Source organism: Amblyomma maculatum, chromosome 11 (assembly GCF_055883805.1).
Source record: "Amblyomma maculatum isolate TAMU_Amacu chromosome 11, ASM5588380v1, whole genome shotgun sequence".
NCBI lineage: Eukaryota > Metazoa > Arthropoda > Arachnida > Ixodida > Ixodidae > Amblyomma > Amblyomma maculatum.
This window is the reverse complement of record NC_139354.1, coordinates 43,651,436-43,795,614: the sequence shown is the minus strand read 5'-3', so window position 1 is coordinate 43,795,614 and position 144,179 is coordinate 43,651,436. Positions and strand designations below refer to the sequence as shown.

At 45.4% G+C, this 144,179-nt stretch overlaps 2 protein-coding genes across 2 annotated transcripts; both read right to left on the bottom strand.

Annotated features, from left to right (window-relative positions):
* Nucleotides 1-7,555: 7,555 nt before the first annotated feature.
* Nucleotides 7,556-9,997, bottom strand: LOC146173679 (neprilysin-1-like). Its single transcript, XM_084585244.1, has one exon. The coding sequence runs from the start codon at nucleotides 9,995-9,997 to the stop codon at nucleotides 7,556-7,558; it is 2,442 nt and encodes an 813-aa protein (XP_084441370.1).
* A 35,147-nt stretch (nucleotides 9,998-45,144) lies between these two features.
* LOC146173678 (multidrug resistance-associated protein 1-like) lies at nucleotides 45,145-143,210 on the bottom strand. The gene is made up of 31 exons (XM_084585243.1): nucleotides 142,271-143,210; nucleotides 125,203-125,276; nucleotides 110,166-110,345; nucleotides 108,825-108,950; nucleotides 107,661-107,798; nucleotides 106,122-106,253; nucleotides 104,564-104,625; nucleotides 101,149-101,277; nucleotides 99,790-99,954; nucleotides 98,099-98,273; nucleotides 97,360-97,458; nucleotides 95,304-95,459; nucleotides 93,982-94,185; nucleotides 91,936-92,082; nucleotides 91,338-91,422; nucleotides 86,955-87,148; nucleotides 86,341-86,517; nucleotides 81,236-81,403; nucleotides 76,684-76,934; nucleotides 71,666-71,927; nucleotides 69,193-69,409; nucleotides 67,421-67,565; nucleotides 63,925-64,090; nucleotides 62,008-62,207; nucleotides 59,693-59,819; nucleotides 58,158-58,259; nucleotides 55,926-56,072; nucleotides 54,160-54,318; nucleotides 53,168-53,334; nucleotides 48,610-48,804; nucleotides 45,145-45,706 (listed from the first exon to the last, which is right to left on the bottom strand). The coding sequence occupies exons 1-31, from the start codon at nucleotides 143,208-143,210 to the stop codon at nucleotides 45,571-45,573; spliced, it is 5,625 nt and encodes a 1,874-aa protein (XP_084441369.1). The 3' UTR covers nucleotides 45,145-45,570.
* Between the last annotated feature and the right edge of the window lie 969 nt (nucleotides 143,211-144,179).

The following is a 144,179-nucleotide window of genomic DNA, read 5'->3' as shown; positions in this document are numbered from 1 at the left end:
GGCAGTTCGACAGTGAGATCGTCATAGTTATGATCATAAGACAATCACTCCAGTGCTTTTGCAGTGATGCGTAAGCGTGATTAGGAATCCCGAGAAATTCAGTTTCACCTTTTATTTTACTCTGCCTGATTGCTGTTTACATTCACGCCATCTGCGCAGTTTTGTTTCTAGTTTTTAGCAGATTCTCCCCGTGGTGTGATATCGGTGTCAGCGTATACAATTTAAGCTATTGTCCCGACGCCGATACATTCTTATTTTATCGTGTTTTGTATGTCACCTGAATTTTATCTGAAAAGGCCGTGCGTTAATGGTTGTCTGAGATCATGTACGCGATGAAGGGCATCTTTATTTTTAATGTTCTTACATTCTCAACCTGTGATTCAGATGCCTTGAATTAGAGCTGCCGCGAACAAAGAAATATCTTCGATTCTTCCCTCGTCTTCTTGTTGACAGTTATACCTTTCCTATAGTTCGACTCCTTGGTGACGAGTGTGCAGGCACGAACGTGCGATATAGGCATGGGGGTACACTAAGCGATATAATATGGGATCAGGCATGCTGATGAAAGGAAAATCGCTTTCAAATCCTCATATTCCGTTCAGTACTCTCTGCGTCATTCATGTAACGTTACTGCTTAGAAAAAGTGGATATCGATGAGGCATCAGCCATTTAGTGAACCCGGCTAAGAATCATGAATACGAAGACTTCGTTGCGGTTAGGAATTAGCTTTTCGGGCTTAATATACAACTTTCCGCGTTCTGCACCCTGATTCCTCTTACCATACACTATATTAAATTTATTAAACCAACCTCATAAAAAAACTACCTCGGCTGCTCCACCGCAATCATAAATCAGCGCATAGACATGCTGTCGATCTGCTGCAATTGCCAAACAAACTTCCCTTCTCTCCGCGTTCACAGTTAACGCCGTGCTTTGTTATGTTGCCTCTAGCAGTCTCAACGTCCGTATGAGGCCTTAGTAGAGTGTTTCTTTCTATAAGCCTTACATCGTCGTTGCTGTTTTCAAGACTTGCAAAAACAGCTACAGCGAAAAAGGAACGGACAGGAGAAGGTATTCGAAAGCTTGACACAAACTTTATATGTCTCATTAAATATGATACGTCATAGTTTGCGTGTATTGTACAAGTTTAGTTACAATGAATAGCAATGCGTCAGCGACAATGTGGTCTTCAGAACAGTCTAGAGCAAATGAATTAGGTATTGGTAAAAAAAAAGCTCGAACGATCACCTAGCAACGGCTACGATAACGATTGATGCCTGGAATGGTGTGCCTCAAAGATTTCAATCCGACCCGTCATCTTGCAGGCCCCCTCAAATCTTCGCCCAGGCTCTCAGAACGCCTTTCGTTCTTGCCTTTCTGTCTTTTGCACCTACGAAAACACACGAATAGGTAACGATTTATCTCGATGGCACTTCTTGTTCGAAAACCTGCCGTTTGCCCTCTGAATTCATGTCGTCTACTGGTCGGTGGGAGTTGAGAATGGTTTAGAAGCATGTAGGTTACAAGCATGCTTGTTTACAAGCATGTAGGTTTTATTTTTTTTCCTGACACGCGCTACCACGCTGTTTTTCTTTTCTGTCATTCTAACTTGTACTTTTGAGCTTATTTTTATTTTAATACGAATTTTATATGTTTTATCTTATTAATTTCAGTATTCATTACTGTTGCACCTTATGTAGAGCGCAGTTTATAAAATGCTTGTCACCTTCAATAATACTGTAGGCGCTAACTTTTCATTTTTATAATTTTTATGAAAAGTATGTTATGAGCATTTTAATTTTTCATTCAAATACCACTGTGATCTTTCATTTTGTACATGCCCATATGCTCTTGTACTGGTACGTGATGTGTGAGTATATTTCTTTTGTTTCTAATGTAATACGTTTCCACTGCTGAGTGGTTGGAGCACAGTCAAGCTGCAAGGACGCAGCTTTTTCTTTGGCCACCTTTATCGCCCTGTAAAGTTGCGAAATAAAGATACTTTGATACTTTGATTGAACCCTGACGAGCCGAGTGCCACACTTCGACCAGCATCACGGCCTTCACGAGGTTCGTAACATCAAGGACCACTTAGGATTCCCCAACGTCAAAATACTACTGACACTGGGTGGCCACCGGGATGATGTCCCCATTTCCTGAGGCTAGGTAGGGACCCTACTACTATGCGACGTCTAATGCGCAGCGTCACTCATGCAATGACGTATTACCGCTTAGACGGGATAACCGTAGAGTGGGTAAATCCCAGAGCGGGCTGTGGAACCACGGATGCTATAAGTGTTCAGGCCCTTCTTTTCCACAATATAAGGCAACACTTTATTCAATTCAACATGATTGATTCTATTGTTTCCATCGTATTACCATGATAACGCAACTACGCGGTTCCTCGTGGATGGCGGGGCTGACGTGGTTCACTTTTTTTTAATCAGAAAGGAGAAGTGGCTACCCTCTGGACCTGTTTTCGTGCTTTCTTACTGCTCTAGTGTCACTGATCTTAAACAAGCAGATATGCAGGCGCACGCTCAAATTCTTCGCACATCAGTCTCCGGAAAACGCCTTTGCGTGCGTTGTGCGTTAGCGAGAAAGTAAACTTAATTGCTTCTCATATTACTGCGTAAGCTTTCACAGTACTTTATATTGGGACGGACCACGACATTTCTTTCTTTGACCAAGTCAGCTATTGTGTACCTTTGAACCGTACTTTTTTATATGTCTTTGCTTAGAAAGCCAAGAATAATCCGAGTGGAAAAGAAGTGAACTTTCGGCTCGCACGTGGCCACGAGTGCGTCGCAGAAAGTGTCGCGCATGCAGATCCTGATGAAAATATATTGCTGAGGCGCTAAAGTTATTAGCAGGAAAACCCCGTACTTGAGGAGCCCAGTTTACTCAACTGCAGCCTTCGGACTGTCGGTGCGCATCATATTCAGTACGCTCTAAACGAGACGCGGGTCTACTTTGACACACTGCGCGTAGGGGAGGGCCTACCATTTGTGGTAGCAGTGGACAGAACGTATTTCGAAGATCGCTCTGTGACCGATTGATTTTATCCACTAGAACCCACAGGAACCGTAAGGCGATCCGGCTGCGTATTGTTGCAAGTCTACAACAATTGTGCTTGCAATAGTACGGCCAGAAAGTGAAAATGGAAGCTAGAGTGGCATTTAGTTTAGGAAGCCCAACCTCGGCACTTTTAAATAGTCCAGCGTGGTCACGTGATGCTCAAAAAAAACCGTTGCGACAATAACCTGCTTAAGGAATGTGGCAATAAAGGGGCATTAAGAACTTTGTACAACTTATAATACTGCTACTAGTATTACTGGCACTATTACTACTAATTCAGCTACCACTATCATTGCTACTACTCATATTACTACTATCATCAGGCCCCAGCCATACTACTAGGACAAGTACTTGTGGTAACATTAAGCACTTTACAGAGAAGTGAGCATATGCAACTTTTTTCTTGAAGTAAGAATGGGCTAGTGCAGTCTGGAGGGAGTGCATTTGTTTGATTTTGGTTGAAGCTAAGCCCTGTATAGAGAGAGCTGGGTTTCATTTTCATTCGCGTCTTACCTTCATTCAGACGTCTAAATCTCAAAGCAGCCAGTTTCTCACAGAAAACTACAGTTTCGGTTTGAAAACTTATGGTTAGCCACATCGCATCTGGCCTTTATCACTTACTATAATTTAATAGTTAGCTTATACTAATAACATAAATAACATTCTATTTATAATAGTTATAAAGTTACTGTTGTATAAACAATTATTTATAATATAATTGATTAGTATATATTAACCCATTAATATTACAATTAGATTTATACGGTGAAAGTATTGACGCCCTCATGGCACTCCTTTAGAGGCTGAGCCTAACTTCAACGCCCATGTTTGCAGCGAAAGCTACACTGGCATCGAAAGAGGAGTTTAGCGTGACGGGAGGCACAGAGCCGTTGCCTAGCAACCGCCGGAGCTGGCGGACTCCGCGCGCTCGCCGCGCCATCTGGCAATCAAGAAGCAACCAGAAGAAGATGTCTCCTCTTTAATGCAAAAACAGCATAGCTAGATATAGTGAGTAGCGCATCTTAATTCTCCTTCTTTAGCGTGAGGATGATGGTAGTGATAATGATAGGGCTAGTCAGCGGCGCATTTCGGGGAAGCGTGTACTCATCATTGCACACGACTGGATTGCATTGCATTAGATTAAGCTGGATTGGAGTGGTTTGGATTGAGATGGACAAGATTGAATTGGATTGCATTTGACTAGAATGAACTGTACTTGATTGGACTGGGTTTGATTAGACTGGATTGGTTTGGATCGGATTAGACTAGACTGGATTGAATTACACTGAATTGGATAGGATTAGATTAGACTGGAGAGGAGAGGAGTAGGCAACCCAGCACCAGGCACACATGCTTTCGCTACGTATATCCTAGCCTAGCTGAGCTAAGCCACGGCCAATTTTTCATTCTCCTCAAGCCACGCAGTTCCTGACTGCCAACAACAATTCAGCTTCGATTTTCCTCATTCCTGAAAATCCGTCCTCCTCATTACTCGCATTTTACCGTGGTAAGTAGTTTACAAAGCAATTGCGACTGGAAACGGCAACGCAATCAAGGTGAGAAAGGCTTATAAGTAGTAGGGACTGTACGTTTATTTCGCGAACATTAATGTCAACGATGGCGAGAATAAGTTCACTCTCACAAAAAGATATTTTTGTGTTTTCCCTTCTGTCATTATCAATTGTTTTCTTTACTGGCCTCTTTGAGCCAAGGTCATCGGCGCCGCACTTGGACCTCAGGTGCGGCGCGAGCAGCTGGCGGCACTCTTGTTCTCACGTGCGGCGTGCGTAGGCAGCGGCACTCGATCCTTCTTCCCCCTCTTGTTCGCACACGTGCTGCCGCTTCTTATTCACACACCTGGAAAGCTTTATTCATATCGGCACATATCTCCTCAAATCTACAACATTGCCTGGCATAATGCCACATAGATTTCCTCCTCTGCCTACCCATTCTATCCACCGTCACCGCTGCCCGTCTGGCTGGTCTGCTGGAACTTCCCTCTTCAAAATGCCCTCGACACGTCCCTGCTGTGTATACCCAGCTGTTGCCTCCTTGAGTTTCACAGACAGCCACAGAGGAGTAGCGCTCAGGAACCGGTGCATTGCCGGAATTTATTTGACGTTCGCAGGCAGCCCTGTAGGTATTAAACCACAGCAAAAAGTGTCTGACCATAGCCCTGTTTACATGGATCCGACAGCGAAGGGTCGAGTTGAGGAGTTGACTTGAGTAGACTCGACCCTACCGGGTTTACATGAACCTGACCCGACGAGCGCAGAACCGGTTCTGGACGAGCGTAGACGAGCGGCGATTATGGCGGCGCCTCGCGTCGAGGCGAAGAACTAGCAGACGGCACCCGATTCCGTTTTTTTCCCCGCGCACCTCTAGCGTTTTTCGTACTGTTCTTCTCTCCCACTGTGCTCCGACTCAAACCGACAGCGTTCACATGCTTTCTGCAGCGGGGTCGAGTACAGTCAACCTACCACCTGCGCGGCCAAGTTGATCGATCTTGACCCTTCGTGTTCTCAACCCGATCCGACGGTGTTTACACAAATCCGGTAACCGGTTTTCGACCCGATAACTCAACTCAACCTACTCCGGTCGGGTTCATGTAAACGCCACCCATGAATAATCGAGCTTCCGCTCTGTAAACTAAGTTCACGCCTATATCATTTTAGCCTGGCTTAGAAACCGTAACCAAGCATAACAAGGCTTCGGCTTACATAACCAGGCTTAGCCGACCTAAGCCGTAGCAATGTTCTTCGGCTGGCTTACATTCGAGGAAAGTGTTTTCTCGTGGTTGGGTGACTTGAACTTTCGGGTGTCGGATTAAAATCGTGGTGGGCCTAGATGCGAGCAAATAGGCTATATTAAGGCGTCTCGCCATTCCAGATGCAATTCGGTGGTCCAATGTTCTAACTTGTGCTTCACCTCTGCGGTGCCCATTTCAAAAATTTATAGTGTCCCTGTAGCAGTAAGAACATAGGCGGTTTTAGCTCAGGCCGCCCGTATGGATAACAGCGGTTTCGCTGTTACTTATAAGGGCGACTCTTCGCAGTGGTCATCATTCCCTGTGCTGGCTGATAAACCTTCGTGAGAAGCAGTGTTTTCTGGTTCAATAAAAAGTGTAATGGTTCTTCATTGAATGTTGGCAAAATGTGGTGCGTTAAAGTGTAGTCCGACTGTGGCAAAGATTTGTGATGAGAAAGTGGCTCAACTAAATGCGTCGCTTGGTAAACAGCAGGCCTTTTTTAATATGGCTGCAAAGGTGGCGGACGAAATGGTGCCATCAAGCTTCATTGCTTTCTATACCACTAAACATCTTTCAGACCTTTTCCCTGATCGGATATTTGTGAATCACTGCCTGTTTGAAGTCACAGGTGCTACCTGTCCCTCCATTTGAGAAGAGCTCCAAAAGATAAGACTTTCGCTGTGCACCCGACGTGGTTGCCCGGCGAATTATTCAGATAAGCCGTGATACTAAAAGCGCCTTGATCAAACGATGCCCGGAGAGGGCTTTTTCTTTTGCAGTGTAGGAAAGCATAGGGATTTAGACAATGGTCTTCAATTGAAGTGAGAATAATTGCTGCACTTAGTCCTGACCAAAGACATCGTTGCAGAAGTGAAAGGGATTTTGATGCTTGATGGTGTTGCTGAACGCAGCAGCTTGCAGTGAGAGCGTATAGCTTGTGTGGCAACCGCTAGAGCGTCATAAATGATCGGAGAAAGGAGGGATAAAATTGGACGTTTGCGAGCGATGCTTGCACTGTTCGTGGTGATCTAATTCCAGCTAGTTTGGGCATCACCTTTAGGTTTGAGGCAAACCTCCATGATGTTCAGTGCAAAACGAGCCAGACAATCAGACTTCGTTGAGAACGATATTTAGATGGAGCTCTATTCAGAGCCCCTTTCATGGAGACGTGAAATGTTTCCCTTAACGTGAGAAACGATACCAGCTAAGGTGAACAGATTTAAAAATGAAATGAAATACGAATCGCTCTTGACCCGAGGCTGTACCATCAACGAACCATGGCCACACGCAGTATTCTCATATGTGATTTGAATCTTTGAAAATGACCTACATCGTGTCACCTAAATTTGCAGCTATTGGGTGAAGGAGGGTTGTGATTTCCTGGAGTTGGAAAGGAGTCTTCTTCGGCTCACTATACATTAACCATATAAGGGTATTTCGGCTAGCGTGCTTCTATGAATAAAAAGCTAAATGTTGGCCTAAGCATTCACCACAAACTGTTCACAGCCAGACAGAAGTCTTGTGATTTTATATACAAGCAGAACAAATTTAGTTTCTAAAGCTCTTAATACGGTATCAGATCTGTCTTGCAGGCATCTGTCCTGCTCATGGTCACATATTTGTCTCAATATTCTGAACCTGGATGAAAAGGTATGACAGGTATCGTTCCTCCTTACACACAATTCGCTATCACTATGTGCTGTGTTCAGTAGCAGTGATCCAGAAGTTTCACCAAACTATACATTTGCGAGTAGGGTTCATGGGCGTCCCTTCCGGACAACCGAAAGCAGCCGAGAACTTGGCGAAGTTCATGAGAGGAATGTTTGTTCGAAGTCTACCCGGAATTTCACCAAACCTGAGCTTCCGTTCCCATGAATCGCGGCTAGGATTGTCGCACAGTCCTACGGCGTAGAGGACAAAGAACAGTTGCTGCATGTCCAGCTGATGGTCGTCCACTGAGATCTTAAGTTTGTCAAAGCCATCTTGAGATCCGATGGCCCGCTTGTACATATCGTACAGTGGACCAACAGCAGCGTTGTCTGCGATGTCTTCTTCCACCTTCATGTGCACCTCAAACTTGTCCTCAACGAGGTCCTGCATCTGGATGTAGTACTGGTCCTGCAAACATAGGTCTAATTTTTGAAACTTGCTCGCCTCCCCGGCGTTCCACCATGTGACCGCGGCAAGATTGTGGTCCACCGAGGCACCCCGTCTGTCTACCGCTGCAAACATTCCCCTGAAGACTTCAGCCAAGATCAAGGGGAAGAAGATTGGGTCAATGCTGTTCGTAATATCGTTGAGGAAAGCGATGTTGGCGTGCGGAATGAACAATGTGTTGCGCCCTATAAAGTACTCGTGACCTGGTGACAAAGCCGTATGGTCGAATCTCGCATCAAGGTCGTCTTTGTCAGGTTTGGTGTCCCAGTAGATGTTCATGGTTCCGGCTTGAAGCTCCCTAAAGATTTCGACCAAATGCCGATGGTCTCGAGGCTGAATATTAAAGTCGTAGTAAGCTGCTATGGCGTTGATATCGTCTGCACTGCCCAGAAATATAATGCGCATGTTCTCAACCTTGTCAATGCTTACTCCTATAGCCGCCCGCTCGAGCCATGACGAAGCAGACAGGAGGCGATCTGCCATGCTGCTTTTTATCTGGGCTTCGAGTGTCTTCATACTGTAGTCGTAGTGCCTGAGGAGCAGCGTAGAGTTGTTAGCGCTGAATGTCATACGGCCGAAAAAGCGCATTCCATGCTTGTAAATTCTTTCCAGGAGGTGCAAGCAAGCTTGCTTTCGGTCCGGAACAGACTCCAAGTAATTGTCGTGGCTCAGGCGGACCAGTGGACTGGCGCGTTTGCCCAAGAGAGGGGACACATGTACGACGAGACGGTAGCCCACGTAGTTCAGAAGAGTGGTCATGTCTATCTCGTTGAGGAAAGAAGCAAGGTTGCTGACATAGTCGAGGTTTGTGATGGCGACTGTTCTATCTTTGCCGAATCTTGCGGAGTCTTGGAACAAGATTGTGAGGTACTCTTTCCACTTCCACTTTTTGGTAGAGTTGAGCTGCCATACTGGCTTTACCGTATCCTGGAACACGGTAAAGCCTGGCACAGAGGCGATGTTGTGAAGTTGTTGCTCGAGATGTGCGATAGCTTCAGCTGGCTTACTCACATCTTTGGTTTTTTCCAAGAGCGACACTGCTAGGGCGACCATCCGAGGGAAGCTGTCCGGTGATTCCCTGAGGTACGCTAAGTTGTACCGCTTCAGAGTAAGGCTTGGGGCATTAATATGGACTGTGTAGACATGGTCGTGTTCAAACAGCTTCCGCAGGTACACCTTTGCAAACGGGAAGACACCGAAGTCGCGGTCCACGAAGGCTGAGATGTGAACAACGCTGGCATCTCGGGGAGCATTGCTGTATGGCCAGTCTTCCAGACCATAATCTTTCAGAAGAACACGCATAGACCTTATGCTGTCATCATTTCTTTCTCCAGCCTCACACTTGGGAAAAAATGATATGGCCTGGTGAAGGAAGACGCCGGGTGAGTCATGGTAGCTCTCTTCGTTTTCTCTGCGGTAATTTTGAAAGAATTTCTCAACATCCTTCATCATCATTCCAGCTGTCCTCTCCTGGTAAGCCCTAGACTCTACGCCAAGGCCACGGGCTATCCAATGCCGGGAGCATACATGGGCGTAAAAGTCGGTGCATGGGCTCACACTCCAGTTCAGCTTCCCACGCAGGTAGTTCTCGGTCCATACGCACACTTTCGTCTTGCATATTGTCTGAGCAAGCCGAAGTTTTCGCTCGTGTTTTCCAAGGTGTCGGTTATCCACTGCGGCTAGGATATTGGCGCCGGGGCTCGCCGACTTGTTAGCTGTTTGCAGGAGCGGCATGTCCTGGCCGAAGAGTGCAGAAATGGCCTCGCCAGTCTGCGTCTTGTAGATGATAACTGCTACGGCCACAATTGCCACAGTGAAAAGTCCGACGCCGCCGGCGGCTACGTACGGCAGACGGCTGTGAGGGCGGGGCACCAGGATTTGAGGCCGAGACCTTATCCGAACGGTCGCGATTCGAAGCTCCGATGGAGCGCGCGAGGCGGTTCCAGCCGGTTCTTCCGCCTGCCGGATGACCTCCGGGTCGTCGTCGTCCTGGTAGCTGGGTTCCTGCGACATCGTTCTGTACGTTCGAACACCGGGGATCAGTTCTTCCTCTTTGCCGCAGCGTACCACGTGCGTATTCTTCTTCTACCTTGATAAATGGCACATACCCGCGAAGGAGGATTGGCCAGGGTTCCGTATGGACTAACAAATGTCTTACAGATACTGAATTAGTGTATAAAATTAATTATCAACTTAACACAAACCTAAGATCACAGAATTGAAAGAAACGGGAAAATACGGAGCAAAAATTTTGAAGTTTTTAAATTTTGAATTCAATTAGCAAGGGAATCTGTCCATACCTGTGATGTAGTTATGTAAATATTCACAAATTTGAGACAACGCAAATCCTTTTGCACTCGCACCGAAGGAGAGTAGAAGCGAAACCGACAACGTATATCTCAATTGTGCTATTGGAATTTCTAAATGTACCCTTCTCTGATGTAAAAACCTTCGGCAAGCGAGAAGGAAATGTTCGATATTTTCAATCTCACCGCAAGCCTCCCAAAGGTTTGTGGGGCTGAACCTGCATATACATAAGTAAAAATTTAGGCGCGGGGGATCCTGCATCGCATGAGAGTCAGCTTTACCTCACACTGCCGTGATTGACATGAACAAAATTTCCATGAGTATATTAGATGTTGGTATTCTTCTGCAGATATCAAGGGATCATTGCATGAGGCGGCCATGTATTGATAACGTTGAAAACGTGACATTCCAGAAATGATGGTATTAGGGATGGTACATAGAAAAGGTGCATCAAGAGCTGATTTAACCAAGAAGTCTGCCGCTTCATTCTGGAAAATACCGCCGTGACCGGGGACCCAGATGAAGCGTATTTCTATCACCCATCCTGGTATACAATACTTAACTGAGCAGTGCAAAAGAGCATCCCGTTCTGACTCCAGTGACAATAAAACAGAAAAAGAGTCTGATAGAAAAATCATTTTTGACTGATTGCGGGAAATTTCAAATGTTCAAGCCCAATTGCCACAAACTCTGCTAAAAAGATCGGCGTGTAATCCGAGACGCGCACCAAAAAACTCCAGAAACAAGACTCTGAAAAAAGTCCAATCTGCGTGGCCGGCCGGCCCTTGCTTCTTCTTTGTGGTCCGCGAGACCGATTAGTTTCGATCGCGCTTTTATATAAATGTCATTATTACCTTTCTTTGCGTCGTTTCTTGAAGGCTGTTTGTCATGTTTAGTGAAGAATTTAGAAGTGCGATGAAGATTTAAGACGCACCCCGGAATAACGTACCCAAGGCTTTTTAGCAGAAGGTGACCTGCGCCGCGGTGGTGGCTTCACCGGCAGTGGAGTTAACTGGAAGTGATGCTTGTTGGGCAAGTTGGTGGTTCATGATGGTGAAACAGCGCGTAATACGAAGGACAAAGAAGGAACACAAAGACGAGACGAGCGCTGACTATCAACTGTTTATTGCTTACCATTGCCACGTATAAGTGGACATAGAAACAGCTAACAAGAAAACAAAACACACTGATACAACTCAGTTCGTCGCTGGTTGCCATCGATAAAGATAAGAGTGCTATTTTTCTGATACTGCCAGTGATGCCACCCTCACACAGCTGTTGCCTACACGCGCGATATTCATAGCATCGATTATCTCTCTAACCTGTTTGTCCTTGTGGCGGCTGATAACCCGACTCTGTTGAAGCAATGGCACGCATGGCTTTGAGCGGCCCTGATGACCAGGCTGGGACTCGCATTGGCCACAGTGCAGGCTTAGGTGTCCCTGCTTGCTCTCATTAATATTGTAGTTCTGTTTTTTTTTAATCTAATGTTTACACATCTGCCTGTCAGCCCAATATACTCTTGGCCACAAGACAACGGTATGCGGTAAAAAACGCCCTCGTCACAACTGACAAATCGTCTTTCGTGGTCAATTTTGCATAGTTGTTTCTCTTGGTTAGTGCACGGATTGATTTTTTTTTTTGCAGGGTACAGACAATTTGAGTGGCGCCGAAAACAGTTCTTCAACGCCTGCTCGTTTTCCAATTTTCTTTAGGTTGTGGGAGGTCTGATGAATGTAAGGGATTACTGCTACTTTCCCGCGATCCCACTGTCCGCTCGTATCTTCCTGGTTGTCTGACTGCCGTGTTTTTGTTTTCATTGTTTGGAGCATGCCTTCAGCCACAGACACCACTAGTGACCCAGGGTACCCGGAATCAGACAGTCGTCTAATCTGTAATGCTACACATTCTTGCATCATGTGCTCGCATGAACGTTTTAGCGCATTTTTCAGACCGTACTTGATAATGCCTCTCTTTACCAGCTTAGAATGCGCTTACACAGCTGGTAGTAGGGCTTTTTTGCACGGTGTTCATAACCCCAGCAGATGTGGTTGTTATAAAATTTTAGTCGTAGATCTAAGAACTTAATAGAGTTCTCGTCAGGAAGCTCATGCGTCAAACTTAATGGGGTTAAATTCTGTTTGAAAATGTCAAGCACACTTCTGGCGTCCGTATAAAAGTCACCGTTAGCGTTGTCAATGAGGATCAAAAAATCGTACACAAATCTAAACTAAAAATGTTCAATACGTTGGACCTTGTCAAGCTTTTTTCCAGGTTCCTGTCTTGCTTTGCGAGGAAGAGGTTGCTAAGAACAGGGGCGATGCAGGATCCAATACAAATTCCACGCTTTTGCAGGTAAAGACCCTTGTCCCAGTTAGCGAGTGTTAAGTGCAAGTAAACATCCGGCAATTCTAAAACCCACGCACATTCACTCCAGAACTGTTCTGAAATGAAACGGCTCCGAACGCGTCAATAGCCTGTTCAACACACACTAGCAGCTCATCTTGTGGCAAATAAAAAAGATCTTTGATGTCACTTGAAAATGCCAGCACATTTCTGTGTTTATTCTATCCCAGATAGTCAACAACCCTAGCAAAATTTTAATAAGATAAGGGTCATCTATTTTGAGCAACGCAAAATTTTTCCTGCAAGAAATTCGCTAAACATTTCTGCTATGTGTCTCTCTCCGAGATTATAACGCGAAGCGGGCATTGTTCCTTGTGCGCTTTGGCAGAAAAGAACACATTCAAGCACAGATTGCGTCTTTCTTGAATCTCCTTCTTGAGGTGCTCCAACCCTAAACGTTTGCATAACGTTTTTCCATTGCCTTAGCTTTTTTTAGATATCCTTGGTCCTTTTTGAGGAAATTGCAATCGATAGCTTGCGAAGCTTTCTCCCGAAACAGGTCATGAGGCAATACTGCAAATCCCCCTTTTTATCGGCTGTCAAGGCACAGAGGCGGTTTTTGCAAAGAAAATCTGACACTTGCTTTAACGACACGGTCCGATTTTGTCGCACTGAAAGTTCCAGCATGTCCACGCCTTGGGAAACACGGCTACTCTTCTCACTTTCCAGAGCCAGCCTGGTGACCTGTCCGACCATCCCTAGTAGCTCCGGGCGATTTTTCCTAGGCTCAATCGCACACATTGATCCAAGCAGGAGGACACAAAGAATGTCCTCAAAAATATGGGTACGATTTGTGGACAATTTTTTACTTTGTCTGTACTCTGCGAAAAAAATAACCAATCCGTGCACTAACCAAGAGAAAGAATTATGCAAAGTTGACCACTAAATACGATTTGTCAGTTGTGATGAGGGGCGTTGTTGACCGCATACCGTTGTCTTGTGGCCAAGAGTATATTGGGCAGTCAGGCAGATGTGTAAACACTAGATTAAAACAAAAACATAACTACAATGTTAATGAGAGCAAGCAGGAACACCTAAGCCTGCACTGTCACCAATACGAGTCCCAGCCTGGTCATCAGGGGCGTCCAAAGCCACGCGTGCCATTGCTTCAACAGAGTCGGGTTATTAGCCGCCACAAGGACAAACAGGTTAGAGAGATAATGGATGCTATGAATATCGCACGTGTAGGCAACAGCTGTGTGAGCGTGGCATCACTGGCAGTATCAGAAAAAGAGCTCTCCTATCTTTATCGATGGCAACCAGCGACGAACTGAGTTTTATCAGGGTGTTTTCTTCTCTTGTTAACTTTTCCTCTGTCCAGTTATACGTAGCAGTGGCAAGCAATAAACAGTTGATAGTCAGCGCTCGTCTCGTCTGTGTGTTCCTTCTTTGTCCTTCAAATTACGCGCTGTTTTACCATCAGGAGTTAACTGGTCGAATAGCCTCGGACTTTGGCATGGAAGGTGGCCATCTACGCCTGAACGTTTTGCCAGTGTGCCTTGGACGACGACACCAGATAAGTACTTGGGAGTTCCACTTATGGCTTACCTTGACAGGGAGCAGTATTGGAGAGGGCAGGCTAAAGAAATAAAGGACCAAGCTGAAAAGCGGAGAGGGATCAACCTGTCTATTTTTGCAAGGGCCACAGTTTGCAATTTGTTCTCTATCAGTAAGCTCTGGTATGTTATACAGGTGTTGCATTGTTCGCGGTTAAATATTCAGAACCTGCACAGGATTTTCGCTGTATTTGTCTGGGCGTCTGAATGAGAGTGCTGCAGCCGGACCAACTTGTTCAGATGAGTAAAAGATGGTGGGCTAGGATTTGGCCACTTGTTTTTGCGACAGCTGGTCAGTCGTTTTTCTTTTTTAGAGACACGACCAACCTCTTACGCACCGTATGCCAAGTCAGACTGAGGCGGCTGCTACCGGAGTACGTTGTTTCAACTGAAGGTTTTTCCGTAGGGATCAAGAGCTTTTATAGAGAAGTCGTAGCAAGTGTTCGGTTCCTTTCATCGTGGTTTTCAAGTGATTATTTGTTTACAGTAAAACGAAAGAAATTGTATCGTGCATTGTGTGACATTATCTTTCCTGTGCCTTTGTACAGGGCCTTGTACAATGGAGGCCCAGGTACAGATGTTTTAAAAAGGGTAAAAAGAATGCAGGTGACACCAGGAGCAATAACCTTCTTTTTTAAATTGCACACCGGAACCTTGCCGGTAAAAACATTTTTGGAGAAAAAGGAATTATTCACACCCTAGGGATCACACTGTTTAATATGCAGGAAGCCAGAAACCATATAGACCAGATTTTTTTACACCGTTGGGAAGGAGTACATTTTTGGGATGTATCGCAAAGAAAGCGAATGAAAGATTTTCCGCTAGGCCCGCATGGCATTCGGTATTTATGCGTTGAAAGTGAGGATGGGGTACCATTTGATTTAATTATGCTCATGCGCCTCCACTGTATATGGCGCTCAAGAATGGCGGACTACCACTGCGATAAAGATGCATGGCCTGCTAGAATTTATTTTTGGGAAAGCTTGGATAGGTTTTTGGCAATCCAGAAAGCTGAAGCAGAACCTCCCGAGTGGCTCTCAAGGCTAGAGCCTTTGTAGTGTATGCGTGAATTTTAGTGTGTATATGTAAATAGCATATGTAAATAGCAATTGAGTGATTTTGGTTGATTTTCTTCTCGTGAAAAGCAATGTGTCAAGACCAGGCAATAAAGAAAAAAAAGGTGGGGCTCAGTAGTTAGGTCACCACCGCTTGCGGCGGCGGCTTGTCTGCCACAGAATTTTTATCTATTGTAGGCCGTCATTGCACCCGCCATCGCTTCGGTGGTGGACGACGGCTGTTGTTGCGGCGCGCGTCTTTCTCTCCCTCTTGCTTTTCTTTCTTTTCTATTTTCTCTTCTGTCTGCACGAGGCAGCGGAGGTGGCTCAGCTACAGAGCCAGTAGCAGGCCCGTGCATTTTCTTTTCCTTCTTCCTACAGCCACAACAACAACAATAGGGCGCTCGACTGCTGTAGCCAAGGACGGAGAACGGACTGCCGGTTGCGAATTATTTTTTTTTTCTGATGGAGGCGAAAAGCAAGACGCCCTTGTACTATGTGATGTCAGTGCTCGTTAAAGAACCCCAGGGTGTCGAAACTTCCGGATCCTTAAATCACGCTCTCGGTCACAGCCGGGGTCGCTTTCGGGCATTAAACGTCCCATAATTATAATAATAACTGGTTCACAGGAAGGGAACGGCACAGTATCTGTCACACTTGTTTCTGTGGACATCTGAACCACGTCGTAAGAGAAGGGAGGAAGGTAGGAGTGAAATTGGAAAGAGAGAAAGAGGAGACGTAGTTAAAGGCTACGGCGTAATTCGACCACCTGGGGATCTTTAACGTGCACTGACATCGCACAGCACACGGACGGCTCTTCGTTTCGCCTCCATCGAAACGCAGCCGCCGCGGTCTGGACCGAACCCGGGTACTCCGGCACAATAACCGGGCGTCTTACCACTGCACCACCCCGGCGGGGCGGAAACCGAGACAGAAGGTGACCCAACCCGACCCGTTTTTTCTGGGAGCCGTCACTCTGTATAGGACACTTTCGTGTGGTACACCCCGTACGGTGCGGTTGTTTGCAAGATCATGTCGTCCCGCCGGGGTGGTGCAGTGGTAAGACGCCCGACTACTGTGCCGGAGTACCCGGGTTTGAGCCCGACCTCGGCGGCTGCGTTTGGATGGAGGCGAAATGAAGAGGAGTGGCGTCCGTGTGCTGTGCGATGTCAGCGCACGTTAAAGATCCCCAGGTGGTCGAAATTACTCCGTAGCCCTCCACTACGGCTCCCCTTTCTCTCTTTCCACTTTCACTCCCACCTTCATCCCTTCCCTTACGGTGCGGTTCAGGTGTCCACAGAAAAACAAGTGAGGCAGTTACTGCGCCTTTCCCTTCCTATGAACCAATTATTATTATTATTATTATTATTATTATTATTATTATTATTATTATTATTATTATTATTATTATTATTATTATTATTATTATTATTATTATTATTATTATTATTATTATTATTATTATTATTATTGTTATTATTAAATGCAGAGGCGTCCGTGTGCTGCGCAATGTCAGCGCTTTTCCCGGCGCTCTTCTATCTTGTTGCCTAAAACATGTGGATGATCAAATACTCTTCGAATGGGACGATCACAGTGGAAATTTTGCAGGGCGTTACGTCGTTTGTAAGCCTCTGAGCCCCGAAGTCCAGTCACAGAGTGGCGCAAATGCATGCTGCTGGGCATTCGTCTTGCAAGCGGAATGAAAATAAACAATTACAGGGTCTGTTAGATGTCCCTTAAGACGAGAATAGCGAAAGCCTACCCTTCCTCTCTTATCATTTGCCCGTCATCATTTGCCTGTTATCGGCGTTCGTTTTAGTGCTACATATAATTATAACCGGTTTACAGGAAAGAAAAGATGCAGTATCTGTCGCACTTTCTACGGCAAGTGTGAGTCAGGTTGGACGGCACACCGCTTCTGCAGCGTGGCATTCCTTGGCGCGCGTTCGTGAGGGGTTGCAGATGACATTAACGGTAGACAAAAACACATCTCGCAGAATCTCTCGGAGTTTGACAACTCAAGCGCACGAGATTTCACTCCATGAACCTAAAAGGATTTCGCCTTAAAAAGGTTGAAGGATGGTCAAGCTTCACTTTCAGAGCAGCCCCGATAGCACCTTTAAGCCTCCTTTTATTTTAACAAAATGTTTATTATTTATTATTTAAATATTTTCAAATTATTATTGTGACTTGGCTACACATCATAAACACACGATGGTAAGTCATAAGCACTAACCCATTCACTACGTACCCACCTCGCTGGCTGGGTACCACGACTCGTCGTGCCTTGTACGTTGCGTGTCCGTCTGGCTAGCAGACGAATTGTATTCGGACGCGAATGGAGACAATTACCTTTTTGAATTACTTCTAATTTCTGAAATACCTAAATTAGAGGAACCTCCTCGCCAATTATGCTTCATTTAGGCCCTTCGCCAACTCGTTATCTAGCTATATTTTGTATCTAGGCGGTAGTAGTGGCGATTTTATTGAGAAAATAATAAAAAGGGAAGTGAAAAATAATTGATTCACGGGAAAGGAGAGGCACGCTATCGGTCACACACGTTCTCTGGAGACCTGTCCGCTGCTTGAAAATAAAATCATTTATTTATAGGAAGGTAAAAGGCACGGTACCTGTCTCACTTGTTTTCTGTGGACATTTGAACCACGCCGTACACTGCAAATGCAAAAAAGCATGAGCGAGGCGTCGGCTCTTCGCTCCGCACCTGAGGTCAAATGTGGCCCGTCGACCTCCTGGCTCCTGCTTGGCCAGTAAAGGTTTGATGTTGGATGTACGCTGTCCTGGATAAATTGCGGAATGTCACTACTATTTCTAACGACACTACTAGTAATAGTGGTCTTACTACTAGTAGTATTAATAATAGTAGGAGCAGAAGTAACAGTACAGGCTTCGTCAGGGAGCTCTTGTTGGCACGCTACTTAGGCAGGTTATCATCGCAAGTGTGTTTCGAGGAGCATGTGAACGCGCTTAATCGTTTGGAAAGCACCTAGGTCGGATCAAATGCAGAACGGGAATTTAAAGAAAATGTAAGCTGTGCGATGTCAGGGCACGTTAAAGATCCCCAGGTGGTGCAAATTACCCCGTAGCCCTCCACTATGGTTCCTCTTTCTCTCTATCCACCTTCTCTCCCACCTTCCTCCCTTCCCTTACGGCGCGGTTCAGGTGTCCACAGCTACAAGTGTGACAGATACTGCGCCTTTCCCTTCCTGTGAACCAATTAAAAAAAAAGAAAATATAAGCTCTCTCCCATTTATTTCTAGCCTTGGTATGGAAGACCGCTTGCTAGAATATTACAGCAATACACATCTCAGTGACCTTTCAAGGTTTGTCTGGGCTCGACTATATCGAACCGATATATCGAACTACAGAACTGTATCGAACGACAGACTTCGAAATACGCGCAGCCAATGATGGCAGGTCCTCCAAGACACGCGACAGCTCAACGCAGACCCTCGTCGCGTAAAACGTCTTCGAAAGGCGCACGCGACGTTCACCAACATACCCAAAGCTTTAGCTCAGTCCACTGTTACTTCTTAAGCATGAGGTTGGTTGGTTGGTTCACAGGAAGGGAAAGGCGCAGTATCTGTCACACTTGCTCTGTGGACACCTGAACCGCGCCGTAAGGGAAAAGAGGAAGCTGGGAGTGAAAGTGGAAAGAGAGAAAGGGGAGCCGTAGTGTAGGGCTACGGAATAATTTCAACCACCTGCGGATCATTAACGTGCGCTGACATCGCACAGCACACGGACGCCACTTCGTTTCGCCTCCATCGAAACGCAGCCGCCGAGGTCGGGTTCGAACCCGGGTACTCCGGCACAGTAGTCGGGCGTCTTACCACTGCGCCACCCCGGCGGGGCCTTAAGCATGAGGCATTCCCACATTTCGGGGCTCAAAAGTGTAATCATGAACATCTACCACGCTGACCGCGACTCATTCCTAGCCACCTAAGAGCCTCAAGTTGATTTAATTACTACCACGTTTTTCCAATTTCTGTGCATAAAATCCTAAATTGTTAAGGGTAAAAAGTACTCACTACTTGACGTAATCACAGAAAAATATCTTCCGGTGAGTGCCTCCATTGTTAAAGAAGCTTGGAAGATAACGCATTAATACCGAAGACAAATAAATACATGTCGTTCCATAAGAACGCATGCAAGATATTTGAGTTACACTAGCTTCGGGCAGCAAAACAGTTTTTGAGAGTTGCGGCGAGAATATAACATCGACAAACCGGTAATTCGATCTTAGCGGCATTCCCAATTACGACTTACTAGTTTCCTCAGCATGCGCAAAGTTGAAACCATTTGGACGGGACCCTGTAGGTCTACCCATCAGTGCAGCGTTGTTCTCCTTCAGGCGCGTCGCAGATCGACGACGAATTTCATCTGACAAAATGTTATAAAAATCACAGGGTTCAAAGCTGCTGAACCGGATGTGGAGCAAAAGCTTTCGGTGCAGGCAACTCGCTGTTGTCGTTCGTCTCTACCAGGGTGACAACTACAGAGTTATCACCTGCGGTTTCTTCTTCTTGGCTCAAAGTAGTTCATGGAGTCGGCGCCACGGCGGAGGGCGGAGCTCTTCCGTTGTGAAGTTCGCGCTTAAATTCTCTCGATGGTCCTCACCTGTCCGGTAAAACGGTCTGTAATTTATTTTTAGCTTTTCAACCTTGGGCCCATAGTAAAGCACAGAAAACACATTTCATTACTCCGTTCATCCATCAATGTGCTCATTAGTTATTTGGCTTATTTATTTGTTAATATCCACGGATTAGAGCAAGACGGTGAATTTTTTATGGATTTGTAGCGTTCGGAAAGGGTTAGTAATTACAGGGAAAAGCACGGTAAGTTCTGGACCAAACATAAAGCAAGGGTAAAATATGTTGTCAGTGGCCAGCTACTCGCAACTTAGCGATCGTACGTCACAGTTAACAAGGTAGCTCTCACTGTCCTCTCGTTACTAAGTATGGCAAACACAAACCCTATTTTGGGAGCACTACGGTTATTTTCTTGCACTGAAGATACTACAGAATACTCCGGAGCCTGGTACGCAAACGTAAACATTACTCCCAAACACCTCTCCACGAAATTTGCATGATCAACGGCGCCACCACTAGCACGACGGAGCCGCATCGAGAATAGAACCACCGGTACTGTTCTGGCCTAGTGTTCCGTAGTACACGTGCTCTGTAAGAAGGTACTGTCTGAAGGCCGGTCCGCACTGTGGCGCGAACTTGTCTGTGTCCATGTGGGTCACCATCACACAAGCTGTCCCTTGGGATGCTGAGCTGGACGGTCCGAGTATGGCGCTCAAGTCTGCCCGTGCCTTGAGCGTCGCAGTGGTACTAATAGCTTGAAACACAGCACGCCGACGAGCATGGCCCAACAGAGTGTAGGTACTGAAATGAAGGACGCAAGATCCTCCGATGCTGTCGTTCCTGCAGTATTTCGGTTTGCCACAGTGGTCGTAGATAGAAGATATATATATGCCACGTGGTAAGTCCATGGCGCCCGTGCTTGCATTTACAAAACCATAAGTAGTTTTTAATGCTAGGTCTTCTACGATGCACAGCTGTTCGAGGCTAACGTGCGATGAATTTTGAACGTACTGCCGAATATCCGCATGGACATAGGCAATGTCTCTAGAGCAGAAAGAAGGCTCGATAACGGGTCCGTAAGGGGGAGGCTTGTCCTTGCCGATAAAAAAGTAATTCACCACGTCAGCCACGCTATGCAGGAAGTCCGCGTATTCGCGTGATCTTGGCAACACAAAGGAAACAATGCTGTCAAGCATGCCGTGTTGATCAAATGTTTGCCGTAGATTGCGGAAAAGGAGAGCCAGAACACTTGTAGCATCCGTGCTTCCACAGCCCGCTGCGGGATTTACCCATTCTACGGTTATGCCGTCTAAGCGGTAATACGTCATGGCATCAATGACACTGCGCATTAAGCGTTGCATAGTAGCGGGATCCCTACCTAGCCTCAGGAAATGGGGGGCATCTTGCTCGTGTCCGCCCAGCGTCAGTAGAATTTTGATGCGGGGGAATCCTAGGCGGTCAGTGATGTTCCGAAGCTCGTGAAGGCCGTGATGCTGGTCGAAGTTTGGCGCTCGGCTCGTCAGTGCTCCATTTTCAACTCCCACCGACCAGTACACGACGTGAGTGCAAAGGGCAAACGGCAGGCTTTCGAACATGAAATGATATCGAAACCTCTGGTTACCTACGCGTGTGTTTTTGTAGGTGCAAAAGAAAGGCCTCGTGCGCTGAGGTGGCGGTGGGCCGGTATACAGAGGGCCTGGCCGAAGATTTGAGGGAGGCTTGATGACAGGTGGGATTAGACAGCTTGGAGACACACCACTCCAGACATCAATTGTTGTCGCAGACGATTTCTGCGTCGACGACGCAGGAAATGGTGGCGATCCCTGCGTTGGCACCGATGACGAAGCATATGTCTGTAGTGTCGATGATTGTGTTGGAAGCGCTGACGAAGGATGTGCAGGCAGCGTGAATTCTCCACCAACTCCAGGAAAACTGGGTCCACTGTTGTGTACCAGATAAGGAACCATCATCAGCCACGATGAGAACACGAGCGGGAACGTCAGGCCTGCGCATAGTATCCAGGCTTGCATGCACAGTCGTTCGTCCCGAGCAGTTTGTTCATCGCCGCTCTCAAACCTGAGCTCTGGAGAAGTCCAAGACTGATCTGGAGTGGGCTGAGGAGCCACGGGCAAAGGCGAACTTCTAGGGCTCATGACGACGATCACGTCTGGCGCATCTGGCGATGCTCCGGGGTGCAGTTGGGCGGCTGGCACTCTGGCAATAGGGTATACAGGAATGTCAGTGCCGAGGTCGCCGAATTTATTCGACTGGCCACCAGAGTTGATGCAGGAAGCCTGGGCGTCCTCGACGGACATTGTGGCGGAACAAGAATGGGACAACCGCCGGAGTTTTCGAGTTCTTTCTTCTTCACACTGTTCGCACGCGCTGGGATCCACTGAATGCTGCTGTCGTCCTGTGAGCAATACTTGATGCGGACGACCAAGCATTAAGAAGGCGGCAGGAGCGTGAGGTGTTTTGGTGTTTTTCGCCGTGGCCAAAACATTATTGAAATGAACAAATAAAAGATAAAACGCTGCCCTACAGTCATACACGACCCAAGTAGCAGAACAGTGCTGGACCCGTGCAGTCTCAACATCGAAAACAATGAAACCAATGCGCTTTTATTGGAATGTGACCCATATGCTACCCAGGCCAATATATCTGCGGGTTAAAAACATATGTAGGAATTATATTTAGGTATTGAAAAACCCGGCATACCTAATATGTTGGTCTTCCAGGTTCAAACTGATAAATATATTTATTCATTTGGACTGTCTGTTCTATATTTGTTGAACCCAATCATGTTTATCAGCTATCGTAATATTTACCATCTGATGTTTCACTAGCTTCTAAATATTTTCATGATCTCAAATTCGTTAGCACCGACACATTTGTATGCCATTCCTATGTTAGTCTCTTGATTTATATATTGGCTGATATCCGTTGCTTGGACGTATTCACGTGCATAGAGCTGTTTGTGAAATTCTTTGCAAAGTGCACTGAAAAAAAAAAAAAACTCATCCAGAATTATGCATTTTGAATGCGATATATTTATTTTTAATAAAAAAGCAAGCATACACTCGCAGGTTTGAGTAAGATACGGTGCAGAAATCGTGACCGGTTCCAGGCTCATTTGAAGACCCAGTGGCGATGTAGGGGTAGCAGCATTTGTATATAAGTCGCTGGGAAGGCTGTGTTTCCGAAAGGAAGCAGCGGTATTACCTCAGAGCAGGGCAAGTGGCTAAGTGGTTGGCAGTTAAATATGCCGTCTGAGAAAGCGATTCAGCTCATACTTCCTTCAATGTCTTCTGTGGTCGATTGCTCAGGAATCCATATGATGATCAACACCTGTGTTTCAGTGATGTCGATGCATTAATTGTAATAGATATGACATCTGCGTAAAGAAAGAGAAAATCAGAACAAGTATACTTTTGCGGCTTCCCACGTGCATGTACCCTGTGTACAGCTCTGTCAGAGAGATCTCAGCTGCAGTCCACCTGTCACTACCTTGCTGGACGGGTAATATATGCTTAATCATTTCTTTTTGCACCGAAGTTACTAAATTTATAGTCACGCACAAGGAATTTTTTCGTTTTGGCGTTATAAGTCCGCACTGAATGGGAACAATGATCGCGATATGGGAAGCTTGTAGTTCGGTAACCATCAAGACAAGTTATTTTCTTGCAAAAATGGCCTCTTGTGATACATATGAAAATCATGCGCGTGCGACTTTAGTAAACACATCTTAGGTTACAATCGTGCTTTATTCCAGCTATTGCAAAAGCGGAGCGCTTTCCGACTCGAGAGCGAGCCATATCAAACGTCGGGCAACCCTAGGCAATCAGCGGACACAAAATGCAGGACCCGTTGACGTGATTCCTTTCTGACGCATGTCAAAATGTGTGTGCACCAACGATATGTATGTCATAAAGAACGTGAAGAGGCCTATAGGAGGAATAACTATATCGTTGTTTCATGGAAAAGAAGTACACTGAGACAGTTTGTTTCATGCTTTAAAGAAGATGAAATGAGCCTGTAGAAGGTACAAAAGCGCTGGCGAATGAAAACGTTTTTCCTTCCTTCCTGGCTTGTGTCTTCTTGTTTTATTTATGTGTAAAGAAATAGCTAATCGTTCTGTCGTGCCATCAAGTAACGTGATTGTTGCGAGCTTGAATCTTCAATTTAGGAAGAACATCGATATCTTCAAGTTTTTCCTCACCTGGCCACCTGACGGGGAAACTCAACTATGGCCGCGGCGTAGCTCGGTTATACACGAAAGCTTTGCTATGGTTGGCTATGCTGTGTTGCTAAGCTAGGTTATACTCAAATAGATAAACTAGTTTGCTGTGTGGAAGCTCGAATATGCAAGCTCAGAGACGATTAGCTGTGGTTTAACTCCTGCAAGACTACCTCCCTTGTCAGTAATGCAGTAGATTTGTGGAGACGTGCATCGTTAAGAGTAAAATTTTCCAGAGGTGTAAAGAAGGGGAAGAAGCAGCAGATGTGCGAAGTTGAAGAAAAAAGCGCCGCTGCCTCTGCGCACTGCAAATGCGAAAAAGCATGAGCGAGGCGTCGGCTCTTTGCCCCGCACCTGAGGTCAAATGTGGCCCGTCGACCTCCTGGCTCCTGCTTGACCAGTAAAGCTTTGAGGTCGGTAGTATGCTGTCCTGGATAAATTGCGGAATGCCACTACTGTTTCTAACGACATTACTAGTAATAGTGGTCTTACTAGTAGTAGTATTAATAGTAGTAGGAGCAGAAGTAACAGTACAGGCTTCATCAGGGATCTCATATTGGCAGGCTACTTAGGCAGGGTATCATCGCAAGTGTGTTTACGATGAGCATGTGAACGCGCTGAATCGGCTGGAAAGCGCCTAGGTCGGATCAAATGCAGAACGGGAATTTAAAGAAAATATAAGCTGTGCGATGTCAGCGCACGTTAAAGATCCCCAGGTGGTCCATATTACTGTGTTGCCCTCCACTACGGCTCCTCTTTCTATCCACTTTCTCTCCCACCTTCCTCCCTTCCCTTACAGCGCGGTTCAGGTGTCCACAGCTACAAGTGTGACAGATACTGCGCCTTTCTCTTCTTGTGAACCAATTAAAAACATATAAGCGCTCTTCCATTTATGTCTAGCCTTGGTATGGAAGACCGCAATTGCTATAATATTACAGAAATGCACATCTCAGTGACCTTTAAAGGTTTGTCTGGGCTCGACTTTATCGAACAAATGGGCCAAACAACAGACGTCGAAATACGCGCAGCCAAAGATGGCAGGTCCTCGAAGACACGCGACAGCTCGACGCAGACCCTCGTCGCGTAGAACGTCTTCTAAAGGCGCACACGACGTTCTCCAACCGACTGAAAGCTGTAGCTCAGTCCACTCTTCTTAAGCATGAGGCATCCCCACGTTTCGGGGCTCCGTAGAGTGTATTCATGACCATCTGCCACGCTGACCGCGACTCAATCCTAGCCACCTAAGAACCTCAAGGTCATTTAATCACTACCATTTTTATTAGATATCTGAGCACAAAATCCAAAAATGTTAAGGGGAAAAAGTACTCACTACCTGACGTGATCACTGAAAAATATCTTCCGGTGAGTCCCTTCATAGATAAGGAAGTGTGGAAGATAATGCATTAATACGGCAGACAAATAAATACATGTCGTTCCAGAAGAACGCAAGCAAGATATTTCAGTTACACTAGCTTCGGATAGCAAAGCAGTTTTTGAGAGTTGCGGCGAAAATATAACATCGACAAACCGGTAATTCAATCTTGGCGGCATTCCGTATTACAACTTATTGGTTTCCTCAGTATGCGCAAACTTCGAACCATTTGGACGGGACCCTTTAAGTCCACCCATCAATGCAGCGTTGCTCTCCTTCAGGCGCGTCGCAGGTCGACGGCGAATTTCATATGATCTCGAGTTAAGGGAGAACAAATTGTTATAAAAATAGAGAGGTTCAACGCTGCTGAACCGGGTGTGGAGCAAAACCTTTCGGTGCGGGCAACTCGCTGTTGTCGTTCGTCTCTACCAGGGTGGCAACTACCGAGTCATCACCAGCGGTTTCTTCTTTTTCTTCTTCTTGGCTCAAAGTAATTCTTGGAGTCGGCGCCACGGCGGAGGTGCGACCAAGCAACAATAAAAAGTCTTCCCGGTGTTAAAGCGCTTCCGTTGCGAAGTTCGCGCTTAAATTCTCTCGATGGTCCTCACCTGTCTAGTGAAACGGTTTGTAATTTATTTTTAGCTTTTCAACCTTGGGCCCATAGTAAAGCACAGAAAACACACTTCATTACTCCGTTCATCCATCAATGTGCTCATTAGTTCTTTGGCTTATTTGTTAATATCCACTGATCAGAGCAAAACGGTGGATTTTTTTTTTGTGAATTTGTAGCGTTCGGAAAGGGTTAGTAATTACAAGGAAAAGCGCGGTAAGTTCTGGACCAAACAAAAAGCAAGCGTAAAATATGTTGTCAGTGGCCAGCTACTCGCAACTTAGTGATCGTACGTCACAGTTAACAAGGTCGCTCTCAATGTCCTCTGGTTACTAAGTAGGGCAAACAAAAACCATATATTGGGAGCGCTACGGTTATTTTCTCCCACTGAAGATACTACAGAATACTGCGGAGCCTGGTACGCAAACCTAAACATTACTCCCAAACACCTCTCCACGAAACCCATGTTTGAATGATCAACGGCGCCACCACTAGCACGACGGAGCCGCATCGAGAATAGAACCACCGGTGCTGTTCTGGCCTAGTGTTCCGTAGTACACGTGCTCGGTAAGAAGGTACTGTCTGAAGGCCGGTCCGCACTGTTGCGAGAACTTGTCTGTGTCCATGTGGGTCACCATCACACAAGCTGTCCCTTGGGATGCCGAGCTGGACGGTCCGAGTATGGCGCTCAAGTCTGCCCGTGCCTTGAGCGTCGCAGTGGTACTAATATCTTGAAACACAGCACGCCGACGAGCATCACCCGACAGAGCGTAGGTACTGAAATGAATGACGCAAGATCCTCCGATGTTGTCGTTCCTGCAGTATTTCGGTTTGCCACAGTGGTCGTAGATAGAAGATATATATATGCCACGTGGTAAGTCCATGGCGCCCGTGCTTGCATTTACAAAACCATAAGTAGTTTTTAATGCTAGGTCTTCTACGATGCACAGCTGTTCGAGGCTAACGTGCGATGAATTTTGAACGTACTGCCGAATATCCGCATGGACATAGGCAATGTCTCTAGAGCAGAAAGAAGGCTCGATAACGGGTCCGTAAGGGGGAGGCTTGTCCTTGCCGATAAAAAAGTAATTCACCACGTCAGCCACGCTATGCAGGAAGTCCGCGTATTCGCGTGATCTTGGCAACACAAAGGAAACAATGCTGTCAAGCATGCCGTGTTGATCAAATGTTTGCCGTAGATTGCGGAAAAGGAGAGCCAGAACACTTGTAGCATCCGTGCTTCCACAGCCCGCTGCGGGATTTACCCATTCTACGGTTATGCCGTCTAAGCGGTAATACGTCATGGCATCAATGACACTGCGCATTAAGCGTTGCATAGTAGCGGGATCCCTACCTAGCCTCAGGAAATGGGGGGCATCTTGCTCGTGTCCGCCCAGCGTCAGTAGAATTTTGATGCGGGGGAATCCTAGGCGGTCAGTGATGTTCCGAAGCTCGTGAAGGCCGTGATGCTGGTCGAAGTTTGGCGCTCGGCTCGTCAGTGCTCCATTTTCAACTCCCACCGACCAGTACACGACGTGAGTGCAAAGGGCAAACGGCAGGCTTTCGAACATGAAATGATATCGAAACCTCTGGTTACCTACGCGTGTGTTTTTGTAGGTGCAAAAGAAAGGCCTCGTGCGCTGAGGTGGCGGTGGGCCGGTATACAGAGGGCCTGGCCGAAGATTTGAGGGAGGCTTGATGACAGGTGGGATTAGACAGCTTGGAGACACACCACTCCAGACATCAATTGTTGTCGCAGACGATGTCTGCGTCGACGACGCAGGAAATGGTGGCGATCCCTGCGTTGGCACCGATGACGAAGCATATGTCTGTAGTGTCGATGATTGTGTTGGAAGCGCTGACGAAGGATGTGCAGGCAGCGTGAATTCTCCACCAACTCCAGGAAAACTGGGTCCACTGTTGTGTACCAGATAAGGAACCATCATCAGCCACGATGAGAACACGAGCGGGAACGTCAGGCCTGCGCATAGTATCCAGGCTTGCATGCACAGTCGTTCGTCCCGAGCAGTTTGTTCATCGCCGCTCTCAAACCTGAGCTCTGGAGAAGTCCAAGACTGATCTGGAGTGGGCTGAGGAGCCACGGGCAAAGGCGAACTTCTAGGGCTCATGACGACGATCACGTCTGGCGCATCTGGCGATGCTCCGGGGTGCAGTTGGGCGGCTGGCACTCTGGCAATAGGGTATACAGGAATGTCAGTGCCGAGGTCGCCGAATTTATTCGACTGGCCACCAGAGTTGATGCAGGAAGCCTGGGCGTCCTCGACGGACATTGTGGCGGAACAAGAATGGGACAACCGCCGGAGTTTTCGAGTTCTTTCTTCTTCACACTGTTCGCACGCGCTGGGATCCACTGAATGCTGCTGTCGTCCTGTGAGCAATACTTGATGCGGACGACCAAGCATTAAGAAGGCGGCAGGAGCGTGAGGTGTTTTGGTGTTTTTCGCCGTGGCCAAAACATTATTGAAATGAACAAATAAAAGATAAAACGCTGCCCTACAGTCATACACGACCCAAGTAGCAGAACAGTGCTGGACCCGTGCAGTCTCAACATCGAAAACAATGAAACCAATGCGCTTTTATTGGAATGTGACCCATATGCTACCCAGGCCAATATATCTGCGGGTTAAAAACATATGTAGGAATTATATTTAGGTATTGAAAAACCCGGCATACCTAATATGTTGGTCTTCCAGGTTCAAACTGATAAATATATTTATTCATTTGGACTGTCTGTTCTATATTTGTTGAACCCAATCATGTTTATCAGCTATCGTAATATTTACCATCTGATGTTTCACTAGCTTCTAAATATTTTCATGATCTCAAATTCGTTAGCACCGACACATTTGTATGCCATTCCTATGTTAGTCTCTTGATTTATATATTGGCTGATATCCGTTGCTTGGACGTATTCACGTGCATAGAGCTGTTTGTGAAATTCTTTGCAAAGTGCACTGAAAAAAAAAAAAACTCATCCAGAATTATGCATTTTGAATGCGATATATTTATTTTTAATAAAAAAGCAAGCATACACTCGCAGGTTTGAGTAAGATACGGTGCAGAAATCGTGACCGGTTCCAGGCTCATTTGAAGACCCAGTGGCGATGTAGGGGTAGCAGCATTTGTATATAAGTCGCTGGGAAGGCTGTGTTTCCGAAAGGAAGCAGCGGTATTGCCTCAGAGCAGGGCAAGTGGCTAAGTGGTTGGCAGTTAAATATGCCGTCTGAGAAAGCGATTCAGCTCATACTTCCTTCAATGTCTTCTGTGGTCGATTGCTCAGGAATCCATATGATGATCAACACCTGTGTTTCAGTGATGTCGATGCATTAATTGTAATAGATATGACATCTGCGTAAAGAAAGAGAAAATCAGAACAAGTATACTTTTGCGGCTTCCCACGTGCATGTACCCTGTGTACAGCTCTGTCAGAGAGATCTCAGCTGCAGTCCACCTGTCACTACCTTGCTGGACGGGTAATATATGCTTAATCATTTCTTTTTGCACCGAAGTTACTAAATTTATAGTCACGCACAAGGAATTTTTTCGTTTTGGCGTTATAAGTCCGCACTGAATGGGAACAATGATCGCGATATGGGAAGCTTGTAGTTCGGTAACCATCAAGACAAGTTATTTTCTTGCAAAAATGGCCTCTTGTGATACATATGAAAATCATGCGCGTGCGACTTTAGTAAACACATCTTAGGTTACAATCGTGCTTTATTCCAGCTATTGCAAAAGCGGAGCGCTTTCCGACTCGAGAGCGAGCCATATCAAACGTCGGGCAACCCTAGGCAATCAGCGGACACAAAATGCAGGACCCGTTGACGTGATTCCTTTCTGACGCATGTCAAAATGTGTGTGCACCAACGATATGTATGTCATAAAGAACGTGAAGAGGCCTATAGGAGGAATAACTATATCGTTGTTTCATGGAAAAGAAGTACACTGAGACAGTTTGTTTCATGCTTTAAAGAAGATGAAATGAGCCTGTAGAAGGTACAAAAGCGCTGGCGAATGAAAACGTTTTTCCTTCCTTCCTGGCTTGTGTCTTCTTGTTTTATTTATGTGTAAAGAAATAGCTAATCGTTCTGTCGTGCCATCAAGTAACGTGATTGTTGCGAGCTTGAATCTTCAATTTAGGAAGAACATCGATATCTTCAAGTTTTTCCTCACCTGGCCACCTGACGGGGAAACTCAACTATGGCCGCGGCGTAGCTCGGTTATACACGAAAGCTTTGCTATGGTTGGCTATGCTGTGTTGCTAAGCTAGGTTATACTCAAATAGATAAACTAGTTTGCTGTGTGGAAGCTCGAATATGCAAGCTCAGAGACGATTAGCTGTGGTTTAACTCCTGCAAGACTACCTCCCTTGTCAGTAATGCAGTAGATTTGTGGAGACGTGCATCGTTAAGAGTAAAATTTTCCAGAGGTGTAAAGAAGGGGAAGAAGCAGCAGATGTGCGAAGTTGAAGAAAAAAGCGCCGCTGCCTCTGCGCACTGCAAATGCGAAAAAGCATGAGCGAGGCGTCGGCTCTTTGCCCCGCACCTGAGGTCAAATGTGGCCCGTCGACCTCCTGGCTCCTGCTTGACCAGTAAAGCTTTGAGGTCGGTAGTATGCTGTCCTGGATAAATTGCGGAATGCCACTACTGTTTCTAACGACATTACTAGTAATAGTGGTCTTACTAGTAGTAGTATTAATAGTAGTAGGAGCAGAAGTAACAGTACAGGCTTCATCAGGGATCTCATATTGGCAGGCTACTTAGGCAGGGTATCATCGCAAGTGTGTTTACGATGAGCATGTGAACGCGCTGAATCGGCTGGAAAGCGCCTAGGTCGGATCAAATGCAGAACGGGAATTTAAAGAAAATATAAGCTGTGCGATGTCAGCGCACGTTAAAGATCCCCAGGTGGTCCATATTACTGTGTTGCCCTCCACTACGGCTCCTCTTCCTATCCACTTTCTCTCCCACCTTCCTCCCTTCCCTTACAGCGCGGTTCAGGTGTCCACAGCTACAAGTGTGACAGATACTGCGCCTTTCTCTTCTTGTGAACCAATTAAAAACATATAAGCGCTCTTCCATTTATGTCTAGCCTTGGTATGGAAGACCGCAATTGCTATAATATTACAGAAATGCACATCTCAGTGACCTTTAAAGGTTTGTCTGGGCTCGACTTTATCGAACAAATGGGCCAAACAACAGACGTCGAAATACGCGCAGCCAAAGATGGCAGGTCCTCGAAGACACGCGACAGCTCGACGCAGACCCTCGTCGCGTAGAACGTCTTCTAAAGGCGCACACGACGTTCTCCAACCGACTGAAAGCTGTAGCTCAGTCCACTCTTCTTAAGCATGAGGCATCCCCACGTTTCGGGGCTCCGTAGAGTGTATTCATGACCATCTGCCACGCTGACCGCGACTCAATCCTAGCCACCTAAGAACCTCAAGGTCATTTAATCACTACCATTTTTATTAGATATCTGAGCACAAAATCCAAAAATGTTAAGGGGAAAAAGTACTCACTACCTGACGTGATCACTGAAAAATATCTTCCGGTGAGTCCCTTCATAGATAAGGAAGTGTGGAAGATAATGCATTAATACGGCAGACAAATAAATACATGTCGTTCCAGAAGAACGCAAGCAAGATATTTCAGTTACACTAGCTTCGGATAGCAAAGCAGTTTTTGAGAGTTGCGGCGAAAATATAACATCGACAAACCGGTAATTCAATCTTGGCGGCATTCCGTATTACAACTTATTGGTTTCCTCAGTATGCGCAAACTTCGAACCATTTGGACGGGACCCTTTAAGTCCACCCATCAATGCAGCGTTGCTCTCCTTCAGGCGCGTCGCAGGTCGACGGCGAATTTCATATGATCTCGAGTTAAGGGAGAACAAATTGTTATAAAAATAGAGAGGTTCAACGCTGCTGAACCGGGTGTGGAGCAAAACCTTTCGGTGCGGGCAACTCGCTGTTGTCGTTCGTCTCTACCAGGGTGGCAACTACCGAGTCATCACCAGCGGTTTCTTCTTTTTCTTCTTCTTGGCTCAAAGTAATTCTTGGAGTCGGCGCCACGGCGGAGGTGCGACCAAGCAACAATAAAAAGTCTTCCCGGTGTTAAAGCGCTTCCGTTGCGAAGTTCGCGCTTAAATTCTCTCGATGGTCCTCACCTGTCTAGTGAAACGGTTTGTAATTTATTTTTAGCTTTTCAACCTTGGGCCCATAGTAAAGCACAGAAAACACACTTCATTACTCCGTTCATCCATCAATGTGCTCATTAGTTCTTTGGCTTATTTGTTAATATCCACTGATCAGAGCAAAACGGTGGATTTTTTTTTGTGAATTTGTAGCGTTCGGAAAGGGTTAGTAATTACAAGGAAAAGCGCGGTAAGTTCTGGACCAAACAAAAAGCAAGCGTAAAATATGTTGTCAGTGGCCAGCTACTCGCAACTTAGTGATCGTACGTCACAGTTAACAAGGTCGCTCTCAATGTCCTCTGGTTACTAAGTAGGGCAAACAAAAACCATATATTGGGAGCGCTACGGTTATTTTCTCCCACTGAAGATACTACAGAATACTGCGGAGCCTGGTACGCAAACCTAAACATTACTCCCAAACACCTCTCCACGAAACCCATGTTTGAATGATCAACGGCGCCACCACTAGCACGACGGAGCCGCATCGAGAATAGAACCACCGGTGCTGTTCTGGCCTAGTGTTCCGTAGTACACGTGCTCGGTAAGAAGGTACTGTCTGAAGGCCGGTCCGCACTGTTGCGAGAACTTGTCTGTGTCCATGTGGGTCACCATCACACAAGCTGTCCCTTGGGATGCCGAGCTGGACGGTCCGAGTATGGCGCTCAAGTCTGCCCGTGCCTTGAGCGTCGCAGTGGTACTAATATCTTGAAACACAGCACGCCGACGAGCATCACCCGACAGAGCGTAGGTACTGAAATGAATGACGCAAGATCCTCCGATGTTGTCGTTCCTGCAGTATTTCGGTTTGCCACAGTGGTCGTAGATAGAAGATATATATATGCCACGTGGTAAGTCCATGGCGCCCGTGCTTGCATTTACAAAACCATAAGTAGTTTTTAATGCTAGGTCTTCTACGATGCACAGCTGTTCGAGGCTAACGTGCGATGAATTTTGAACGTACTGCCGAATATCCGCATGGACATAGGCAATTTCTCTAGAGCAGAAAGAAGGCTCGATAACGGGTCCATAAGGGGGAGGCTTGTCCTTGCCGATAAAAAAGTAATTCACCACCTCAGCCACGCTATGCACGAAGTCCGCGTATTCGCGTGATCTTGGCAACACAAAGGAAACAATGCTGTCAAGTATGCCGTGTTGATCAAATGTTTGCCGTAGATTGCGGAAAAGGAGGGCCAGAACACTTGTAGCATCCGTGGTTCCACAGCCCGCTGCGGGATTTACCCATTCTACGGTTATTCCGTCTAAGCGGTAATACGTCATGGCATCAATGACACTGCGCATTAAGTGTTGCATAGTAGCGGGATCCCTACCTAGCCTCAGGAAATGGGGGGCATCTTGCTCGTGTCCGCCCAGCGTCAGTAGAATTTTGATGCGGGGGAATCCTAGGCGGTCAGTGATGTTCCGAAGCTCGTGAAGGCCGTGATGCTGGTCGAAGTTTGGCGCTCGGCTCGTCAGTGCTCCATTTTCAACTCCCACCGACCAGTACACGACGTGAGTGCAGAGGGCAAACGGCAGGCTTTCGAACATGAAATGATATCGAAACCTCTCGTTGCCTACGCGTGTGTTTTCGTAGGTGCAAAAGAAAGGCCTCGTGCGCTGAGGCGGCGGTGGGCCGGTGTACAGAGGGCCTGGCCGAAGATTTGAGGGAGGCTTGATGACAGGTGGGATTAGACAGCTTGGAGACACACCCCTCCAGACATCAATTGTTGTCGCAGACGATGTCTGCGTCGACGACGCAGAAAATGCTGGCGATCCCTGCGTTGGCACCGATGACGAAGCATATGTCTGTAGCGTCGATGCTTGTGTTGGAAGCGCTGACGAAGGATGTGCAGGCAGCGTGAATTTTCCAACAATTCCAGGAAAACTGGGTCCACTGTTGTGTACCAGATAAGGAACCATCATCAGCCACGATGAGAACACGAGCGGGAACGTCAGGCCTGCGCACAGTACCCAGGCTTGCATGCACAGTCGTTCGTCCCGAGCAGTTTGTTCACCGCTGCTCTCAAACCTGAGCTCTGGAGAAGTCCAAGACTGATCTGGAGTGGGCTGAGGAGTCACGGGCAAAGGCGAACTTCTAGGGCTCATGACGACAATCACGTCTGGAGCATCTGGCGATGCTCAGGGGTGCAGTTGGGCGGCTGGCACTCTGGCAATAGGGTACACAGGAATGCCAGTGCCGAGGTCGCCGAATTTATTCGACTGGCCACCAGAGTTGATGCAGGAAGCCTGGGCGTCCTCGACGGACATTGTGTTGAAGGAAGAATGGGACAACCGCCGGAGTTTGCGAGTTCTTCTTTCTTTTCCACGCTGCTCGCACGCGCTGGGATCCACTTAATGTTGCTGTCGTCCTGTGAGCAATACTTGATGCGGACGACCAAGCATTAAGTAGGCGGCAGGAGCGAGAGTTTTTTTGGTGTTTTTCTTCGGGGCCAACAACATTATTGAAATGAACAAATAAAAGATAAAACGCTGCCCTACAGTCATACAGGACCCAAGTAGCAGAACAGCGTTGGACCCGTGCATTCTCAGCATCGAAAACAATGAAACCAATGTACCTTTATTGGCATTTGACCCAAATGCTACCCGGGCCAATATATCGGCGGGTTGAAAACATATGTAGGAATTATATTTAGGCATAGAAAACCCCGGCATACCTAATATGTTGGTCTTCCAGGTTCAAACTGATAAATGTATTTGTCCATATGGACGGTCTGTTCTATATTTGTTGAACCCAATCATGTTTGTCGGCTACCGTAATATTTACCATCCGATGTTTCATTAGCTTCTAAATATTTTCATGATCTCAAATTTGTTAGTACCGCAAAATTTGTATGCCATTTCTATGTTAGTATCTTGATTTATATTTACGTTTCCAATCCGTTGTTTGGACGTATTCACATGCACAGAGCTGTTCGTGCAACTCTTTGTAAAGTGCACTGAAAACAGGTAATCGAGAATTATGCATTTTGAATGAGATGTATTTATTTTTAATAAAAAAGCGAGCATACTGCCCACAGGTTTGAGTAAGATCCGGTGCAGAAGTTGTGACCAGATCCAGGCTCATTTGAAGACCCAGTGGCTATGTAGGGGTAGCAGCATTTGTATTTAGGCCGCCGGGAAGGCTGGGTTTCCGAAAGGCGGCGGCGGTATTGCCTCAGAGCAGGGTATGTGGCTAATATCTCCTTCAGTCTCTTTTGTGATCGATTGCTCCGGGAATCCATCTGATGATCAACACCTGTATTTCAGCAATGTCGATGTATTAATTGTAATAGGTATGACATCTGCGGAAACAAAGAGAAAATCAGAACAAGTATGCTTTTGCGGGCTCCCCACGCGCACGTACCCTGTGTATAGCTCCGTCAGAGAGATCTCAGCTGCAGTCCACCTGTCACTACCTTGCTGGATATATGCTTAATCATTTCCTTTTGCAGCGAAGTTGATAAGTTTATAGTCAAGCTACCTGGAATTTTTTTTCGTTTTGGCGTTATAAGTCAGCACTAAATAGGAACAATGATCGCGATATGGGAAGCTTGTAGTCCGGTAACCATCAAGACAATTTCTTTATTTGCAAAAAATCGCCTCTTGTGATACATATGAAAATCATGCGCGTACTACTGTAGTAAAAACGTCGTAGGGTTACAATCGTGATTTATTCCAGCAACTGCAAAAAGCGAAGAGCTTTCCGACTCGAGAGCGATCCATATCAAACGTCGGACAACCCCAGGCAAGCATCACGACGGCAATGCTGATGACACTCAAGGTATTTTATTACGCTCACCGGAGGGATGGACAGCGTAATTGCAAATAGTGGTGACACTGTAAGGAGAACTGTTGGTCAGATGGGCACTGCAATGGAAAAGAAATGAAACGTTCGTGAAGAACTTGAGATCGGAGTACTGGCACATACCGATGAACCCAAGCGACAAAAAAAAGACGGCATTTGTGACACCCGATGATTTCTATGAGTGCAAGGGATTGCCCAACGTGCCTTCCACGTTCAAACGTTTCATGGATACCATTCTGCGCGGACGCAAGTGGATAATTTGTTTGTGCTATTTGGACGACCTTGTGACCTTCGGCAAGACCTTTCAGGAACACAATAGGCGCCTCGCCATCGTTCTTGATTGCATTGAGAGACTAGGCCTCGTCTTCAATTCTAAGAAGTGCCACTTTGGCGAACGCCAAACAATTGTTCTTGGTGGTTCGGATGGTGTTCGGCCGGATCCTCACAAGATAGCGGCTGTAACCAGCTTTACAGCCCCGAAATCAGTGAAGCAGCTTCGGAGCTTTTTAGGACTGTGTTCCTATTTTCGTCGTTTTGTGCCCGGATTCGCTGACATCGCATACCCGCTCACGTGCCTTTTGCACAAAGATGCACCGTTCAATTGGACTGCGACACTGCCTTCCGCCACCTCAAATTTCTTCTGACATCAGGACTTATCCTCAATCACTTCTGTCCTTCTGCCCCCATCGAAGTTCACACCGACGCTAGTGGAGTGGGCGTTGGCGCAGCGCTCATCCAGCGTCATGGCACCGATCAGCACGTGATAGCTTATGCTAGTCGTTCGTTGAGCAAGGCGGAGCGTAACTACACCGTTACTGAACAAGAGCGCCTCGCAGTGGTTTTTGCGGTGCAACGATTTCGATCCTACCTATATGACAATGATTTTACCATTGTCACTGACCACCATTCGCTCTGTTGGCTCGTAAATCACCGTGACCCTTGCGGCCAGCTTGCTCGATGGGCATTGCGGTTGCAAGAGTTTAAATTTACTGCGGCATACAAAAGCGGCCGTCAACATGCTGACGCTGACTTTCTGTCACGCTTGCCGCTTTCGTCACTGGTAGTGATGATGACAACTTTGATTACTACTTGGCGCCTATCTCGGCAATGTTCTCTGACCCTCAACTGCTCCAGACAGAACAACGCAACGATCAGACTTTGGCACCACTCTTCTCTGCCGCTCATGATTCAAGAGATGCGCCTTTCTGCGTTCGTGCCGGCCTGCTTTACAAGAAGAATTTCAACCCCGGAGGTGCACGCTTTCTTTTCGTTGTGCCGGAAAACCTGCGTATTCCCGTTCTTGAAATGATGCACGACGATACCATGTCAGGCCACTTGGGTGTCTCCCGGACCCTTCATCGCACACAGGAACGCTTTTACTGGCCGAAAATGCGTCAACCTATTCAGCGCTATGTAGCTCGTTGTGTTAAATGCCAGCAATAGAAGCTCCCTACTTCCCTTCCACCGGGACCGCTGCACCCTACTGCGCCTCCGACTGCACCCTTTGATCAGGTGGGCATCGACCTCTTGGGTCCTTTTCCGCGATCTTCGAGCGGTAACCGGTGGATAGTGGTCTGTGTTTACCATCTCAATCGATATTCAGAAACAGCCGCAATACTCTCAGCCACTGCTTACGAAGTATCCCTGTTTCTTCTGCGATTTCTCGTCCTGCGCTATGGCCCTCCCCGAGTTCTGATCAGTGACCGTGGGCGCCAATTTACAGCTCAAGTTATCGAAAAACTTCTTTGTTTATGCACCTGCGATTTCCGGCATATAACGCCGTATCACCCGCAATCGAATGGACTTGTTGAACGGACCAACCGCACTCTGACCGCTATGTTGGCGATGCACGTGGACTCTGATCACAAGAAATGGGATGACATCCTCCCTTTCATTACATACGCGTATAACACTGCGCAGCATGAGACGATTGGCTACAGTCCGTTTTACCTCCCGTATGCTCGAGCTCTCCGCAGCTGTCTTGATACCATCCTTCCTTTCTCCCTCCACAACGAGCCTTCTATCGCCACCACTTTATTTCGAGCCGAAGAAGCTCACCGCGTTGCCCGCCTCCGCATCCTGGACTCACAGGAACGTTCGAAGGAGCGTTATGACAACCGATGCCCGCATGCCTCTTATGTGCCCGGAGATTTAGTGTTGCTGTGGACCCCGCTGCGCAAGCGTGGTTTAGCCCAGAAGCTACTGTTTCGCTATAGCGGCCCTTTTATCATTCTGGAGTGCCTGAGTGATGTGAACTATGCAATTTCACGCCGCACCGAAAGTGGCCGATGCTCACGCCGGGCCCAGGTGGCGCATGTGGCTCGGCTAAAAAGGTTCCATCCCCGGTATCTTCCTTAAACTGCTTGCCCTGGGGCTTTGTCTGCGAGGGGGGAAATGTCACATGCTTCGGGGCGTCAGGAAAGGAAGAGGCGGCTGGAGAGAAGAAGAAGAAACAGAAGCCAATAGTGGTGTGTGCTGGTGTTCCTTGGAGGACTCTCAGCGCTTTAGACGACAAATAAACACCCACGTTATGTACCGTGTACGTAACAATATAATATTACAACAATACGCACTCCGTGACCCTTGAAGGCGTGTCGGGGTTCTACTGCATTGAACCAATTGGCCAAAACTCAGGATTCGAAATACCTGAACCCAAAGACGGGAGGTCCCCCAAGACGCGCAACAGCTCGAGGCCGACCCACTTTGCGTATAGCGTCTCCTAAAGGCGCACACGATGCTCAACTACAGACTCAAGGCTGTAGCTCTGTCCACTCTTCTTCTGAAGCATGAGGTCTCTACCACATTTAAGGACTTGGTAAAGTATAATCATGGTCATCTGCCACGCTGTGGTCACTAAAAAAAGTTTTATCTGGTCTGTGCCTTCATAAATAAAGAACAGTGGGAATTATCGCATTAACAGGGCAGAAAAATCAATTTCGTTCCACAAGAACGTACGCGGGATATTTGAATCGCAACAGGGCGGCAAAACATCCAGGGTCGTGGCGAGAACATCGCATTGAAAAACCGGTAATTAGATCCGTAGCGGTATTATGGTACAGTTTAAGGCAAAGGTGGCCTTCATTTAATTGCAACTTAGCGGCTTCCCTAGCGTGTAAAGAGTTCAGACCATTTGGATGGAGTCCTTTAATTCCACCCATTGGTGCGGCATTGTTCTCCTTCAGGTGCGTAGCAGGCCGACTACGAATTCCATCTCACCTGGAGTTACGAGAGAACCAAATGTTAGAAAAAGCCGTCCAGTTGTGAAGACTTTTCTTTTGTGGAAGCTCGCGCGTAAATTCACTCGATGGTACTTACGTCTCAGGACCCGCATTCTCAGTTTGCGTCGTTATCGACAGTGTAGCTATCTCCCCGACCTCGAGTCATGTGATTGGTCGAAACGACGGAACATGATGTTGTCACCTCTTCCGGTTTCGCAGTGGCGCCACCCGGATCCGGTGTTTCGACCAATCAGATTACTCGAGGCCCCGTGAGATTGCGACACTTCGATAACGACGCAAACGCGGAATACGAACCGTGGTAAAACACTCTCAATTATTTGAACCTTTTCATCTTGCCCACATACTAAAGCACACAAAAACATTTCACTACTTCGTTTTTCCATCAGTATACTCATTTTGACAAATTTATTTCGATTCACTGATCAGAGCAAAATGGTAAATTCTGTATGGATTTTAAGGGTTATGTATTTACAGCGAAAGGAATGGTAAGTTCTGGATAAAAAGAAAGAGCAAGAGTAAAAAGGTCTTGTTAGGAGGCAGCTGCTGACAACATATATATGGTGCTCGTGCATCACAGTTAGCAAGGTAGCTGGCAAAGTCCTCTGGTCACTCAATATGGCAAAAAACGTTTTTGGGAGTGCTACGCCTCCTTTGTCTACACTGAAGCAATTCTGTCCGGATGGTGGTACGCAATCCTACACATTAGTCCTACACACTTTGCATTTAACGTTGAAATCTATTATGTGGCCACTGCACCTCACCAATGTTTGCATGATAAACAAAATAATTATGTTAACACAATTGAGCCGCATCGAGAATTGAACCCCCGGTACTGTTCTGGCCTAATGTTCCGTAGTACACGTGCTCGGTAAGAAGGTACTGTCTGAAGGCCGCTCCGCACTGTCGCGCGAAGTTGTCTGTGCGCATGCGGTTCACCATCACACAAGCTGTCCCTTGCGAAGGTGAGCTGGACAGCCCTGGTATGGAGCTCAAGTCGGCCCGTGCCTTGAGCGTCGCAGTGGTGCTAGTCGCTAGGTACAAAGGCAAACGGCGAGCTGATCCCGGTGGAGTGTGGAAAGTCAAATGAACGACGCACGATCCCCTGATGCACTCGTTCCTGCAGAATTTCTGTTTGTTACAATGTTCATGAATAGATGATATATATACGTCACGCTGTGCGTCGATTGCGCCCGTGCTTGCATTCCAGAAACCATAACTTGATTTTAATGCTAGGTCTTCCACGATGCACAGTTGTCCCAGGCTAATGCGCGTTGAATTTTGAACGTACCGCCGAATATCCGCGTGAATATAGTCAGTGTCTCTAGAGCAAAAAGGGGGAGAGAAAATGGATTCAAAAGGGGAATGCTTCTCTCTGCCGATAAAAAAGTAGTTAACCACGTTAGCCACGCTGTCCACGAAGTTCACGTATTGGAGTGATGGTGACGTTGGCAGAACGAAGGAAACAATATTGTCATGCATGCCGTGTTGATCAAATGTTTGACGTAGATTGCTGAAAAGAAGGGCCAAGACACTTGTAGCATCCGTTGTTCCACAGCCCGCTCTGGGATTTACCCACTCTATGGTTATCCCGTCTAAGTGGTAATATGTCATGGCATGAGTGACACTGCGCATTAGACGTTGCAAAGTATTAGGGTCCCTACCTAGCCTCAGGAAATGGAGCGCATCATCCCGGCGGCCACCCATTGTCAGTAGTATTTTGATGTTGGGGAATCCTAGGCGGTTAGTGATGTTACGAAGCTCGTGAAGGCCATGATGCTGGTCGAAGTGTGGCACTCGGCTCGTCAGTGTTCCGTTCTCAATTCCCACCGACCAGTACACGACGTGAGTGCAGAGGGAAAACGGCAGGCTTTCGAACAGGAAGTGCCATCGAAATGAATCGTTACCTACTTGTGTGTTTTCGTAGGTGCAAAAGAAAGGCCTCGTACGCTGAGGTGGCGGTGGGCCGGCGTACTGAGGGCCTAGCCTTAGATTTGAGGGAGGCTGCGAGATGACGGCTGGGATTAGACAGCTTCGAGGCACACCACTCCAGACATCTGTTGTTATCGCAGGCGATGTCTGCATCGATGACGTAGAAAATGGTGGCGGTGCCTGTGTTGGCACCGTTGGCGAAGCATGCGATGGCAGCGGCGATGCCTGGTTTGAAAGCGTTGACGAAGGATACGTTGGTAGAGTGAATTCTCCACCAACTCCAGGCAAACTGGGCCCACTGTTGTGGACCAGATACGGAACCATCATCAGCCACGATGAGAACACGAGCGGGAACGTCAGGCCAGCGCACAGTATCCAGGCCTGCATGCACAGTCGTTCGTCCCGAGCAGTTTGTTCACCCCGGCTCTCAAACCTGAGCTCTGGAGAAGTCCAAGACTGCTCTGGAGTGGACTGAGGAGCCACGGGCAAAGGCGAACTTCTAGGGCTCATGACGACGATCACGTCTGGAGTATCTGGCGATGCTTCAGGGTGTAGTTGGGTGGCTGGCACTCTGGCGATAGAGTACACAGGAATATCAGTGCCGAGGTCGTCGAAACGATGCGACAGGCCATCAGAGCTGATACAGGCAGTCTTGTCGGCTCTGACAGACGTCATGGCAGCGCAAGAATAGGACTTTTTCTTCTTCTACCTAGATAAATGGCACATCCCACGATGTGGGATTTGCCAGGATTCAGTGGGTACTGCCGAATGTCCTACAGATGCTGAATTAGTGTATTAAATTAGCTATCAACTAAACAAAAAACCTAAAATTTAAGATCACAAAATTTAAAGAAAGAAAAACGTCCGGAACAAAAATTTGGAATACAATTAGCAAAGGAATCTGTCCGTATTTGTGATGTGTGAATACTGAGAAATTTGAGGCAACGCAAACCCTTTCGCACTCGCACCGAAGGGGAGTAGAAGGGGAACAGTGAAGGTAAATCCCAATTGTGCTATTGGAATGTCTGAAATCACCCTTATCTGGTGTGAAAACCTTCGGCAAGCGAGAAGGAAGTGTTCAATATTTTCAATCTCACCGCAAGCCTCACGAAGGTTTGTGGGGCTGAACTCGCATCGACGTAAGTGAAGATTTAGGCGGGGAATCGTGCATCTCATGAGAGTAGCGTTATTTCACTCTGCCGTAATTGTCATGAACGAACTTTCCATGAGTACATGCATAGCCTCCTTTATACACTAGGAATATAAAGGAGGCTATGGTACATGAGATGTTGGTATTCTGCCGTAGATAGCAACGGATCATTGCATGAGGCGACTATGTATTGATAACGCTGAAAATAGGACATGCCGAAAATGATATGAGGGATGGTAGATGGAACAGGTGCATCAAGAGCTGATTTAGCCAAGAAATCTGCCGCTTCGTTGTGGAAAATACCGCAGTGAGTGGGGAGCCAGATAAAGCGTATTTCCCTCACAAAAACCCAGTATGAAATACTTTAGTGAGCGGCTCTAAAGGGCATCCCGTGCTGATACCAGTGACAATAAAACAGAAAGAGAATATGATAAAAAAATAAATTTCGACTTATGTTCTCAGAAATTTTATTAACATTTCCCTGCTCTCACCCATGGCAATGTATTTCCAATGCTCAGATTTGTAGCAGCAGGGAGAAGAATGCGTTTGTGCTTGAGACGTAAGGGTCGACGTCCGAAGCACAGGATGAGACCAAATGTAATAAGTCGTGAGTGAGGTTAGTGCCAATGCAGAAAGAAAGGGTTCTAGTAAATTATAGCAAGCACTACCGCCAGGACCTAGGCACAAAAAACGCACCATTTTAGTAGTGCAGAATGTATTCCCACACTTGTCTAACAGAATTTATTCTGGAAGGAACTTCTAAAACTCGTTCAGAATACGTTGTGGTTAATGTTTATAATTTTGGCAGCAGCTCGTGAAAGACAATTTAACCAAATGTCCATTGCACATATTTTAGTCTTAGACTTTATTAAGTTTTCAAACAAGGTAAATTTGTCACAAACCTTTCCTTTGAGGTGGACTCCGCTATAGAAAGTAGGACGGTTGGCAACAACAACCTATAGTTCGAGTGATGCAAATGGGGTTCATAATACCTTAGGAACATCTCAACAGTTAAGAATAACACTAGTCTAGACAACAACGGCGGGATTCAGTAACTAAACAACGCACGTTTGGAGAAACAAATTTCAGGATTTAAAGTCACAACCGAAGGGCCTCCCCGCCTCCAGAGGAGCGACTAGATGAAGTTTGAAAAAAGTCGGACATGAAATCAATGCATATCCGAACTATAAATTTGGTTAGATATTACATAACGTCAACCATTAAAACCGCACCTCTCCGCATTCCATAGCGGGAAATACTTGGCCTATGCACATGCCCACGGCACGAGCCTGCAGGATTAGGTTCTTTATACGAAAAGGGAAGTGAACGTAATCACATATCCTTAGTCCCAAGGTACATTAGCAAATCTCCAAAAATCCAAATTCAGTTGTAGGAGGGCAAAAAGTGTTTGGATGTCAGACTCGGCATCAAAAGACGCAATGTCGTCTGCATATTCTTAATTGCGATCTCCGTCATGTATAAAAATTAAGCAGCAAAGACGAAAGGATAGCTCCTTGAGGAATAACTGTGGTCTACGTGTACTCTCAACACTAACTATTTGGGCACAAATGCAGTTATGCTTTCTTAAAATGCAGATGTACACACCATTATTTGAGACGAAAGCGTAGAAGCCTTAATCAATACTAGGAAATGCGCAAGTCATAAATTGTGATTATACCTAATCGGGAGATCACTTTACAAGCCCGCCCTAGCCACCAGACAACTATCATATGAAACGTACATGCGAACTAAACTAGAATACGCCATAAAAATATGGAATCCTCACCACACCTACATAATAGATTCACTCGAAGCCATCCAGAACCGGGCAGCTCGCTTCATCACCTCACAGTATAAACCTCAGCTCAGCATCACAACCATGAAATCATCGAGAAACTTCGAGAAAACCAACACTTCGAGAAAACCTTCTACGAGTTCTTTCAGTAAATATTTTATTCCGAGTGCGATAGAAGGCTGGAATAACCTTCCCGAGCCCATTGTCATTGAGGCTAATCCTTCCAGGTTCGGACAGCTCCTAATCGACCATCTTAACTAAAAATGAAACTTTTCCCTATACCCTGTATGAGTCAAGAAGACCTGCAAAACAACCAGCCTGTCCTAACTCTGTTTGAGCAAACTGTTTTGTTGTATATTTTACATTATGTCCCAGCTTTACTATCTGAATTTTTTTACTTCTTTTCTTTTCGATATTTATATTTATGTATGACTGCTAAATAGTTCGGTATCCCTCTTATGTAATCTTAAATACGCTTTGTTAAATACGTTAACTATGACCATGAATTCAGGGAGCCAGGTGAAGAGTAAGTGCCGGCTTCAGGCGCTCAACATAGATAGGGTGGCTGTTACCGAATCACAGACCAAAACTGAGAGAGAATTTAACAGGCTTATTTATACGATGAGAACTCAAACTGTGAACTTCAAGCGTTTTTTAAAGGGTGCCCTGTGCAGCTGTCCCTGGGTTGAGAGTTTACTTTTTTATAATGCTTAGTCAGTAATGACTTCGGGTTTAGTGACGTGGGCGGCATTAACTAAATACCTGAGAGAGACGTCCACGGCGCAGTTTAATCTCTTCCGGGAAGATGCCGACTCGGGAATAATGATTATGGCAAATGGAAGGGGTAATAAAAGACACCTCAAAGCCTGGCACAAAACTTTATATGCGCCAATAAATATGATACATTAAAGTTCGCGTGTATTGTACAACTTTAGTTACAATGAATAGCAATACGTCAGCGACAATGTGGTCTGAACAACGTTCTATCGCAAATGTGTTACGATACTGCTAAAAAAACTTCCTACGAGCATATTTGTGCGTATAATATTTCGTTTGGAGTGATCACACAGGCCTTGAGCCCATCGCAGGTTGCCTTTTCCGGTTCTTGGCTACTCGGTCGGCCGAACACAACTATACACAACTAACTAACATGCTGTAGAACACAACTTGAGACGTATTGTAAACACGTCGCACGTATAGAGAAATTGAATAGGCGATGTTCGTTGAGTTCCTGCCCCCCACAGTATGCGCATGCTAGCACTTTGTTGACAATGGTGACATCAGATGAATGCGTGACGTCAGTCCCATTGCTGTTGCTGCGTTGGAAGCAAGTTGGCGTCCTTGGCCAGTGAGTAGAAGAGTGAAGACTCTCGCTTCATCAACTCCTTCGGCGAATCGCTCTCAGCAATCACTCCGCTGTCCAGGACAATGACCCTGCGTGAGTGGCAGATAAAAATTTGTCAGAAATTATCTCTGCTAACTCGATTATGGTGCGACATCACGAGATTTCTTTTTGCAGCTGGAGATGCTTACATAAAGTATGATGACGTCACATATCCTTGCTATTAGTTTTTACCAAACTTAAATGGCAGAGAATTTCTGTTACAATTCTAACGCCGTGTGAAAGCAGGGTTGCAGGAACTTTCTCGGCGATAGGTGTGGTGCCGTGCAGCTTCAGCTCCGCAAGTGGCGCCGTCTGGGTGTACCCGCATCAAATGGCGGAGGTCTAAGCGTGGCCTCCGCGATCAGCTCCGGTGCAAAGGCGCGCTAGGGAGCCACCGCGACAAAAGGCGCAGCTCTAGCCAACCAATTAAGCCTGGTTGAAACGAGCGAAGGCACAGGCTGTGGTAGCTCAGTGATTAGAAAGAATGGTTACTGAACCGGAGTGCACGGGTTGGTTCCTGACCGGTTGGAATCCGCTCCAATGAATTTTTTTTCAGTGTCAGAGGAATGGCCCAAGTACGGTCGAGCAAGATTCTTGGTCGCTGATGGTGAGCATATGAGTGCTTTCCCATTAATATAGGCCGCGCTCTCACAAAGAATGCACTCTATTTTACTCACAGATACGCACGCGCACGCAAATGCGCACAAATACATATACATATATGCACGCAGATATTTATCCAACAGTCCCTTGCGCAGTTCGGGATTTGCAGCATATGTACGCATGGAATCGCTAGTTTTTTTGTGGTCACATCACTTACATATTGTTTCATTTGCTCCACTTAGCATTTTAGAGGAATAAAAGTGGAATTTCATCTAGGGATCATTGCCACTCAGGTGACTAATAACCCCCACTGACATCAGAAGTCGTTTGCTCTAGTCGGTTTTAACGTATGGCGACCAGGACAACTGTGCTGAGTTGTGCTGTCTCCTGATCATGAGATAAGCCTTTGTCATAGCTTGAGGGTGCAGCGAGTATCGATTCCTTGTGACATTTGTAAAATTCCTGAACTTCGGAAGCGGATATTTAAAGTTCTTACGCGCAAGATACGTTTAAAAGACTGAAAACCCATAACGGCGCACAAAACGCAGCCTATAAACAAAGCCTCTTGAGCAATAAACCTTTGACAAAGATCCTGTTTGTCATCCTAACGCCTCAGCAGTACTGTTGCGTTTGTTACCCTGACCGTCACAGTGATTGCAACGTATTATTCGTAACATTGACAGAGTGTACGTACAAGCCGCCTGGCCAGTCTCTGCCCAAAGGCAGATATTAAACTGTACAGTGTAAGGACACATATTCTTGCACCTAAGTTGGCTATCTGCAGGCCCATGAATACAGAAGTGGTCGACTGACATCTATACGAAACATGCTAGGCAGACAACCTTGTGGTATTCAAACTGATATCTTGGCTTGGGTGGATCTCATACTAAAATATCGATCATATGTGAAGTGAAGGTTCAGAGGGAAAATTAGGACGCATGATTGATGCATTTATGTTGGGTGCTAAAAAATGCTGGTTTCGCTCATGGTTTAGGTTAAAGCGTATGGTTATATAAAAGGTTGAGTGAAGATAAAATGTTAGGTTATGGTCACTCATAATTCAGTCATAGGATATGGTGTGCAGATCATAGATTGAAGCATACCTATACAAGAATACATGTCTGTGACGTCACGAAACAGCTCAGCTAATCATAGAGGCGGCACAATATGTTCGCCAGTGTGTGTATTTTGAAAGAAGCTGCCCTACCTGCCAGCTCATTTCCAACCCAGTCATTTCATCTGGTCTCGTGACGTCACAGAACGCGCCGACCAATCTGCGCACGGCCTTGTCACCTGCCATCTACCTTTATCGCTATGTATGTTCGTGCCTATGTAGGCTGTTTGGGTTGGCTGTAATGGCACCGACCAAAGATGTCATGCGCGTTAATTACGTGATGAAATAGCTTAGCTAGTACGAACGACTGCACGCGCGATTCCGATGAACGGCTTGGGGGATCCTGAGAGTGTAATTATCAGCACAATAAACAGTTCTAGTTTCTTGAGACGTGTTATTACGTGATTTTATTCTTGTCACCGGACAGAACATTTGTTATTTGTTTTCAGCATTTTCAGCAAATAGGGGGTACAAAGTCGGTTCCATACATGATTCGTGAAATAATGGCCGCGTTTGGGCGAGTTGGTTCACCATGTTGATAGTGAAAGCGCAATGAAAGATAAGGACTGCAGCATATTATCACCAGTACGCTCTATCTCCAAAGCCTCAACAAAAAAATGGTTTGCCTTCGAAGATAGCGCGAACTGGCGATGATTGCATAAGTGCAGCTTCGATTCTGTTATCAGAAAAAAAAGATACAGTATGTAACAATATTTAGGTGTGCAGCTTAAGAAAGTGTTTTCCATGATTATGAGCCCCGCCGTAGCGATGCAGTGGTTAGGGCGCTCGACTACTGTGCCCAAGGTTGCGGGATCGAATCCCGGCTGCGGTAGCCGCTTTTCGATAGAGGCGAAAAGCAAGGCGGCCGTGCGCTGTGCGATGTCATTGCATGTTAAAGAACTCCAGGTGGTCCAAATTCCCAGAGCCCTCTACTACGGCGTCTCTCATAGCCTAAGCCGCTTTGTGACGTAAAACCCCATAAGGTAATCATGACTCTGTGGGAATAGCTTTGACGGATGCGCAGGTGACCTCAATAGTGTAATATTACGCCTCTCGCACTACATAAAGTCAGTTGGAAGTAAGCCTGCGTGCGCCCTTTGATGTAGTCCTTGTCTTTGCAAGCGCCTTCAGGATCAACGCAATTAGTGGCCAGTGCGCAGTGGGCAAGGCACCAGCTTGAACGGAGTGTAGTAAGAAGTTATAATATGAGACTACTTTTGGTAAATTGTGCGTTACCTGTCGTAGTCTAGGATGGTGTTGAGGCGATGCGCGATGGTGATGATGGTGCAGTCGTCGAACTCCCTTCGTATGGTCGCCTGGATGAGGTCATCCGTCTCCATGTCCACGGCGGCCGTCGCTTCATCCAGGATCAGGATGCGCGACTTGCGAAGCAGAGCTCGGGCGAGACACACCAGCTGTCGTTGCCCAACGCTGCGAGGGTTAAACGGGCGACAAAAAGTAAAAGTCGACAATGATGAGACAAAAAGGGTGTAAAAGGAAAATAGAAGTAGGAGGAACCGACGACGGAAAAATTAAAAGAGGGGAGTGAAAGGTGAGAACAAGAGCATCAGAAAAAACGGGTGAAGGACTGAAAGTAGGATAAACAGAGTAAGTTGCCACTCCGTTCTTGTCTGCCGCTCTGTTCTCCAATGATTTCCACTTCTTAGCAAGCAAAAGCTTTATAAGAGTCGATATTAAGAACGCTCCACAGCTTATGCGGTTTCTCTACATAAACTTAGAAGCCCTGCATACTTCCTTTGCTCAAGAAAGTATTGAAGACAGCCTTGTAATTTTTGAACCGTTTAGCAGCTCTACTAGAAAGGAGGCATTCAGAGAGACGTCTAACACCTCAACATGTGTCTAGTGGCCATAACATAACAATATGTATATGGTTGCCTAAATCAGGAAAGAAATCGAAGGCGGCAGTTCTCAGTAAGCGTTATGCAATAGTGCATAATAATGACATTGTGGCATCCGTAACGAGGAACAGAGTAAAGAAAGCTTTAGAAATTATGAAAGGGAAAAAGCAACTGGGGAAGATCAGGTAACTGCCTATTTGTTCAAGGACGGAAGGGGGGGGGGGGGATATAATGTCAGAAACGCTCACCACCCTCTATGAACAATGCTTCATGATAGCGTTTGCACGAATACTTTGCAAGAGCGTTGATACTGTTTTAATCCATGAGAAAGGGGACGTCAAGGACTAATTACAGACCAATCAGCTTACTATCCCTGCCTACATAGTATTTACGAAATTAATCGGTAACGGAATAAAAGCAACCTTAGATTCCGACCAAAGGACCAGGCGGACTTTCTTAAATGCTACAGTAAAGTATAATTGCCCATGCCATCAATTGGGGAAAAGAAAAGTGCTCGGAATATACCCAGTTCCCATTTATAGCTTTCACTCATTATAAAAAAAAAGCATTTCACTCAGTCGAAACCTCAGCAGTCATGGGGGAATTGTGCAATCAGTTTATAGTGGAGCCATGTGTTAAAGTACAAGCGAATATTTATAGTGGCTGCTGAGAAACCATAATTCACAAGAAAAAAAAAATAAATGAAATATAAAAATTAACGAGTACTGCAGAACCTACACTGAAGTAATTTGAAAGCACGGATGCTGCTGTTGGTTGATTTGGTTGCTTCTAGTAGCTTAATTCACTTCTTGTTTGCCCATTTTAGTCTTGGTACTTTCAAATTGCGCGCCAACCCGTTCAAATTGCGCGCCAACCGCCATAACCGTTTTCAGCTCTACTTCCGGTTGCGTTACGTCACATCCTCTGCCTCATATTAATTCACTTCTTATTTACCCCTTTTAGTCTTTGGCACTTTCAAATTGGCGCCAATCCCTTCCTATGCCCTTTTCACTTCGGTTGCGTGACGTCACATCCACTACGGCACCCGTTTCTCTCTTTCCGTTTTCTCTCCTGCCTTCCTCCTTTCCCTTACGGCGCGGTTCGGGTGTCCACAGAACAAGTGTGGCAGATACTGCGCCTTTCCTTACCTGTGAACCAGTTAATTTAATTAATTACCTAATTATTATTTTTTGCACCTACATTACGTAAGCCTCTATCGATTGACACCACTCATTAATCTCTATCGCTTCTCAATTATCCGCAAATGCTGCGGACACGATTTTGCGGACGCAGTCTGCTGACACGGTCTGCGGACAGAACTTTGTGAACATAGCGAAGTAACGAATTTCGCGTTAATAAAGAAAGGTATTATAGGCAAGGCGATACGATCTCTGTAGTATCTCTGTAGACCGCTTTCTTTGAGGTATTCAGAGCACTGGATTGGAAATAGGGATGAGCTTTAATGAGGAATACATCAGTAATGTGAGATTTGCTGATGACACTGTCTCTCTGAGCAGTTCAGATGATGAACTGCAAAGGATGATTAATCATACAGATGGGCAAATCAGAACAATAGGCCTAAATTAATATGCAAAAGAGTGAAATAATGTTCTATCAGTTTACGACTGGTAGCGAGGCGCTGGAAATTGTGACTGAATATGTCCACTTAGGACAAGTAATAACTGTAGATCCGGATACTTAAAGGTAAATAACCAGGAGACTCAGAGTGAGTTAGTGCGCATTCGGCAAGTGCTGTCAGGTCATAGATGGCCCATTACCAATATGCCTCAAGAGGAAAATGTATATCAGCTACATTTCGCCGGTACTTCCCAATCGTTGAGAAACGTGGAGGCTAATGAACAGAATTTGACTTAAATCGAGGACCACTCAGAGAGCTATGAAACAAAAACTGTTAAATTTAGCGTTATTAAACAGAAAGCATGCCGAATGGCAAGGGAACAATCGCAGGTTAATGATATTCTAATAGAACTCAAAAAGAAAAAAAACAGGCATGACCAGGGCATGTCAATCGAAGAAAAGAAAAACCGCTGATCTCCAAGGGTGACAGGAGCGCCATGCAGTGGGAGTAGTTAGGCTGGTTATGACGAATTAACTAGCGTCTGCTGTAGCGTATTTTGTGCACTGTGTGAGGTAAATACGGGACAGTGGCTTCTGCGCACTGTACGAATCTTACTTGGTGGCCTGGGGCGGTGTGCGACCCAGGGACGAGATTCCATTACATCCCAACCAATTCTTTTTTCTTTTAGGTGGCGTTATTAAGTGTTACGTCGCAACCACATCATGACTTCTCTCTCAATAGCAATTTTGATGCCCAGAATGACCCCGAATTTTTCACCGATTGAGACATCGAACGCTTGTAGCAGTTATAACACTTAAACAAGCATGTATTTCATTTCATTTATTCTACCTTCAGGTTTTTCGCACTGTAGAGGAGGTGAGGGCAGGGAAACAAAAGACAAGTACAAGAGGAAGCGTGATACAATTCTATTTAATACTGTAGAATATAGCTAAACATAAAACTAAATTCAAAACGAATACGGCTATGCACGAGTCAATAAAGCAACCAAATAAAATATTCGAAATAGATTACTAAAATAAAAAAAAAAAACATCTGCAAGAGATTAACATCCTGCAATTAGTCAGATTTAAACCGGACGTTTAGTTTGGCTATACAATGATGAAAGTAACATGATAAAAGTCCATGCTAAAAGTAACAGTCTGGGAAAAATGGTTCCCATCATGACATGTTTTAAAAGGGAAGGAATTGGTCACTGTCCTACAGGAGGGGACAGCTACGTTTTGAAAGTGGACGACGAGAGGTGAACTGAAAGGTAGTACTTTTTGCAAGAAGCCTTCAAGTGCATGTTGCAGTATATTTTATGGAAAAGATAAATGCATGAAATTTTACGGCGAGTAGATAGAGATTGAAGATTAAGCTTAGATTTCATAAGCTAAACACCCGCTTTCCGATAAATACCCCGCCGGGGTGGCGCAGTGGTTACGGCGCTCGACTACTGTTCCCAAGGACGCGGGATCGAATCCCGGCCTCGGCGGCCGCTTTTCGATGGAGGCGAAAAGCAAGGCGCCCGTGTGCTGTGCGATGTCAGCGCACGTTAAAGAACCCCAGGTGGTCGACGATTTCTGGAGCCCTCCACTACGGCGTTTCTCATAGCCTGAGTTGCTTTGGGACGTTAAACCCCACAAACGAAACCAAACCAATAACTTCCAAATATAGAAGCGGACGCATCAATGTTATACAGCCTCTAGTTCATTTATTAGTGCAATATTACTCGGTTCCCAGATGGAGGATGCATACTCAGGTTGTGGATGGCTAAATGCAGTGTACAATAGCATCTTCAATGAAAGTTGTGTTAAAGAGAAATTTCTGCGGCATATCCGAACATGTGGTTAGCCTTCGAACTGACGGTCTTGATGTGAAAATTTCAAAGAGATTATAAAATATGTTAACGCCAATGTATTTACACGATGTTACCGATTCAAGAGGAATATTATTAATAAAGTAGTCTGGGCCTGGCTTGTAGGTTACGAGTTACACGCATGCATTTGCATTTAGGTATGTTTATTTCCATGCTCCAAGCTTTGCACCAGAAAAATATTTTGCTTAAATCAGTTTGTAGACAAGAAATATCAGGGTTATTAATTACTCTGCAAATTGCGCAGTCGCCGGAAACCAAGGACATACTAGATGAGATGTTAAGAGGCAAGTCGTTTATAAAGATAAATATAATAATGGCCCAAGAACGCACCATTGTGGTACGGGAATAATGTATTAATTTGGAATAGGAGCTCCTATGTCTGCTAGCACTTTTATATTACGGCAGAAAATCTACTCACTAAAGGGAACGTCTGTGCTAGAGTTATTCCTGCAGCTTACGCGCGTTAACGTATCTCACCTGATATTCTCGCCTCCCTGGGCGATTTCGTGCAGCAGACCTTTCTCGAGGCTCGCGACGAATTTCTTGAGATGCGACTGCTCGAGCGCCTGCCAGAGGTCCTTGTCTTCTTTCGTGTCGAAGGGGTCTAGGTTCGACCGAAGGGTGCCGCTGAACAGAACCGGGTCCTGTCAAAAAATTGTGGAGAGGTACAGAATCTTCAGAGGCATTTAAGAACAATACTTCTAATGCACATAATCAGTCCGTGGCTTCAACTTCCGATTTACTGAAACAAAATTTCACGCCTGGAGTACTCAGCTCGCACAAGTCACCATAAAGACCATCCATATCTTTAAAGGTTGACGCAACAAGCAAGGCACCGTATAGCGCTCACCGGTAACCTGGAGGCTGTGTACTCAAATAACTATCCTTCTCGCCACCATTAATGCCTATGAAAACGTTTCAGCGGACCCTCAGTTCATCGGACGGCAATTTTTTTGATAGTTTTCACGATATTGAGTAGCATTTGCTCTTTTATTTACTTGGTGAGGAATGGAAATTAACTGTAGCTGTCAATCTCTTTCCCATTTGATTATACTAGTGAAACGCCTCGTCAGCGCATTTGCCAAAATCAAGATCTCTTACTGTTGTTTTTGATGACAACATTTCCAGCTCGCGGCAGGTACGTGAACGGATCTTTGCAGTTCGAAGCGTCCGAAAGAAAGCTTAGAGGCAGCCACTGCCGTTGCCGGAGTTTAATTGCAGTGCCCTGTGTGTGGTTTGGTTTTACAGTTAAGCAGCTGGCACGAATAAACTGTTCGGCTACTGTACAAATAGCCTAGATATATACAAATATATCCTGCAATCGATCCGAAAGACAGCACATCACGCGAGAAAGCAAAGAGAAGAAAAATATAGAGCCTGGAGCCTGGTTGACACTTGGTAACTGGTCCGAACCACTGTCTTCACTCGCAGCATACCTCCCTGAACGTAAAATAAACACCAAAAGATACCTGTGGTATGATGGTCAGCTTGGTGCGTAGGTCATAGAGGCCTAATTTGGAGATGTCGAGCCCATCGATATGAATGCTACCTCCAGCTGCCTCGATGATGCGGAACAGTGCCAGCGTCAGCGACGACTTGCCCGCGCCCGTCCGCCCTACGATGCCCACCTGTAAGGAGAAAGAAGTGGAATACATGTCACTCTTTACATTCATCATCATCACCATACTAGCTCAGTCCACTGGGCGCCCGAGGCCGCTGTTGAGGGGCAGAAGCATTACTGCGCAAGAGAAGATCCAATAATATTTCAGCCTTATTTGCGACGTTCTGTTAAGTTCTCTAAGGCAGTATACACTATTTTTCTGGTCTATGCCGTGCACATATCTTTGTTTGCTGGTTTCCTTGACAAATCAGTTTTTAGACATCAGAGGTTTATTTACCGAGGTTTACAATACTCCAGTGACGTAGCCAAATCGACTTTGGACGTGCAGTGGTGCAGGCAGAATGGCGACGCTTTCGTTTCATAACCAATGGTATCGTTGCTATGTGCTCCTCCATGGCGAAGCGTATTCTGATGCACTGGAGGCGACGCATATCTCATAACGAACGCACACCAAGGAAGTCACAAACATTGCGATAACGAATTCTGCATAAGGAGAACGCGAAAATCTGCGCACTAGATATTGTGTCCCGTCAGTGAGAGTTTCGCCCGTACTAAGAGAATTCGGTTACGATCCTTTACCTTTCATTTTTGTTAACGCTAACATTGTGGGCTATCAGAAGCATATTTTAAAGATGTGTATTGAGTCATCGGCTTCGCTGCAACGAACTTTCCTCACGCCGTTCTGAAATGAGTGTGTTCGTGTTAAACTGATTTACCTAGAAAGCAGGTTAGATTAAATGCCTGACGCAGCAAAAATAAACAATGGTTAAATAGGAAGCCTCAGTCCAGTGAAAAATGCGTTCTCGTCAGGGCAATAAAAGGATAACCAGTAGTATCATTGACCAGCGAGCTGAGGTTAACCTCCTGCTTGCTCAACGAGCATGAAAGAGCACTTAACAAGGGTGGAGGAGAGCCTCAGTTCACGAGCCCTAGTTCCTTTCTACCCTAGGTACCATTCAGAATGCAGGTAATTAAAACTGTTTTAGGCGTCACAAAAAAAAAAAAACTAAATATGTTGCTCGTTACACTAAATATAGAAACGCGTTATTGTTACCGAAAAAAAAAGTACCGCATGGTACATTGCCGTTACTCTATGGCCATAAATTTTAATCAGTACCTCTTCGCTGCAAGAGCTTATGGCAAGAATTCAATAAAGCCATACTTCACATAATACTTTTAGCTCAAACGACGACTTTGCCCGAAATACTGATTTAACGAGAATACTTTCCACGGATGTGCAGGTGCTTGGCAATGTTACAGTGGCCTAAAGTTGCCAGTCGAGTCACATGTTATGGCTTCTAAATTGGTGGAAAAATCTGAAGCCATTTTCTGAACATCACATTAAACTCAAAATGACTATTAATCATCAGTTCTAACTTTACACAGAAAGCATTTCAGCCCTCAACAAATTTGCAGTACTTCCGAAAAATTGCGATGTTCTTAAATACTCAGTCTGCTTCTACTATCAAAATAGACATGGAAACTTTATTACATTTAGGAAGTACATGAATGGCACAGTTCAGAAAAAAATATATTTTGCGCATAACATATTTGTTCAGCACTTAATACTGTCTGGATTCTACACCTCGGTAACGAGACGACTTGTGGGCTGACCTTTTCGCCTGGCTTGAAGTCACAGGTTATTTCTCTGAGAACGAGATCCAGGTCCGCTCGGTACCTCGTCGAGTAATCTTCAAACACTACCTGGCCTGATGTTGGCCATGATGGGTCAGGCTTGAAGCGAGGGTTTTCCCAAGGAGCCTAGAACATGAACATCAAAAAATTTTCGAAATGTTTAGGCACGCCATAACTTTGACAGTACGAAATCACCAGCATTCAACGTAACAAGTGTGCCATTTTTCTTTTTCAAGCACTAAATTGTTAGTTTTGCAAGCACAGGCAAGTTATTGATAACATGCGTCGGTAAACCGTAACAAAAGATTGAAACGCAGCTCGCTTTGAGCACAGACATGCTGTGGCTTGAGGGGTACCAGCCTTGACATAAATAAGGTCTATGCTGATATTGGATCCTGGTTTACTGTTCAAGTAGACAGTAAACCTGTCTACTTGAACAGCCAGCTCATTAAAGCCAACCAGTAGTTAAATTACATAGTCCATCCAGACAGCATAAATGCTGAATACTTTCGTGACTTCTTTGGTGTTTTGCACCGCGTTTCGTATCTGCCCTTACAATATGATGATACTGATCCAACCATCTTCTCGAAACTAAACTTTGTTAACTATATTTAGGTGAATGCTTGCAAAATATTGACCGACAAAGACATCCTTCACTGCTTATGACTTAGGGATCTTCTCCGCTTCTAAGTAATGGCGGTGATGTTTAAAAGCTGCTTTATTAAAAAAAAAGACAACCTTATATCAGGTGTCGCCATCATGGGTGTTAAGGCTAGAGATACATGTGAGCGAAAAATAGAGCGACGTGACAAGGTTGAGCAACGAAAGCGATCATAGTCCACTCCGTCGCCTTCTGGGGAGGATGCATGCTCAAGACAGCATGGAACCGACGGCAATGCGAAACGGTGACGATGCTCTATGTTGCTGGCATAGCACACCACAAAACTAAGGGCAAAGGCAACAACAGTCATAATAATTGCAAGAATTGAATTATTTTGCGACAACATGCATGCAAAATGAAATGGATTTTCAATACACTGTATTCAATTTGAAGCGTTTAGCATATGTAAATTTTGGTTATAGAAGTAGTTACTTGATGTTTAGTTTTTTAGTTGCAATTAGACGTTCGTCGAATCCTTGACCGTTCGTACAAAGCGCAAAATTTACGCGGCAATTTACAATGTACAATCAAAATGCAACACTTAAAAAAAGCGTGTGAAATCAGCGGTAGTGACGTTCGTAGAGCGTTGATGGTGATCGCGCGTGGACTTCCGGGCGACTAGCGAAATTGTCTGTTTCAGCAGGTCCGAGCGACAAGCCAAGCGACACACGCGTTTCTGGTAGCGCTTTCGCGCGACGCTTACCGCTGTCGCGTTTGCGTGAGTTTTCGCACATACGCAACTGAGCCCTTAAGCCTCAGATAGGCGTGGATGTTCCACAGCAAGACGATATTCAGTAATGCGATCCATGTAATCCAAGTACGCTCTACAACGCGTAGAATATAAATGAATATGTACACCTTTTCGGACGAATCAGAATTGTATTGCGGCGATGACTTCACTACAAACAAACAAACAAACGAACGAACAAAAAAACAAACAAAAAAACAAACAAACGAACGAACAAACAAACAAACAAACAAACAAACAAACAAACAAACCAAAGGACGAGAGTTGTGAAATCAACGATGATTTTTCCTTTGAGAAATATAAGTAATAAATGTTTTAGCCCTGCACAAAACTCAATTTTTTCTGTGAACAGAACGTTTCCCTTGCCAAGTAACCGAATGAAAATATACATTCTTGTTTATTCGGAGCGTGTCATTATTTATTCTTCATCCCACCATCACGTTTGGTGTTTCCGAACATATTTCGTTTTTTTCTTACAATCTTAAAATACTGCTTTTACATTTTCGTTGAAATTGGAAATTCTTGACTGCAACGTGCAATGGGAAGGGGGTGACACATCTGCTCTGCAGCAAGCATCTTTCGCAACATTCTCTTCGTCAGATGGGAGAATAAAGCATAAGTAACAGAGTACGACTGTTCACACGCGACGCCTCCGATACCTACACACGTTTCTTAATTTTGAATTACTCCGCCGCAGCTATAGCGCCAATTTTTCACCGCTTTTCCGTGAGGCCATACTACTTAGCATTTTCAAGACTGCTCTATGTTGTCTTGCACAGAAAACAGGAAATGACGTACGTACCTCTTGCGTCACCTTGGTGTATTCTAAGCAGCGCTCCACAGCAACAAGGTTGGTTTCAGTGTCGGAGCAGGAACGCACAAGCATGTTAAGCGTGTTCGTGATCTGCAAAAATTTAGGAGGGGCACATATGATCACCTGTGTGTACAAGAATGAAAGTTCACTTCCGCGACACCCGCTACCCCGCTTCCTCCTGCGGCTCGCGTCACCACGTGGCAGTAAACCCGACGTCCTCTGCGTTCTTCCCGCTTCCTCTGGGGACATCCGGTGCGCCTGCAGTTTCCGGTGGTCGCCGTATGGCGGCGTAATTATGCAAAGTGTCATGCTGCCGTTCGCTCCTCATCTAATCAATATTTCTGTAATTAGGACCACCGTAATTGCATGCACACTAGGAAGCTTATTGTCGTACAAGATATCGCTTCATGTGAACTACCAAGCGACGCAAAAACTCGTTTGTACCCAAGCTGTGCAAGCGTGCCTACGCAGTGATCCTATACGATGCAATATTTTCACTTGCTAATGCAAGCAGTGTAGCGTACTACAATGACTTTCCGTCACTGCGACCCCGAACTTTCATGTCTATAGGAATATTTTGTGGAGAGCGTTGCGAGAATCCATGACGCGGTGATAGACACAGACTGCAGTGAAGACTGCAGTCCTGTTTGGAACAATAAACAAATTAAGAAATTAGAGCATTCACTGTCAGCCAAGAGTGCTGTAGTTTCAGAAATGCGTGAGTTTTATATTGCATTGTATTCGACGAAATTGTTTAGCGTTGAACTTTTCTTATATATTCTAGTGTCTTTGTTGTTCTTTATTATCTCGTCTTCAAGGCAATAATAAAAAAGCGCAACCAAGGAACTGCGCGTGACCTAAGAACCGACAGAAGGTTCAAATTATGAAGAAACTAATTTTTGTTTACGCTGAAATAATTTAAACTTTACACTATTTTATTCATGTGGCGACAATTACATCGCAACGCATGTTATGTTTTTTTAAACATTTTTCATTCCCCAGATTCACAAAGTGTCACGTTTCCAGAGAGGCGAAGTGACATGGGGGGGGTCCCTTCACCGCACCGCCAACGGTATGAAACCGCTTTTCCACTGTAAGGGGTCGGCACTTCACACTTTCGGGGTAAATTTACTGAACCTAATGGCGCACAACACCAGTTTAGTCTTCTATTATCTATAGACAATGGACTAGTCTTCCACGACGCTTCAGGCCATTCAAATCCTAGCGCTTTTAATGGATGACCCTCAGAGTACGGCCTGTCTTAAGCCTTCGAAAGCGATTCAGGCACTGCTTGCCGCTAGACTGCTTCCTACTGAGCCATCTCACGTAAGTTGTAAACATGTGCGCAAAATTGAAATTGAGATAACGGCACACATTAAATAACGGGTAATCTGATATGATAAATAGGTTTGTAGGAAAAATGGAAGGACAGTGCGACGAGCTGTAAATGTGTGTTTATTGGTATCACTTTATTTGCTTTAATGACTAATGGTGATGAACAGAACGACAGGTGTAGAGCTTACCGTCAATGCGAAGCTGACTGACAGGCCAGCCATACCTGGGGACAGTGAGTCCCTGCTCGTGGTTGCAAGAAAGGCGGCGATGAACACTATAGTGTAGGCCAGGAACTCGAGCCTCGTGGCCAGCCACCTAGAAATCAGCAATAGAGGCAAAGAATTACACATTATATTAGCGTATGAAAAAACAGGTCTTTTTGCCAAAACATTAACCATAAAGTAGGCAAGCATTATGAGGCTAAAGCTTTCCCCCAGGCGATAATTCCCCTGTCGAAGCAAAAGGCTTGGATCCGAGTCGTGGACCAAGAGCGAATATACAAGAGTGAAATAAGCCTTGTTGTGCATTTTGAACGCATTTCATTAGTCTTCAGCAAAAATATACATGTTATTTTGTTTCATACATTTGTTTTCGCTACATTTTTGTAATGCCTTAATTGAGATTTCCGTACTTTATTTTACCAAAACCTCCCAGATTTCAGGGCTTCAAAAATTGTTAAACATACGCACTGTCAGCCTACCTATGCAAGCGAGAATGAGGAGTGCGTACGTAGGCATGCTGAGGGCTAGAAAATGAGCCGTATTATGTATGCCATCCATACGCGTATTGAAAAGAGTCCATAGTGCGGGTTATAACGTCCACTCGAAGACTGAGCTGTCCCGTGGCCTTCCTTCTTTAAACATGATACACGCAAACAAATGCTGCGAAAACACAAGGAGGACATGAACAACGCACGCGTCGATGAAAACGAGGATGTGGAGAATCGCCACCCTTTTCCACGATGTTCAGCAGTCACCACATGCGTGCTGCACCATATACCGAGCAATGTCAAGGGTTCAGCATTCGGCATGTTTCTAACAAACGGTGAGAGTATGTCTTCCCCGCCGGTGTGTATGTGCTGAACATATATTGTCCCGTCTCTAACATCAATCGCGGAATTTTTATCCAGGCAAATATCGGCCTACTACAGCTTGGCTGCTCTTCAGGCGATGACTGAATGGTATAAGACGCGAAGCAGTCAGTGAACAATATACACCGAGGAATATGCGGTTTCGCTCCCACTTTCAGAAAGCAGTTGTTTTTCTTGCTGCTGTTGCGTTTACTTGGTTAATATATAAACTGACCCAAATGGCTCCAGAAGACACGTGGCTACATCACGGAGCAGCCCACAAGGAAACGATAATCTGGGACGGAGCCAAGCAGTGTTATAGGCTTGTATTAACACGACAGCAGTGAAATGTATCTGAAAGTGCGAAAAGCATCCTGGCTAAACATGAACGCAAGGGTCGGGTAAGCAGAAGTGGTACTCTTTGAGGACGTTACTCGTGTATCTACGTGCGAGAGGAAAAAAGGTGATAAAGGGGGTGGGGGTTAAGCTACCGCTCTGAGTTGGGCCCAGAAAAACGTGCGGAATACTGTACATTATCAAAAAAAAAAAAAAAACAGCGCGAACAAACGGGGAAGAAAGGAGAAAACCACAGGAACAAGCGCTGTTCCTGTGGTTTCTTCCTTTCTTCCCCGTTTGTTCGCGCTGTTTTTTTGGGGGGATAATGTATCACCAACTCGCCCGCTTACGGAATGCGATAGTTGGCTTCATTCCGGGGTGCTGGTGAAGTGCTGGTGAAGTGCTGGACGCAAGCAAGTTTCACGTACTCCTTCCGCAGACATCAGCAGTATACGGCAGTAGTAGACTGAGACTACGGTAATGAGATTTTGGTTGGAAACATCGAGGGACACTCCACCTTCAGAGTATGAGGCGACAGCTTTAACAGGTCCCTTCAGTGGCCAGGGTTTTGCTTATCGCTCTGCTTACTCAGAAGCTGTACGTTTCATTTTTTATTTTGCTTAAGACAAGCTAGACCTCGTTTTGAGGAACGTATCAACAACGGCCTATGTATAACTCGACAGTGTATAGACAGAGCATCTGACTCGCGACCTGAGTGTCCCGGGTTCAACTCATTGCAGACATTTGTGTAATTGTGCACTGACGTCATCACGGTTATATTGTGCGACTGTTATGGAATATTTGAATTACCTCCGCGAGGTCCCGTAGTTGACACGTCACGATCCCTAGGCCAATGCGTAATAACGCCATTACGAATTTAGTGCGTGAGTGTGGTGTATTTGAATTGCATGTGCAAGTCCTGTGGTTCTGACGTCATGACGCGCTCGGCCGATCTAGATTTCGTCTGAGAATATCGGCACTCACACCGGAAGTCTGCTCGAATGTCGTCCGTTTAAACGTGAGCACATAACAAGGACGTACTGAACGTTGCACGTTCCATTGCATGTGGCAGTGTAGATGGTCGGCTAAAGTTCTCACCTGGTGGCCACGATGCTGGGGAAGTATGCGCTGTTGTTGGCGTCGGTAAGTTCGTTCGAGCGGTCCACGAACCTCTGGCTGGCCCCGTACGCCCGGATGGAGCTGCTCCCGGCCACGGTCTCGGAGAAGTGCACGTAAATAGGTGACCGCGAGATGGACTCGAGTCGTCGCAGTTGTCGCGACGTTGGAATGTAGAATTTCTGCGCAGAACCGAATCTAAGTGAGTTCCCCTCCAATGACAAACAATAACAGAGATTAAAAAAACGCGCGATATTAGTTCATTCTCTAGCGATACGTATTGGCACGCAATCACTGTGCTAAACATATTGCCCAGTGTACTGTACTAAGGGACAAGCGCTTAAATTGAAGAAAGAATAAGGGATTATGAAGCCACATGTCAAAAAAGACGTAACCGTATGTGAGGTCATGGCATGGCCAGGAACTACAGTATTGCCTACGTAAGAACTGATGATTACAAACTGTTACAAGTAATTCACTGATTTTCTGTTGTTTTGTTTCTTTTGAGCAAAAAATTCCTATAGCGGCTAGTTAAACTTAGTATAGATGGTGAGATCACAGGATGTGATGCGCCAAATCTATGTTGACAGTGTTACTTGTGAACTTTAGTTTCAGTTAATCGCCTCCTGTTCGAAAAGCATAGTTTTGGAAAGGAAAGTTTTAGTTCGTTGGGGCCTTTTCGTGCCTTTTCTGCGTGGCTTTATGAGGGCGGTTTATCTGGAGTGATGGAACTGGGTTAATGATCGGTATGACTTTTAGGAGGTAGTTTTGGCCGAAGAGAGGAGGTATGTACAATGAAGCACGTGCGTAAACCTCTCGAGGGTTGAGGAAAGCTTGATTTCGGAATCGCTACGACCCCTAGAAAAATGTGGAAATACGTCATGCCTTCATTACTGCTTTACTGCGTGAGTGTTCTTTGGTGGGCGAACACAGATTGACGATGGTTGGCCTAACGTGTTGAGTGTGAAGGTTATTGAAGGATGGCGGTGGTTGGTTGAGGTAGTCTAAGGGGAAAGTGCGTTTTTACCAGTGGTTGCAGAAAGCTCATTCGCTAAAGTGTTGAGGTTTCCCAATATGGTGTGGTATGGCAGAGATTATGTGTGTGCAAGGGTGGCGCGTGTTCGATTGCCATCTCACCCCTCGATATGAAAGGAAGTACCCGAGCTGGCAGATTCGTCGAACTAGGCCACGCCATCTCTTCTTGTGACGCACAATAACACACCGACCAATTATATATACATTCGGCGCCTTCCATGAGTGAAAGAGAAATGTGTACCAGCGCGCCATAATTACGTCTCTGACTTATCAGTTGTCGGCTATATCACCTGCTGACTACCACCTGCAAATGCATACTCATAAGTTTCCGAGGCTGTTCTAGGCTTATTCAAACGGGAGTTCAGGAGGCAGGTGTTTGTTATCCGCCAGCTACCACCTACCAGAGGCACACTAGGGATTTTTTGAGGCTGTGAAAGCTTCCAACTTGCGGCGCTACCAACGCTCACGGGGAATTTTTTCGATGTGGAAACCCTAGCGATCTCGTGTTAACGGGGATAAATTAAAACGCATTACACTCAGGATCCCTATTAACTGATAAGCGCATGCTGTTGTCCTAGCTGGTTAGACACTAGCTGTGCAACATCCCCAAGTGACAAGATGATGGCGACACATCTGTGCTGTCGTGTCTCGACGTTATTCTGTCGTCTAGACGAATATATTTAGTGGGTGACGTTGGCACATGACGAATGTGGGAGGAGGGCGATCACGTATGCTGTCACTTATGGCTGAGTCCACCTTTCAGGTAGGCCCACCCGATAATGAATAATAAAACAATCACTGTAGCGTGCTCTCTCTTCTGGCTGCTTTTTGGAGCAGTAATGACAGTGATGGGTAAAACAGCACCTGTACGAAGTAGTAGACAATCAGCAGCGGCAGCACGGCCCCCAGGAAAAGCGGCGTCTGCAGGGCGATCAGTATAAAGGCCACCAGGGTGCGCAGACACTGCACCACCAGCATACGGGCGTTGAACGGAAGCGTCACGTCAGCTGCGTCGATGTCCTTTGAGAACCTATGGTCACAACGATCAAAGCGTCATGTAGTGAGACGCCGGTACCGGGAAAGAATCATTACTGAGTTAAGCCACTTTCGCGCAGGGCTGTGGAAAATATTTCAATCAGAATCCGTATTCCCGGTAACTGGTGTTCTGCTTTTTCTCTTGAAACCTGGTATACTGAGCTGAGGTGCTAAAGGTTGGGATGGACCCACGTTAAGCCCAAAAATGCATGGTAAGTTAGTTCTTCAGTGATGACGGCTACGAACAGTTCCCCATGATGCTTTGGTTTGTGTGGTTTAACGTCGCAAAGCCACTGGGGCTATGAGAGGCCGTAGTGGAGGGCTCCGGCAATTTAGACCACCTGAGGTTCTTTAACATGCACTGAAATGGCACAGCACACGGGCGCCTAGCTTTTCGCCGCCAGCGAAAAGCGGCCGCCGAGGCCGGAATTTAATCCCGCTTCATTGAGCACAGTAGTCGAGCGCCCTATCACTGCACCAACCCGGCGGGGCTGTCCACCACGAGGCACAGAATAACACAAATCTTCCACAGCAACAGAAAACGCATATCCAATATGAGCATTGCTATCCAAGAAACGTACTACATCAATAGAGTTATTGTGGCTCAAAGATCTCCAACCTGTAAAGCACTCAGGTGCTTCCGAAAATATTGGCTAATTAAACTGCCATGAACCCTTCTCATTGACAATCGTTACGAGTGTCTTAAAAGAGTTCAGTGGTGTTGAAATTTGGCTAGTTAGTAGCGATCCATCCAAAACAGCCCACATAAAACACTAAACACAGAGAAGGGCAGTACGGACAAGAGAGCACTAGCAACTGATGCGTGGTCGAAGAAACACTTGTGTTTCATATTTTATGTGCGCTATTTTAGATGGAAGCTAAGCTGGAATCTGCTCTGACAGTCATGCCCACATGAAATAATGATAATGCAGCTTCAATAATCAAGTTAAGAGGCTTCTTGTAGCCAGCTTGCCGTCCGTGTTCATCTCAGCTGTGGCTGAGAACCTTCTTGAGAAGGTAGAAGAATGAAAACGCGGCAAGATCAATGAAAGCATGCTCAGAAAGAAGGCTACGGTTGTACCGTGCTTGCACAAAGTATCTCACAACGCCAAAAGTGGCAAATAGCCATGGCGTCCCTATGGTTTTTTATTTCAGAGGCATGAAAGCTTTCCGGATTATGACCGAAGATCAGCGGTGAAAGAGATAATCTAAACGGCTGCATTATAACACATGTCGAAACGTTTGTGAAATGTACCATGGGAGTGTTTTATGAAATTCCGCTTAAGTGTAGACGTGCGTATGTCGGCCAGATAGGCCGCTCCGTGAATGAACGCTCAGGGGAGCATGCTCAGTCAATCCGGTCTTGAGAAGAGCGAACTTGCCAGCTTACTGCATTGCATGTAAAGGTTGGGAGCCACGTCTCAGATGCATTTAGATTCTGGCCAGATCAAACACAAAGTAGCCCGTGAGCTTTTAGAAGCGTACCACATCACATTAAAATGCGATGATTGCATCGGTGATACTCTGTAATGCTGTATAATGTGGAAAAGAACTTCATGCGCGGCTCTTCTTCACTTGTGCGCCGACTTGATTTACTTTCTCCCTCTGCACACTGCCTATAAAGGACCTACAGATATGAATAAAACAGTTGATAGTTTGCGCAACTAGTCATTAACAACAAATACTCGGTACGCGCCCTCGACAAGCATGTCTGATAGCTACAGCGGTGTTGACTGCCATTCTTCTCTTTCCTCCATGTGGAGGGGGGCGGGGGCGGGGAGCCCTGTAGCGGCATTATCGCCCTTCACAACGCTCCGAAGCCTCGTCTCGTGATACCTTCTGGAGGTGGCTAAGCGGAGACACGCGCTGAGTACAATAAATCAGTTGACACCTGCTCTCCGGCCTGCCAACTTCGTCCCCGTCCCGCTCCATTTAATTTCTAGAGGAATACGCTTACGTCTTCTTACAATATCAAAGTAGAAGGGTTGAGGAGGCTCCCTAAGAGGAGATAATTAGAACGCCGAAGTGGGCATGGTGTTGCAGGAGAAGCTTAATTTAGGTGGAGGCTATTCCGGATAGAAAAATGGGAAGGATAGTCAATATGAACGTCTGAAAGGGAAAGAATCAGAATGGAGTATAGCCGGATGCATATCCGTTGCCTTTAATGGCTATGTGGCACACCGCGCACATGGAACTGCACATGCACAACTCCCATTAGATATGCTGGCATATATCAAATTTGTTTTGAACTTCTATTGCCAGGGTTATTCCAAAAACAGTGCTACGAAATACTGGACGATGAAGAATAGTAAAATATGATTTTTGTGTCCTATTCTTACATTTTAAAGGGTTAACATTAAGGGACCCGTGTCGCAGAAAAGCCGGTGCAGGCGTTGTGGTTGTAGCGGGAAAATCAGAAGAAAGTAAAGAAACAATAAAAGTCCTGCGGAAACTCGTGGAGTCAAACACGGTGCCTTCGCAGTGCGAGGGGAGCACGCAGCCACTCCGCCACAGAACCACATTGCTTCTCTCCAAAGAGATGGACCTAATGTATTCATTGCCTTATGACTGCCAGCTGACTTTTAGGTGCTTCATTAGAAAGAACCTAATTACGAAAATAATAGTTAGCGAGCAGCAAAGAACATTTCCGCTTTACTTACCTGCGATGCGGTGCTCACTGGAAAATTTCTTAGGTCATACGACGCTGCCGCGACAGGTGGCGCGAGCCGCCGCTCGATTCAAAGCCTGATATATCCATCCATCGTCTTTAAAGAATTGGAGTTTAAGGCAAAGCTTAAGCTTCCTCCACTTTTTTTGTTTTGATAGCGTTGCTTTCCATGTAATTACGAAAGTATGCCAGGTTTTACTGCTCATGACCCTATGTTATGTAATGTCTGGCTTTAACCTCCGCATCGTCAGGGATAGATTTGAGGACGATTATATTAGGAGCTAGGTAGCGTAGTCTTTTTTGCGCAATTCATTTCTTGAACTCAAATCTTCCAAAAATAAGAGTGAACATGATTCTCCAAAAACAAAAGCGGTTAGAAATGGGGACTAGTAATGGACCGCACAATGCGAACCATTGCTCTTATGTCCTCCTCGGTTTCCACAACATATCTCTTTTTCCGCTTTGTAAATCAACATTTTGAACTGGGAATTACAGCCTTATTCAATAACATTCATCATCAAGTGAAATTGGGCAAAAGCGCTGTCATGTTGTAATCTACAGTGGAAACTCTTGACTTCCATCGCTGCGCTCCTACAAAGCCTATGTCACGGCAAAGTCGAACAATTTGAGTACAAACATGATTAAGAATGCCCCCACCTGTTGAGGATGCGACCCATGGGCGTGGTGTCGAAGAAGGCGATAGGTGCGCGCAGCACCCGGTGCAGCATCCGATCGTGCACCACCTTGCTTCCCTGCAGCACCGCCAGGTTGAGCCACACGCCACCGCACAGCACGAATGCCGCTGCGATCAGGGACGCAGACTTTTCATTGCAACAGTCTTGGACCACATATGTTCACCACCGTTGAAGGGACACTGAGCGTTCACATTTAATCATTGATGAAACTAAAATCTGTTCGATGGCTTTTTTATGGCTTTGCTGACGTCTGCTCGGCACGAAAACGCGTACTTATAAGGAGAATATCAAAACCTTTCTCGCTTGTCGGTTCAAGCTCGGCACGTAAATGCTGTGAAGGTGCATCAGTACTCCGTCACTGCTTAAGGAAGTAAATGGCGAAAATGCCTATACACCGGAATCCGCGTCACAGTTTTCCTGTGAAATCAACCGTGCCTTTGTTCGTTTAGTAGCACTTTGTCCATGAAACCTCAGTTTTAAGGAAGATGATGAACATTTAATTAAAACGTGGTAATCTCTCAGTACACAACAGACGCTCAGCTTTAGCTTTGTCAAGAAATTAATGATTTGGCGTGTATACAGAGTATTCAGTTACGTGGCACACCGTTTATTTCTTAAATCCTAAACTGAAGCAATCTTCATAAAAGCATAAATAAATTCACGCAATTGTTACAGAAGAAAGCAGTTCGGCTGAGAGAAAATGTTTCATTTATTGAATACACCGAAAATCTTGTCAAGAAAAAATAACTAAAGCTACTCATATCATCATCATCATCATCATCATCATCATCATAATAATAATAATAATAATAATAATAATAATAATAATAATAATCATCATTTATTTCCAACATGTCGTTGGGGGTCTCCAGACGAAAACGCTGTTGAGAAACAGCTTGAGGGTGTCTGGGGCCCGTACAAGGCAGCAGCCTACAAAGCATGTCTGTGCATTAGCATCTAAGACAAAAATCACAAATTTTTTAGTGTACATGTCAAGATTACAAGCAAAACATACAAAGATCACAAATATCGCTAAAAAGTAAAAGTAACAAAGAACAGCCAGCACCTATATCTACATGTTAAGTCTAATCATAAGTTAAACAAGGGTGATAAGGCGGAAGTAAGTTTCTTTTCTGCCATTACCTAATCTTCGAGAACAGTACATTTACCTTCATTGTTTGACACCACTATGACAAATTCCTTTTAGACGCACAAATTATAGACTTCAGCACACTGAATACATGCTTCCCAACACAATAAATGATTTAGCAATGAAGCGTATTGACGTGATGTTACTAAGCAAGAGTGACCTGCTGGATTGTTCATAGAGCCTTAGTTAAATGTTCAGCCTGCTTCGTTTTGAAATTTCAATGGCGATTTCTTTATATGCTACTGCATTGTAATTTAAAACGCAAAGTTAAAATCTATGAAGTCTTGTCACTGTTGCCGAGGTGGTAGGAGCCCTGTCAAGCTGCTACTGTGCAGCTTTTTCTCCACGCTCCCCACTGTCGCATTTATTTGTTTATGTGATGAAAAATAAACTGTATTGATTGATTGATTGATTTATTGATTGATATTAGCATTGCCTGCACTGTGGTCCGCTCACCGCATGTCTGCGGGCCAAGTGCTAAGTTGGACCTTCTACGCATGCGCAGTTACGGTACGTCATGCGCGCAATGTAGAACGTATCTGATACCAGCAGTGTCATAGCAGCTGTCAGTAGGCGGCACTCACTCTCGATGAAGCCGTACAAGGCGTACATTCTGAGCCGGAAGTTCCTCTGGTCCGGGTCCATGGCCAACGAGGGGTCCAGAGCATCGTTGCTCCATTCGCTCAGCCAAATACTGCCCGCAATGTTGAACACGTGCGAAGCGATATACGTAGATAGGGTAGCGATCGTGATCCACATGCCCATGGCATTTATGAAGTCCCAGTATACGCTCCATTTTACCTGCGAGCGGAAGAAACACCGCGCATGCGGCTAAGCAAAGCAACAAGACTGAGGCCAACAAAGTTCACAGCTAGTCGCCATCATCATCGGCCAAGCTAAGCTCGAGCGAGGTCGAAGTGACCTGCCGCACAGATCTCTTTGTGCGCGTCATGTGACAGCAATTAATGGATTGCTTGATTGATTGACTTATTTAAAATTTTACTAAATCATGAAAATTCTAGGAGCTTTGGTTGGTTCGCCTAGTCCGGTGCCGCAGCGTGGGTCCTGAGAACCACTCTTCGTTGTTGGTTGGAGTCCTCGCTGTGCAGAAAAGCCTGCCACGTTGCTTAAGATTGGGATTGGATTGGGAAGTTTCTGGATAGTGAGATTGAATTCGCATGCCCACATCATGTCTATGTAGCTAGAATCGTCCTGCTTCAACGAAGTGGCTATTGCCCTCTCTTTTCCCGATCTTCTTCACAGCTTCCTACTATGTCCTCTCTTTATGTGCACCTCTCGTACTAAAAGAACTTTCAATCGTGTCAAAAGACAACGCATCAGATGAACCTGCCACGAACATTGCAGCAGAGGGAATTGCTGCGAAAAATGGCATGTAAACACTATTGGTACTCAGTGTGCTTCAAAGGGTTGTCTAAATCAAGAAATGCAATTCGAAGTATATGAAGTGCGGAGTAATATGGGAAATGCCTTCGACCGACCTGCAGTGGGGATAGTCCGGCCGATGATCATGATGGTGAAGTGAGGCGATACTCGATGTACACCTCAGACTGCTAATAACTTGAAATAAGAATTTTGCTTTCTAAGCTATGTTGGGGGCTTGAAAATCACTTCACTTTATACTACTGTCAGCGTGGACGTGCATCCGAAATTAAGTTTAAGCCTTTAAGCTTGCAGACTGATTAAGTAAGGAAACATTCTTTAAATGTTTACTTTACGATCCTCACCTGTACATAAGTCGGTAGCCTGCTCATGTTATTATTTATGTGATCTGTTCATATTTCGTAAGTTTGCTATTCGTCGCACCTTCCGTCAATGATTTTAGGGACCACTGCCAGAACCAATACCACCGGGCAAGGCATCGCGCGCGGCTAGGACTACGGGCACGCAATATCAAGCGGCTAGTGTAATACCTGCTCTCCTCCTGCTTACCGCTACCTGCCATACACTGCGAAAGGAGGACACGAGACCTGTGGTTAGTTACAGCAGTTACAATACCAACTGTTTTAACTGCAGCACTTAACTTCAGATTATTTAACCATCTCCTAGCAAACGCGTATTATCTGTATTATGATACACACTGATAATAATACACCGTAAAGAGGAATGTTTTAATTAAAAAAGCGCATCTTAACAACTAAAAACCATTTTACGAACAACAGCCTATATGTATAAAAGACAAGCAGTAGTACATGCAGACGTACAGACCGTCTGTGAAGATCTGGAATCTTATTTTCTATGTACAAAGTCGTGAACGTTCGACGTTCAGAACACTTAAACTCTGCTCATAACTGTAAAACTGTAACCCTAGGGTTAATTCTAAGTTGCCCTGCACATTTCACTATATATTTTATAGATGGCACCGCTGTCTGTACATAAGCGGAATCCAGCCAGAGGCAATTTTATTAAATATATTTAATATACCCTGATCCGCGATCCGCCACTGTGACCCTCTATTACGAGCGGGCGGTGCGCACGCGCTGATTGGTCCCGACGCATAAGGTCTATATGCAGACTTTCAGAATGTGGCGCCATCTATCGGCTTCAAATGGATCTGAGCATGCACAGTGGAACGTGCGGTGGCGGATCAAGGTAACGGATCACGGATCGCGGTAAACGAAAACTCTCTATTATTGCGCGATGCGTGATCCGTTCCCACGATCCGCCATTGCGCCTTGCACTCTGCCTGCAGACCACCTAGAAAGCGCCACATGTGGACAGTAGCACACCTGCCTACTGCGTAGGGACCAATTAGCGCGTGAACACTAGCAGCGCGCGATGGCGGCTCACAGAGGCGGATCGTGGTATCGATCCGTATGCTATAACTATCTAATGGCGGAATTTCGACTTAGAATTTAGGGGTCCCTAGAAAAAAGGAACTGCTGCTGGCTTGGAAGACATTCAAGCAAGTGAGGTTGGTCTCGCCGGAACGGTACATGAATAGTGCCACTTCGCTTGCTAAAAGGTGAAAATAATTCGGGGAGTTTATGTAGCGGCGAACATTTCATCACATATCAAAGGTAAGTAGACCACCCTCACCGATCCCACTTGGGCTATTTCGTCCTCCGTGAGCTTGGCTTTGTCGGCCGTGGCGGAAGGCAGAGGCCTGAGCTCGTGGCCGCTAACTCCTGGCTCGGAATCGCTACCGACAGTGCAACGCCGCCGGCGCACCGAAGAACGTGTAGCTGAGCGCGTTCGCTTGCCATGCCTTTCGGGCGTCGAAGACCGCCGGGGCAGCTTGCCTTGCCTTTCCGGCGTGCCCCATTCGTCGTCACTCGTGTCGCTGTACTTCGAGCGGTACCTGCACCAGCGAACGCACGTCCAAATTTGGAGATGACTGCAGAAATTGCAGCAACGCATATAGGGCATCGCAGCTGAATGAAATAAAGCTTTAAGAAAAACTCGTTGTCCTAGGCGAGTGAAGTGAAGGAGCAATGTTTAGTCTTCTGTATAATGCACAACTTTCCTCGTCCTACAAGTTTAGGTAACTAATAATGACTCCTTAACTGATGGTGCGAATATTGTCTTTATGAAAGAGAGCTTTGATTATTAATTTGTAAATCCCGTTGAAAAACAGCCAATGTTTTACACCAAGGTACTGTTTAAGCGCATTATTTTAATGCCATAAAATGGACTCACTAACAGATTAGCAGTTGCAGTCAACGCAGAAAGCTGGGCTAGTTGGTGTGTCATCATAAATAAAAAGACTAAAGCAAATAACACAGACACAGACATAGGAGAAGACAGGACGAGTGCTGAACATCAACTGAGGATTTACTTGCAATAAAGAAAACATAAAAGCACTTGGTGGTACATGCGCACTCTAGACAAAACCAACGATCAAAAACTAATCAAAAAGGGGCCAAACTGTTCCTTAGGTACACTTTTTATTTTTCTGAAAGGGTGATTGAAGGCGCACTGACACACTTATCGCCTTCCCTGCTAATGGAATATGTTTCACATATCTTTGTCCCTAACCCTGTGCCTCCCTTGCCAAGCACACACGTGCCATCAAGCGCCGGCACGCACCCGCAACGTTTACAATGATTGGCCAAATGCCCCTACCTCCTCCCCCCCCCCCCCCGGCCAATGAATTCACCAGCAAACAGTGCTCTCGTAATCGATCATTAAGGCAGCGACCAGATTGCCCCACGTAGCATCTACCGCAGGAGAGAGGTATGCGGTAAACGACGCCGGCAATGCAGGATACAAACTTGCACTCGTGTTTTTTGGTGCAGATCGGCTTCCTGTCCTCATTAACGGCTTTGCACATGCGAACCAACTTTTCGGGGGCGGTGAACAAAACGTCCGCACCGCACTTCTTTCCAACCTTTTTCAGCCGGTGCGATAACTGATGCACGTAAGGAATGGCTGCACGCCTCAGCGTTTTGAGTCTTTTGTCGCCTGCCATGACAGGGCGACCACCTGCCCTGACTTCTTTCAGGAGGCATTCCGCCACAGCCGCCACTGTATCCTCAGGAAAACCGGCCTTCTGCAGCCGGTGCACTTGCATCTGTAAATTGCTCTCAATTCTATGCTCACATGACCTTTCTAGATCACCACGCAGGCAACGTTTTGATATGCCCCGTTTAACTAATTTGGAATGTGCAGAATTATACGCCAAAACTTCCTTTTTTGTGCGTTGCTGGTACGATCAGCAGATGTGCCCCATGCCAAAGTACAAACATAGTTCGAGGAACTGGAGACACCCATTCACAGGAATTTCATGTGTGAACCTAAGTTCTTATGAATTCCTATGAATGGGTGTCTCCATTTCCTCGAACTATGTTTGTACTTTGGCACGGGGCACATCTGCTGATCGTACCAGCCACGCACAAAAATGAAATTTTTGCATATAATTCTGCACATTCCAAATTAGTTAAACGGGGCATATCAAAACGTTGCCTGCGTGGTGATCTAGAAAGGTCATGTGAGCATAGAATTGAGAGCAATTTACAGATGCAAGTGCACCGGCTGCAGAAGGCCGGTTTTCCTGAGGATACAGTGGCGGCTGTGGCGGAATGCCTCCTGAAAGAAGTCAGGGCAGGTGGTCGCCCTGTCATGGCAGGCGACAAAAGACTCAAAACGCTGAGGCGTGCAGCCATTCCTTACGTGCATCAGTTATCGCACCGGCTGAAAAAGGTTGAAGAGAAGTGCGGTGTGGACGTTTTGTTCGCCGCCCCCGAAAAACTGGTGCGCATGTGCAAAGCCGTTAATAGGACAGGAAGCCGATCTGCACCAAAAAACACGAGCGCAAGTTTGTATCCTGCATTGCCGGCGTCGTTTACCGCATACCTCTCTCCTGCGGTAGATGCTACGCGGGGCAGTCTGGTCGCTGCCTTAATGATAGATTACGAGAGCAATGTTCGCTGGTGGATTCATTGGCGGGGGGGGGGGGGGAGGAGCATTTGGCCAATCACTGTAGCGTTGCGGGTGCGTGCCGGCGTTTGATGCCACGTGTGTGCTTGGTAGGGGAGGCACAAGTTTAGGGAGTGAAATATGTGAAACATATCCCATTAGCAGGGAAGGCGATAAGTGTGTCAGTGCGCCTTCAATCACCCTTTCAGGAAAATAAGAAGTGTACCTAAGGAACAGTGTGCCCCCTTTTTGATTAGTTTTTGATTGAATTGGTTTTGACTAGAGTGCGAATGTGCCACCAAGTGCTTTTGTGTTCCCTTTATTGCAAGTAAATCCTCAGTTAATGTTTAGCGCTCGTCCTGCCTTCTCCTATGTCTTTGTCTGTGTTATTTGCGTTAGTATTTTTATTTATGATAACAGTTGCGAGCGTACGCATTTAGGTCAGTTAAAACGCAGGTCAGAGTAATGCAGACATTACTGATACACAACTCAAGAATAAAGCGCCAGATGTTCGTCAAATGAAGTCTTTCAATCAATGGCGTCGATTGATTCTCGTGAATCCACGTCAATCCCGCAAAGCGTGGCGGGTAAAAGTGTCTGAAGACGAAGAGAGGACGAATAAGGCGTGGTGAGCATCCTTTCATCTGCTACACCCTGCATCGCCGCCATAGCAGGTAGAAGAGCATTATACAGAATAATCGTTCGACGCAATTGGCGGAACGAGGTCCTTTGAGGATCAAGAGGCGCCTTTTACTTAAGTTGTATCCAACTACAGGACAAAGCTCTCAACACATTTAGTCGGTTTCACTCTCCGGCGATTCTCCGTATTTCTTTAACTTGTCTATATAACTCTGCAAAATTCCGGCATAGTTTAAGTACAAACCTTCGTCTTTGTCTTTTGCTCACATTAGAATGATTTAGATTAGCGTGATCCGCGATCCGCCACCGTGACCCGCTACCACGCGTGGACGGGGCGCACAAGCTGATTGGCCCGACACGACATGTCTATGTGCCGACATCCAGCATGTGGCGCCATCTATCGGTGTTAAGGGATCTGGGCATGCGCAGTGGAACGCGCGGTGGCGGATCACGGTAGCGGTTCGCGGATCCCGGTAAGCTAAAACTCTCTACTGAGGTCTAAGGTACCGAAATGGCATGCTGTGAAAAAGGTTCATAAATAGGGCTAGCCGTCTCAAGGTAATGGTTTTTCCGGCGAGATGGTACAAATAATGAAGGAAGAAATGGCAGCTACCTCTCCAGAAGCTTATTGGGCGCTTAGACAACGTTTCAACGAGAGATTGGTGGGCGTGAGTTCTTTTGTCAACCTAAACCCCTTCGTCTTCTTAATCTCCTTAAATCCTTATTCACTGGCATAAATTTAAGGACCTCTTCTCATTAAGTCTCATACAGCAAAGCTCACGCTATCCATCAGACTGCTGTAAAGTAGAAAAACAATATATATATATATATTGTTTTTCTACTTTACAGCAGTCTGATGGATAGCGTGAGCTTTATATATATATATATATATATATATATATATATATATATATATATATATATATATATATATATATATATATATATATATAAAGCTATATATATATATATATATATATATATATATGTCAAGCTCGTAGGTCGCTACGCCAAGGCTAAATAGGCAAGCAAAACACTGACTTTGAACCGCACTTAACTTTGAACATTCTACGTATTAAATTATGTCAATTGTACTTTTTGTATCTGGAATCCTAAAATTTAATTGTCAAATTTTAAAAACTAAATTTATCCTTTTTCCTAATCCCGTTAACACTGGAGGATTTCACCCCATCGCCCAAGCGATGACCATCAACAAGTTCGAGTTACAAATAACAGAGAGCGTACGGTGGATTCGCACTAACTGCTCGGAAGATCCCAGAATAACAATGTTTGTCGACGTTCAATATACAGCGGAAAGAATAGATTCGTCCAGCGTCACTAAAAGGGGAAGCAGGTTCATTATAATGTTGTTAGGAAAATGCTGGACGTACGGTATGCTTGTTAGGACTCTATGAAAGAAGGAAAGAAGGCTTATTCTTATTTGCGGTTTGATCAGTATTACGGAAATCTAGTTAAAGTCCGACCTGTGGGTGCTAACATCTATTTGATGTCTCATGCGGCCATGAATGTGCAGAAGTGACAGGCGATTCAGCGTCATTGGAATGAAGTGTTCTAGAACATCGGTACTGAATACGCTTTCGAGTTGCACACTCTTATTAGCGTACATTTGCAGTCTATACCACCTTATGTGTGAGCAAAAGCACTCAGCATAGATATAAAGCCACGCGTGAAGTAGACCCTACTAATGTGCCTGCAAGGCCTGAGATTATCATCTCTGACTCGGGAACCAAAAGGCTCCGGGGAATTAGATTTCGATCTGGCCCTTCCACTGGAAAGAAGCAACCCTAGTTGGTAAAGCCTGTCCTGTCATGTGGTCTCGTGAGCTCGTGAGCTCGCACAACACACACACCAACAATGGCCGTTCATTTCACCTGCCACCTACCACCCGTCACAAACAGGCTTGTGATTTTCCGTTCACAATTCCCACAATGCAATTTTTAGAGAACGGGGCATTTAAAACTATCGCCTTCAAATTGCTACCTCACTTGAGTTCTCCCGGTCACTAGGAGAGGAAAGATTAAACAGTTCCTTGGGCTCACCTCATCAACTCCGGGGGAGCCCCCGTAGAGTGCGCAGCGATGGCACCGATGAGCTGAGCGTCGTCATCGGAGACGCCCTCATCGTTACTCTCGCTCTCACGGATGAACTGCAGTAGGAAATCGGAGAAGGCCCCGCCCCGGGACACAAGCTCATCGAAGCTCCCGAAGTCCGATACAGAGCCGTCCCGCAGCACGAACACGGTGTCCACCTCGGGTAGCACGGAGAGACGGTGCGTGACCAGGACACGCGTCTGATGGACGGGGCATGCAGGACAGTGAAGACGTTGTGCGTCCAGGTTAACATCCCATAGAGACACACCGCCAAAGAGGGACACCGGATTTGAGGGTCCCAGGTATACATTTAGGACACATGGGGTCCTTGAACGTTCGCATGCGTTGCAAAGTACTCAGGTTTATTACTACGAGAGCGCTAGTTACAGTATTGTTGAACCTGTCTTAGGTCACTGACCAATTGTAAAAAATAAAGCGAGTTGACGTTTTGGAACCACTACGAGTTCCTTGTTCACAGGCTGTGGGAGGAACCCGTAAATTGAAAACAAGGAACCGTCGATTAATTTTTTTGGCAATTAGTGACTGAAGAGACGTTCCACTATGCTACTACCCGACCAGACGGCGTTCCTTCAAACCCTGGAATACATAGTAGCAGAATTAGAGCGTAAAATGGTCTCGTCTGTCTATAAACCCGGGGAGAAATCTCTCCAAAATACGACCCCGCAGTCACCCCCACCGAGCTGTGGTTACGATGCTGCTCATACACCCAAACCCTACTTATGCTTACCGCCCACCTTCAGATATGCTCTTCGCCACTCAGCCCCAAACGCTACCCTCCAAAAGGGCTACCCACCGCCGGCATCCTATCTAAAGAAATTGGGGGGGGGGGCACTTAAGCTCCTCATTTGCGGTTATCACCCGTCAGCGTTAATGGTTAATGTTTTCCGCCTTCATTGGAGATCCTCGCGCGCGTACATAAGCTTTGCGACATGCTTAATCAATAACTTTTATTCTGCGAATTGAAATCTGTGCAGATAGTATTCGTTATTTTCCCACCCATAATCATCCGTCAAATGACACTCCTCTCCATGGCCTTGAATGTCATAAAACATGGCCTTGTGATCTGAGAATTGGCATGAAATGTTTTTCAGGTGTTTTAAACCTAGTGGCTCTCAGAGATAACCTCTATGCATAAGTTGATTGAGGCCAGTAAAAAGTGGGAAGAACCGCCGCTCCTCGTCGATCTCGCTTGGCGCGTGGACAGCGGCGAAGCGTTCCTTTTCGCGCTCTTATTTGACCATAGCGGATTACGCCTTACATCTACACCTCAGCACACTCCCTGTCCACTAAAAACCATACGTTTCCACCTTTTGAAGCCATAGTTTCAATACGCTACCTAAAACAGGGTTTGACCGTGTGTTTCGTGTTGCTCAGATCACCGTGTGTATTCTACGTCCTGAACCACAGTCAAGTTGAAGGTCAAATGTCAAGGTCAAAGTAAAGTGAGAGTGTGGGAGCGGTGAGCAACATTTCAGGGGCACTGTGTGTCAACGAGAACTTTTGCGATACCACAATGACTCGGTACCCACTGAAACTTGATGTCATGGCCACGCTCGAACGCCACAGCTACCAGATGCGAAATTTGCCCAATTAGCTGCTTGTAAGCACATTGCTTCATATATGTTTTTATAATCTGCAACGCAGGTATCTAGCCGGGGAATATTGTCCAGTGATTTGCTGCATGGAGACCAATGTATAGGATGGATTCTCGCATGCCTTAATTCCGTTGCCGTGGACGACGCTCTATGTACCAGTCGAAAGTGATGGTTACAAGAGCTTTTAGGCAATATAAATGCGACTTCTGAAGAGGTGGTCGTCACTAAGCCATCTACAAAAATATGCACTGAGGAATATGTTCGAACACGTTGAGTTTTCGAAGCGTCCATAAACACCAGCTATAAACATTACTATGGTTGTAAAACTGTCGTGTTTTCGTCTGAGTAAAGGGACATGCTTCGTCTGGGACAGGCCATGGTCTATAGCGACACCTCAGAACTTACAGTGCGTCATGTATGGATTGACTTGACCGGTAATTGTTTGGGTACCACATCATCAAATTGCGTTAAAAGCTAACAGGACGTTTACAGTATAGGACAGATCATGTTTTGATAACGCAAATACTCTGACACAATAGACACTGACGTTGCAATATCGTTTGCACTTGGAGACGCGTGACACTTTATGCCCATATGTAGATGTCGCCGGTGTATGCAGATATCGAATTCTGCTTGGAATTTATTTGAATAGGCGGATTAGCACAACCTTAAATAATGTTGGACTTAACACTCCTCCCTAAGGCATGCCGTTCCTTCACTGTCGCCGTCAACTTCTGGTGTTACTGTAATCTTCGTAAGGCACCAACTCAGCGCCACCTTGTGGTTTCTCGTTATTCGGTACTCGTCACAGCTTTCTCCTTTCTCGGAAGCCACCCTAAATCTGTTTGTTTCGTGGCAGCCATCTTACTGCTGCGCGTTCCTGCACTCTCGCTATTCCTGCAAGGTGCTTCGCCGCCCGTTTTTTTCTCTCCAACTCCGAATTGTGCCACATATGATAAGCCGTGCTTTCTTCACCTATAAATCAGTCTTGCCGAGGCCCTGGGGTTTAGAGGTAAGAAAGGAAGCGTGAATGAATCAACAGTAGAGATTAGCAAGAGACGTTTAGAAGATTGGTGGATAAATAGCAGTCAGGGGAGGAATGCAAGCAAAATCGAAACTAAACACGGGTATTTAAAGATAACCGGTGTCTAAAAGTAAAGTAGTTAAAGTTGAAGGGATATATAAGTTAAAGTAGACAAAAACGAAAGTTGACCATGGTGATGACTACCACCATCCAGTCTGAAAGGGGACGTTCCTAACATCCATCCATCCAGATACCACGGGGGGCAGAATTAGGGTTACGCCAAATTAAACGCCGTTAACGACAACGCCAACAATTCGCAATCCAGGGACGGGTGCTAGAGAGCTGCTCTATAGGCTCTATTCACTGTACAGCTCAGCTGATGGCAGTAGAGGCAACCCTGCGTTGTAGCAGCTTCCATAACATTCATTGGTTTGAAACTAAAAGCACAAACAAGTTGGCGGTCAAATCCACGTTAGGCATAGGTTATTCTACTAAAGGAATGAATGCGTGTTGGCCCATGTTCTGTTGGCATAAACAAAGCCCAGATTGCAAGGAAACAGATGTATTCCCACGCGTGTTGCTGTGCTGTAGCACAGGGCAGCGAGTAGCGACATGTTATAACAAGGTAACAAACATAGTTGACGTTGTTTACATCAACGTGTCGTGAAAAGACGCAATCAATACAAGATCCACTTCTGGTAGTGACTTAAATAAGGTTATTTAAAATAACCATAGGTCATAGCTTCTTAGCAACATGTGTTGTATTTAAGTGGCACTTACTACAAAATACAAGAATATCTGAAAATCATCTGATAGTAACGTTTCACCACGAGATGTCTATCTGCCTTGTGGACGGAAATGCGACGGACGATATGAGCTGAAAATGTAGCCGTTAAAGGCATTTCCGCATTAAAATAACGCCTCTGAAGCGTCGGCCCTGTTTGCCGATAAGTTAAGATTTCAGTATTTGAACCTCTTCCTGCTGCACACCGCTCACTTGTCCGACGTCCTAAACGCTTTGTAATGCTCTTTAGCCATGCATCCAGAGCTCTCATTTCACCAATGCCGCCAGCAACAAACACCATAAGCACTCTCTATGTCTATGAGTTGGGTGCCAAGAGGGCTAGTAGAACCGCAGTGACGCCCCGTGAATAATATCTATAAAAGGGTGCATTATAAACCTGCAGTGCCGGTTACTTCCAAAACATGGCCGAGAATTTGATCCTTGTCAGCGATCTGCATGGTTCGTCCTGTATACTTCAAGAATTAAACTACCTTCTTTGCTCAAAACATATCCGGTAATGAGGTTATGTCCTTGGCTTTGCAGTAGGGCCTTACATATTTACCGAATTTTAAGGCGAAAGCCGTAACGGCTCATGCTGTCGTGGACAAAATGTGTGCTGCTTTTGCGGCGGCTCTGATTGGCTGAGGCGGGATGATGTCATAGATGTCTCGACCAATCATAGAGACCACCACAGTATGCGCGAATGTATGCCTTATACGGTCATATGTCAATAAATGATCAATTACTAATTAATAACTAATCAATCAATAATGAATTATTATTGGTGAATAATTAAGTAACGCGTAAATGATTAACCGAATAATGATTACTCAGTGAATTACCCACTTAATGCTAAATAATTAATTACTAATTAAAGCCTGTTGCTTAGCAGAATGCGGCACCCAGGCTTTCGCCTTTCACTACTTTAGTCGGTAAAGTCCCTCGTAATTTTCAAAATGTATATAAAACTAAGGGTGAGGGTTTTGCTTATATTAAAGCTTAAAGCATACCTTAGAGTTAAAGGGTGCGATAAGTGCTCCGCTACACAGCTAATAAAACGCACTACCGAGCACCCACCTTGTTCTTGAGCATTCCCTTCGGACCGATGACGTTGTCAAAGATATGCTTTCCCACGTGCGAGTCCACAGCGCTAAGCGGGTCGTCGAACAGGTAGACGTCGGAGTCGCTGTACACGGCACGGGCGATGCTGATGCGCTGTTTCTGCCCTCCGCTGAGGTTAATACCCTGAAGAGTGGAAGCAATTTCAAAAAGATCTTCGCCTGTGGCATTTCATTCAGTGATGCTAATCAGCATATGCAGGCTATTACAGGAGTGAAAAGTGTGAACAGATGCACATTAAAAAAAGGGGGGGGGGGGGAGGAAAGGTACATTTATGGAAGTATAAATATCTGACAGGGAACTCAAGCAAGCGAACAGGAAATATAAAAAAATAAAATTGCAACCAGACACAATTACAATGCCGATGCAGAATTACTATATTGGCATTTTATAATCCAGGTATTATTTTAGGATTTTTTGGCATCAAGGAAATAATTTTTTACAACTAGTAAGGCGTCATGTTCCGCTCTTTAGTAAATCAAGGAAAAACGCTGTATTTAAAAAAGTATTTATGAGAATACGGAACAACGATATGCATACTATGAAGATGTCTTGAAGGATCATTGGTGTGTGCTGCACAACAGTGTGATGCATTACTTTTAGATGTCTTGAAGGATCATTGGTGTGTGCTGCACAACAGTGAGATGCATTACTCTTGAAATGGCCATGCAATAGAACCAAAAAAAGAGCCCTTTTATCTCTCTTCGGCATTCTAGACTGTCAAAGTTTGCTAATTTTCATAAGTAGGTAGGTAAATCGGCTCGCCGGCATTAACGGAGAAACTCACGTGAACCACGCGACATGGTGTCTTGCGTTGTAATCAGTGCCAAGTGCGCTCCGTATTCATGCGAATAAGTAAATGCGAAATAATTTTTAAAATCAGGTATGGTTGTCATTAATGACTATACTCCGTTTCACAAGCTATATTTAGCACCACAAGAGGTAAAGGTAAGCTGTGCCGATCGGGGTGGCGCGCCCATCATGACTGTGTTTGAGCCCCATATCTTACACCGAGTCGACAGGTACGTAGGACCTGGCTAACATTATTCATCTGTTTCCTGATATACAAAAACGCTAGTATCGCTATTCCGCAAAGGTAATCCTGTGAAATCGAAAAGCCTATATTTAAGCGTTAGTGGTAGGCTTTTCAAAAACATCTAATGCAGCCATGCACCGCTTAAACTTTGAAAGATAACGTTGGTTATTTTTCTGTGCTAGATTATGAAAAAAATCATGAGCGAATCAAGCTTCTCATTATTCAGGTCCAAGTCGCCTGCCACCGGTTTTCGACAACAGAGCACGATCCATCTTCGCATCCCTGAGATCAGGAGAGATTGTAAAATTACACCTTACCTTGGGTTTAAAGCGGCATTTCTATGAGGAATCGTTAAAGCATACAATGCAAAAAACTACCCAAACCGGGAATAATTTTACGCTTGATTTACATGCCGTGAAACCTAAAACTCCTAAACTAAGCTATTACCAAAAACGTTATGTTCAGTTCAGGCGTTCAGTCGTGTCCGACTCTTCGTGACCCTATGGACCATGTCACGCCACGCTTTCCGGTCTCTCACTATCTTCTTAACATCACATAGCTTCATCTGCAATGCCTCGAGAATGCCATCTAACCATCGCGTTCGCTGCCTACCCCTTCTCCGGCGACCCTCAACCTTTCCCAACATCAAATCTTTCTCCAGCGACTCCTCTCTTCTCATCAGATGACCAAAGTAGCTGAGCTTTAACTTTAGAATTTGACCCTCCAATGAGCAGTCAGGGTTTATGGTCGACAATATCGACTGATTTAATCTTCTGGCAGTCCAAGGGACTCTTAAGAGTCTTCGCCAGCACCACAATTCAAACGCGTCAATTCTTCGGCGGTCAGCCTTTTTCACAGTCCAACTCTCGCACTTCAGGTGAGGGGTCAAAGGAAGTACCTTTGAAAGACAAACAGAACCACCTTTGCAGGCTGCGAGGTTCGAAACTGGGTTTGGGCCCACTGCGGAGGAGGGGCGCGCAGCGGGGTTTACGGAGCTTCTCCCAAACGCACACCCCTGGAAAAGCCGAGCGCCAGGCCGGGGGACGCTTGTACCCATTTTTACCGGTGGGTGTCCGGCGGTTATGTAAACGTTATGTAAACAATTGTAATAGACCGATAACATACCTGTAATGTCTGTTGCTCAAAATTGCTTATGACCCTTAACAGAGTCAAGAGCACGAAAATAGCACAAGGTCTTAACCAGTACTTTCAAAGCGTGTTTCTGACGGTGACGGCAACCACAGCTAGAGTTCGAATTGAAGACCAAGGTAACATACCAAATATTTCTGTAAATGGTGTTCTGTCTATGCTGCGTAAACTCGGCGATAAAAAATCTGCGGGCCCTGATGGGCTCTCAAATGTGCTTCTTAAACGTTTTGCGGCGCAATTATCCGAGTTTTTAGCAAAAATCTTTCAAGTTTCTTTACTTTCTGGTGAAGGGCCGGAAGACTGGAGAATGGCCCGTGTTGTTCCAATTCATAAGAAAGGCGATAAGCCAACCATTTCTAATTACCGTCCAATTTCTATCACTTCTTCTTGTTGCAGGTTATTAGAACACATAGTCTCTGGTTATCTTAACTCCTTTCTAGCTGAAAATAACATTTTATCCTCCTTGCAACACGGCTTCAGAAAGGGTATGTCTACTGTCACGCAGTTGGTAACTACAGTTCATGAATTTCAAGTAGTTCTCGATAAATCTGGGCAGATTGATGTCCCCATTTTAGACTTCTGCAAGGCCTTTGACACAGTTTCCCATAGTAAACTCATTTATAAATTAGTAAGTATCGGCGTCCCTAACTACCTTGTTAATTGGATTAATGCTTATCTTACATACAAGGAACAATACGTAGAGGTTAATGGTTTCAAATCAAACGAGCTTCCAGTCACATCAGGTGTACCCCAAGGAAGCGTGTTAGGACCGCTGCTTTTCATAATTTATATTAATGATCTGTCTGTTTCTCTTCCTGATAATGTCTCTTTAAGGCTTTTTGCAGATGACTGCATACTTTTTAAGACCATAAATGAGCCCAACGATCACTACACCTTGCAAAATTCGCTATTAGCTGTTCACCAATGGTGTCTTAAATGGGACATGAAATTAAACCTCGACAAAACAGTCCTATTGTGAATTTCACGTAAAAAACATATAAGGCATTTCTCTTACAGCCTGCTTAATCATTTAATTGAGGAGACTACACATTATAAATATTTAGGGGTAACCTTAACTCATGATTTAACTTGGTCTTCTCATATTTCCGACATTTGTTCCTCCGCATTTTCCAAGCTGTGCTACTTGAGGCGGAAACTTAATGATGCTCCAAGTAAACTCAAACTTCTTGCATACACATCATTTATTAGGTCTAAATTAGAGTATGCTTCAGGTTTATGGGATCCTTATTTAAAAAAAAAGACATACATAAAATAGAGATGGTGCAAAGGAAAGCGGTTAGGTTCATTTACAGTAAATACAAGAGGTCAGACTCACCTACTACACTAATGAAAGCTAACCATATTGTTTATGCACAACCTCTTAACACACAAATTAAACATACCTCGCCCTGAAATTCTTGAACAATTGTCGCGCAGGACACATCATTCAAGAAGTAACCTGCTCGAACCCATTTTTGCAAGGACTAACTCTTTCAAGCACAGTTATTTTCCACGGACCATTTTCGACTGGAACTGTCTTCCTGAGGCCATTCTCCAGTATTCCAATTTCATTAAAGCTCTGGAGTTGCATTTTTTTGAATGATACAGTGTTGTATTTTGTTGACTTGTTCATTTACTCTAATCCCGTGTTTTTATTTTTATTTTTATTTGTTGTTTTAATGCCTTGTATATCCACTCCTGCCTGGGCCAAAATATTGGCCTGCAGTATTTTGAAATAAATAAAAAAATAAATAAATAAATAAATAAATAAATAAATAAATAAATAAATAAATAAATAAATAAATATATAAATAAATAAATAAATAAATAAATAAATAAATAAAGAAATAAATAAATAAATAAATAAATAAATAAATAAATAAATAAATAAATAAATAAATAAATAAATAAAGCTCTCTACCCCACTTCATACGCACGAATTTCTTTCCAAATTCTGCTTCGCGAAACTATTTGTCAAGTACACAGACAATTTCTACACACAATTTGTACAAGTTTGTACACAGTGCAAACAGGCCATTAATAAAGCTAACTATGAACGGTTGCGGTTCAGAGCTTCAAAAGTTATTTCTTTCCCCGCATGAACTAAATTTCATACAATGACGCAATTTACAGAAACTGTGACATCAGGACACCACAGTTAATGAAATGAGGACAAAAGGAATATTGCCAAACATTTAACTTGACCATGAGTATGATGCTGTAAGCACAGAATAAAATGTTTTATCTTTGTAAACACCTTTCAGCGCAAGAATGTCGAATTAAGTGCTGGTGACTCACCGTTTTGTATTTGTTTGCGGTAGCACGCACGAAATTAACATTTTCTTGAAATAAAGGAATACTTTAGCTACAGAAAACTTACGGAAAAGCACCGAATTTACAATATACACAAATGTGTGCATAGCGCTCTGAAGAGGCGGGGAAGCTCAGCTGACCCAGCTGCCCGGGAGGTAGCAAGGTTCGACTGACTTTTAATTTTACAAACGCTGCTGTTTCTTTTTATTCCACCGGACTGCATTCACTTCCACGAATTCCCCTAGTTCCTCTCGTTGTAGCTTCATTTTGCTGGTATTACACTGTACTGAATATCTTGTTTTTAAATTCTGGGGCCACTGCACGTTCAGGGAAAAGAGACTAACCAATGCATGAAAGGTACCTTTCTTGCTACTTGGGAGATCGCACCTAAATAGGCAAACAAGCAAAGGCAAAACGAGGGCAATTGGAATCAAATAGGAAATCAGCATTTAAATAAGGTCCTTGAAACTATGTGCGTCGTCGATAGCTGCGGTTTCCAACTCCAACTCCACTGCGGGCATGTCTTATACGCAGCACCCACAAAGTTCAAGAGGACGCCGCTTACCTTCTCGCCCACTTCGGTCTCGTCGCCCGCCGGAAGCACCGCCAAGTCTGGTTGGAGGGCGCACGCCTCGACCACCTGGTCGTAGCGCTCCTTCTCGTACTCGTGGCCGAATAGGATGTTGTCCTTGACGCTGGCGTTCTGAATCCACGCTTGCTGCGGCGAGTAGGCAAACGAGCCCTGCAGAAATAAGCAAACGTGAGAGGATGAAACAACAGGGAATATCGGTGGCTTCGTGCGAGCGTCAGAGCAGAAACCAACAACGAAATAAGCCAAGGCACGAGAAAGATAACTGTAGTTTGTTTCATGCTTACTAAAGCAACCCCGCCATCATAATGATCACGAAGAAGCATTTTTGAAAAATATGAACAACTTCAAGCAACCAGGAACTGACTGTACGAATGACAAAACAAGAATGGAACAGACGCATTCCTCAGCTCCCAAGCAGTGAATACGCTGATACTGCACACTCTCCTGAATTCTTATGTCGAAGTTGCTTTCAATTTTTCCCTCCCTTTGAACATGCTCGGAGCACGGAAATTACATCTGCTAGCTAATGCAACGTCGGCGAGTCTCCGCGAGTACGCTTTAACCCTTGGGAGGATTGGTGTACGTACGCAGACTGTTACGGATCCGTTGAGCTTGACCATATCGCCGAGACAGGCTGACAGCAGGGACGACTTGCCGGAGCCGACCGAACCAACAACAGCGACGAGCGATTTCTTGTGCACGTCCATTGTGATATCTTTGAGAATCGCGGTGCCACCCCGAGACCAAGCGAACGATGCGTCCGTCACTTTCACGGCCTCTTCTGTGAGAAAGAAAAGAAATGTGTCACGAATTACAGTAGGGAATGTTTTCTAGAGAGGAACAGCGGAGTTCAAGGTTCATCCCTTGTAACTGTACTGTGCCAGGCTGTACCTCGTTAACCTCCACAACTAAATAGTATGAGGTGAAAGAACATTCAAGTGTTTAATTTCAAAATGTATACGGCAATGCTCGGAATATAACCAGCCCTTATACATAGCATTCATTGATTACGAAAAAGCATTTGACTTAGTTGAAACCCACGTGGTGATGCAGGCATTGTGAAATCAGGGGATAGACGAGCCGTACGTGAAAGGGCTGAAAGATATCTATAGTGGCTGCACAACCATAGTTCTGCATAAAGAAAGTAACAAAATTCCCATAAAGAAAGGTGTTAGGCAAGGAGACACAATCTCCCCAGTACTATTCACAGCTTGTTTAGAGAAAGTATTCAGAGACTTGGAATGGGAGCAGTTAGGGATAAGGGTAGATAGAGAATACCTCAGTAATCTGCGATTTGCTGATGACATTGCCTTGCTAAGCAACTCGGGGGATGAACTGCAAATAATGATTTATGACCTAGACAGGAAAAGTAGAAAGGTAGGCTTGAAAATCAATATGCAGAAGACTAAGTTAATGTTCCACAGCCTCGGGAAGGAACATCACTTTACATTAGGTAGCGAAATACTGGAAGTAGTAGGCGTATATGTCTACTTAGGACAGGTAGTAACCGCAAATCTGGACCATGAAAAGAAAATAACAAGAAAAATAAGATTGGGATGGAGTGCATTTGGCAAGCACTCGCAGATTATGACTAGCAGCTTACCGGTACCGCTTAAGAGGAAAGTATGCAACAGTTGCATTTTGCCCGTACTCACCTATGGGGCTGAAACGTGGAGGCTGAGCAAGAGAGTTCGACTTAAGTTGAGGACAACCCAGAGGGCTATGGAACGAAAAATGGTAGGGGTAACATTAAGAGATAGAAAGCGTGCAGAGTGGGTCAGAGAAATAACTCAAGTTACCGACATTCTAGTAGAAATTAGGAAGAAGAAATGGACATGGGCAGGACATGTAGTGCGAAGAGAGGATAACCGATGGTCGCTGAGGGTAACAAACTGGATTCCAAGGGAAGAAAAGCGTAGCAGGGGGCGGCAGAAAGTTAGGTGGGCGGGTGAGATTAAGAAGTTCGCAGGGGTCAAGTGGATGCAGCTAGCACACAACCAGTTTAAGTGAAGAAATATGGGAGAAGCCTTCACCCTGCACTAGGTATAATCAGGCTGATGATGATGATGATAGGGCAATGTGTGTGTGCCCTTTATAGTGTGTGCCCTAAGAATCTCTTTTGTTTTGTCACATGATGGGAATTCTCTGGTGCCCTTTATTAAAAAAAAAGAAACTAAGTGCTTCCCTCTGTAGCTAGAGCGGAGAAGAGGGCCAAACAAAGCACAGCCCGACGCGCACTTCAAACACCGGCATATTAAACAGGGATACATAAATACAGTTTGAAACACAGCAAAAACAAATGGCGATGATTTCGACTTCTAAGCATTTTCACTATGCTCGCTGAGCTGCTTCCTTACCTTGTTCAGAGTGGGTGGAGCTAGTTCTCATTACCCTGATCATTACACTGATCATTACCCTCATTACACTGATCAGAAGGTTCCTCAGGAACCTTCTGATCAGTGTTTTTATGTACAGATACTGTGCGCCTATTCGAGTACACGCAGGAATCAAATAAAGGTAGAAAAATGAGTGTAGTAACAAAAGGTGGCAAATGTAGGCAGAAATGAAAACAAAATCATTCATCATGACATGGGCATCATTGTACTAATAATGTAAGTTCATGAAGGTAAACTTATTATATAACAGTTTCGAATAAGTTGCAGTTCAAACTATCAGCGGGCACTTCACTCAGGTAAAACATAGCTGACGGCAACAAGAGTTGTCAGTGTTTGGTGTTGGCGCTGTATTTCGTCTTGTTTGGCCCCCCGACTTTTGCGCTATGGGCGGCGTGCAAAGCAACGCTCACGCCCCCGGCGACGGAGTTGATAAGTACTTCCGAGAGAGGCGCCGCGCGCGTCGTCTGCTCGCGTGTGTTCCTACGTAGACGTAACGTCATGAATTCGTTTTCCCAATTCGTTTGCATTCTAGAATTCGCTGTGACACAAACTTCGGAGCACCTCCAACAATACTTTTTGGGGGCGTAAATGTTCAAACGCTAGCATAAACAAAAACAAAAAACAAAAGACGCGCTGGATATTCTATTTACTCGTTGCCGATCGACAGGCAAGACGAGCGACAGAGCATTGTTTGAACTCATTCGCAATTACCAAGTCGCTTGTTATTCCTGTTATATATTTCCGCATGAAACTATTGGAAATGATATCTGCGCACCGTCATGAATTGTCTAACGTTCGCTATCATTCGCTTTTAGGTGCAGGGAACAAAATGTCGTTTGCTGCGTTATAGTTCGCTTCTTCAGTTCAGTGTTCCATATTTTTGTGGCGCTTAATTGTTCGAATGATTTCATCGCTCTTGAATGCACAGGACAGGTATAGGATTTAACGAATGAAACGTAGTGTTTCATGCGCATGGAACACGAAATTATTGGCCTAAACCCGGTGGTCGTTAAAGATCGTGTCTATACGTTTTCGAGATGTATCGAAGCGCTTAAGGTTTACAAAACATAGAATTTATCATAACTTGTAAGCACTCTGTTTATAGCGCTTCACTCATTTACGACTGTACAAGCTATGAAACGTGTCATCATCACGTCTCATCCATGTTCGGGCTAATCTCTTATCAGTGCTTTAATATGGGGCTCTTAATTAGGCTACACCTTTAAAAGCAGAGTTTTGACTGTATTGTCGGGCTGCATCCACATCACGCAGTTAGGAGGTCTGCCTTTATTCAGTTTTACCCATCGATCCTTCGCGGTCTATGGGCAACATATCTCTCTAGCAATCTGAAATCCCTAGGCTTTATTTCTACCCCTAATCAAAGTTAACAGTTTTCATTCCCGTTTAATTATTTTCTTTTGGTTGAACGGAATGCCTTCAGAAATTTAACGGGAGTTTGAAAATTTCCACCTGTTCCTTAATTTTAATGTTTTATCGAGATTTTTCTCTCACGGCAAACGACATCTAATTTTCTGCGACACGATACCATTGTAGGTATCTGCCATATGAACAGATGTGCGAAGACACGATAATCTTAACGACATTACGTCGTTACATTCTGCCGATGAAGGGATATATAAGACGGTGATGCCGGTACGATGTATTGGCGAGAAAAAAAAAACGAAAATAACAGAACGGCGAACTGCTCTGTTGAATAAACTGATCAGGCATTTAAGCATGTCCACAATGAAGCTGCGATCAACAAACATTGCAGCTGTCCATTTAGCACTGGTTCAGGGAAGCCACCTGGGATGTGTATGTATTAGTTCCTCCCAGATGGCTTCAGCGTCATCAATGTCTTCGTCTCTACACAGAGGTGTACCTTAATTTTATGCTTCAGGCAACTGTTGCCAAAATCCGCAAGAGATAGAAAAAAACACTTGGGAGAGCGGAAAGTTGGGGGAGTTGGTTGAAATGCATATTGAACAGTTTTCTCACTTGCTTTTGTGTCCACGCGCAAACTATTCAGTAAGCTAGAAAGAAGATCGCCTCTGAGCACGTCGGCTGTAGTTGCTGAGTGTTGCTGCGGCAAGTGAGACGGGGCTTTCGAGAACGACCTCTAGACGGCTTTCATCGGAGTCTTAATAGTCGGCGCACGGGGCGTATAGACATGACTGCCGTGATACCAACTCGCCTAAGTTACTTTGCCCCGTACTCGACGTCATGAGCCGCTGTATTCGGAGTGCATCAATAAGAAACTCTCCGTCCGCTGTTCACATAGACTGAGTTTACACTTTTTTACAACACACACCTCTCAGGTCTGCATGTGCAGCCTCCGGCTACCTTTTTTGTAGTTCAGGAGTGCAAACTGCTAGGCTAGTGGGTTCATGTTGCGTAGAAAGGGAACCATCGAATACGCGTTGCGTGTCGCGTTGTGGTTTGTGCCTTCTTTTCTTTAGTCCTACGTCGGTATGCGCTGGTTCCCATTCTATGCAATATGAACCTTTTTTGTTTGTTTTGCGCTCAAATAAGTATTCGAAGGAGTTAAAGTAACAGCAATGTAAATTGTAAAACCTTGATTGGGGTCGCTCTCCACCGCCGTTGGATCCAGGTCGTCAGAGCGTAGGTATTCGTTGATCCGGCGAAGGGACACCAAGAACTGCGTACAAGGACGTAGTTGACACAATTATTTAAAAGCACTCTTTGGGGGAGATAATTGAGGCTTACCTTACAAATATACATTCGCCAGAAGCATCTAGACGAGTTGTAAACTTATCTTCCAGGTTGGACCTTTGCGTTTGTGTTTATAAAAAGTCCTTGGCTGTACAAAAAAGTTTGATAGATTGACTTACAGGTTCCTTGTGAGACGTCTACAAGCCACAAAGCACACTGGTGCAAATATGTTTCCTGTCATTTCAGAAATGCGTGATGCAGTATGTTCTTTTGATTCATTATTTATTTGATTAAGTTATTTCTTAATTAAATCATTTTCCTTAGCCGGCCAGGTGGCTGATTGATTGACTGATTTATTCTTTCACTGATAATTATTTGATTGATTATACATTGCAATTCACTACGGTACTCGATGATGGATTTGTTGATTGATTCAGTGAAAGCATACTTCATATCTTATGTACACCATGGTGAATAACTGCTCTAACCGCGTACTCACCATGGCCATGTTGGAGATGATGAGCGGAAGTAGTCCCAAAGGCACCCTCACGGTTTGGAACAGCGTCAGCGACACGAACGCCTTGTTGGCATCCAGGACGTTCTGGCTGTCGATGAGCACGTAGACGCCAAAGCTTACCAGAGACACCTGTCGACAAAATAGGTGCATCATGTGTTATCGGTACGCCATCGCGTACTGACTCTCTTAAATCCGTGACCGAATGAATATGGGGGAATCTTCTGTAATTTCTCCCTCACTATCAGTCTTAAAGGAAATTCATGTAAGCCTGATCGGTTGACATGAGTCAGGATACAGAGTTAAGTGGAGTACTTTTAATTAGTTGCTAGCAAATCTAATTACCAACCTTAATTAGCAGAATCAGGAACAATTCTTCGTCTACTTAAAAAGGCTTCGAACCTATTGCCTCCGAAATGGGTCCCCGCGTTTTGCTACAGCGGATATCCGGTCGCTGCGGCATCGCTGACAATGACCGCGCTGATGATGCAGCAAAAGCGAGGCATGGCGATGCGTCAGTGCGGATTCCCACTCCAAGTACACGAAAACAATTGCAACCAAACGTGCCGCTCCTGAATCGTGGAGGCCGCAGCACTCTCTGTAGTTCGACCCGGAGCGTCAATAAGAACCTATGATTCGAAATAACCCTACTTGTGGCTCTCGAATGTCACAAAGATTGGTTAGGTATCACCGTAGCTGCGTGCACCGAATTCGCTGGGAGGTATCATATTCAAAACATTATCTCTATAAAATCGGTGTACCTAGCAGCCCTTTGTGCTCGATACACCATGTGCGTGAAGGCCTTGAAGTCTTGTTGTCAAACGTTTAACACGTACCACAAAACCCTATGAACTAATTCAGGATCTCCTGTGCCTTGAGCATGTCCTGGGTTCCTGGCGCGATGAGGCACAAAAACTTACCAACTTCAAGAACACAGAGTTGGTATGCACCTTTTGACACTTGGGCGCTTTTGTGCGTGCGTACGAGCGCGCGCGCGCGTGTGTGTGTGTGTGCGCGCGCGCGTGCGTATGTGTGTGTGTGCGTGTGTATGCGTGTGTGGCAGGGAGAGAAAGAGCGGTATGTATGAAAATTGATTTGTTTAATTATTTTTTTACTTCTTTTTCACCCTCATCCCGAGTAGCACACCAGGTTCACTACCAGGCAAACATCTGTATTTATTAAAATGCATCTCTCATCTCTCATCCCTCATATTTCCTAATTAGTTGTAACAGGCAAGAGCGCTTGTTCATGCAAGAGGAGGAGTAGAAACGAGGACATCACATTTGTAGGCCACTACCTCCAAAGGGAGACCAGTGAGGGCCGAGTCCAATCGCAGGTGACTGGTATAGTCCAGGCACTGAATGTGGTGATATGTCTTTTTATATATTTTCTCTGGACACAGTGTCAGCTATATGACATTTACAGTCACAGACGAGTGCGAAAGGTAAGTACTGTAAATACTTGAAAGCAGAAATGGCTACCTGCACATGGAAGCGTAGAACACCCGCCTTCATCGGGTACATATATGCAAGTTAAAGATATCTAAAACGCCGATAAAAAGCTCCTTATTTAAATGGCAAAGGTTACTGGTCACTAGGGAGTGTATTAAAACTTTGCCGTCTTCTTCCTTGTGGGACGACCGGAACTGACGCAATAACATTACTAGTGCCGACACCTCCCCCTATTTCATGCCACCGTGTATGCTCGCTCCAATGCTCACTTCAAAGCACATCCTTCAGGTTTCAGGTTTTTTTATTTTCAGAAATGTATTACACAAATTAGTATGATTTATTTGGTACAGAAGGAGGTCCCAAAGCGAAGCTGTCAGGGGGACCTCCCTTGTCACATATACGGGGAACTGGGTATTTCTAACGCTTCGATGACTATATATTGTTGGTTTAAGTAGAGAACATTTGAACGACTTGTGCCATGTTAGAAACTCTACGTGTCATAGAGGTGTAGCGCATGCTCTGTGAAGGCGCATTTGAGAACAATGGTTCCGTATACGAAATTAGGCCACTCCGTACTTACCAAGAAAGGAGCACATGCGAAGGTGAAGACGACGGCCGAATTGAGGTACGCCTGTTTCCTGAGGAACCTCATTTCTAGACTGCGGAGGCCGTGTACACGCTTCTGGAAGGCTGTCTCCCATGCGTACAGTTTGAGAACCTTGATGCCGGCCAGCATTTCATTCAGAAGCTTTACCCGCTTGTCCTTCTGATCCATGATCGAGAACTGCACAAAGAGCATAAATATAAGTTTAATGTTCTTGCAGACCTTAGGTTGTTTTGGTTTTAGGTGTTGTAAGGCTGTGCTTTGCTTCTTAATATATCTGCAGTATATTAATTACTCTGGTTTAGTTAGCTCATTGTGGAATCGGCTTACCTCGCACATAAGACGGGAACAAACAAGAACACAAATGATGCCCGGTGTAAATGAGTGCCACACATATCGCTGGTGTTTGTTTTTCCGCTTTCTTTACCTCCTCTGCACTCGACACAAATTCAAGACAGCGATGTCAATAGGCGGACGGAATTATTAGTGATATATAGAAATCAGGTAGATAAAGCACTGCAGGAGATTACAGGTTCAGATTAAAATGGGTCACTGCAAAAAAAAAAAAAATTCAACGCAGCACGAAAGCAGAACGTTAAATGCAATAAGAACAATATTCGGATACTGGGACCTGCATTGTCCTGATGCACGTGCCAGCATATTTAACACTTTTGGTCGTGTTGATGTCAGTATTTGCTTCTTTCGTCGAATATTTCGATTCTTACTGCTTACGGGCCTAAATCGCTAAAAACAAATAATATTCACAACTGTCAACGACAAAGAGAAATTGTGAGCGGCTAGAAACCATGAATATCAATGGAAGTTGCTTCACACACCGCAATCACAAACTAAATATTTTGTCCTTCGTATGAATATATTGATTCTGGTTTTCTATGTGAGTCGAAAATATTCGCAACCTTTCAAGCAACTGCTTTGGTCGAGGTACCGACACTATTTTATAGTAGGTACTTTTCGTTCGCAGACTCATGCAGATATCCGCCGAAAAAACTGCTACAGGGGAATATTTCGTGTCAGCTCGCCTGTGAATGGGACCCCACAGTTAGCCCCAGTATAAAGAGAAATTTTCTTTACATCATTTTACAAGAATGAAGCTCAGCATCCAACTCTGTAAATTTATGGTTACACGCATGGTTGGCTCAAAGCAGAAAAACTAGCGACTAAAGAAAGCAACTATGATACGTGGAAATTTGACGATTGCAAAAATACAGGACGGACAAATTGACGTTTCAAATGCCCTGCCTGGCGACAGGACCGATGAGCATGAAGAGTGACGTCACCTGGTACTTCCGCAGGTAAGACGTGACGAAGGCGTTGATTGGCAGCAGGCTAACCATAATAAAGAGGCCACCCAATGTAGCAACTCCCAGCTGCTGCCAGAGGAGATAGGTGGCCAAAGCCACCTGGATTGGTGTGGACCAAAGGAAGTTGAACATCTGCCAGCGGAAGCAAAAGGATGCGGCCGGGTCAACTTCCGGTTTGAATACAAAACCACTGTCAAACCAAGCAAACTCGACAAGTAAGAGTGAATAACATTAAAACAGTCCGCTAAGTGAGTATCAGGTGAAGGGCATATTCATAATCTTGCCATCCCTAGCGACAAGTTCCAATCACAAGGATAGCTTCGGCAAAGTTGGTATTTAATTGATATAACCGGGTTGGGACAAGGCGACCGAATGTCACGCTCACCAACAACCTGCTTGCGGGCTTTTTTTTTTTTTTTACTGCGTTTAAGCAACTGCAGCTCTTCGCAAGAGGAACTTCAAGGTCGCAAGATGTGTGTTTGTCGCCTTGGCAAAGTTGTATAGCCTCCTGATTTCAGGCCATAGGGGTTTTGCCCAGTATACTGAACAGAAAACTCCATCTTTACACCAGCACCATTGTTTGCTTTTTTATTTCTTGACAACCAATTATTAATTATTTTGGATCCTTACTAGAGCTACCTATAGAGTTGTATCAAAACTGCATTACTTGTGAGGCCGCCAGGGGAGGTTTGTAAAGGTAGTTTGAAGTGGTCAGACTTTCTAAACCGACCATCAGAAAAAACTGTCTGTTTATTGTCCTTAGAACGTATTTCTGCATCATGTTTTCAATTCAATAGAAATATAATGTTGCATAGAACGCGCGGAAACGCAAATGTAAATGCGGCGCGCTTCCTTTTTTATACGGCCAACTTGATTTTGCTTGTCCAACATATTGCACACTGCACTCTACGCGGTCGTTTTCAATGTATCATTACGAATGCCAGTAGAATGAGGGCAGCGCTGTGCGTCTTTACTATATTTATTTTGAGTTTCTTTGCATGTTGTAGCCATTTTCTTTTATGTGTGAAACATTTTTCTCAGTAAACGGACTTCGGGCGTCAGGGAATTATGGTAAAAGGTAGAAAAAAAGAATAACGGCTGGGAAATCATCAATATGATGTCGCCGCACAGATCATGCCACAATATCAACCCTAGCTTTTCTATACATCTGGTACGTTTGAGCAAGGGACATGATAGCGCCAGACAAACCGAGTGGGTTCTACCAGCCTTAGTGTAATATTTACTGACCAGCTGCCCCACCGCAAATAATACCAATGGTGATACCCAGTGAACCACTGACGCTACGAATGGGTTCAGTGGAAACAGAAAGAGTCCGATGAAAGACGACGTCTTTTTGAAAACAAACGCGGGGCCACAATTTACGTCACAAAGCACCTCCAGGGCTTTGAAAAAGCCTGCAAGGATTAACCTCAGGAGTTGTAAAACATTGGGGTAACCAAGTGGAAGCCTGCTGTTTTTATTGCGTGATACTTCCGAACACGCAAATAAATGAGTTTTTTACTTTTATATCCCTTCTTCATTAAATTATCTGTGTGTTATTCTATCGCCACTACAGAGAAATTACATTTGCAGTGTTCAAAATACTGGACATCAAGTTATGCTGGAACAGCCGAAATGATCGAATAATATTGACTACTTTTCATCGCTGTAATCTAGACATCGCTCTCTAAAAGCTTGGTCGAAATCTTTAAATCCGAATGTACCCAGGATTTTATGACGATAAATTAGATAAAAAGGGTTCTGTAAGATTAGTAGTCGTTGTAGCATGCTCTAATCAGGAAGTAGCTTTAGAGTCTACCCACTGGTGATTAAGAAAGTTTCCCGATCGTTATCGACTATCGAGAAGAAAAAAACCGAATTGTCCTGGAAATGGATGGCTTTTTGAATAGCCCCCCCCCCCCCCCCTCGTCAGGTGATATTCATCATATAATCAGTTTTCTTTATCCTGGTGGAAAAGGCCCCCCTTAGAAGTTTTAAGGCGTTTCGGCGCGCGACAATGTCACGAGCTGACCTGGACGAACTCCATGATGCGCTGAGTGTCGACGGCCATCAGGTTCACTATCTCCCCGGTGGTGAAGCGGCCCTTTGATGAGCTCGACAGGGTCAGCGCCTGCGTTGAGGGCATGCTTTGTGATACCCTCACTTGTGAGCAGAAATCTCTACCAGTGTCCGCTGGCTGCGCAACCTCAAAAGTTAAATCCTGCCAAAATCTTATACCGACAGCTGCCCAGAACCGGCTCCTAGGTTGGTCACTAATATCGTTACACTTCGTGAAGTCATTTTCCGCATGTTCATTTCATGACGCAGTCCTGTCCTTTACCGTAGTGACCTTCCCCAAAAACTGCATAAGAATACGAATTATAAGGACAGCCTTTCAATGATTTAGTCAACTTCCTGCAATCGGCGGCGAATTAACTCCAAATTATGTCGCGCTTTAGCATACCGTTGGTTGTCAATCTAACATATAAATGTATTCTGCCACGTATTTTTTTAACTAAATGCTTGTCACGGAATGTTCTTGTCTGAAACAATGGAGACGCATAGTGGCAAACCGACAGAAAGCTCTATAGAATTACAGTAAACGTAAGATCTGCCGGTAAACGGTAAACGGTAAACGGCGTGATCTGCCGGTGATTCTCACAGCTACGTGCCCGTTTTCAGCGGGATCTGTTAACTAGCTCCTAAAAAGTAGTCCGAGTGCGTTCCGCGATGTTAAAACGCTTCTTGAAGGAAAACAGTAACGGAGGTACCTTTCGATAGATGGCGTTGATCATTGCCGACCGCATGCGCATGGAGATGAGGAATACGCGGTACTCGTACTGGCTGAAGCAGAGGGACTCGCCCATGGATGCGAAGAACATGGCCGCCGCAAACACGCCACCACGCCAGGCTGGTTGGTCCGAGTCGATGAACGTTATCAGCAAACTGCGCGAGGAAACAAGCGGGCAAGGCTCGGTCGAACTAAATGTTGAGTCACTACGCAATCAAATATCACTGTATAGCATTTGAAGTTCGTGGTGATTTCCCTATACTCGCACCAAACTCGAGCTACACTTATAGAAAGAATGTGGAAGCAAAGCGCACAAAAACATTAACATTAAATTTGCACTAATAAGGTCCTCCTGTTTCATGTTATGTCATTGGCCACTCTGGTAGTACTGTATGACCTGACTGCCACTGCATGTCGCCTACTGCCCAAGAGTGTTCATGGCGTAAAGCAGCTATCTTCTTTAAAGTAGCGTTGGTTAGTGCAGTATATTGTCTCATAATTTATGCTGCTTAGAACAACATAGAATTTAAAGCACAGTGATGTGGGACAAGATGTTAAAACTATATACCTCTATAGAAACTGTTGCCAGAGTATGAACGGCTCCTTCGAGGAGTTCATGTATAATGATTTGCCGCAAAACGTGATAACTTCTCGGAATAAAAAATGATGGCCGAATGAGCATACCGCAAAGGTGTCCTTCCTTTTTTTGCAAGAAGCTGGCCGCTATGTTAGAATATTCCGAAAGAGATTACTTTCGAGCTAACATGCGTAATATAGTCATATAATGTACGGAATAATAAGTGGCGTGTGAATTGTTAATGCTGACGAATGGAGCGCCGTCACAGACCAGGACAAGATCTTGTGATTTAAAATAAAGTCCAGCTAGATGCAGCATTCTTTGTCGGTGCTGTGGCATAACGGAATCGCATCTGGCTGTTGATGTCGAGTCGACCAGTCTGCGTGTTGTGCTGTGTTTGGCCAATTTACGACCTTACTTTTGCCTTTCCGGTATGTGCGAAACCTTCAGAAAGTTGAATAATTTACTTGTACTCTTCATCTTATGCGATGGGCCAGAATCAGAGCTGCTGAGTGCAATACACACTGCCCAGTTGAAAAAACTACAGAACTGTGTCAAAAATACGACAAAATATTCTGTAGTTCTGTCGTAACCTTTAGATTTTCTGTAGTTCTGTAGTAGTTTTCTGTAGTTTTGTAGATTTTTCGTAGTATATTTCTGTTGTCTATTTCTGTAGCACTTTTCTGTTGTAACTACAGAAATTTTTGATGTTACTACAGAATGTTTTGTTGTCACAAAAGGTTCCCGTCAAAAACCGCACAGAAATTCTGTCGTAAATCAGAAAATTTTCTGTAGTTTTTTTCCGACTGGGTGTACGGAGCATTATAGAGTAATGCCACAGCAAACTACAAGATTAACAGAGGCACAGACGCAAACTCTCGATCATTTTTGTAACTCGTTACATACAATACTGATACAACAAAAAATAGCTAAAAAATTTAGTTAAGATACAGGCCAACTGGCTGAACTGAGCCCAGATAGTGAAAACAATTAAGGTCTGGAAATATGCTGCACAAGATCCATTTTTCGTGAGAACACCTTGTTTCCCTGCGCGATCAAATGGAGAGTGTGAGAACTGTCAAGCGGTAACTTACTCTAGCACTAGTGGGTTGGCGAAGGTGAGCAGGGACGCGGCGAGTTTGAAGAATCCCACCAATATGAGTTCCGGCAAGAAAGTTCTGAAGAGCGGAGTCATGGCGCCCATCTGAGGTGAGTATGTGGGGCCGATTTCTTCAACGTCGCTTCTGCCCGGCGGAGTCCTGCACATGTGGCCACGCGTGCACCAATAAAGAAAAGCGTTAGCACAGGAGAATGACTCAGCTCTAAAACGAACGGGCACAAAGAGAAGTGTGAAAAAGTATCATGGATGTCTTTCCACACGGCAATCACGCTCTGTCGCCCGGAACCAGCTCAAAACACACAAATAATGCCATACACTTAGCCTCAGCATTAAACCAGCAACAGCAGCAGTACAAGCATCTGTACAAGGACCTACAGCCCTCCTGGTTTTTAAGAATATAGTACGAGTGTCGGCCAAACTGCTAATCAGCGCCTTATAGCGGTGATAAGCGTGCAACACTACTAGAGTTCACGCACGCGCACGAAGACAGAGCGTCGTCTACTACGCTGTTCCGATCACGAGGACACACACGCCCTTTCACAATGTCTGTTCGTGAAAGAAAAGAAAAACTCGCGGGAAGTACAGTACACACGCTTTGATCGATGCCTCTTTTATCGTGTTCTCAGCTGCGAAGGAGCTGCTCAAGTTAGAATGTTCGTATTCCAGGCAATGACTTTTATCTACGTCTCTATATTCTTTTCTTTATTTTTTCTTAACTCTGCTTCGCCAGCGTGGCCTCCCGTAATAGGAAAAAAGAGGGAAATTACGTCACATCTTATTCATGCGCATGTGTTCTACTGCCTGTAGGGTTTTCGCGAAAAGGTTCTTGCGATTCATACTTGGTAGCTAGGGAAGTCGACTGCTGTACACAAGGATGCGGGTTCGATTCCAGGCGACAGTGGCTGCTTTTTGATGCAGGAAAAAAGCAAGGGTCCCATATCCTGTATGTCAGGATACGTTAAAGAACCCCAGGTGGTCTAAATTTCCGGAGACCTCCACTACGGCGTCTCTCATAGCCTGAGTCGCTTTGGGACATTAAACCTCACAAAACAAAACATTTTACGTCATAATGGATCAGTATACTGCAAAATCAAACGGCCTCGTCCTTTTTTAATGAGAGGTTTTGGTGAAGTGTCATTCATAGCGGTAAATCATTTCTCACGTGTCACCAGCGGCTGTATTGCATTGTTATGCTCTAAACTTAAGCTGCAGTGCCTTTAAATAGCGCCTGTTGTCTAACTCCTCGCCGTTGCTCTTTCTTATCTCTGTGCCTGCCCGGTCGCAGTCCTGTCCATGGTTCGCTGGTTTGGAGCATCCGGAGAAAAGTTCTTACTTTTTCACCTGCTTCTTGCTGCGGTAAAAGCGGTCGAACTCGAGTGCGACATGCTTGGTGGCATTGACTTTGTCGAGATCCCACATGTCGGTCATTTTCAGCGGCTCCCGGTATCCACGACCTACCATCCTGCAATTGAAGGAAATGGGGAAAAAATTTCGTCAGTAAAGCGACCGAATAAACCGAACACACGCGAGATAAGAAAACTTTGCCGAATATTTTAGTCGTAGGGGTTGGAAGGCCTTCGTGCACTGCTAAACCCAAGTGACCCCACAACTGAACTCATTTATTTAGATAAATATAAAGCTTAAGGCGATAGCCTTTTTTTTTATCATGAAGGGCGTCATCGGACTCTGTGCGCAGAATCTGTCCACCGTACTGGCAATAAGATCTGTCTCCGCCAGGAATCGAACCACTATCCCTCGGATCTCCAGCCGAGTGTACAAACCACTACGCTACATCGGGCTTGTGTAAGACGCAGACTGCAATGCTCCATCTGTACCAGTAGCCAAGCGATCCCAGTCATGATGCAGTTAGTGATGCTAATAAGGATGATAGTAGCGAATGCAGTGACAGTTCGTTTAGTTGATTGTGATGACGATGATAGCCATAGGGATGGTGATGATGATGATAGTTGCGATGAGAATGACAATGCAATTAATACATATAGTCGGGAAAAGTGCCCTTCGCTTCAGCAAACATAAGCAGTACAGTCGTTTTCTTCCTAAAATTCAAAGAGAGAGAGAGAATGCTTATTATATGATTCAGCTTAATCTGCCACAAATTTTATGACGCATTAAACTTAAGGATATCTGCCTACCCGTCAAGAACCATCAAGTATGTAACAAGCTAACACCAGGGCTTTCAAAGAAGCCTTATCACCCTTGAAAAGACGACTAGCATTTGTGACAAATCAATTATATATTTGTGGTGCCTGTGTGACCTGCTGATTACGTTTTGTAGCATCTTTAGCCGTTACACGGTCGGCTATGTAGCCCCGGATAACATTTCAAATAAACTCACTGCGCTCTCTCCTCACACCCGAGAATGGTCACAACAGTAGCTGCATACACAGTATTCGACACGACATTTAGCCATTTTTAGGGATAGCATTCTTGGGTTGGAAGAGCGTACTTTTCCCCAAAACATTGTAAATGGTGGTTATAGATAAGACATATAAACTAGCTGGTTGCCTATGTAATATAGAGTAGTTCACTTTCATTTATCGCACTTGGCTCCTGAATTAAAGCTTTCTGGCCCACCATCAGTTCAGTTCAGTCGTTCAGTCGTGTCCGACTCTTCGTGACCCTATAGACCATGTCACGCCGCGCTTTCCGGTCTCTCACTATCTTCCTAACATCACATAACTCTGGCCCTCCATACATAATATCCAATTCACTTGTTAGATCATCCAAAACGGGATCATCGGCGCTAATCCAGCGCAAGAAATTTTCGGGCAGCACTTGTACGAAACAGAAACCACGCGGCCGGATAACGTTTTGTAGCCATGCCTAAGAGCTAGAGCATCACGTGCTTTTTTTAAAGCGCTCAGGTTATAGCGGCGGGTGGACAGAGAGTCCCTGATAGCACAGCCGGTCTATGAGATCAGCTCAGACGTGCGTAGGCCTCCTTCCGATCGCATAGTTTCGATTTCACCGGCGTGCAGTTAAAAAATTCCTCGAGTTGTAGTCATGGTAGTGACGTGGACGGAATTTAAAAAGAAATCTAAATGCCGACAATGGTACAAACTCACAGTAAATCGGGAGCTCAACTGCGGCAGTTAAAGAGCTAGCTGTTCAATATTAGCAACTCAGTCTTACGAGCGGAATTCTCAGGCCTACTAACGCTGACAATTTTAAGAAGATATCATCGAACTAAAAAAAAACCTGTTTTAACAATCGATAACAAAAATATTCAGCGTGGCACCATGTTCACTGAAGCTCTAGTCACAGCGAAAACGTTTTCCAAAGCAAAAACACAGAAACGACCGTTGCAAGACAATTAGCAGCATCTAGTCTAGACCGCTTCACCCAAGTTAAACACCGCCTCGTCCGCACTTGGACGTCATATGCCATGCTGGCTCACCTCTACAGGAAGTCACATAAAGGAAGTTCATCTACAGTGCCTGCGTATGAATGAAGAATTTATTTCACAACATTCGTTTTCCGAAAGTCTGGTCCACATAATTTCGCCCCATGTATTCGTTATTACCCCGGGACTGTTTTTTACCGCGTCAGCCTATCGCTCAACAGAAAGCCCTTGAAATTCTGAGCTCGTCTATGGAGTCCATTTTATGTAAGCATAGAATTCTGGCGCAGCTTTCCTTCAAAATAGCAGAATCATTAAATTTAGATGCACGTTAATAGCTCCCACCTGCAATTTTCCTTTCGGATTCTTTTTGGTGTACATGCACTTTGATACTCGCTTAAAGGGAAGCTGAAACACTTTGAGAATTTCCTGTGATGCAGGCATTAGAACATCACACGAAACTTGTATGAAACTTGTCTGGCATAAAACTTGTAGATTAAGGTGATCAAGATGTTTCGTGCAGTCATTTAAAGATATGTAATTAACAAGTCGCGGCGGAGCGATGCGGAGTAAATTGACGATGACGTCATTATTGACGTCATCGATGACGACCATGACGTCACTTTTTATCTGCTGCGTTGAATGACTAAGCACAGAAAATATCCTCGATTGACATTTATAACTCGCTTAAATATTTCAAAACTAAGCATTTATCCGCAAGAACACATTAACTGACAGTCATCAAGAAAATCTCATCGCAAGCATGAAAAATTTTTAATCTATTTTTGCTCTTACAGATGTCTCTAAATGTTCCTTTTTTACTAATACGATCTCGTACTGGAATGCGCTCGTGCATGATTCCCCACTGTTTGTTGCCTATGAGCCATTGGATCATCGGTTCACGCTGTCCCTAAAGGGGTATGTTGCTGACTGCGTAATTTTTGATGCGTGATAATATCCCATTTATTTTGCTTAAGTGCTTTGATCGTTTGTAGTGTGCGTTTTGTCAGAACCACTGCTGTTTACGGCCTTAGGTTTTGCACTTTGTTTTGCAATGTGCCTCGCCTGCTTTGACCACGTTTGGTCCGCAATATGTCACAGGTAAATAAATAAATATAATAAAGTAATAAACAATATATAGCGGCGATAATCTAAATACCGTTAAAGACGAAACCGTAAACGTCTAGTGGCAAACGCGGCTTCTTCGCGCATGGCATTTTACAGCTGCACATTGCTTCCAGGATTTGTTTATTTCTAAACGATAGAGATGTACAGTAAGTACATCTTGGTTAATTTTATTACTCGAGAAAATACTGGTAATTCTAGCTCATGTGGTTCTTCTCGCGAAATGTTTCCTTACGAGGAAGAGCGAGCCGTTGTGACTTACCCGTTGAACCACCAGAAGATAATCGCCGATAGAAATGACGCTCTCTGTTCTGGGCATTCTTTCTGCGAGGCAAAACAAAATAAAAGCGTATATCAGTAGCCGGTCGTTCAATACTATTAACTAAACTTTGTTCCCACTTCTCCATAGAGTTCGCCTCCTGCAGGCCCAAAAGGCCTTGGTTGAGTGCGCCCGGGCAGCGGCCGGCGATACTGGGGTCCCTTACTAGGGACTCAACCAAGTATTTGTAAGGGCCGGATCTTCAAAGAACCGGCTCATGCATACCTCCACCCCTTTTTAATCATTAAACGTTTTTCACCACCACCACCACCTTTTACCACTCAAAAGCCCTGAATACTCCTCCTTGCTCATGTGACGCTGGGACTAAGTCGACCCGGCCTTCACTTGGTAGCGTGCAGAGACTCCGGGTTCATGAAGGATTGAATCTTCAAAGTTGGTAAAATATATACAAGCAGGTTTAATGGCACTTTGAGACAACTTATTTACATGAAAAAAGGGTATATCAGCAAAATGGCAAGCGTTAAGAGTTCCTAGCGAGAAGCGTCTGGATGAGCCGTTTACCCAGGGCTCAGAGCCTCATTTCGTGCTCTGCAACTTACTTAAAACCCCCTATGTCCAGCCCCTCTCTGAAGATGCTGACCAACCAGTTCCAGGGCACGCCCCTCAGATATCGGCATCCAATCGAACACATCACTGCACTGATGGTCTGATGCACTGACTGGTCCGGTATTGTTTCGTCGGGCGTGGTCACTTGTTGGCGGGTAGAGCTTGGGAACGGCGAGGAGGTACATTTCTATTCTTCTGCAAAGATCCGATATGGTGGTTCCGGCAAGTGGATTTCCTTCTCAGAAACCCAAGTGTAAGTGCGCGCCACGAATACTGCTCCCAGCATTGTCCCTTTCCGGCAATTGCAGCTCTTTTCTGCATTCCCGGGAAATCCTCTAATGGCCGTATTCGTCATGCTCCTTTCTTCTCCTGTAAGTCAGCGGACGTGTCATTCCGATCGTCTCCTTTGGACAATAGGCATTCCTCACTTGACAAAAGCGCCTCCCGACGGGAAGGGTGAACAGTTGAACAAAAGCACTTCCTGCTATTTCCCACAGGACTACATCTCTTTGTATTTTTCTTGATGTTCCTTGACAAGGCCAATTTGGCAGTTGCAGGGTCTCCACAAAGCAAAGCAGGCTCACACAAATAGGTTCATGGAAACAGGCTTACTTAGAGCCCTTGCACCAACAGCACATATCATTACCATGCCCACAGGCGAACAATAGTGCGCGCAAGCGCGGACCATGCACGGTCACAACGCTCAATAAACACGGCAGTGTTGGCATTACTTATTTACGCTAAAAGTTGCGCTTTGTTCGGACACAGCTGAAGTGAATTTACATCCCTAAGCAAGCGCTCCAACCAATGACGTCATGACTCTAGGCAGACACCATTCCTTGGAGGGTCTTCCCTGAGGGCCACTTGCTGCGTTCTTAGGTTCCTTTGGAGAATTGCTCTCCGAAGGAGAGATAATTACCAACCCGCCACTCACCGATTTGAGCTTCCTCCTGGAAGACGTGTCGGCGAAGCAGCTGACAACGAGTTGGCAAGCCATGACGGGAAAGTAGATGACGGTCACCGTGAACTCAAACTCGAGGTCCAGCATCGGGTGCGCGTTGTCTTGCTGCAACGTTGCACAGATGCACACAGAAATAAAATTAACGCGGAAAATTAGACGGCTGGCTAGGACACGAACGGGGGAAGGAGTCGCGATGAAAGGCCACTGACTTCCATTAGCTGCATTCAATAAAGCCAGTTTATTGATCATGCTCGGCGCTGTTTCGGAGGAAAATTGGCTACGTCAGGTGCGAAAGTTCATTGCTATGATGACGCCCAGGCAGACATGCTGGTGTCCGCACAGTGCGTTAAGGTGACTTCAAGAACTACTGAAAACCAATGCAAGGAAGCAAAAGTAAACGCCGCCTCAGGCTACTTCGTATATTTACTGTTTTTCGTTTGCCCAACATGAAAGGTACGTACCCATCATACATTCGAGCAATTACGGCATTACGACGGTGTTTGCGATGAGAAGTGTTTCTCACATAGCTGTACCCTTAGAATGCTTAAAGCAAATCCGCCATATTTCGTCGTGAACAAGAGGCACTAACTGATATCCTGCAACCTGCTTACACTCTAGAAGCTAACGTGCTCTGGCTCTAAGATATCTAACGCCTGGTGTAGATATCGCCTGGAACACTAAGTGCTGTTGAAAGGCTTTGAAATTCTGCTTGCAGTAAGGTTGTAATGCAGGAGATCTATAGAAGGGGCATGTGTGAGTATTGGAGCCAAATTTGAAAAACTGCGTGGAGCTGATAATTTGCTAATACATTATGAGGCGTTCTCCTGGCGACCGCTCGCGACCGATTGGGGCGACCCATCTCGGGGTCAAAACCTCCCACTGACGTCATATGTGCTTGCTGGGAGCGCCCGCTCATTGGACGCTCCCATGTTACGCGGGTGGGACGGGGCGTGGTGGGGTGCCGTCGCGATCTGTTTTCTCCTTTCTTGCGCACCGGCATGGGTTCAGTTGAAGGGGGAGAGGAGTCGCATCATTTTCGATCGTCCATACGTTCGGGGCGAATAAAGCTAGCTTAAAATGTTTGCGCTGCAGAGAGGGTTGATGGGATGCGTATTACCCGTGCGCGTTTTATAATTTTAGTAAGTAGATTTCCATGGGCTCTTTAACACCTCAGTAATTGTCTTGCCACCAGTTACCTCCTTTTTCACCTTGAGGAATTTAACTAATTTGACCGCTTAGAAGCCAAATGCTACACTTTATTCATACTCACTTCCTGAAAAAGAAATGATTATGAGCAAAGTTTTCTATAAAAAGTGCGGGGGGGGGGGGGGGGAGACGAATGCAAAGGTTATCACCTATAACCTAATGCGATACTAAAACTGTTTACTACGATGCTAAAAAAATGCTCGAGTGTGCAGCTGCTGTCCAGCTAGTCTGGTAGTCTTTAAGCAACTCCGTCCTTTCAAGCAGCCTCTGCTGGCGGCGAAGAACCTCGAAGGAAATGGACCGTACCTCGCCGAAGACCTTCATCATGAGCGAGCGGTAACGCAGAGTTGCGGCAACGGTCATGAGCAGCCAGAACATGAAGAGCGGCGCCGACGTGTAGAAGCCGGCTTTGCGGCCTCCTGTCACGAGGGCCACGGTCAGGGCCTGCATGAAAGAGGAGGACGGGATGAGTATTGTGCTCAAACAAAGTAGTGAGATAGGGATGCACGATTATGAAGTGCAAAGCTGTAAGTGCAGCCTAGAATTGGCACCTGCGCTTTCCTGTGGCCATTGAGACACCTCACTCCCCCCGTGTCTGGGTAAATTACTGGATCAATAGATGCAACTTTGCATTCACATATATGTTATTAAGGTAACACAGATGGAAATTCGTCGGTTGGCATTATCAACGCGCAAAATACTCCCATGAACGCAGGCATATTTGCATCTGTGGAGGAACGTGACCGTGAGCGTTACTCGCTGCTTTCGTGGTCTTTTCCTGCACTCCACTATAGACTGAGCAATACGGTATTGACTTCTTTCATCTTGAGTCAATACGAGTGACGTATTAGCGTAAGATGTACCATGGTCGTGTAAGTTCCGGTGTGGTGTTGGTATGAAACGGTGTGATGCAGTGTGTAGTTTCATGCGACGTGATGTGAAGTCGGGCACTAATTGACATTACTCTGCACGTTGCGCCGCCATGTGCTGTGATTGGATCAGTTTTATGGTCGCAGCGGCCACTTTAATATTTCTTTTTTGTTATTTAGACGAACGTTGCAACTTTGCAGTATATACGCTGAAGCATTTATTCCTCAATGTTTTCATAAATTCAAGAATAATTGTTTTCCAAGTCTGAGTTGCACGAACCCACCTAAGAAGCTTTAGTGTAAGAAAATCCTCTTGAGCCCTGTGTACAGATCGTAGTGTGCAGTAAAGTAAACGCCAGGTGAAATGTCGTTTGCATGAAACAGGTCCAAACAATGAATGAACAATTAAACTACCAAAAACGCGCACTTAAAGGATGCTGTTTCTTGGGCAGGCTGCCTTTCGAATGAGACGGCGTCACTGACTCTATAACTATTTCACCACTTTTACAAGAGCTCTTGTTTCAAGCGACAAGAATATATGTGGAGTCAAAGATGTGTGCGAGTCTTTTCTTCGTGCGTTCGAGAGAAGATCGGTACTTACGAAAGTGACTAAGCGTATAGCCGGGGCAGCGTAGTCGACCGGGTAGACCTTGGTGCCGCCTCCTTGCTTGATAAAGCGGTGGATGAGCTCGGCGCACGCCACCCCCATTAGAAGAATCGAGAAGGCCTGTAGGGTAGGAGAGTCGAAACATCGTTTATCAATTTTAAACATCTATATTACTCACAGACTCAAATAAGCAAGTCATTCAAGGTTTAGCCATCGGCCATGGGGCGCCTTGAAATTGCACTAGCTATAGAGAGATGAAAAAGACCTTTCGTCTCGCCCATAGAGAAGAGGTCGCGAGTGCGGCCTTATTCGCACAAGTGTGCTATCGGTCCATCGGATAGCAACACAGATATCGTTTGCCGGCTTCCGTTCAAGCATCAATAACAACTTTTTTTTTTCTTTTTTACTCAGGTGTCGTGAAGACTAAGGCTCGGTTTTTATCAGTTCCTCAAATGACCACAAAAAGCGTTACATGTGGGGTGGGCTAAATGATCACTTAATTAGTGCGGTTATGGATAACGTGAAAGATTCATGGCAGTATGAAGAAAAACTTTGGCAGGCAGATCCAATCTCTTGCAGTATGGGCGAAAAATGATTTGAGATACGCAGAAAATCAGCAGGAGAAAATCTTCAACAGTTCTTTTTTTAGGACGGTCCTTTTATGATTTGACAAGACAAAATATGCCCCAAACAATTATTTTGCATGTCTTTTTCATAATTTTTTATTCTCTATTAAAAACTTCAGGTTCCACTTCGCTTTCAGTACTCTTTTAGTGCCGTCAGAAGAATTTAGCGCAGAACAAGCACAAGAGACGTGAGCTGACACCACAATTAAGCATTAGCTTTACCGGTGCCTCCTATACGAATGCAAGCGGCTTGATTCTGTGTCGTCATACGCTGCCGGCGATTGTTATCAATCGAAAAATAATTCTAAGGGCGATTACGATACTCCCTAATGCGAAACTTGAGCGCAGCTATTTAAGCGTGTTAGGGACATATTGAGGCAAATTTATTTCGGATTGATCAAGTACAAAACAGTCGTTTCTCACGAACAAATGAGAATTTCTAGAAGGCGAGAAAAAAAGAGCGACGAGCATGATCTAGGCCAATGCCCCCATTGTGGGTATATGCCATGTTTCAAAAAGCCAAGAAGAAGAAGAAGCGGCGAGGGATTCTCTATGGCTTGTGAGCATTTCGCCCGGTTGCAGCAGGAACGCGGCTCAGCTTCAGAACGGGCATGCATAAGAGCGGCGCTCTAAAAAGCTGAACATGAAAGATTTGCGCTCTCGCGTTTTGGATGGAGCGGCGGCGATACCGTATTTGAACGCAACCCACCATTTTGGCGACAGTCAGCAGGGTCCAGGGTCGCCTCTTCTTCTCGCTTCTGTGCATGGCAAGGATTTCGAAGGGCGCGCAGAGCCAGAGGAGGCCGCACGGAACCCAGAGCATCACGGTGTCCTGGAAGCACATCGGCAGGTCCGGGCTGCCCTCGGTCTCCCATGTTAGCTGCAGGTCCTGCAGTCACACAAGACAGATAGTAACGTCGATTTCGGCTTCTCCAAAAGGGGTCGAAGAGAAGTGCGTTGAGCGTTTCCCATCTCCACAGTTAAATTATTTGTCTTGACGTGGCACTAGAATTCAATTCCACAACAATAAACATATCCATTGCAGATATACGAAATACATTTCATGTAAGTACACCGATAAACTGACGAAATATCAAGTTTCAGTGGCGGAAGCTGGTTATAGGAACGCGATAACGTCGGTTGACCTCGACCAAGGACTTGAAGAATGCGGCCTTTTCTTTCTGCACGTCACCTCTACCGCTTCTAAACGCGAAACTCGATGAGAGAGGAGACGTAGAAGGCTTCGCGCGACACATTTACAGTGCTTTTTATTTGGTCTTAGTTCTTGCTTTCTAAGGCACCTAACAACGATGCCTTTGCACACACAGCATGGGTATCCCGCTGTCGCAGTACCTAATCATGCATACGCTGGACAAAGACGCACCTATACCCTTAAGGCGATAGCGTTAACGTCCCCACTGAGAGAAACCTCTTCTGTCGTAGTTGCTGGTTGGGTTTTGTAGAGACAGTCGGGGATGGTCGATCGGGTCTTGGCGTCTCAACCATACAGCCCCACGCGGGTAATCCAAACTCACCCCCCCCCCCCCCAAACAATCGCTCTCTACAACAGTGATAACGTCGCAACACAATTCATCATTGGTCGACGGGGTCATGACATTACTAAGCAGTGCAAGCTTCCGAAGAAACGAAAGCAACTGCGATCAAAAGAAAAGAGATGAGCCGGGACCTTTGTTCTCTGAGTTGCAAATTATGAGCACTGTCCTTCGACCGATGGCAAACGGTCAATTAGGGTCGTAGTGTAGGTCCTTAAGTGACTACCTCATACCACGCAGTCAGCGGCAAATGAAAATTAAATAATATAAAGGTAAAAACAGAGTCCGCATTTGCCGACTCATGTGTAGAAAAAGAAATAGAGAGATATATAAAATAGAAAGGCAGATAGGTTAACTAGGTGATGCCCGGTATAGGCTAACCTACACGTGGGGAAGGCAACAAAGACAGAAAAAGGTAAGAAAGCACGAATGGAAGGAGTCTATAACATGTCCAGAGATAGAAGAATGTTTAGTTAACAGGCAATAATCTGTATCTGCGAATAACATCGTATCGGAATCTAAACATGTTAAATCATGTGCACCGCAATGATCCGTTTTAGGCCCACTTGTGTTCTTAATTTATATTAATGACATAACGACAGCTCCTCCATACATCTTTTTGCCGGCGATCCGACGATTGTATCATATATAGGGAAATAGCTAATCCTAACGATGTTGTTGCCTTGCAAACAGATCTAGAGTGGTTAAGTACTTGGTGCAGTGTTTTGGCAGGTGGAAATAAACACCGGTAAAACCAACCAGGTGACTTTCTCCGCACATTGTAAAACTCCTGCAATCCACAATATTATAAATAAGAGTGTGATTGAACGGACATCAACTTTAAAATATTTAGGCGTTGTTCTTTCCCTGGACTTGAATTGACATAGCCACGTAGAATAAATCACTAGCAAATCTTTGAAAAGTTATGCCTTCTCAAACGTCGTCTATATTTAGATAACCCTGATACCAAGCTACAGGCCTACACATATCTCATTTAGGCATCTTTAGATTATTGTTCGGTAGTATAGAATTCCCACCAAGCTACATTATCCAGCTCCATACAATATGTGAAAGATAAGGCAGGCCGCTTTATTTTACGGTGTCGTACGCCTCGTACCAGAGCGTTTCTGCGATAAAGAAATCTCTAAATATTCTGGATCTTGATAAACGACGAAAATTATTTCGACTATCGGTGTTCCACTGCTTCTACTACAATAATTCATATTTCGCTCGCAGGCACATCAGAACATCACATCACTTCTCATCTCGTACCGACCATGCGCATAAAATTCGAATAGTTTCTGCCTGCACAAACAAGTATAAGAATTGCCCATTACTCTTGGCTATAAAGAAGTGAAATGCTTTGCCTTACAGCCTTGTGTCCATTAACTAAACATCATCCTTCCGCTCATCGTTATTGATATTTCTTGAATCGAGCGCAGCACTCCGGTCTGTTTGAACTTCCCGCCTTTGTACCTGCGCTTTTCTTTGTACATGTACATATTTGTCTGTTTTTTGGCATACTTCACCATGCCCACAATGTACAAAATTGAACTAATTTTACAACTCGCACTGTGTTCTTTCATTATTGTTGTTTTTCCTGTAGTATTTGAATTATGTATGACGTGAACCCACGTCCATATTATTTAACCATTTTCCTTTATATGTTGCCTCCCTATGTAATGCCCAGCTGGTTCCTTAGGGTACCGAAATATATAAATATATCTATAGTTATATGGGGTAAAGAGCGTACATTTAAAGTCTGGAACTCATCCGAGAATCTTTTGAAAACTTAAAAAGCGCCTACACAGCTTTCCTTTCTGATGAAGGTGTCGTCCAATGGCCCATAATCTTAGCTTGTGTAGGAAGGCTAGAATCGAAGCGGCGGAGTGTAGCAGACAGGAACACACGCTCTCGCTCAAACTGAGGGAAGTCACAAAGTATGTGCGCAATCGTTTCATTACACCCGCATTGATCATATGTTAGAGAGTCGGCAATTGCGATGAGATGGAAATAGGCGTTCGTAAACGGTACTCATAGCCACTGGTGGCGCAACATTGTAGCATCACAGCGGGGGAGGCCGCATGGTACCTGCAGTTGAAGTAATTGGTCAAAGTGATGCGACCGAGAATTCCAGCCTCCAGGCGTTGGTCATGATTGTCTATGGAAACCGGAAAGTTAAGCCAGTTGGTTGATATGCACACTGAAAATTTCGCGCATAGACACAAGGACAAATGAGGAAAACAAAAATGAGCGCTAACTCACAACTAAAGTTTATTCAAGACGTTGAGGGTAAACAGCGCAAAAAAGACGAGGACGAACGAAGTACACAAACGAGCGCTGACTTTCAACTCGCTTTACTGCTGTCCCGCGAAAATATATACATGGAACAAACAACAAAAGAAAACGTGAAGACACTGATAATCGAAGATACAGAATATCTCCAGCTGCGGATGACAACAGCGGCGTCGGTGCCTTGCATTCAGAAACCTCATTTCCTTCGCCGTTAGAGCCACCGAAGCGCTACTAACACAATCATCCTCTATCTTCGCCATTTCGTTCGTCCTCATCTTTTTTGCGCTGTTTACCCTCAATGGATTACCAACTTTCCCAAGCGTCTGTTTTATTCAAGACGCACGCATTAATAAATAGGAAAAATCAACAAAGACAAAACAATCCTGACAAGAAGAAAATGCGTGTTACCCAAGATACCTTAGTGATTTGGCCAAGAACCAAAATTCTCTATCAGAAAAGCACATATGTTGGGTATACTACCCCAAGGCCAAAAAAGCATTACTTAATTTTTCATCCGGCTATTCCAAGATTATAAAGAATGAGATACAGGTAGAAAGAGAGGAAGAAGATGGTTTACACGGTATGAAGGAGCACTGAATAAGGGTAAATGGGGTACGCCTCGGTTCGCACGTCGATCCAACGTTTCGACTAGTGGACTTGTCTTCGTCTGGGCTAGAATGGGATAGTAACTTGTAGTCTTAAAGCTGCCATCTCCAAGTCCTGCCCACACACAGTAAAGGATGGAAAGATTCAAAGGAAGCGGGTACCCTACGCATCTAATTGTGGAAGCGTGTAGGAATCTGGTGAGACAAATCAAGGAAGGGCCTCGACCTAAGCCTCGGGAAACAGTACGACGAAGTATTGCCGTCATACCTTATGTCCACAGATTTTCACATGGACTAAATAATGTAGTGGGGCGCTACCATGTTTCGGTGGTATTTTCTGTCCCTCTAAAGTTGGCAGCAATCTTTTTGCAGGTGAAGAGCCAAGAAGATGATGGCGGCAAAAGAAAAAAAAAAGAATAATGAGTGTTGTATTGAGCATTCAGCCCCGTTTGTTCCTTGGGCCAGGGGTGTTGTTTGCAAGTTGCCACTTTCATGTGGTGTATTGTACATTGCACAAACCGGACAACGCATCAACGAAAGGCTGGGCGACCATCGGAGATTACTCGGCGGAGATTCCCTTGATAACCTACCTAAGCCTTGCCGCACGTGCTCCACGAATGATAAGAAAAAGAAGATAAAATGCAAACCACTCTTTGATAAAGCAGCAGTTGTATCGTGCGCGAGATTATGAAAGTCTTCCATATGCGCATCAGGGGAGCTAAGTGCGTAAGTCAGACTTCCGTCTGCTGTTCTCATAGGGAAGTTCGGTTATTTACCAAATCACTAAGATATCCTGAGTAACACGCGATTTTTTTTAGTCAGCATTGTTTTGTTTTCGTTGATTCTTTCTATTTATTCGAGCTTGTGTCTTGAGTACTTTAGTTGTGAGTTAACGCTCGTCCTTATTTTCCTCAGTTGTCCTTGTCTCTACGCGCAAACGTTTCAGTATGCATGATTGTCTCGTCACGTTTCGCACGAGCAGTCGAAGGTGCCTTGCTGCGTCAGCTCTTGTCAATGGTATCTCGACAATGTTGGTTGCACCGTGAGCCGATCGAGCAGCATCATCAGCTAAGTCATTGCCAAAGTTTCCACTATGGCCTGGCATCCCCTGGTAGATGATTTCGTGACCCTCGTGTAATGCCTGGTGGTGCAGATGTCGAACCTCCGCTACAGTTGCTCATGGTCGCCATGGCTCAAGATCTATTGAAGACATTGTAGGGCAGGTTTGGAATCACAGAGCACAGCATATTTTTGAAGAGTTTGTGCAGAGATATACTTTACAGCAGCACTAATTGTGGCCAGTTCTGCACCATCAGGGGTAGTCTTATGCGAAATTAGATGGTAAACGTTTGCTTGTCTCGCAGGAACGACGACGATGCATGCAGAAGTGGTAAGGGTTACCGAGCCATCCGTGTAGCCGTGAGTACGGTTACAATAATCATTGTGTATCATGAGCAGTGCCAGTTTCGAAGGGCTGGCGTTAATCGAATTCTTCGATATCCTCGAAATAGCAACGCGCAAACGTGGTAGCCGCAGACATCAAAGTGGCGACGGAGGGTGTGCTGCCGGAGTGAACGGTTTTGGGTTACATGACTGGTGCGTTGTTATAATATTTGCAAATGCGCAATGTGATCTCTGCAGAGGCAACTGTGCAAGGTGACGATGCTGTGGAACCCTTAAAATATATGGCATGTGTATTCGCAAAGAGTCTACAGCAATATACGTCGAAAGCGGGTGTTTTTGGGCGAGTGCAATACTTCCCAGTGCTGATGCGCACCGAGGCAGGCCCAGAAATGTGCGAAGGACCTGACCCTGGACTGCCTAAATGGCACGCAAATTATTATTGCACGTTTTTGAAAGTACGGGCGTACTGTACCGCAGGAATCCTAAATACAGTGCTTTGTACAACTGCAGCGTTGGCTGTACCGACGAAAATGAGCGGTGGATGTTAGCTTTTTAGTTCAATAGGGTGCAATGTGGTAGATTGCGGTCCATCAGAATCCCTAAGACACGATAAGTTGTGTAGTAAGAAATGTTATGACCATCGTGCATACCGGATATGGATCCATAGATTTGCGTGTAAATGCCACCATCGCACATATTTCCGGCAAAACGCTGAGACCTTGCTTCTGAAGATAAGACGACGGTATTGTTGCTGCACGTTTTGAAGTCTTGCACGCATCTGGAGAAGCGTCACAGAAGCAGCCCAAATGCGGATGTTGTCGGGTTAAAAAGGCGCCCCAGGCAAGTACTTGGAAGCTACCTACTAGCATTATCACGTCATATCCTTAAAACGGAGTGTCCAGCAAATTTATTTTAACCAAGTAATGGTTTCTAGATAATCCTGTCAATGTCAAGGATAGCAGACAAGCTACAGAGGTTCTGCGTCCGTTACCCACATCCGCAGCAATGAAAGGAATGCGATGTGTGGCCATGAATGATCGCAGCACCCAAAGAGGTAATTATATACGTAGTAGAGGACGATACCAGAATAATAGCGGTTGACTTTTGTTTCTCCTGTGTTGTAGCAATTTCCAAACAGGTCGAGACAAGCATCAAAAAGGACCGGCGGAGAGGTTTCGCGAAGATATCACAGACAACAAACACAATCTGCGTCCGCCACCGTCAAAGTGCTTTGTATCTTGATAAGCCGACAAGTACATAGCACTTCAAGAAAAACGTTCCGCTGATAAACCCATCGGCCAGTGCGAAATCTACGCCTATCGTATTCCATAATGTTTCGAGGAAAAAATTTGCAGACTTTCTTCTAACCCAGTAAGTCTTTTTGCTGATAAAGATGGCTGTTTCCGGTACAGCCGCCGCCTTGATAACGGCTAGAGCCTCAACTACCGCGTAGCACCACTCAGCTGCCCATCCTCGCAAAGCCCTGGTCACGGGAAAAAAAGACATTTCGCGGTTGGATCTAGTTACAGAGCGAAATCTGAGTGTTGCAGCAATATCCCCTGTAACACTGCCGTTTCAATACAAGTTTCTTTCTTCTTAATTTTTTAAAAATTAATTGGCTGTCAGCAAAGGAAAGGTCCACTGTCTGTCACACAATTTTTATGCACACCTGAACCGCGCCGTAGGGAAAGGGAAGATGGGAACCAAAATAAAATAGAGAGAGAGGGTGTGCAGTAGTGAAAGATTGCGAAATAATTTCAACCGCTTGGGGATCTTTAGCGGGAAAAGAGGTGGCTGCTGCTGGCCCTACAAGGCTGGGCCTGCCACCGGCGGTTGTACCTGTTGTAGGCCGTCATTGCAACCGCCCCCGCTTCGGTGGCGGACGACGGCTGTTGCGACGCGCTTCTTTCTCTCTATTTCTTTTTCTTTCTTACCTATTTTCTCTTCTGTCCGCACGAGGCAGCGGAAGTGGCTCAGCTACAGAGCCAGTAGCAGGCCCATGCATTTTCTTTTCACCTCGCCGGGATGGCGGCAGTGGTTACGGCGCTCGACTACTGTTCCCAAGGACGCGGGATCGAATCCCGGCCTCGGCGGCAGCTTTTCGATGGAAGCGAAAAGCAAGGTGCCCGTGTGCGTGCGATGTCAGTGCATGTTAAAGAACCCCAGGTGGTCGAAATTTCCGGAGTCCTACGCTACGGCGGCTCTCATAGCCCGAGTCGCTTTGGGGCACTAAACCCTAAGAACCAAATCAATAATAATAATTAGTTCACAGGAAAGAAAAGGCACAGTATCTGTCATACTTGTGCGTGGACACCTGAACCGCTCTAAGAGAAGGGAGGAAGGGGGAATGGAAACTGTAAGTGAGAAAGGGGTGCCGCAGTGGAGGGCTCCCTAGTAATTTCGATCACCTGGGGATCTTTAATGTGCACTGACATCGCACAGCACACGGATGCTTCTCCGTTTCGGCTTCATGGTGGTAGTGGTGGCGGTTAAAACATTTATTAACCATTAAATGGTTACAGAGAGGTGATTGGGTTAGAGCCTTATAGGCCTCCTTCCCTCACAATACTAGGTGAAGCCCCTATTCCAGGGCCCCGTTGGCAAGCAACGCCGCCCGCGTTCGTTGAAGCAAGGCTTTTTGAGCCTTGAGGTCTTGACAGCCGAGCAGTGCCACCTACCAGTCCTCTCTAGTTGAATTGGGGTTCGGAGGAATAGATGGGTTTGAATTTCACACCCAGAATATGTGGAAAGTGTCTGCCACCTCCCCACAGTACTGGCACTAGCCGTCAAAGGATGTATTGAAATGTTTAAGCACCGCCGGCACAGTATACTGTATTGGTGAAAATTGTGAAGAGGAGGCGCTAGTGAGCGCGATCCAGTCCCTTACAAGGGGCCAGGTAGCGCCTGTGCTCCTCCTTGTAGTAATCAGTGATATCTTTGAATGTAAGGGCCAGATTGTCTGATTTGGGAGTAGGCTTCCAAGAACTGATAGACAGCCAGGGGAGAGAGTGCGCGGGCTGTCTGATCGGCCTGTTCGTTTCCCTTGAGTCCTTGATGACCGGGTGCCCAAATGAGGTTATGCAGAGTTGGGTCTATGTATTGGTAGCTGGATTTCAGTATAAGCAGGACAAGCGGGGGAGCTCACCCCAGCCTATAGTTCCGACAGACCCCTCGAGAGTCGGTGATGGTGTGTTTCGACTCGGGAATACTCAGAGCCAGAGCGATAACAATCTCTTCCAAGTGTGTTGTGCTGTTGGCTTTAAAAGTTAGCCCGTTAACTGTGTATGTGTTGTGCACAACTGCAGCCGTGTATCACCCACCTTGGTATGGGCCGGCAACGTCCTCATAATACACCTGTTGTTGGTAACCATAGTATCACTCCAACACCAGTGCGCGCCTGGCCGCGACCGTTATGGCCTTCTTTGGACATGTTGCGGGGAAGGGGTCGGACTCGGAGGGTGCGTCAACAGAATTCTGGCACTCTCACACTTCCCTTAATGTAGTTTTCGTGTTTGATGCGTGGTCGGTCCAAGGGGCGGCGACCGGACGTGGTTTGTGTGAGACGTGTATTGGCTTAGTATGTGGGCTTCTCGAAGCTCCTGAATGGTGTTCACCACGCCCAGAGCCAGAAGTCTGTGGTTGGACGTGCTGACCGGAAGGTCGAGAGCCCGCTTGATGACTTTCCGGTGGATGGCCTCCAATTGTTCTTCATCGTTTTTGCGCAGGTACAAGTAGGGGGTCGAGTAAAGGATTCTGCTCTTTACAAAAGCATGGACAAGTCGCAGTGCACCCTTGCTTCGTAATCTGCCCCGCTTTTTGTTGACTCGGCGGACCATACGGCCCACCTGGTCTCCCAACGTGCGAAGTTTGGCCACAGTGGTGCCAGCCCTGCGCTGATGGTGTATGAAGAGGCCAGAGATGCGGATCTCGGCCTCCCGGATCGGTCCCGAGGGGGATACTGATGCGAAGCTGAGTTGTGTCGCCACCACCGAAACGCAGCTGCAGGCGGTCGGAATCGAACCCGAGTACTCCGGCACAGTATAGTCGCGTATGTTAGCCATTTCTCCACTTCGGCGGCCCGCATCGCACAACACAGGGCTGCCTTGTGCATATACCAAGTAGAGACAATATACAATAATACGACCTACAGGAAAATGTCACATATTGCAACTTATGCAGCCACCCTTGCACAGCCGTATAGCCCACGATCTATCCTAACACGATACGACACAAGCATACATCGCCAAAGTAGACACGTTACTGCGCAAGGTCATCAAGCGGGCATCAGGTCAACCCCCCACCCCTTATTTTTATTCTTCTATCCAAGGACTCCCTCAACTAGGAGCACATAACACCCTCTACATTATCCGGGCCCTTTCCGGATGATATATACACAGTCTCAACCAGGTACCAGCCCTCCACTACTATTTCCTATTCGACAAAAGAGCGAAATTGTTCATCATCTGCGCAGCATTACACTTCTTTTCCCAGCCCATCTAAACAGAGCTGACCAGGAATCTCTTATGATATGGCCTTTCGCATCGCTTTTGATCAACGTCTCGCCCGTCACAATGGCCGAGGCTTGCAGACCCATCACCTCGCCTGCTGCTGAGCAGAGCAGAGGCAGTATCCTGGCGCTGTATCTGAACAATTCCTTTCCCACATCTCTCTCAGCGCCCCCTACTTCGATTTGACGAGCTATCTCTCTTACTGCGCTTATGCCATTATAGTTCATCATCTATCATGTAATATGGGCATGTTCTTCCAGCCCCTACGCCCCTTCCCATCCTATGTTTCTTTGACCCGCAATCAGAGGTAGGTTGGGAGTGAACACTTGGTACTATGGTAAGCGACAATCACCTATCGCTTATTCAGCGTCCTAGAGTAGCGGCTGCTACAGCAGGGGTCCTGGACTAATGTCCCTGTCCCCGCCAGTCCACAGAATATTCAGTAATCGTGTTCTGAAATCTCTGCAATAAAGTATACCACCAAGAAAAACCCACCCCACTGAATGGTATGATTGCGCACCTAACAATTAGCGCTCTATAGTATCGCTGGGGTCAGCCCAACTGACAAGCTCAGAGCAATAGTATCTGGTCATTCGGGCGGCAGTACTTGCATTCAGCAAGATAGGTGTCAAGAGCTCTACTCTTAACCGCTCCTTCTTGGACTGAGCGCTAAGGGCGATTATATCTGAATTGTACTTGAGTGAGAAGGTGCGTGGCATTGATATTGTAAACGGCAAAACAAAGAGCAAAACTGAGAATGAAATCAGAAAGATAGCGCAACAGAGCTCGTGGAGGAATGCGGAGGAAAAGAAAACGGGGGACGGCGAGGTGACAAGGAGTAAGGCGAAGTGCTGGTGTGGTGAGAGCAATGAGGTCTTGCAGGATCCGTTATCCTACTCTGTGGTGGCTGCTGCGTAGCGCACTGCCATCCGCGGAAATCAAGATGAAGTGCTGAAGCCATTTGGCACTCCGTGATGTGTTCGTGATCGCATATTGCTCATGTAGCCTATTGATTGTGCTAAAGTTTCGCATTACCAAGTGTCGCAATATTGTAGTGAGTTTTTTGTAGCAGTGATCAGGCTAGAGCAGTAGGGCTATTTTTATCCGATAAGGTCATACGGAACAAAGACGTCTTATACCCTCTTTACACGGCCGGCTTAACCACGGTTACGCTTAACCGAGGTTAACGAACTTAACCACGGTTAACCGCCAATTGCGTTTAGCTGTGCTTACACAGCTCGCCGCCGTTCTCGGTTACGGCCGCCATTGCCCATAAAGTACAACCGAAGCGACGCGGTGATCTGCGGAACGAAGCAGCATTTACAAATATTTTATTTATAATGTAGTTTCCGGAGTTCCGTCCGGCAAGGCGTCAACAACGCGGTGAAGCCCCGTACGATGGCAGCACCTCATCGACCATCGTAAACACCGCCGCGTTGGCCCCTCCTCCCGCAGACCGTACGCGAACGACACGGCGGTTCGCTAGCGCCGACGTCAGAAACAAAGCATGCTAAATTTATTGCCATCTGGAATACTGAACCGAATATCAGAATTGAAACACTCCTGATCACTGAACAGCGGCAAATTGCTGGCAAGAACAATAACCGCGATACTATGAAGTTTCTGTTCAAGACAGCTGCCGCCGGTAGATGTATACATTGCGGCTCACCGTTCTGCTTATACTAGCTCTGCGGATAATGTATCGCCAAAGTTTATCATATCGTTATTTTACGGCGGCAGAATAAGATTCACAATAAAGATGTTTCACGAGTACACCATTTCGACAGCGTTGATCAGTTCCAAAGTGCTGATCGCCGCGGCTTCGAAGAGAAATAATTTAGGCCTATCGACGACTAGGGGTTACGCACCCCGCCGTAGTTCGTCGCGCTCGCTCGCTTCACCGCCGTGGTAAGTGTAACGTAACTCAGCCTGCTCGCAGCATCCCGCACTTCAAGCGTTGCTAACTTGTGCACTTTCATTATAAAGCTACGACCGCGCATTTTTTGACGTTCCGCGCTCAGCACCAAGCCGCACAAACGATACTGCAAACACAGGACGGGGTTTCAGTACGCAGACACTTGGCTGTAGGCCGTAACCGAAGACGCCGGGTGGCACAGTAGACACCGGATATTCAATACGGGCAAACGAGTACACTGCTGAAGCAGACACGTTCGTACGCTTCGCGCACTCGAGTGCCGACGAGCAGCCTCCGTCAACAGACGCCGCCATAACCTCGGTTAACGACGCAAACCGAGGTCGCCAAACTCGGTTTGCGATAACCACGGTTAGGGGTGTAACTGTGGTTTGGTCTGCCATGTAAACGGGCTAATCACGGTTTCGCGTAACCGCAGTTACGCTAACCGTGGTTAACTCTGCCCGTGTAAAGAGGGTATTGGCAGTCTGGTAAGTGGTAGCGCTGGGATCATGGGGTACTGTTCACCGCTACGGCAACTTACACTTGAAAGCGAAACTGAAGTGTACTTGGGATAGGGCGCCCCTGGTGGCCAACTTCTTGCAAATGGCAAAAGCCAAACTACAACGCAAGAATTTTCTTGGCCACGTGCTACTTGCTTGGTCATGCGGAACAGTATCGTCTCGGACGGCTTGGTGAAATACAGCGTAGAGATCCTTAGGAACTCTTGAGATCATTGAAGGGCTTTGTGAGGCTCGTCGATATTACACGCAACCAGCACTGTTTTGGGCCCGCACAAACTACAAAAGGGGCCACCTGACTGCGTTCACGTCTGTACACAGCACCCACTGAACTGCCTGGTACTTCCAATAAAGTCAGTAAACTGTATGCTGAAAATTTGGACCCTGAATCACTGGTAGTTGTCTACTTGCCTCCTACTGCGTTCATCAGACACCTCGTAGACTTATTTCACCAATTTTTTTTATCACACATAGATCCAATGGTAGTAGTGGGGAGTGCAATCTTGACATAAAGTGAAAGAAGAAATTGATACCATTTATGCGCAATAATTTCTATTCCTCTGCATTGCAACTCACCCGAACTCTGTGGCAACCTCGTGAAACACGTTATTTCCCCCCATCTCTCCCACCAGAACTCTTCTTCATCGCACTAAACTAAATAACTGGGAAAGAATTGGATCTCGAAGAGGGCATATGTGCGGAAATTTACGTAAGCTCTATAACTGCACGCATTTATATACCTATCAAAACCGTTCGCTTTTTGTAGAGAGCGAAATACATACACGCAAATAACTGCGCTCGAATTCCGCATTACCGAATATCCTAATCGCCAATTAAACAGTTCTTTGCCGGACCTAGTTACACGACTTATCTACCAAGTTTTGTTTTCTTCAGTAATTAACTATTGTCACCTAATTTGGGGAAATACGGCAATCACTAATAAATACAGACATTTAGTATAGTGCAGAAAGGAGCATTAAAAGCTAATAAAGCTATAAGTGATGTCCATAGGAGATCGCCGTCAACTCACCTATTTTTCAAATCCCAAGTAATAAAACTTATCGACATATATGAGTACTGGATTCTAACCATATACTTGTATAAGTTACCAAAAATGCCAACAGCTCTTTTCTTTCAGACACTGTCAAAGTATTGACTAACACAGTGCACCATACGACACACCATTATGAGCATTGGCATATTTCACGTCCACGGACTGGCTACGGCTTCCGAAGGCTGTCGTACGCCCTACCTTCAATTATTAATAATAACAATAACAATAATAGCAATAACAAGCCAAGAAATTGTTTTGTTCTCACTTAATCATTTGCGAGCATTTTCTGTCTAAATCTACTAGGCACATAATTCTGATCAAATGTTTGTTACAAATGAACCTCTTTCGAGTTTGTCGTGATGGCTTGTCCGTGTCCTTTTTCTTGCGAATGTTGTGTTAGCGCTTCGTCCTTTTTTGAAAAGGAATGGTGGTTTGTGCAATATTTTCATTCACATTTTCGCGAAGTCCTTGATAGTGCTTTCCTTTCTGCTGGTTGTATGTCTTCGAGAAGTATAATCATGGCATTCTTCTTATATTACTTGTTGAATATCATTGCAATTTTCGTTTTAACATTGCGTTAGTTTGCGTTTAATGTGCAAACTGCTCAGACTCAATATATATATCCCTGCGTATTCTACTCTCTTTTCTTTCGAGAAAAACTCACTTTGCCACCTCAGTTCGTTTCTCTGTGCACATCTCCAAACAGTAGTAATCCACTTGTCCTGAACAAATAATATTCTAAAACTTTTTCTGCCATTGACGCGACAAAAGTGAAGTCTCCTCCCTGCACTAATCGCTGTGATCGAAACTATCTCTTCAAAACTCCGTTAGCTAACATTTAAAAACCACAGATAACATATGTACTAGAATATCTCTCATAGTTTTCAATCATTTTTCATGACTAACTGTTTTCTTCGTTTAGGTCTTCACCGCGATGGTATGCTAAACAAACAAAAATACACATCGCACCACCTTTTCCTAAGCATCAACGATATTCTTCACAGAATTGGCTTACACCACCGGCGAAGCATTTCCAACTGATATTATTCGCTCCTGCGAATACAATACGCAAGCGTTTCCAAGCGGGCAGTGAGCAGGATGGTTGAGGCATGGCTGAAACACCGGACTGTGTGTAAAAAGTAATATGCTTCGCCCTGTCTCCCCTAAGTACGAGGAAGGGATAGAGATACTGCTACTTTCCAATAGCCTCGTATGTTCTGTTCTGTATTCCTCAGTGACTACTCTAATGTATATTTTGTATTTGTATTCGTTTTCGTCTTCAAGCATGAATTGACCAGACACGACTGGGCCTGGAAATTGAATTGCCCCTTGCAGTGATCACTACTGAAATGCTAAATTTATTTAATGCATTCATCAAACTGCAATGAACCTCTGGCTAATATAAAGATAAGGGTGCTAAGATTGGAGTGAACAGCACCCACAAAGAAACACAATGAACTCAAGATGATCCATACGGATGGGTTGCCTTCTTGATTGAAGAACCGAGTCGGAAAAAATTACAGAACAGTTCTGATGTTACGACAGACTTTCTGTGCGGTTTTTAACGGGAAACCTGTTGTGACAACAGAACATTCTGTAGTAACATCACAGATTTCTGTAGTTACAATAGAAAAGTGCTACAGAACTACAGACAACAGAAATATAATACAGAAAAACTACAGAACTACTGAAAAGTAGTACAGAGCTACAGAAAAATCTGGTGGTTACGACAAAACTACAGAATATTTTGTCGTATTTTTTTGACACAGCTCTGTAGTTTTTTTCGACTGGCATATAGATACGTATTCATCTTCATTTATTGGACCCTAAGAGACCCTTGACAGGGTATTACATAAGACGTAGGTGATGGTTGCAGCGAGCTTGCCGTACTCACTGTAGCTTGCACCGTCACGTGCGCCAGCTGGCGGATGCGGGCGAAGATGCCTTCCCAGGCATATCGGCCTGCTGCTGCAACGGAGCCGTGGAGAGCCACGGGCGCAGTTGATATCGTTCGCTCGAACCACGTTTGAGAGCCTCAAAATTGCGCTCGCGAATGCGGTAGTTACGCAAATTTTATTTTAGCATTTCGTGGTCTTTCTTTAGAGCTCTAAAAAAAAACAACACCTCACGCATTCTTTATCGTGAGGAATGGAATTGGGTTTTTTGAAGGTACTCTCCAACTTTACAAATAATATTTATTCCTAGAGTCAATACTTAAAATTTTAGAGAATTGATCTAATTGATAAACTAATTGCAGAACAAAAAAGTGCCTGTGGTAAGGCTGGTAGACGTATGCACTGTCTTCACTGGCCTACCTGAAATGTTTTATATTGTAACCAATAACAACATGATGTTCGCTGGAACAGTCGGTAATATATATATATATATACCTACGCGACACCGCTGGTACAATTCATAGTCGGATTGAGTCGGAATGGCAATCGCTTTCCGCCTCGCTTTTGCATCCGTTGTACGCGGTCACATTTTTTGCAAGTTACAAGCGGACTGAGAAAACAACGGGAATTTTGTGCTTATTTACCATTGTCTTCAGATTGAGTGATAGTCGGTGTACATATATCACTACTTTCGGTGCCATTTCACGTTTCGTTTGGCGCATTTTATTACGCTCTTTTACTTTCCTCGGCAAGGTCTCAGCAATTGAAGTAGTAACTGGCTCCGCATCGCCTGCTTTTCATAGTCACTCAATCTGCATACTAAAACTATTTTCTATCATATGAGTACAGGATTTCTTTAGTGCCGATGAAAGACATAGGTTTCTATTGCCCTCCACAGCTTAGCATGAGCTGAATCATAGCAGTTCAGCATGCGTGTTCCTTTTCAGGTGTCCGTTCAACGTCTAAAAACTCTAGACTGTTGCCAAAAAAAAAAAACTTCTTGGGTAAAATCACGCTTTTCACAGGCTATCTAAAAATGTTCAAAGCATGTTCCTTGTTGTTGAGGTGGGTCAACTCAACTCAAGTTATTCTTTTTAGTAACACCGGATAATCATAGCCATTATTAACAATTCTCAGATGGCATTCATTGTTACAGGCATTAGTAGTATGATCTATGGAAGAAAGCAACAAGTTAGAGGGAACCAATGCCAGGCATGAACATATGCAAATGTTCGTTACATACAAGCCGTTTTGATGAAACACGAGCATGGCTTTGAGATAAGATAAAAAGAGAACAACAGTTCGAGATCTATGAAAAATGCTTAGCCAATGTCCTTGCTTTGTTCCAAGTAGAAAATAACATCTCGTGGCGAACGGGTCGCCAAGAGTTAGATTGGTCAACTGTTCAAGGAGATAGCGGATCGCCTGAAGCTGCCAAGTCCCCCTCTTACTAACGATACACCTAAGAGGCGCATGAGACTTGTGTATCTTGGCTAAGACAAACACCATAGGGCTGCGTTTCCAGCTCTCCCCGATGGCTTCTGCAAGCATCTCTAACTTAAGGTCGTCGCAGGGAGATATGGCAGCTGTTTTCTCCTTGGGCGCCTTAGTCTTCACAGGGATATTGTTCTTCGCTAAAAGGTTCGGTGGTCTTCTTTTCTCTTTCGTAACAGCGAAGCCACTTTCTCTACGGCCTTTTAGCTGACAGCGTTCATTGTCGTTGAAGGGCTAGACTACTTTCGTTACAGTCGCGTCATGGGGGATACTTGAATTGCCGCGGTTTGTACCAAGACGTCCATACCACCCAGAAGACATCGATCACTTTTTTCGGGCTCTACCCTCTTTGGGACAATTTTGTTCATAAAGAGCACATCCTGTGGTTGAATTCGGGGTTCCAAGCCATATATTTGACCCCTTGTCAAGTTGTAGTCTCTTTTTTAAGAAACGGTGACATCTCCATGCACCGTGACATTTCCAAAGGTGGTTGTTCTGCCCTCTCCACTTGCATGCAGCATGTGCGTGAATGTCCCGCACCACGTTATTGCCTGCTTGAGACAAAGAAAGGACATGGGCTACGCACCTTCCAAAGATGTCGAAAGGCTGTTCTGTTACATCCCACACAATGAACTGTTCATTCTGTCAAAGCTATCACAGAGTCTAGCAATGTCTTTGCTTCTCAAAACAAAGCTGGCATTTCTTTGGAAAACTACATGCGTCTCCTCGAAATATATAACAGCACCACGCTCGCGTCCTATCAAAATGAGTACAGCGGTACGTACAGCGATAAGAAATTTCCACAGTTTCATGTGTGAACCGGTTCTCTCTAACATCTTTCTTTCTTGGTAAATTATGGTAAATTAAACGTAATTGGCGTAAAAATATTATTAATGCCTGTCACAATGAATGCCTTATGAGAGTGTTTAGATATAGCGACAAATACCTGGTCTGATAAAGAAACAATCAGCGTCCACCTACCTCAACAATGTGGTACATTTTACCAATTTTTAGACAGCAAGGAAAGCCTGGTTTTTATTTATGAGCTCCCTATCGACCCACAACAGTCAACCGCTTGTAGACGATAAGCTGACATTTGAAAGGGAACATACGTTTTTGGATGTTCTACCCATATGAACAAAAAGTAATCGGCTCAATGTGATTTAGCTCCCTCTAAAACTACGAGGAGGACTATAGGCCGACAGAAAAATATTTTTTGTAAGGAGAATGACAGACTAAGGAAGGCAGGGTATTCATGGCAAGTTTTTGTGTGAACGACTGTGAACTTACAGAAAGTAAAAGTAACACCCTTAATGGAAGATGAAGTGGAGCCGCAAGCAGTGCCATATGGGCATCGAATGTCACAAAACCTGAAAAGAAAAGGTGGCAAAGAAGCACAAAACTCCCGTTGTTTTCTCAGTCCCCCCCCCCCCCCCCTGAACCTTGAAAACTGGGCCTCCACTTAATGGACGCAAGTGAAAAATGCTGAATGTGGAAAGAGGCATGAAATTTCGATTGTTAATTGTGCCGGTGCGCTTGGGTATTAACTGCCTCTTTATGTGGTACGGTCTGTTATATATATATATATATATATATATATATATATATATATATATATATATATATAGAGAGAGAGAGAGAGAGAGAGAGAGAGAGCATTATTTCTACATAGACAGTTGTGATTTATCTCTTGGCTTGTCTCCCTTGTGTTTTAAGATAAAAAAAAGATTCCACTTCAATGAGTGATGTTTCACATTGACGTTTCCGAAATATTAGCGCTAGATAATAACTAAAAAGGCTATGCGCTTGAAGTCTCAGACTAGACGCTTCTTCGCGATCATAGTGAAAAAAAAAACGCAAAACGATAAAATCAAAATGTGTGACATATAAAGCACTACCAACGTCTTGTAGGCGCTACAACATTTACCATGTTTTAATTAATATTATCGGACAATAAACTGTATTTCTCTAAGTTAAATAAATACAGTATACAGACGCTCTCCTCTGTGCGTCATGTGCGTATTTATCCTCATTCGTTAACGATGAGTGTATTCGAAATATTTTCTTTAAATATAATGCTCACTTACCCAGAACGGTGAACCGCAAAACGAGTCCATGACCGTTTCTTAAAAGTCCTTGAAAGCGACGCAACCACGGCTCCAAGATCTCACGTCATTGCTTTGCGAGGTGCCTTCGGCCGCCGAGACGTAGACGGTCTGCGGACCTGTCACAAGGAGTAAGGCAGTCAGCTTGAAGAAACGACGCTATCGGGAGATAAGCTACCGACAGAGGACCACTCATGTGCCTTTGAAACTACCGGTGTGGCTTGTGCGAGTATGTGCTTGGTGTGCACTATTCTGCGCTTCTTTTTTTCCTCGTATGTTGGCCTCATTGAGCCTCCACTTTCTGGACTCTGAAAGGGGGACGAAGGGAGGTAGAAGTGATTTGCATGCCATCTCCCCCCCCCCCCCCCCCCTCATTGCGCTCGTTGTGTGAATGCGGAAGTCACAGCTATCTTTCGTGGTAACCATAACGGAGCACATACAAAATATTACAAGCCTTTTCGTATTCCTCTGCAGCGAAAACGTCAGAGTCTATCACAAAGCCCTTCAGAAAAGAGCAAGGATTAGAGGAAACCTGGCTTGTGAAGACTTACGTATGAAAGATATTAAAACTCTACCGAACACAACTTCCATCATGTTATTTTTTATCGGTACGCTGTTATCTGGTACCTTCAGCTTACGCAGAAGTTTATCGCAATTATCCTAGAGAACGAATTTAATGCCGAGAAAAAGTTTACACACCTTACTACCAGTCTATTCCCATTCGTGGCGCCCTTAGCGAAAATAATGGGCTGCCACCGGTAAAAAATTAGTAATACTGCTAAGCCTCCGGGATATAAGCCCTAAACTGGATGTCGACGCAAGCGCCATCTCTGGAAAATCGGCAGACGGCGGCAAGCAACATATTTAATAATTTATCTGTCTGTTGTAGGTTATAAGACCTCCGTTTTTGGGTCAGATCTCGTTAATTTAGAGAGAGGCACTTTACACTATCTGCTATTTGTCAGTGTCCTTAATGTCAAGTAAGGTCAGGCATCTGCAGTAATTCTTACTGTATAGTAACAAACTAAGACCTCGAGTAAAACGTTAAGGCAAAAAGTAATGGTGCTCCTCGAACATTTCCTGCGTCGCACGCTTTTTCCTGATTGTCCGTTGGTAGTCTCAATGGCATGACCCTGTCTGTGCTGCACGTGCTCATTTACCCTAAACTTTAAATTCCAAACAGTCAATTTCGGCTCAGCGCAATAATGAACGAAGCGTAAATCCCATTTAACAGCTTCCTATTTTCCCATGAAAACGCTCTCACAAATAGCATGACCGTACGTGGCATAAGATTGTCCTGGAGCGTCCCTTACCCGGACCACACATGTTCGGCTTCGCATCCGGTGTAACAGTAAAGTAGTTTCCATACACGATGACAAACTGCTCTAAGACCACTGCTCATCCAATAAATTGTGGCCTGTACCCCTGTCAGGATAGAAAAATATAATTCTCTCAAGGTAGGTGTGTCAACGATATTTCGAAGACCAATAAACAACGGTGAAGGTAAGTTTTATTGCTTTCTCAAAAGGAATTTCCTAGCTTGTCGGTCTTTCATCACGTACTGCCTTCCTGATAAATAACAATATAGCGCCAGCGTCGACCGAACTGCTAGCCGGTACCTTATAACGGTGGAAAACGTGCAGCTCGGCTACTCTTCGCGCATGCGCGCCAAGAAAGAGTGCAGTCTGTTACGCGCTGTTTCGATCACGAGGTCACACGCTCTGCTACAACACCATGTTCATGAAAAACGCAACGGACAGTAGAGTACGTGCATAACGAATTAAATGTGAAACCTATAGAAACAATTTCTTTTTTTATTCTATTAAGGGGCCCGCACTGGCCAAACACAGTTCATATAAAAGAGAAGCCTAAGAATTCCGCAGCATGTGGAAAACATTGCCTATAATGTGACCATTCTTATTTGAGCACCCATCTGTGAGGTGAGAACACGATAAACGACGCACTAAGCAAATCACGCGGGCTCTATTGCCCACTGCTCTTTTAGAGCTCAGCTCTTTGACGCCCCTTCCTGGGTTTCACGTCGTCGTCGCCGTCGGCGTTGTCCCTCGTAACCAGCTCCACTTTCACTCTCACCTTCCTTTCTTCCCTTACGGCAAGATTCACGTGTCCACTGAAACAAGTGTGACAGATACTGCGCCTTTCCATTCCTGTGAACCAGTTACGAAAGGCACGCTTCAGAGCTCAAGTGGAAGACGTTACCACACATGGTACACCCTGCATGAATAATACCAGCGCCCACGCCGAACTGCAGGGTAACATGTGCAGTAAACGAGAATTCACACACTCACAGAGAAAACCATCATATTTTGATCTAGTTTGCGTGTATACAGCTAGTTTAATAATCCGGATCTCTAGCTGATCTCGTCCCATGGCTTTCGAGAAAAGTCTGGCCCGGATCTAGCCCACCCTCATTGTCCTTTAAAACATATTAGTAGAAATTCGATGAAACACTTGCTAACTTTCGCTACAGCGTTTCCAAGTCAGTTTAAGATATTTGCGAAGGTTCTTTCTCCTCGTCTGCAGCTTATGACATTAGTCTCTTCGCCGTGCAAAGTTCCTATGGGCCCACGCGCTGCCTCCCTCAACCTCCCGATAACCTAATTGCTCTCTTCATTTCTCCGACCACTAAGCTTCCTTCATGACAGTCAAGAACTGTTAGCGCTGCCTCCCGCAACCTTCCGATAACTTTATTGCTCTCCTAATTTCTCCGACCACAGAGCTTCCTTCATGACAGTCAAGAACTGTTAGTGGAGTGTTTATGGAAGGAATATGCGTGAAAAATAGTTGTTTGTAATTGTACATACATCTCTTGATCGAAATCTTTTCCTCAATCTATCGAAAAAGGTGGAAAAGCTGATGATCTGAGCTCACATTTCGCATTAGGAAGTAACGTAATCGTCGGCAAATTTGTTTTTTTTTTGTGTGTGCGAACAGATATTGTGGCAGGGCGTGTGTCCTCGTGATAGGAACAGCGTAGCAGACAACGGTCTACCTTCGTGCGCGTGTGCGAACTCTCGCTTATCGCCGTTATAAGTTGCTGGCCAGCAGTATGGTCGACGCTCTATTAAAACTCAGGACGGCTGTACGCTTACAACGCAGACGGACAAATACATAGACACAAATCAGCCATAACAAATTTCTGGTTGTATTTCTTCAGTATCCCGATCCCTACCTTAAAAACCCTATGAGTCACAATAACCTCATACAAATTTCTCATATTAAACACATACAAATCTCAGTCTCCTATACTTTTCATACGCTGAATGATATTTGTATGAGATTATATGAGATTTATACGAATTTAGTATGAGTTTAGTATGAGAAATCTGTATGAGGTTATTGTGACTCAGGGATTTTTCGCTAGGGCTGTTGGTATGGGCTGTAATAGTTCGGTTACTAAATCTGCCTATATTGGCCACATTGCAGTATGAGATTGACCACGATGTGGCAAGTTTGAACACAACTCTTTCAAGAATAGTTATTGCTGTAGTTTACAGATAAAGCATTCAACTGTGGGTGTACGTTAATTTCCAAGAGGTTAACCCCCTAAACGAAGCGGAACATTGTTAACGTTTGGTGTGCTTTTTGGGGTTTTAAGGTCCAAAAAAAACTCAGGTATGATAGACGCCGTAGTGGAGGGCTCCGGAAATTTTGACCACCTGGTGTTCTGCAAGTGAGGCCATATCGCTGGCTTAGCTGATGGTCATCCGCGGCATGTACGGTTGATACTGGGTCAGAGCAACCCTATTGCGCCTTGTTTTACTCCCAGCCGATATAGAGAAGTGCTATCATGCTTCACATTGTTACAGCCCGTAAAGCGGCATGCAGTGCTTACCTGTGTGCTTCTACACAGGAGGAAGGAGATACGACAGAGCAGGACGAAAAGACGAAATCGTCGCGTTTGGACGTATAGGAGTCGACTATCGATTTCTCAATGTTATCTTCGTGCTTTAAATCATCGCAGAACATCACATTTTCCTAACATGAGGATGTTTAGGTGTTACTTGGAAGCGCCGATCGGCACCAACCTTCCTCTTCTACTTGTCTCAGGGGTAACACACGTAGGCACGAGGATGGTGCTGTTGCGGTTGATGGTTTCTCTCAGACTGGCCCATGCTCGGAACTGGTGGCTGGCTAATGCTTAGTGCAGTTCCAATGAAGGAATTCAGTTGCTGCATGTTGCCAGGGCAGCCATAAGATAACAAGAGTGATGTCCAAGGAATCTGAGATGTTTTTAATTAATGGCGAAATAAATTCATCATCATCATTATCATCACCACCATCATCATCATCATCAGCCAGACTATACCCACTGCAGAGCGAAGGCTTCCCCAATACTCCTCCAATTAGCCCTGTCCCCTCCAATTAAATAGGAATGTACAATTATAGGAGTATATATTATGCAAAGCAAAATTTGAAACAAATTTGGAAGTTAAAAAAAGCCTCTTTGCTCCCATTTTCTGGCTGTATAGCTCCTAGCACACTTTCCGCTTTGTTCAAAGCCAACCCCGTAAATATCCATCCCATACGCCGCGTCGAATCAAATAAGTCAATGAAAAGCGCGCCAGCGATTGTTCCTATAATTATTCAATGCATCCTGTAATTTGCTTTGGCTTGAATTGGTTGGCTTTAGACTGTATTGCGCGTCTGTTTTCTTGAGATTGGATGTAGTGCGTCACGTGGTTGTGTCCTATAAACTGTAATGCGTCTCTGAATAAACATGTTTGGTTTGTTCATCTTATGTTCATGACCTCCGGCTGCGTTAGTGCTGGGTCCGTCCCGGGCGCGCACTACAATGGCGATGAGAGGGCATTAAGCCTATGTTCCGCCCCTAGTCCAGTAGTTTCTGCACGAATTAAGTGTTTGCAAATCAGTTAAACACGTCATCTTGGCAAAAACAATCATCTCGCCGCAACGACGTTATGCTACTGCTGAAATAATTCCAGTGAGCTTGCTTGAATAACAGAGTGGGAAGCCTTAATTGTCTCATAATTGCTTTCATAGTCGAATCAAATATTGTGTCACGTGCATGAACTAAAAAAAATAATATACTCTTCAATAATAACAACATCAACTGAATATACATGCGCCTTGTAAAATCCCTACACAGAACGTAATATTTTACGCCGCACTACACAGCAAACCGAAGCTGACGCAGTAAAGAAGGAATGAGTGGTTTTTCAAACAAAGGGCTTGGCCTCATCGCACTTTAGTGGTCCAAAGTGCCCTCTAGATTATTTTATTCTCCTTAAGTTAAGTTAAATTGGTTCACAGGAAGAAAAAGGCGCAGTAACTGTCACACTTGCTCTGTGGACACCCGAACCGCGCCGTAAGGGAAGGGAGGAAGGTGGGAATGAAAGTGGAAAGAGAGAAATAGGAGCCGTAGTGGAGGGCTACGGAGTAATTTCGACCACCTGGGGATCTTTAACGTGCGCTGACATCGCACAGCACACGACGCCTCTTCGTTTCGCTTCCATCGAAATGCAGCCGCCGTGGTCGGGTTCGAACCCGGGAACTCCGGCACAGTAGTCGGGCGTCTTTACCACTGCACCACCCCGGCGGGGCTTATTCTCCTTGCAAAATGAAATGTTGAACACGCAGCATGAATTTGCCCCGGCGCGGTGGTGCAGTAAAGATACCCGACTAATGTGCCAGAGTACCCGGGTTCGATCCCGACCGGACCACCGGCGGCTGCGTTTCGATGCAGGCGAAACGGAAAGGAGTCCGTGTGCTGCGCGATGTCAGTGCACGCCAGAAATTTCCAAGTGATCGAACTTACTCCGCAGCCCTCCACTACGGCACCCGTTTCTCTCTTTCCGCTTCCTGTCCCACCTTCCAATCACTTAGCAGCGGAGCCCCGCTGGGGTGGTGCAGTGGTAAGACGCCCGACTACTGTGCCGGAGCACCCGGGTTCGAACCCGACCTCGGCGGCTGCGTTTCGATGGAGGCGAAACGAAGAGGCGTCCGTGTGCTGTGCGATGTCAGCGCACGTTAAAGATCCCCAGGTGGTCGAAATTACTCCGTAGCCCTCCACTATGGCTTCTCTTTCCGCTTTCACTCCCGCCTTCCTTCCCTTACACAGCAAACTAGTTTATCTATTTGAGTATAACCTAGGTTAGCAAAACAGCATAGCCAACCATAGCAAAGTTTTCGTGTATAAGCGAGCCACGCCGAGGCCATAGTTGAGATTCCCCTTCAAGTGGTCAGGTGAGGAAACACTTGAAGATGTCGATGTTTTTGATAAATTGGAGATTCAAACTCGCAACAATCAGGTTATTTGATGGCACGACAGAAATATTAACAATTTATTTACACATAAATAAATCAAGAAGACACAAGCAAGGAGAAAACTATTTACATGACTGATCCATTGGTCGGACGAAATCAACCCTGGTTTAACCCAGAGTGCTTACTTTTAAGCCATCTGTTTCCGCCCTTGGCGGGGACAGCAACCAATAAGAAATAAGGCAACATTTCTCACCAATGAAAGAATGTGGAAAAAATATTAACTACCCAAACACTTGGGAAAGGAGAGGTCTCAAGCAAAGATACGAATGGCACTGACGTCACTGCATTCCGAACCTCTGCTTTCCCTTGTTTTATTTATGCACACGTTCATGTGGGATCAACGTATGCCGCGTGAACAACAGCTCAAGTTCTTTATAAAAAAAACATAAAGCTGTTACTGAGGGGTCAAACGCTACGTGGAAACTCCAATTTGACCAAGCTCTTCTTCTGAGCACCTACAGCTCAATGACCCATTGCGCCTCATCGCGCACTGGTCAGCCACCTTATATCTGCTTTCCACAAAGGCTCTATGCACATGAGCAAAGGGAAAGGCGCGCACGTAACGAAACGAGAATGCATACAAAAGAAACATCCACTGGTCCCCGATATGGCATTCAACACTGAGCACTGCACAAAGCTGCGCGTTGGAGTGACAGCTATAGTAGGAAGGCAAGACGAGAAGGGAATGAGCACTCTTTAGCGCAAGGTGACGCCGGCAACAATAGAGCTACCACCACGCCTCCGTCGTGTGTAGGCGGTTCCACTAAATTGGTAGTCACCGTGACCGAGGACAGGTGCACATCTCAAAGTATCTACCTCGGTTCGTATGCTCTGTACGGAAAACCGAATGGCGCGAAAGTTCACCGAATTTCACAGCCATCTTTTTCTTTTTATTGCGAAAGCCATACTACGCCAGGTCTAACCGCTCTTCGCTGAGTGCCGTGTCCGTATCATTGGTCTCCGAGAAAGAGAGAGAGAGAGACAGAGAGAACTTTTATTTGTCCAACAGAGTGACTATCCCGCTCTTCGGGGGTTAGACCCAGAAGGTGGGACAGTTGCCTTAGTTGCAGGCCGGTAGTTCTTGGAGCCCGGCAGCATCTTCGGCCAGTCGAACAATTTCTTTTTGGATTCTTGGGTCTGAGCTTCGCAGAAAGGTCTCACAGGTGACTTATATACGTATTAGTCTCGCCTGGTGACTTCGCGCATTCCCATATTATGTGATCTAGTGATCCCCATTTCCTACATAATGGACATAGGTCGGATCGTATTTCCGGCCATATATGGTTGACTAGAACTGGGTTCGAGTATGTATTTGTCTGTAGTTTTCTCCATGCTATTGTTTCCTCTTTACCTAACGTGCGGTCCGGTGGTGTCAGGACCCTCCTGCTCAATCTGTAGTGTGTTGTTATTTCGCTACAGTTAATCAGGTCCTCTTATTTGTCTTGATCTGGTGGCACTCCTCCAGCCCGGTGTGGAGATCTCGGGCTCCTTTGTGTCCGGCCTCGTTTTCCTGGCGCGCCTGCGTGGGCTGGCATCCAAACAAAGGTGACGTCTTTTTTCATTGGCTTTTGATCGAGGATTCTAACAGCGGTCGTCGCTGTGACTCCTGCAGTGTAGTTCCTGATTGCGCTTCTGCTGTCACTGACTGTATTTTGCCTCGGTCTGGCCAAGAGCCAGTGCCATTGCCGCCTCTTTCGCTGTCTGTATCGACCTTGTGTTTATAGAGATTGCTGTAACCATTTCTTGTTTGCCATTGACTACGACTGCATTCAATTTTCCTTTTCCGGAGTATACAGCGTCTACATAAAGCGATCCGGCGCTGCGCCTAACAGAAGAAGAAAAAGAAGAAGACGGAGAAGAAAACAAAGAAGGAGAAGAAGAAAAAGAGCGGTCGGTCACCCACAGCTAATCCTTTCGCTCCATTGAACCCTTCAAACTTTTTTTGCTCCCACATAGAATGGGCGAGTGCGGTCTGGGGACGAGAGCTTTATTATTTTGGTTGACGCCAATCGTCGAGGGCAAACAACTGGCTTTCTTTCCCTTCTCGCCACATATCTTTCAATACAGACTTCAAAGCATCCGGTTGATTGGTGATACCAGCTAGTCATTTTTTCGGTATGAAAATCCTATCTACCTGTATTACTTACTGTCCGTCATTAATTGGCTTTTTTCTTATAGGGCTATATTACTGAGCATATATTAAACGTCATGAAAGATGAATTTCCCAGTACCTGGGACACAAATAATCTGTAAATGGAGCGAATAAGTGCCCTTTCTATAGGTTTGCAATAGAGGGCGAGGTGACGAGGCGGCACTCTAAAGGCAACGGTCATTCGCTCCGCCACTCAGTGGGCAGCCCCTATTCAAAGGTGTCAGTGGTTTTGATATCCGGTCCGCTCTGCTGTTTCTTAAACGCTCTGGTAACCTGCTCAGTGTTAACCGTTTTGCTGGAAAACCAGTTAGCTAGGGCGAAAGAAATACCCTTGCCATACGAGTGAGTTGCAGATACAGCGGCGATGGTCAGACCGAAGCGCTTCCGAAGGTGAAAGCAGGTCACGGATTCATGGGAACCCAAGGGGAGATGCACCATCGTACTGTGCCAGCGCACTCTGGCTTGCTAAAAACATCCGTAAATTTTTCGTTGACCTTGTGAGAGAATAAAACTTTGCTCATGAGAATATATTCCGCGAGTTATATCGCACGTGCAGCTGGAGCGCAGTGAAATTAGAAATCGAACACCCGTATCGCCTCGAGTTGCTTATCGCCATGGTGCGCTTGTTCATGGCCCGCTCCAAATTTTGACCCCTCTGCTGCTGGTAAGAAAAGTGTTCCCTTTATTTCAATTTTGCTGCTACCTCACAGCTAATGCGAAGTTTATACGGCAGCTTTGTGACAAAGCGGAAGCGACTAGCGAGTCTGATATGCTAATCGCGCGTGCACTTCAGGGCGAATTGTGAAATTTTCTGTCATCAGATCTGAGCGATGAGGAAACTGCAAATTAACTATTGTTTTGTACGACGCTTGCCGCCGTCGAAATCGCGTGAGTTTTCTCTTTCGTGGATCTCAGCCTACCAGGGCGCACGCATCGAGGAACTCTAGCCTACTCATACCATGTCACACGGGCATGATTACCGCGGTTACGGTAACCGTGGTTATAGGTAACCGCGATTACTGTAGTTCACACGGCGGAACTGAACACGGTTAGCCCGAAAAACCACGGTTGGCGCAAACTGAGCTTGGCAACCTCCTTTTCGTCACTCAAACCTTGAACCAGAGTAAACATGGCGGCGTCCCCGACTGATATGTGCGACGTGCGTCCGGCATCTCTGGCTTCAGCTAAGAGACTTCTACTGTCGCATCAGGCTACCATGACCTTAAACGACTATGGGGGGAAAGGCTCCATGCTTTGCGGTCGTGTACAAGGAACTCATGCATTTGTGTGTCAATTGCAGCGGACTTGAATGATGGGCTGCAAGCCATGGACGAGGGACGATACAGCGCAAAGCAGGTCCAACAAAAAATAGACAACCTTAAGAAAAAGTATACTTTCGTTACGTTAACATGTACAGATTCAATCACATTGTCTACAGCTCTAGAGCAGTGCAGAGAGTAAAGTAATACTCTATGGCAGGTACTGACCTTTGCTGATAAAACTTGTGCACTAATAGGGCAGACAAATGCACGTCGTTCCTCAAGAACATACGGATGATATCGGAGTCACACTCATTTCGGGCAGCAAAGCAGTTTTTTCGAGAGTTGTGGCGAGAACATCGCATCGGCAAACCGGTAATTCGACCTTGGCGGCATCCAGGTACACTTTAAGGCAGATATATGACCCTCTTCCAATTTCAAGTTATGGTTTCCTCAGCATGTGCGAAGTTCGGACCATATCGACGGGGCCCTTTATCTACCCGTCAATGCAGCGTTGATTTTCAGCGCGCCGCAGGTTGACGACGAATTTCATCTGACCTCGAGTTAAGCAAGAGCAAAATGTTATAAAAATAAGAGGGGTTCAACGTTGCTGAACCGGATGTGGAGCAAAAGCTTTCGGTGCGGGAAACTCGCTGTTATCGTTCGTCTCTACCAGGTTGGCAACTACCGAGTTGTTATCACCAGCGCTTTTTTTTTTCTTCTCGGCTCAAAGCCATTCGTGTAGTCGGCGCCACGGCGGAGGTGCGACCATGCGACAACAAAATTTCTTCCCGTTGTGAAAGGTTGTCTGTTGTGAAGTTCGCGCTTAATTCTCTCGATGTTCCTTACCTCTAAAGTAAAATAACCTCTAATTTATTTTTAGCTTTCCAAGTTTGCACCCATAGTAAAGCACAGAAAGCACATTTCATTCATTCGTTCATCCATCAATATGCTAATTAGTTCTTTGGCTTATTTAGTTCCACTCACTGGTCACAGCAAAACTGCTAATTCTTTATGGGTTTGTAGCTTTTGGAAAGAGTCGAGTAATTACAGCGAAATGAACGTTCGGGACAAAACAAAAAGCAAGAGTAAACATATCTTTTTAGGAGCCAGCCCCTGGCAACGTCATGCATCACAGTTAACAAGGTAGCTGATAAAGTTCTCTGGTTACTCAATATGGCAAAAAATAGGATATTTTGGGAGCGCTATGTCGCCCTTGTTCATCATCATCATCATCATCATCATCATCAGCCTGATTATACCCACTGCAGGGCGAAGGCCTCTCCCATATTTCTCCACTTAACCCGGTTCTGTGCTAGCTGCATCCACTTGACCCCTGCGAACTTCTTAATCTCATCCGCCCACCTAACTTTCTGCCTCCCCCTGCTACGCTTTCCTTCCCTTGGAATCCAGTTTGTTACCCTCAGCGACCATCGGTTATCCTCTCTTCGCACTACATGTCCTGCCCATGTCCATTTCTTCTTCTTAATTTCTACTAGAATGTCGGTAACTTGAGTTATTTCTCTGACCCACTCTGCACGCTTTCTATCTCTTAATGTTACCCCTACCATTTTTCGTTCCATAGCCCTCAGGGTTGTCCTCAACTTAAGTAGAACTCTCTTGGTTAACCTCCACGTTTCAGCCCCATAGGTGAGTACAGGCAAGATGCAACGCAACTGTTGTATACTTTCCTCTTGAGCGATACCGGTGAGCTGCTAGTCATAATCTGCGAGTGCTTGCCAAATGCGCTCCATCCCAAACTTATTCTTCTTGATATTTCCTTTTCATGGTCTGGATCTGCGGTTACTACCTGTCCTAAGTAGACATATTCGCCTACTTTTTCCAGTATTTCGCTACCTAATGTAAACTGCTGTTCCTTCCCGAGGCTGTTGAACATTACCTTAGTCTTCTGCATATTGATTTTCAAGCCTACCATTCTACTTTTTCTGTCTAGGTCATCAATCATTATTTGCAGTTCATCCCCCGAGTTGCTTAGCAAGGTAATGTCATCAGCAAATCGCAGATTACTGAGGTATTCTCCATCTACCCTTATCCCTAACTGCTCCCATTCCAAGTCTCTGAATACTTCCTCTAAACAAGCTGTGAATAGTACTGGGGAGATTGTGTCTCCTTGCCTAACACCTTTCTTTATGGGAATTTTATTGCTTTCTTTATGTAGAACTATGGTTGCTGTGCAGCCACTATATATATCTTCCAGCACTTTCACGTACGGCTCGTCTACCCCCTGATTTCGCAATGCCTTCATCACCGCCGAGGTTTCAACTGAGTCAAATGCTTTTTCGTAATCAATAAATGCTATGTATAAGGGCTGGTTATATTCCGAGCATTTTTCTATCACCTGATTGATGGTATGGATATGATCGATAGTAGAGTACCGTTTCCGAAACCCTGCTTGATCCTTTGCTTGATTGCAGTCTAGGGTTGTCCTGATCCTATTGGCGATTACCTTAGTAAATACCTTATACGTAACAGACAGTAAGCTGATTGGTCTGTAATTTTTAAGGTCCTTAGAGTCCCCTTTCTTGTGAATGAGGATAATGTTTGCATTCTTCCATGCTTCCGGTACCGTCGATGACACCAGGCACTGCGTATACAGGGTGGCCAGTTTTTCTAGCACGATATCCCCCCCGTCCTTCAGCAAATCTGTAGTTATCTGATCCTCTCCAGCTGATCCTCTCCAGCGTTATCTGATCCTCTCCAGCGCCCTTGTTCACACTGAAGCTATTACAGACTACCCTGGAGGGTGGCACACAAGACCTAAACATTAGTCCTAAACGTCTTGGATTTAACGTTGAAACCTATCATGTGTCCTCTGCACCACGCACGAAAAAGTTTGCATGATCAAAAGCACCTTTATACTAGCACGACGGAGCCGCCTCGAGAATCGAACCGCCGGTACTGTTCTGGCCTAATGTTCCGTAGTACACGTGCTCTGTAAGAAGGTGCTGTCTGAAGGCAGGTCCACACTGTCGTGCGAAGTTGTCTGCGTCTATGCGGGTCACCATCACACAAGCTATCCCTTGCGAAAATAAGCTGGTCAGACCGGGTATGGAGCTTATGTCTGCCAGTGCCTTGACCGTTGCAGTAGTACTAGTCGCTAGGAAGAAAGCCGTGGCGAGAGCATTGCCAGGTGGTCTGTGGACACTAAAGTGGACGACGCATGATCCCCCGATGCTGTCGTTCCTGCAGAATGTTTGTTTTCTACACAGGTCGTGGAGAGATGTTATATAAATACCATTTCGTATATCTATAGCTCCCGTGGTTACATTCATGTCACCTAAAGTCGATTTTAATGCTAAGTCTTCCACGATACACATCTGTTCGAGCCTAACGTGCGATGAATTTTGAACGTACCGCCGAATATCCTGGTGGATATAGTTAGTGCATCTTGAGCAAAAAGGCGGAGAGAAAACAGGTCCAGGGGGCAAATACTTGTCCTTGCCGACAAAAAAGTAGTTAACCACATCAGCCACGCTATCCACGAAGTCCACGTATTGGAGTGATGGTGACTTTTGCAGCACGAAAGAAATAATACTGTCAAACATGCCTTCTTGATCAAATGTTTGCCGTAGATTGCGGAAAAGGAGAGCCAGAACACTTGTAGCATCCGTGGTTCCACAGCCCGCTCTGGGATTTACCCACTCTACGGTTATCCCGTCTAAGCGGTAATACGTCATGGCATGAGTGACGCTGCGCATTAGACGTCGCATAGTAGTAGGGTCCCTACCTAGCCTCAGGAAATGGGGGGCATCTTGCTGGTGGCCGCCAAGTGTCAGTAGAATTTTGATGCGGGGGAATCCTAGACGGTCCGTGATGTTCCGAAGCTCGTGGAGGCCGTGATGCTGGTCGAAGTTTGGCACTCGGCTCGTCAATGTTCCGTTCTCTACTCCCACCGACCAGTACACGACATGAGTGCAGAGGGCAAACGGCAGGTTTTCGAACAGGAAATGCCATCGAGACGTCTCGTAACCTACACGAGTGTTTTCGTAGGTGCAAAAGAAAGGCCTCGTGCGCTGAGGTGGTGGTGGGCCGGCGTAATGAGGGCCTCGCCGAAGCATTGAAGGAGGCGGCGAGAAGGCGGTGGGGATTAGACAGCTTTTAGGCACACCACTAAAGACATCAATTGTAGTCGCAGATGATGTCTGCGTAGACGACGTAGAAAATGGTGGCGATCTCTGTGTTGGCACCGATGACGAAGCATATGTCTGTAGCGTCGATGCCTCTGTTGGAAGCATTGACGAAGGAAGTGCAGGCAGCGTGAATTCTCCCCCAACTCCAGGCAGATTGGCTCTACTGTTGCGTACCAGGTATGGGACCATCATCAGCCACGAAGAGAACACGAGCGGGAACGTCAGGCCTGCGCACAGTATCCAGGTTTGCATGCATAGCCGCTCGTCCCGAGCAGTTTGTTCACCGCGGCTCTCAAACCTGAGCTCTGGAGAAGTCCAAGACTGCTCTGTAGTGGGCTGAGGAGCCACGGGCAAAGGCGAACTTCTAGGGCTCATGACGACGATCACATCTGGAGCATCTGGCGATGCTCCGGGGTGAAGCTGGGCGGCTGGCACTCTGGCAATAGGGTACACAGGAATGTCAGTGCCGAGGTCACCGAATTTATCCGACAGGCCATCACGGCTGATACAGGCAGCCTGGGCATCCCCGACAGACATTGTGTTGGAGCAAGAATGGGACAGCCGCCGGAGTTTTCGAGTTCTTCTTTCTTCTCCACTGTTCGCACGCGCCAGGATAATCTAAATGCTGATGGCGTCCTGTGAGCAATACCTGAAGCGGACGACCCAGAATTAGGCGGGCGGATGGAGCGAGAGTTGTTCCGGTGTTTTTCTCCGTGGACAACAGATTGAAGAAGTGAACAAAAAAAAAATAAAGCACTGCCCTAAACTCATTCACAATCCAAAAAGCACAACAGTATTGAACCCGTACCGGCTCATCATCGAAAAAAATGGCACCAATGTACGTTTATTGACATTTGACTCAAATGCTGCCCGGGTCAATATATTGCCGGGCTAAAAACAGTTTAGGAATTATATTTAGCAATTGAAAAGCCGGCATACCTAAGATGGTGGTCTTCCAGGTTCAAACCGATAATTATATTTATTCCTATTGACTGGCTGTTCTATATTGGGAAACAACCACAATTTGTCGGCTATCGTAACATTTACCATCCAATACTTTACTGTCTTGTAAATATTTTTATGATCTGAAATTCATTAGCACCGCAAAATTTGAAAGCCATTCTTATGTTAGTATCGGGATTTATATATTGGCTGAATATTTTCTTGCCACTCCCTTGTTTGAGGCATTCACAAGCATAGAGCTGTTTGTGCAACTCATTGAAAAGTGCACTGCATAAAAGTAAGCCAAAAATATGCATTTTTGAATGAGATTTATTTATTTTTGAGCAAGGTTTGAGTAAGATCCGGTGCATAAGTTGTGACCGGTGCCAGGCCCAGTGGCGATGTAGGTGTAGCCGCATGAGTATGAGCATGAGCATGGCGATGTAGGGGTAGCTGGTAAGGGTGGGTTTCCAAAAGGCGCTGGCGGTATTGCCTCAGAGCAGTATAAGGGGCTAATGTTAGGCAGTTCAATATGCCGTCTGAGAAAGCAATTCAACCGGATAT

Excerpts from the sequence above, each read along its gene's own strand:
- LOC146173678 (XM_084585243.1), bottom strand. The coding sequence starts at position 143,210 with ATGTCTGTCGGGGATGCCCAGGCTGCCTGTATCAGCCGTGATGGCCTG. Across the intron at positions 106,254-107,660 it reads TGATGAAGGTCTTCGGCGAG|CAAGACAACGCGCACCCGAT; the intron begins GTACGGTCCATT and ends GCAACGTTGCAG. Across the intron at positions 58,260-59,692 it reads CAGTCAGCTTCGCATTGACG|ATCACGAACACGCTTAACAT; the intron begins GTAAGCTCTACA and ends AAATTTTTGCAG.
- LOC146173679 (XM_084585244.1), bottom strand. The coding sequence starts at position 9,997 with ATGTCGCAGGAACCCAGCTACCAGGACGACGACGACCCGGAGGTCATC.